The sequence below is a fragment of the Chiloscyllium punctatum genome, chromosome 19 (assembly GCF_047496795.1).
Source record: "Chiloscyllium punctatum isolate Juve2018m chromosome 19, sChiPun1.3, whole genome shotgun sequence".
Lineage (NCBI taxonomy): Eukaryota > Metazoa > Chordata > Chondrichthyes > Orectolobiformes > Hemiscylliidae > Chiloscyllium > Chiloscyllium punctatum.
In genome coordinates, this window is record NC_092757.1 from 66,937,796 (window position 1) to 67,081,974 (window position 144,179).

The 144,179-nt window shown below is 41.5% G+C and overlaps 2 protein-coding genes across 2 annotated transcripts; one reads left to right on the forward strand and one right to left on the reverse strand.

The window, feature by feature from the left end:
• The first annotated feature begins 20,693 nt into the window (after positions 1-20,693).
• On the forward strand, positions 20,694-73,933 carry vkorc1l1 (vitamin K epoxide reductase complex, subunit 1-like 1). The gene is made up of 3 exons (XM_072589584.1): positions 20,694-20,934; positions 65,763-65,872; positions 70,365-73,933. The coding sequence occupies exons 1-3, from the start codon at positions 20,744-20,746 to the stop codon at positions 70,589-70,591; spliced, it is 528 nt and encodes a 175-aa protein (XP_072445685.1). The 5' UTR covers positions 20,694-20,743; the 3' UTR covers positions 70,592-73,933.
• A 3,142-nt stretch (positions 73,934-77,075) lies between these two features.
• gusb (glucuronidase, beta) lies at positions 77,076-116,402 on the reverse strand. Its single transcript, XM_072589585.1, has 12 exons — positions 116,207-116,402; positions 114,019-114,207; positions 107,627-107,808; positions 104,445-104,587; positions 103,932-104,125; positions 102,311-102,463; positions 101,465-101,643; positions 93,455-93,601; positions 93,240-93,324; positions 90,734-90,910; positions 81,316-81,451; positions 77,076-78,539 (listed from the first exon to the last, which is right to left on the reverse strand). The coding sequence occupies exons 1-12, from the start codon at positions 116,384-116,386 to the stop codon at positions 78,424-78,426; spliced, it is 1,881 nt and encodes a 626-aa protein (XP_072445686.1). The 5' UTR covers positions 116,387-116,402; the 3' UTR covers positions 77,076-78,423.
• Between the last annotated feature and the right edge of the window lie 27,777 nt (positions 116,403-144,179).

Sequence of the window (144,179 nt, forward strand, 5' to 3'; positions counted from 1 at the left end):
CCTAATTCTCAGAGGATGCCCCCCAGATCAAGAATCCCCAACCAGTGAAAATGTAATTGTAATCAGGGATTATATGGTCAGGGGAATAGAGACTGTTCTCTATTCCCGGGATCGAGAGCCCTAAAGGCTGGACTGCCTGCCTGGTGCCCAGTTTCAGGATGTCCCATTTAGTTTGCAGAAGAACATGGAAGGTGAGGGGAAGGATCCAGTTGTCATGGTCCACAAAGATACCAAAGTCATAGAAAGAGGAGAAAGGTTCCATGGAAATATGTGGGCTTGTCTTTTCCTGTTACAATTAGCAACCACTGGGATTGAAGAGTTATTATGGAGTAACACAAAAACTGCACATTGTTACTTTTACTGAGGTGACAATTTTTTGGGACATTCCCAATTGCTTTTGAGCAGATTATGCATTAATTTAAAATCTTTGTAGTGCCAGACATGTCAATGGAGGTAATATGGAGCTTGTCTGTTTCTTGTCTCATAAGCTTTCCTTCAGCAATGAAAAACTGAGGGCAGTAGGAATTTTCATCTTTAAGGCTTTATGGGTCTAGTGCCATTTTATAGTGGGATAATGAATGGGCAAACATGCTACCTTCACAAAACAGGTGGCAGACTCCCTGAATATGCATACCAGGGCCCTACATACATGCCAAACTATTTTATGGCATCACACCTGACAGTTTCACGTTTTCAAAGATCTCAGTATGTCCAGGAAAAGAGGTCTGTGAGCAGTTAAGATACCCAAAGATATAGAGTAAAGCAGACTTCTTGTGAATTCAATGGCAGTTCAGCATTTGGATTTTCCAAATAAAAGGGATTAGGTAGCTACTGGCAGGAAAGCCTGTTGAAGAAGGCCACAGATAAGCATGGCCCAGTGTAACCAGGTGTGCAGGCAATGTTAGGTGGTGTTCGATCAGTTCCAACATGAAGGGAAGCCAGAGAAGAGGGCACAGTGAGGGAGGCTGTATGAGGCAGAATGACTAGAGTTATGTTGCAGAGGGTTTGCTTGAAGGGACAGGAGCATGCACTCCAACTCTTCCTAACCCACAAACAGTACTGCATAGACACTGCCTTGTTGGATGTGACAAGTCCCACTTCCCTTCCTCAGGCGTGTTTCTGACCTTTGGAAACTCTGCCTGCAGCTATTACATTTTTTTGGTTCCCAAAATCCCCTCTCCTTAACAAGTTATTGATTCACCTTGTAGTGATTGTAATGCGGTCAGCCAGGTGGACCTCATAGAATAGGAGTTCCCTGATTGGACCAGGTTAACATCCTCAATCAGGGTACCCTGGCTGACAGTTTAGAACAGAAATGTCAGACATCCTGTTCAGTCAGAGCTGGCTCTGAGAAAACTGGATCAGTGTCAAGAACTCTCCACATATAAATAAAGGATGACTTGGTGACAGGATATTGGCCACTGTAAAGTAAGGGATAACTACTAATGCTTGGTAATAGCTACTGAACATGTGCAGAAGGAGCTATGTCGCCATGATGTCAGATCACATCAGTCTGAGAACTGATAGAAAAGCCTACTCTACCATGTTATATATATATATAGTTATTGGAAATACATGTTAACAATTTGCACAATTCTTTTGTCCAGCCTTCAAATTATATTCCTGCAATACATCTAAAGTCATTTTGTTTCCGATTGGTACTGTCAAATATAACAAAGTATGGCAAAAGCATTCACTAGGCAAATGTGAGGACTGTAGATGCTGGAGATCAGAATCTAGATTAGAGTGGTGCTGGAAAAGCACAGCAGGTCAGGCAGCATCCGAGGAGCAAGAAAATCGATGTTTCGGGCAAAAGCCCTTCATCAGGAATGATGAAAAAATGCTATCCCACCATAGGCATCCAATCCCTCTACACCTCATCCGCCATGACCAGGGCTTCCAAGCCCTCTGTTTCTTCCTCTCCTGACATCCCCAACAGTACCCTTCCACTGACACTCTCATTCATTTGGCTGAACTGGTCCTCACCCTTAACAATATCTCCTCTGAATCCTCCCACTTCCTCCAGACCAAAGGGGTAGCCATGGGCACTCACATGGGCCCCAGCTATACCTGTCTCTTTGTTGGCTACATAGAACAGTCCATCTTAATGTAGTTACACTGGCACAACTCCTCATCTCTTCCTCTGCTACATTGATGACTACATCAGCGCCACTTAGTGCTCCCGCGAGGAGGTTAAGCAGTTCATCAACTTCACCAACACATTCCACCCCGACCTTAAATTCACCTGGACCATCTCTGACACCTCCTGCCCCTCCCTGGACCTCACCATCTCCATCAATGATGACCGACTTGACACTGACATATTTTTGCAAACCCACCGACTCCCACAGCTACCTGGATTACACCTCTTTCCACCCTACCTCCTGCAAAAATTCTGAACCTTCACTGTCTACTATGGTCATTTGCCCTCTGATTTATGTGCCCATGGATTTCCTAAGCCTCAAACTTACCAATTGGAGCACTCTACAAACCTCTTCCCAAAGCCTACAATTCCTGATGAAGGGCTCCTGCCCAAAATGTCGATTTTCCTGCTCCTCAGATGCTGCCTGACCCGCTGGGCTTTTCCAGCACCACTCTAATCATAACTCTGATCTCCAGCATCTGCTGTCCTCCCTTTCGCCTACAATTTCTATAACAGCTCCAGGAAACAATGGTCACGAATGCAGAAGGAAGGGAAATCCATGGAAGAACGAGAGGAGTACTGGCAGTTGCAGTAGTATCATGAAGGAGAGTCTAGTTTTTCTAAAGTCAGATGTATAAGTCTTCTGAAGGATTGAATGATTAACATCTGTGGGGCACTGTGTGAGGCTCGCTGTTTTATGTCTTTGCTATTACTTTCTTGGGAAATGATCTGGGAGCATGAGAAAAGTGCCTTGGTCAACTGAAACTTGAGAATAGCCTCCAGAAATTAAAAAATAATCTGTTATTTCCATTTTCAGGAGGAAGTGGTAGAGGTTGTACAGTTACAACTTTTAGGAAAGGTTTAGAGGGATTTGGGCCGAACTCAGGCAAATGCGACTAGTTTAGTTTGGGAAACCTGGTCGACATGGACGAGTTGTCCATTCTGCACAACTCTATGATGCCTGGTCACCCAATGCCACAAGTCCTATCCTTATGTTCAAGTCTTTTCATTCTATCTCCCATTATCTGTAACTTATACCAGCCAGTGTTCCTTAAAACAACAACCTGTTCCTCTGGTTCAGGTCCTTTTTTGCATGCTCCCCTTCACAAAGCCTCATTATGCAAGCTTGGTGTGAGTATGCAACATTAAGAGCATTAGCTCAGTGGGTTTCTATTTTGACAACTGAAGCAAATAATTGACATTGATTGGCATCACTCAGTGTTTTAGTAAGTTTTTCTTTCTGTGAACTCTTTTCTCAATGTCTCAATACTTATTTCGGCAATATGAAAAATTGTGGAAGGTTTAAAGGTTCTGTTATTGACACTTTTATGATCTGTCTGATTGACAGTTTTATGGGGTTATTAGAACGGCATTTTATTCAAATGAATTTTTGGGAATGGGTGTTTTATTTCTTCCAGTGGTTTGACACTTGCCATAAGAAATAGGAAAGGGAGTAGGCTGTTTGGCCCTTCATGCCTGCTCCCCCATTCAATATGCTCATGGCTGATCTGACATTCTCCATATTCACTTTCCTACTCTTTCCCCATAAACCCTGATTCCTCTACTGATCAAGAAAATATCCATCTCAGCCTTAAATCTCCACAAAGACTCTGCCCCCACTGCTCTCTGTGGCAAGGAGTTCCAAAGTCTTGCAACCATCTGAAAGAAGAAATTCCTCCTCATCTCAGCCTTTAGTTGTCGGCACTTTGTTCTGAGACTATGTCCTCTGGCTGTACAAGGGAAAATATCCTTTCAGCATTTACCCTGTCAAGCCCCTTAAGAATCCTATATGTCTTAATGAGATTACCTCTCAGTCTTCTAAATGCCAATGGGTAGAACCCTTTTTTCAGGCTTTGCCCATAAGCCAATACCCTCCATGCCCGTTGCAAATGAACTGATCCTGTGAACCTTCTTTGAACTGCCTCCAATGAAATGAAATCATTCCTTAAGTAAAGGGACCAAAACTGCTCTCAGTACTCTAGATGTAGCCTGACCAGCTCCTTACACATTTTCAGTAAGACTTGCCTACTCATACATTCCAAACTCTTTGAAATAATGTCCGATATTTCTTTAGATTTCCTGATTACTTGCTAACTTTATGTGCTAACTTTCTTGAAATACTTGCAAGTCCGTTTGTGTTGCAGCTTTCTGCAATTTTTCTCCATTTAAATAATACGCTGTTCTTTTGTTCTCCCTTCCAAAATAAACAACTTCACATTTCCCACATTGTACTCCATATGGTAATTTTTGCCCACGTTCTTAACCTGTCATAAAATCTCTGTAAACTTTGTATCCCTCTCAACAAACCTTCCTGCCTATTTTTATCTCATCTGCAAATTTTGGCTACAGTACATTCACTTCCTTCCTCCAAGTCATTAATATATATTGTAAATAGTTGTGGTCACTAAAGAACACCTCCACCACTCATTTTTCCTGCTTATTAGCCATTTCTCTATCTGTGTCATCATGCCATCTCTAACATTGTGGACTCTTTACTTATGAAGGTATCTTGTCAGATGCCTTCTGGAAGTCCAACTACAACACTCTACTGTCTACTCTGTTAGAGACTACCTCAAAAACCAAAAACATTAGTCAATCAGACAATTTCCCTTTCATGTAACCATGCTGACTCTGCTTGCTTAGAATATGACTTTCCAAATCTTCTGCTGTTACTTCCTTGATAACTGGTTCCAATACTTTTCCAATAATAGATGTTAGTATAATCAACCAGTATTGCCCAGCTTTTGCTTCCTTTCCTTTTTTATTAGGAGTGTCACATTGGCAGTTAATTGTTGCCATTTTCATTATATGTTTCTTTGGTTGTGTACATAGTGCAAATGGGCATGGCAGTGGCATGCATTCACACTGAGCTGGTATGGACCTCGTAGGGCACCATGCAAGTGACTGGGGGGGGTAAAGGTTTGCATGAGATGGCATGGAAGGGGTGGGTGCTGGAGGGCATAACCATGTTTGTTACAACACGGGCGAAGTCTGAGAGCAGTATGGTGAGTCTTTTACCTTTGATACTTTGATTCTGGCATCAACAAGCCAGACTCCTTCCCCTTATTCCACCCCACACCCTATGCAGAAATTGTGCGCACTTGCGTGAAGCACATTTTACTCATGTGACCTAACTCAATGGACAAAATCCAGGGCCCCGGATTGAGTTACTGAAAGAAAGAAACAAAACACCACTTTAAAAATTCATTCTCTCTCTTCCCACAGTTTTTTTTTCCTGTGGAATGCAAGATCTGTCGCCAAGAAGCTGAGTCGAGAACCTGTTCCCAAACTGACTGCATTGTCTGACCAACCTCCTCCATGGAGCACATGACAGTCACTCAGGATGAGTCAGCTACTGACTTTACTTTTTCTATCTCTTTGGTAAAAAACCTTCACATGATGTTTCCTGCTAAAAACAGTAACGAAAAAAATTGAAGCAACAGTAGAAGGTTCAGTTCAATCATTAGCCCGAACTGAGTTGAACGGTCTCAAGCAAAAGAACTAGGTTACAATAACTGTCCCTGACCTGCTGTAGCCTAACTCTTGCACATCAGTTTACTATTCTTCAAACTCAATTGGACATGTTCCAGAAATATTTGCTTTGGTGCAACTATAATATTTCATAAATAATCATCTATCCTCTGACATTCAGATCGGTCTCGACTGTTTATGTAGGTTATTTTTATGGGAATGAATCAACAAAGTTTTAATTGTCTTTGAGAAATGTCTCTTGCATATCTATTACTCTGTAAAAATAGTTCTTTGTCTTCTCAAATGACAGGAGTTGAGATTGGATAATTTTGTATTGTATTTCCCAATTCTTCTCCCACTGCATAACCTAAATAAGCTGCTTCAGTCAATGTTATTCATTCCTTTCAGTATTAATAATGGCTGTCTCATGACCTGTCTGACAGTTCTCTCCTTTAAAAACAAGTGAAAGTCCATGAACTTCACTGTCTAACTCACTATTTTAACTACTCCCAGCATTCGTCCCTGCACCTTTTCAATGTGAATACAACTTTTGAATATAAGGAGTCCACCTGTATGAGTGTAGAGTGTGTAGAGTCTTCCCACCATTCGTCTGAGTGTCAGGCAGGAGAAGGCTGATAGCTTGAGGACCAAGCTTCTGTTTGAATGGTAGTTACTATAACGAAAGGCCTGGCTAAGGCTTGGAATTGCCAGTAAAAAGAAACTGGTAGCAGGAGTTAGCCTGCTCAAGGTCACTTTGGAACCAAGATGAGGAATACCCATCTTAGCCTGCTGGACACACTTTCCTCATTCCTGAAGAAGGGCTTATGCCCGAAACGTCGATTCTCCTGCTCCTTGGATGCTGCCTGACCTGCTGCGCTTTTCCAGCAACACATTTTTCAGCACCATTACAGTACACACACACACTCTCAGAGACTTAGACCACTCTACACTCATGCACACACATATACACTCTTTTTCTCACGGACACTCACAACCCCCCACCCCAGACATGCACACACACACTCCCACACTCACACATGCACCCCCTCACAGCCTTATGACACTCTACACTCACTACACACACACATACACTCTCTCTCACACTCACAACACCCAACCCCGACAGATACACACACAGACAGACACAAAGAACCACATGTACACCTATATTTTGTAGGGTGAACTTATATTGCAGAGTTACATTGTACTTTGCTCAAAAACTGCATGAATTCATGTAAAACACAGCTCAAAAACTGCATGAATTCATGTGAAACTCTGTTATCTCACTTTTCAGATTAGAATCAATCTAAACATTATGGCACAGACAGAGAACACATGGGGCTAACACCTTCAACATATTGTCTAGCTAACATCAGTTATTACAGCTAACCTGAGAATGCAACCTTTAAAAAAGGTTTTGTGATTTACACATGGAAGAAGTGAAGCTACCATGGTATTCAAACAGATGAAAGACTCAACAGACAATCAAGGTATTTTTCAATGTATAATTTCAGTTACATCACACTGTAAATTTTTGCTATAATTTCTATGCCTTAGAATTGTGTTCTCCACAATCACCCGATGAAGGAGTGGCGCTCTGAAAGCTAGAGCTTCCAATTAAACCTGTTGGACTATAACCTGGTGTTGTGTGATTTTTAACTTTGTACATCCCAGTCCAACACCGGCATCTCCAAATCGGCATCACCATTATCCTATAGTGTAATGGTGGTCACCTGTAATGTGACATGAACCCAAGGTCCCGGTTGAGGCCCTCCCTATGGGTACCGAACGTAGCTATCAGCCTTTGCTCAGCCACTTTTCGCTGCTGCCTGTCCCGAAGTCTGCCTTGGAGGATGGTCATCCGAAGGTCCGAGGTCGAATGTCCTGGACCACTGAAGTGTTCCCCAACTGGGAGGGAACCCTCCTGTCTGTTGATTGTTGTGCGGTGCCCATTCATCTGTTGTCGTAGCCTTTGCTCGGTTTCCCCAATGTACCATGCCTCACGGCATCCTTGCCTGCAGCGTATAAGATAGACAACGTTGGCTGAGTTACATGAGTACCTGCCACGTACATGGTGGGAGGTGTCCCCACATATAATGGTGGTATCCATGTCCACACTCTGACACGTCTTGCAGTGACTACTGTGACAGTGTTGTATGGAGTTGTCCTGAGAGCCGGCCAGCTTGCTACGAACAATGATCTGTTTGAGGTTTGGCAGTTGTTTAAAGGTGAGCAGTGGAGGTGTGGGGAAGGTCTTGGTGAGGTGCTCATCCTCATTGGTAATGTGTTGCAGGTCACGAAGAACATGGCGTAGTTTTTCAGCTCCTGGGAAGTACTGAACAACGAAGGGTACCCTGTCAGTTGCAGCACGTGTCTGTCTCCTGAGGAGGTCATTACGGTTCCTTGGTGTGGCACGTCGGAACTTGCGGTCGATGAGTTGAGCATCGTACCCAGTTCTTATGAGTGCATCCCTGAGTACTTCCAGGTGTCTGTCACGTTCCTCCTCATTTGAGCAGATCCGGTGTATGAATAAGGCTTTTCCATAGGGGATGGCTATTTTAATATGTTTTGGGTGGAAGCTGGAGAAGTGTAGCATTATGAGGTTGTCTGTGGGTTTACGGTAGAGTGTGGTGCTGAGGTGTCCATCTTTGATGGAGATGCATGTGTCCAAGAATGAGACAGATAGTCGAAAGTGGTCCATGGTGAGTTTGATGGTGGGATGAAACTTGTTGATGTCACTGTGCAGTTTTATCAGTGACTCCTCGCCATGGGTCCAGAGGAAGAAAATGTCGTCAATGTACCTGGTGTATAATGTTGGTTGGAGATCCTGCGTAGAGAAGAAGTCACACCTCTGAGCACTATGGGCAATTTAGCATGGCCAATCCACCTAACCCACACATCTTTGGACTGTGTGAGGAAACCCACGCAGACACAGGGAGAATGTGCAAACTCCACTGAGACAGTTACCCAAGGCTGGAATTGAACCTGGTTCCCTAGTGCTGTGAGACAGGAGTGTTAACCACTGAGCCATCGTGCCACACTCTGCCAGATTTATCTCCTTCTCTGCATGTTACCAGTGCTTGGAAAAGGAGGAGGTTTTGGGGTGGGGGGGAAGGAGGAGGATGCAAGGGAAGAGTGATGACAGTGATTTATATTGGGTTCGAATGAAGGGTTATTGACCTGAAGCTGTAATTGCTTTTCCCTCCCACATATCTTCCTTTGTGTCATGTTGTCAGATTTTCCTTTACAAGGTTTGAGATGTCTTTGACTTTAAAAGAGCCAAATACAAGTTGTGGTAATAAACTGAAAGCTTTTTTATTTCTTTATTAAAGTTGATAACATTTTTTTAAGCCTTAGCAATATGCTGTTCTATGTTTCTTGCCAAACCATTGTGACTAAATTACAGCACCAAAATGCTAATTGGATATACTATGCTGTTCAATGCCACCAGCTGAATATCTGAATCAATTTTGTCAGTCTTTTCAGGAGTTTTCATACAAAATGGCCTTGATTTTCACAGTCTCATAAAGGCTCCAGGATCTTCCAAAATGGCAGGTGTGACACAATTCCCACCCCTGTTTCCATCAGAACCATTTTTATCATGGCAAATGGTGGGGAACAAGGGCAGGACATGATTCCCACAATGACAACTCCAAACTCAGGAAGGCCAGTTTGAGTTCAAACATGTTACAGGAAGGATATTAAGTTGGAGAAGGTTCAGAAGAGATTTAGCAGTATGTTGAAGCAAATTACTGCAGATGCTGGAATCTGTATTGAAATGCTGGAGATCACAGCAGGTCAGACAGCATCCATGGAGAGAAAAGAAGCTAACGTTGAGTCAAGATGACTCTTCACCGAGCTCAAGTGAAGTGAGGTGGGGGACAGCATTTATGCTATAGTTTGGGATGGGGTGGTTGGGGGGAGAAAAGCTGTCAATAGTTCAGATTAAGTGATCGGAGTGTGAGAATGGCAGAACAATGGTATGTCTATCTGCCAGACTTGAAAGGACAGTCCCATTGATTTTTTTTTGTTGGGGGGGATTGGGGGGTGCAGCAAAGAAGACTTTATAACAGAATGTAACAAGCTAAAAGAAAGGGAAGAAATGGAGTTGGTTTGCAACTTGAAGGTGTTGAACTCAATATTAGGTCGAGAAAGCTATAAAGTGCCTAGTCTGTAGATGAGATAGTGTTCCTCCAGTTTGCGCTGTGATTCACTGGAACTGCAGCATGCTGAAGACAGACACATGGGCACACAAGCAGTTCGCTATGTTAAAATGTTCAGCCATGGGAAGGTCAGGATCATACCCGTGGTTTCCCACCCACTGTGGTTGACAGGGCCCTCAACTGCATCTGACCTAGAACCCATTCTTCCACCCTTGCCCCTTTTCATCTGGAGAAAGATTTTAAACAGACACAAAAGTCATTTTTTTTAAACTCAGGTTTGTGTGGAATGAACTTCCAGAGTAAGTGGTGGATGTGGATACAGTTACAATATTTAAAAGACATTTAGATAAGTGCATGAATGTTTGGAGTGACTTGGCCGCGCATAGATAAGAGGGACTACTTTAGTTTGAGATTATGATTGGCATGGACTGGTTGGACCAAAGGATCTGTTTCTGTGCTGTATGAATCAATGGACTATTTTCATTAGTGTAAAGTCCTTATCCTACAATGGGTAGGTTATAAATCTTTAGAGAGATTGTAATTGCTATTGAAGAACAGCTAAGATCTATACAAATAGTAAGCGTTCAAGTTATTTCAATGGCTAGCTCTTTAAAAATTGAAAAAAAAGTTTGCATGTCACTGAGTGTTATGAAAACTCACCTCCCAAGTTATGCAAATAGATTTGCATTTTAGATTGCCTGTCTCTGAATGATAGAGTTGTTAAAAAAAAATCTATTCTGGCAGATCTAATTGCCATTCATTGACATAACACTAAGTGTTATAATTATAGTATAATTAACGGTTGCCATTACCAAGCATTGTTACACTTGGAGGTTGGAGGAGATTTAACTGTTAACAGTTTGATTAACACCTTAAAGGAATTATCAAATAAGTAGTTGCCTTTGATGTGGGTTTATGATTACAGATATTTATTTTTCTTAGAAATAAGTAATTGAGAACATTTGAATGTACTGAGTGGATTTTCATGAATTAAAATGTTGTTTTATATATGGCAAAGGCCCCTTGGGAATGAATGGGCATGGACCTACAAGAGGACTTTTGGTCTGGATGTGGGTATGGGTTGGCATACATTGACATGGATGACAAATGGTCAAGGGGTGAAGTGGTTTGATGGATGAGCACAAGAAGGCCTAATTTTAAGAAAACAACCGACAAATTCCCGGAGAATCAAAACAGACCATTTAAGAAGTTTTTGTGGACACATTGAACCTATACCCAGGGACAGTGGGCCTGACTTCATTCCACACCCACAATCTGGAACAAGTGTTTGTCAAAAGTACCATCAAATACATCAATATTATTCATAGCATCCATCCACCATGATAGCAAGTTCCTTACTTTTAACACTCTTGGAGTCAAGATGCTTCTTCTGAATCTCTGTTGAATCCCTTGGTGTCCATCTCATATCAATGACCTTTGGCTATATTTTTGCTCACAGAAGAAACAGGCTCTCTGCATCCACTATCAAAACCCTTCACAATGTTAAAACCTCTATTAGGTGAGCCCTCAGACCTTTTCTTTAATGAGAGAAGGGTAGTAGACTCCCAATCATCTCTTGCAAACAACAATAGGCATAGTTGTCTTTTCTAGCTTACAAATTTTCTCCCCCCCATTCTTACTTAAAGACACTGATTCCTTTAGGCTTCAGTTTAATTCTTCCAGTATCCACGTGTGTCCATTGTTCATAAGCAAATGCTGCAAGTGCATTTGACTCTGGGATAATGGCAATAGAATCCAACAGTGTTCTTAATTGATGCACTTGTATACACACTTTTTGCTACAGGGTAACAATCAGAAACAAGAACTGTGACCCATTTTCATTCCTAATGCACAACCTTCCCCATTTGGTTTCAGGTTGCTATTACAGACTCAGCAAAAACTGGAGCTTGTTGACTCAGTTAGTCGAGAGGTCATTGAACGCACTCACTGATCCATTTATATTAACCTAATTCACATACATGTGTTTTATTTTAGTGAAATCACACTGTGTAGTGAGAAAGCTTCTTCTAACAATACCGGTGTGGTGTCATTGATTCGAAATTAAGGTAGTCTCCAATCCGCATATCTCTTTTTAATAGCCAACTAGAACATTCACATGCTTTGAACAAGTTGAAGAAACATCCAGCTTGGTCTGGATGTTTTCTGTGTGTTTTGTAAAGTTTACAAGGAAAGGCCAAACAGTAAAGGGCTTACTCCTGCCTGGACTGCCCATTACACATTTGACATCAGTACATCATTACTCTGCTTCTAAAGAAAAAGTAGACAACCTGGCTGGTTTACAGAAGGGAAGAAAACATCAAACCGTACACAAAAAGTACATAAAGGACCAAAAACAACTACAAAAATAATCGAACGATCTGCAAATAATTAATTTATAATGAAAAAAGTCAAAAGGGAAATGGGCATTGATTTCCAACTGAACAACTGAAGGTCAGTGAAGCATTGAAACTTGTTTTCAAACTTTGGATGAATACATGCAATTGCTGGGATTTTGTGATACAAATGAAACAATGTAAATAGCAGTTGGACTATCTTTGTGAATTATATCAATTTTTATGTTATAAATCATACATTTTTAGGTTTGTTGAGACACTAATTCAGCACATTGAGCAATCTGAGCAACTTGCTTATATTCCTGTAGATTATGTTCTGTCAGTACTAATTCATTCACATTTCACAAATGACGCCCTTCTTGGCAATTTGGCAGATCAGTGGCTTGTTGGAATCTTATCATGATTTCTGGATTTGTGATGTTTGAACGTTTGGGGATTATTAACCCTTTGTAAGAGAGAATCTGTGGATGATTCAATTGGTAAAAAGGGTGAAATGAAACAAACCTATAACGGCATAAGAAATAGGAATATAGGCCAATCAGCCCCTCAAGCCCCTCAATGCTCTGCCATTCAAAAGGATCATGGCTGATCCAACATTCCTCTTGTCCACTGTCCTGCATCTTCCCCATAACTCGAGTCTCCTAGTGATCAAGAATCTCAGCCTTCAATATAACAAGGACTTTGCTCCCACAGCTCTCTGTGGCAAGGAGTTCCAAACATTCTCAACACTCAAATTCCTCATCTCAGTCTTAGATTAGTGCCTCTTTATTCTGAGACTATGCCCTCTGGAATTAAGCTCTTCCACAAGGGGCAATATCCTCTCAGCTTTGACCCTGTAAAGCCCCTTAAGAATCCAAATATTTCAATCAGATCATCTCTCATTCCTCTAAACTCTAACGAGAAGAGTCCCAGTCCCAACCTATTTGCCCTTTGCTCATAAGACAATCCCACCATACCTGTTGCAAATTAGCTAACCCTGGTTTAACTATGACTGAAATAACTCCACACTGCCCAGAATCCCGTCACCAAGTCACCATTTATTTGCACATTGAGAATCCTTGACACTGATTCAGCTCCATCAGAGCCAACTCTCAGGGTAAACAGGATATCTGATATTCCTGTTCTAAACTGCCAGCCGGGGCTCCCTGATTAGACTGATAAGAACACAATCAGGGAATTGAGGTCCACCTGGTTGACCTCATTACAATTATAATAGTCCAAATAAACCACATCCACTGACTCACCCTTATCAACTTGTGTGACCCATGACATCCCAGAGGGATGATGGAAGAAGCTTTGAGTAGATCTCTTCATGATGATCTTATCTCCATCGATAACTGCAGATGGGAGTTAGACCAGCTGATGTCAATCACTACCTGTGAGATTATAGAATTCCTGAAAGCATTCTTCAATTAATACATTTCAGCAGTCCAGACAGTTTCTTGAGGGTCTATGGACTTGAATTTATGACTGAAGAATTCAGCAGCTTTTTAAAGGATTGGGAAATTCATCACCACACATCATCTCCACACTATCCCCAGTTGAACAAAAAGGCTGAAGCAGCAGCAAACATCCACAAAGGGTCATAAACAAATGGAACAAATCCAGTACAGGCTTGTACAAGATATCCTTTGAATGGAGAGAAATACCTACTGAAAGTAGTCCAGTCCAGTGACAAATTTCATGCCATACCCAAACTACTTTTCCAAGAGCAAAAACATTTTGAAGCCAGAAATGGTAACATGCATGAGTAACAAAATCAAGATGTAGTGGGAGCCAAATTTCTCTTTGATAAAAAAGCCAATGTTTTTCCAAAGTTGAGCAGAGTATAGACATTCAACACTTTAAACAAACGTCAACCCACATAACTTGTGACTTGTATTGTGCAGTTACCATCTGAACAGTTCAGTGAATGTGAATTTCCAAATTTACTGCAACCACAGACATCTATGCACAACTAGAAGAGCTGCAGGCAGCTGATTAGGAAGATGTAATATCTCCAAAAGCATAAAGTACAGAATTAGTATTGGGTTCAGAGGTCTACCATTGCCTAACCATTGGAAATGGATCAGCAACAACAATTATTATGGCAACAGCACTCACCATGAGAATGGCACTCTCTACAGAAGAATCATGACCCCAAAAATAAGCCGACACCCATCACAGACTCCCAGCATCTCATTAAGCGTAAAACCAAAAATCACATGCCTTTGCCAGTTATCTTAACCTAGTCAGAAATCCCATTACTGATTCCCCACATTCTCAAACTGCCAGGTAAAACCATTAGGGTTTCAGAATTAGAGGCAGCTCAGGCTTATAATATTCCTTAACGAAATCCATCAATTCTTGAAATGTTTTAATATCCGGTGTTTCAGGAAAGTTAGGCTCCTAATAATCAAAAAAGCTGAAGGTCCAGAAGCTGTCAGAAGAATTACTCATTGCTTTTCATCTGCCAGGAAGAACTAACACATTCTTTCCACAAACTGGGCCCAGTCTTCAACAGCAGGATCACAGCGCCTGAGACCCGGGTTCAATTCCCGCCTCAGGCGACTGACTGTGTGGAGTTTGCACATTCTCCCTGTGTCTGCGTGGGTTTCCTCCGGGTGCTCCGGTTTCCTCCCACAGTCCAAAAGATGTGCAGGTCAGGTGAATTGGCCATGCTAAATTGCCCGTAGTGTTAGGTAAGGGGTAGATGTAGATATAGGGGTATGGGTGGGTTACGCTTCGGCGGGGCGGTGTGGACTTGTTGGGCTGAAGGGCCTGTTTCCACACTGTAAGTAATCTCATCTCATCTCATCAAACAAGTCAAGCTTCCCAAATAAGGGCATGATGCCAGAAATGCTTAGCCCAAAACAAAGATGACTATGAGCAAATTTCTTCAGGAGGATGTTTTTCTCTCATTGTCACTAAAATAAGTCAAGATTGGCCAGTATTCTGTCATCAAATCACCCTTTATTTATATAGAGAGAGTCTTTGACACTGATTCAGCTCTCTCAGAGTGAGCAGAACCGCTGACATTCCAACTTATTAATTTTTTTAGTAGACATTCCAGCTTATTGTTTCTTTTTTCTTTTTTTCACTGCAATAGTATTTATTTTTTCTCCAGCACCCATGTTGTGTGTGTGTAGGGGTGAGACACAGTGAAAGACACAAGGTGCATGAATCTTTATTCAAATTTCCACCACCAAAGAAGAAAGGAAACACTCGAATAGCCAGTGACAAGCAGTGCTCTTCACATCAAAGGTCAATGCTGTATGATCAAACAGTGAAGGGGAAGGTAGGGATTAATCAAAATAGAGTTGGAGAGGGAAATAATGCACTCCACTCCCTGCGGCGCCCACCTCTCCCTGAACAACTCCAGGGTGTTGGTGGACACTGTGTACTCCTTTTCCAGAGACACCCGGGCTCTAACGTAACCGCGGAAGAGGGGCAGGCAGTTGGCCCTAACAACCCCCTCCACAGCCCGCTGCCACATTGCAGCTTTTTTTTTCTTGTTTTTCTTCTTTTTTTATGAATCTTTAATCAGTTCCCACCACCAGGAAAAATGGAAACACCCGAGTGGCCAGTGAAAAGCAGTACTCTTCACATCAAAGGACCATTTAGAGTCATAGAGACAGTATTTTCAGCTATTTATTAGACTTCATCAAATTCATCATCATCATCAGAAACATTTTGAAAAGGTGTCGACACCACTTCTTGATAAACAGTCTCCTGATGACCCCATTGAGATGATTTTATTTCTGTTCAGAATATCTGATGTGCGTCTATGTTGGGCGTTCACGGGATCTTGTGACAATGTTCCACCACAGTGGAGGAAGATCACCCACCTTATGAGCAGGGGGAAGGAACCTCGCTCTTAGGATTATCAGTCACTTCCTGCTTCAGCTGCTTCACCTCTTTCTCATTTCTTGTTTTTTTTTTCTTATTTTTTTCCCCAGTACCCATGTTGTGTGTGTGCAGGTGTGAGACACAGTGAGAGACACAAGGTGCACGAATCTTTATTCAAATTCCACCACCAGGAAGAAAGGAAAACACCCGAGTGGCCAGTGATAAGCACTGCCCTTCACAAAAGGGCAATGTGTGTGATCAAACAGTGAAGTGGGGGGGTGCAGGGACTAAATCAAAATAGAGTTGGAGGGGGAAATAATGCACACCACTCCCTGTGGCGCCCACCTCTCCCTGAACGACTCCAGCGTGTTGGTGGTCACCGTGTGCTCCTTTTCCAGAGACACCCGGGCTCTAATGTAACCCCGGAAGAGGGGCAGGCAGTCGGCCCTAATGACCCCCTCCATGGCCCGCTGCCACATTGCAGCTTATTTTCTTCTCTTTTTTTTACCACCTAACTGCGGTAGTGCTTATTTTTCCCCAGCACCCATGGTGTGTGTGTGCAGGTGTGAACACAGTGAGAGACACAAGGTGCACAAATCTTTATTCAATTTCCACCATCAGGAAGATAGGAAAACACCCGAGTGGCCAGTGACAAGCACCGCCCTTCACATCAAAGGGCAATGCTGTGTGATCAAAACAGTGAAGGGGAGGGTAGGGACTAAATCAAAATAGAGTTGGAGGGAGAAATAATGCACTCCACTCCCTGCGGCGCCCACCTCTCCCTGAACAACTCCAGGGTGTTGGTGGACACCGTGTACTCCTTTTCCAGAGACACCCGGGCTCTAACGTAACCGCGGAAGAGGGGCAGGCAGTCGGCCCTAACGACCCCCTCCATGGCCCGCTGCCACATTGCAGCTTATTTTTTTCTTTTAATTCCCTGTTTATTTTTTTTCTTTTACCCCCACACTACATCCTAACTGCGGTAGTGCTTATTTTTCCCCAGCACCCATGGTGTGTGTGTGTGTGTAGATGTGAGACACAGTGAAAGACACAAAGTGCATGAATCTTTATTCAATTTCCACCACCAGGAAGATTGGAAAACACCCAGGTGGCCAGTGAGAAGCACTGCCCTTCAAACCAAAGGGCAATGCTGTGTGATCAAAAAGGTAAAGGGGAGGGTAGGGATTAAATCAAAAGAGTTGGAGGGGGAAATAATGCACTCCACTCCCTGCGGCGCCCACCTCTCCCTGAACGACTCCAGGGTGTTGGTGGACACCGCGTGCTCCTTCTCCAAGGACACCCGGGCCCTAACGTAACCCCGGAAGAGGGGCAGGCAGTCGGCCCTAACGACCCCCTCCACGGCCCGCTGCCACATTGCAGCTTATTTTTTTTTCTTTTTTTTTTCTTTAACCCCCACACTACCGCCTAACTGCGGTAGTGCTTATTTTTTCCCCAGCACCCATGGTGTGTGTGTGCAGGTGTGAGACACAGTGAAAGACACAAAGTGCACGAATCTTTATTCAATTTCCACCACCAGGAGATAGGAAAACACCCGAGTGGCCACACTCATTCTTCTTCTTTTTTAACTCCTGTTTATTTTTTTTTAAACCCCCACACTACCGCCTAACTGCGGAAGTGCTTATTTTTTCCCCAGCACCCATGGTGTGTGTGTGTGTGCAGGTGTGAAACATAGTGAAAGACACAAAGTGCACGAATCTTTATTCAATTGCCACCACCAGGAGATAGGAAAACACCCGAGTGGCTAGTGACAAGCACTGCCCTTCACATCAAAGGGCAATGCTGTGTGATCAAAACAGTGAAGGGGAGGGTCGGGACTAAATCAAAATAGAGTTGGAGGGAGAAATAATGCACTCCACTCCCTGTGGCACCCACCTCTCCCTGAAAAGGCCCAGGGTGTTGGTGGACACCGCGTGCTCCTTCTCCAAGGACACCCGGGCTCTAACGTAACCCCAGAAGAGGGGCAGGCAGTCGGCCCTAATGACGCCCTTCACGGCCCGCTGCCACATTGCAGCATATATTTTTTTTTTCTTTTTCATTTTTTTTTAAAAACCCCCCACACTACCGCTTAACCGCAGTAGTGCTTATTTTTTCCCCAGCACCCATGGTGTGTGTGTGCAGGTGTGAGACACAGTGAAAAGACACAAAGTGCACGAATCTTTATTCAATTTCCACCACCAGGAAGATAGGGAAAAACACCCGAGTGGCCAGTGACAAGCACTGCCCTTCACATCAAAGGGCAATGCTGTGTGATCAAAAACAGTGAAGGGGAGGGTAGGGACTAAATCAAAATAGAGTTGGAGGGAGAAATAATGCACTCCACTCCCTGTGGCGCCCACCTCTCCCTGAAAAGGCCCAGGGTGTTGGTGGACACGGCATGCTCCTTCTCCAAGGACACCCGGGCTCTAACGTAACCCCAGAAGAGGGGCAGGCAGTCGGCCCTAATGACCCCCTTCACGGCCCGCTGCCACATTGCAGCTTATATTTTTTTTTTTTTTTTTTTTTCTTTTTTTTTTTTTCTTTCTTTTTTTTTTTCTTTTTATTCTTTTTTTTTTTTTTTTCTTTTTTTTTTTTTTTTTTCTTTTTTTTTTTTCTTCTTTTTTTTTGTGTGAGACACAGTGAAAGACACAAAGTGTACGAATCTTTATTCAATTTCCACCACCAGGAAGATAGGAAAAACACCCGCGTGGCCAGTGACAAGCACTGCCCTTCAAACCACAGGGCAATGCTGTGTGATCAAAACAGTGAAGGGGAGGGTAGGGACTAAATCAAAATAGAGTTGGAGGGAGAAATAATGCACTCCACTCCCTGTGGCGCCCACCTCTCCCTGAAAAGGCCCAGGGTGTTGGTGGACACGGCATGCTCCTTCTCCAAGGACACCCGGGCTCTAACGTAACCCCAGAAGAGGGGCAGGCAGTCGGCCCTAATGACCCCCTTCACGGCCCGCTGCCACATTGCAGCTTATATATCTATCCATCAGGGCTTCCTGATTGGACCAAATTAACAGCCCCACTCAGGGAACACAAACTCAATTACTTAATTAAACTCAAATGATGTGAGCACACTAATATACAACTATCTTTATTTGCTATCTGCAAATATTTATATTATCAAATATGAAATTCTGCCTTAAAATTGTTATGGTTTAAAATTTTTTTTAAAATTGTACAACTTTAAAAATATATGAAAGTACATTGGGGTTTTGATAAACAGCTGAAAGAATTATGAATTAATGTGACAATGCAATTCTTGCACTGAGAAATGAATTGTATTTAATAATAAATTGAGAGTCATGGACATGGATATGTAAAACTGCAGAAATATAGGAAACAATTTTGGTTTGATAAGCAAATGACAGAACTGATGTTATTATGCAAACTTTCACTGAGAAGTGAATTACATTTAATAATGATGTGTGGTCAGAAATTTGGAGGATCAGGCTCATCAGAACCCACAGAACCCATGACCAGTGACATGGAATTTCCTAGGTGGACAATCAATCTTTAGTGAGTGATTGCCAACAATGACAATGATAATGAAATTGAGTCATGGACATGTTTTAACCTGTACAAAACTACAGAAATATATGAAACTAATATTGGATTTTGATAAGTAACCGACAAGTGATGTGACAGTGCAAATTTTTCATTCAGAAGCAAATTAAATTTAATAACATATTGAGGTAGGGGATGATACTCTGGGATTAGACTCATCAAACACACAAAGACTCACAGAATCCATAACCAGTGACATGGAAATTCCTAGGTGGACAATCAAACTTGTTAGTGAGTGATTGCTGGCAACAATGATAACACTGAAAGTCACTGTCAACACAGAAATTGGTGGAGAAACTCTTCAGGTCCAGCAGCATCTGTGGAGAGAAAGCAGAGTTAGCATTTTGAGTCCAGTGACATAAAGCAATTATTTTAACTTGTTTTCTAAGTTATTTTAACATAACTTATTTGACTGAAAGTCACAGTGTTGTGGACATGTACAACTGCAGAGATGTACGAAATTGCATTGGGGGTTTTACAGATTGGTGAAACTGATGTGACTGAGTCATAGAGATGTACAACATGGAAACAGACCCCTTGGTCCATTGTGTCCATGCAGACCAGATATTCCAAACTAATCTAGTCCCATTTGCCAGCATTTGGTCCATATCCCTCTAAACCTTTCGTATTCATATACCCATCCAGATGCCTTTTAAATGTTGTAATTGTACCAGCCTCCATCACTTCCTCTGGCAGCTCATTCTATAATATGCACCACCCTCTGCGTGAAAAAAGTGACCTTAGGTCCCTTTTAAATCTTTCCCCTTTCACCTTAAACCTATACCCGCAAGCTCTGGATTCCCAACTGCAGGGAAAAGACCTTGTCTATTTACCCTCATGATTTTGTAAACCGTGATTAAGGTTGCCCTTCAGCCCCTGATGCTTTTTCACCAAAAAATGAGTTTCAGAGTAAACTAACAGTGCACAAAGAAAAAGGAAAGGTTGCAAATTTAAAGTAAAGGGCATTACAAGGTGCAGGAGCCTGGCTGGGCTTTGCTGCACACACTGGTCTATGAATGAGGCTGGGGAAGGCAGAGCTCCTTCTTGAGGCCCCGCCCCCTATTGTTCCGCCCCTCATCGCCCCACCCCGGGCCGGGGGGGGCGGGGCTTGACGACACGGCGGAGGGGCGGGGTGTTGTGACGTGAACAATGTCCCGGGCTGGCCAATCAGAGCGCGCAACGTCTCGGCCTCAGCGGCAGGCAGAGGGGAAGATGTCGGCGCCCATCCTGAAAGTGGCGACCCCGAAATGGGAGAAGCTGGCCCGGGGGAGCGTGTGCCTGCTCGGGGTGCTGCTGTCCGTCTACGCGTACCATGTGGAGAGCGCCCGGGCCACTCAGCCCGGCTACGTGGCCATGTGCGACCTGAGCGAGCGGATGAGCTGCACCAAGGTGTTCGGCTCGAGGTGAGTTGGCGCTGACTTTGTGGAGGTTGTGGGCGAGGGGAAAGCGGGCGCTGCCCGGCCGAGGGGGTGGACAGGCCCCGGGCCCCGGACCCCGGCCCCCCCCGGTCCTCCCCTCCCACTACCCTGACAATCGGGGCTTGTGCCGGTTTCTGCCCTCCGTGTGTTTCGCTCCCTTCCATTCATCTACAATTGTGGATAGTTACTGTAGAGCTACAGGAAAAGGTCTCAGTCCCTCCCCCTCCAACCCAGAGATACAGACCGCTTTGGGGGATTGGGAGCTGGGTATTGGAATGGGAAGCGAGTGTGAGGGGGGGGGAAAAGGGAGGAGAAAGTGGCTTTTGCTGGAGGAGATGGTGGAGTCAATTGCACAGTTGTCACTGAGATTTCAGGCAAGCATGGTAGGCATGTGAGATGTTTGCACTGCACCTGTTTGAATGGTCCAACGTTTGCTGTTAGGCTTTTTGAACATTAGGCAATCTTTCTAACCTAGGGTTGTGGTTGGAGAGCATTTTTGAGCTTTGTCACACTGGAGTTAAAACATTGGTGGTCAATTATCTTACAAGTCGTGTAAGCAATTTGAGTTGTTGAATGAATTGAGATTTTTTTGTTAAAACCTGAATTGTTTTCATTGTTTTTTGCTATCAGTCTCCAAAATACATCCAGTGAGAACACTCTTGGTAACTGCTGAGGCACCCTGGTGATCAGAATATTTTAGGTGTTATCTTTGCAGTGTTGCTTTATTTGCAACACTTTCTCTTTGGGCCTGTTGAATTTTCAGGTTTTCTGCTATTGTCTGTTTTTGCAAATACACGATTCGTGCATCTGAACAGTGTTATGTAAATGTCTTCTAGTTTTACCTAATATATGTACACGCGATACAGTATCAGTTAACATATCCGATTGCATGTACTTTCATTATTTCAGATATCTTTTTATGCATAATTTTGCTGAGGATAGTGGTATAAGTCACTTCATAAACCTGCAAGTATGCTTAACTGTTTAGAATGAAAGGTGATCTGCCTAGAACCATGAGAAACAGATCAACAGTAACAGGTCTTCCAATTAAAACAGATGAAGATTTCCTTCTCAATGTCGTTCGTGTTTGGAATTTTGTTCTTTCTTCTCCCCACCTCAGGGCCATTGACACTTGGCATTTTAAATGCATTCAAGGCTAAATTAGACAGACTTTTGACTAGGGAGCTAAATATTTTGGAGGTGAGGCAGCCAGCACATGAATTAAGTGGCACAATCAGATCAGTATCTGATTTTATTTATCTATGGTGGAGCACATTCAATGGATCAAATGGTCACTCACTTATTTCTTTTGTTCTCCTGTATGGAATTGCTTTGGAGATGTATGGCAGAACTGTAGGGAATATTTGATTGAATTGACTGAGAGTTTTGAAGTCAGGCGTTTTCCATATCAGTTGAGCTCTGGCTCACTTGGCTTTTGCTGAGTGCAACAGATGATATTCCAGACAAGTATGATTTGCTAATCTACAGTTTATTGATATAATTTAAGGATTGTTTGAGATTCTGTTTAATTAATACAAGCTGGTAAGAATGCTTGGAGTTATGGAGTTTATTTAAAAAAATGTATTCTTATAATTTACAGCCAAGAGGAAGCAAGAGAGGAAGCCCTGGTTCAAACATTGGCATTACAAAGGTTTTCTTGACTGGATCATATGGCGCACAGTCTGCATACTAATGTGACATGGGTAAGGTGGCATGAAGTCGTGAAATTTACAAAAAAGCAAATGTAATTACAGCAATGAAGAAGAAAGAAACTTCTGTAATCAGTAATGATCCCATATAATAAAGTACATGCTTGTTGGGATAGGGAATATGGGCAGACCTTCAGTCTTCGTTCATAGTTTTCTGCCTCTCCCTTAATTTTGAATCATAATTTGTCCGTACTGGTTTTCTTTTAGGAGAGACTTCCATCATAAAGAACCCTTTTTCGAAAAATATGTTGGCTTATGGGATTTCAAACCTATTCCCACCTCTCAACATCACTATTGCTTCCCTCTATGCGGATGCCTCTTCAAACAAATAGTTACAAAGAGGTCTGTTTTTTTTTCAATTTCAGCTTTTAACCTAGAGCTCTGATGTCAGAAAATATGATGAGACTGGATGGAGGAGTTGGAGTCCTATAGGTAGCAAAGCTTCTTAAAAAAAAAAATGGAAATTTAATCAGTCTTTGGGTGAATAATGTTAATTGGTGATTCTACACTAATTATTATCCCCATTCGGCTCCCCGATTGCTGAGAATTTGATTATTTGAAGCATAATTACAAAAATGAGTGTTCAAGATATTGTTAATTCCAATGTATTCTTGAATAAAACTCTTAAGTTCATTTCTTGCTTCCTCATTGCTACGATTACACAAAAATCTCATGACTTTTGCCATCTTGTCCATCTTGTCATGTTAAAATGTCACAAAACCACACTCCTCCAGTCAGTAGACTGTGGTCACATGATCTTCAGTTTGTGTTTTTTTTGCACGTTATTCTGAATCCTGTTAGACATTCAAAGTTAGTTGTAGTTATCATTTTGAAATCTTGCCATTAATAGCATTTCTCTAACCAATGTTAATTTCATACATTTGCTATAATGGGAATGTTACTTTGACAGTAGTATTAATAGGTTTTACCACTATCATCTTGTCTGCCGTCATTCTGTAATTACTTTGTTTGTGTGTAGTGATGCTATCTTAATTTGAGAATTCTACATGCACTTTGATATTTTGTCTTTTAGTCCCTGCCTTTTGCCTTGGAAGGAAGATAATGCATGGTTTTAGTAAGATGATATCATGAGTTGTAAGGGCAAAGTACAAGCAAATAATGCACATCAAAATCTCACATTTGCTTCCTTTACAACATTGCTGCACTTGCAGAGACAATTGAGCTTTTTCAATGTATTTAGACTGTTTAGGAGTGGAAATGAATAATTGCTGCCTTAGACTTGCAAAGTCTCTTGTCTTAATGTTGCATTTTTAATTTTCTTCCTTGTACACCATAGGGTCCTGGTAAAGTAAGTGAGAGAGTCACAGTGGTGATACAGTTGTAGAAGAAATCTCAACTTCTAATGTGTATTGTCAGATATGGATAGGAGTTTGACCAGTACCGGAGCAATGCAATGTACAGAACAATGTAGTTAGTGCAGGTTTCAAAATTGCTGTGTTATTAAGATTTGTTTCTCTGGCATTTAGCAGAAAATGTACTCTTTATTTAGGCTTCAAAGTCTCAACTGCGATGGCAGTGTTGAGGATGGGGTAGGACCATTATCTCAAACTGGAATTGTAAATACTTGTATTGTCTTCTGTGTGTCGTCCGCCACCCCATATTTTAAAAATAATTTAGTATACTCCTCCATTCTAGTCATTCACCTGTTAACATAGAGACTTGTTAGAGAGAGTGCTTAACAACATGGTGTAAAAGTGACAATCTTGCCATCAAAGTCAGCAAAACAAAGGAACTGGTCATTGACTTCAAGAAGCAGAGTCTAGGGCACACCTCTGTCTGTATGATTGATGCTAAAATGGCGACGGTCGAGTGATGATCACCAACAATCTGTCCTGGTCCACCAACATTGACACTATGGTTAATAAATCATAACAAAGTCTCCTGAGGAGGTAGAGACAAATGAAATTTGTACATATGTGTAAAACTGTAACAATTTTTAATAATACACCAGAGAAAGCATTCTTTCTGAATGCATCAGTGTGGTATGGCAGCTGTTCTTCCCAAGATCAAAAGAAACTACAAGTTGTGAAAACAGCCTAGTCCTTCATGCAATCTTGCCGCCCAACCAGTGACTCTATCTATACTTCCTGCTGCATCGGAAAAACTATCAACATAATCAAAGACCACCCCCCACCTCAGTTATATACTCTCTTCCATCCCCTTCCGTCAGGCAGAAGATATGAAAGTTTGTGTACGCATACAAACAGGTTGAAGAACAGCTTCTTCCAGCTGTTACAAACTTTTGAAAGGATTTCTTTAATGTTAATATTGATCTCTCTCTGCACCTTCTTGGCATTGTATCCTGCACTCTGTTCTGTTACCTTGTTGCACTTAGACAGCACTATTCACTGTCCCTTGGTGCATTTGACCGTGACAAATCAAATTGTACTGTTTGTCCCTCCAACTCATACTTTCTTAAAAATTCCAATTATCTACAGGCTTTAACACAATTTTTCAGCATGTTTCTACTTGCCTTTTATTCATTTTTATATCTGAATACCCCCTTAACTTTTTTAAAAACAGAGGTACCTTTGGAGATGACTGTAATTTTGTATCTTTGATTATAACCTCCCATTTCAAATTTCTTCATCTTGTAAATATTTTGGAATAGCTTCACTAGTTTTTGTGGAAACTTGTAATTCAATCCAATAAAAATATTGAAGAGAAACCTCTTTACCCAAAAATGTTTAAAACTATCCGTTAAAGTACCTGTGGTGAACAATATTGTTGCTTTTAAGGGAAGCTGGGCACTTGCATGAGGGAAAAGGGAATAGAAAACTACAAAGTGTGGAGCATAAACAACAGTATGAATGACGAGACCTGGTTGTTACAAATTCTTTTTAAGACTCTGGATTAACCTGAAGTCGTCATGGTGACGGAGGAATGTTTTTGGATGCACCCACTAAATCCTGTAGAGCTGGTCAGGTGAATATGTAACTTCATTGGTAAGAAATCTAATCTTAAAAAAATAGACAATGTAATTAAATTTCTTATTTGCTTAGACTACCAAGTAGAAATAGTTCAACTTTGTTTTTCCCCCATGGAAAGAAGGATGAAAACACTTAAAAAGAACTATAACTGTTCCAAATCTGATTAAAGACTGAGTATAACATTTAAAATTGTTATAATCTTTCCTCTAAATTATGGAACACACTTTTTTTCCTTCAGTGTTCCAATGCTGGGAGCTTTAGAAGGCAAGGTATACAAATAAACCATATTAATTGTCATTGAATGCTGTTAAATGCTCAGCAGGTCTGACAATATCCATGGTGCATGAAACAGTGGCCGCTCCAGATTGATGTTTATTGATTTGGAGTGTTGACCCTTTCTGTATCTTCAGATGTTGATAAACCTAAGTATTTTGCTATGATCTTGTGGTGCATTTAGCCTGCAGGTTAGGGGACCTTTTGGGCTTTTCTGGGTTAACTTAACTCTGACTGAATGTTAATTAGGATTGCTACTGTTGGCCAAAGTAATATATTTTGAGGTGAAAAGCTGATGGTGTTTCATTGGCATCTCAAAGGTTTACAGCATTGAACTGATCGTTGGCTGGAAATGTGCACACAAGGCAAGAACATAATATAATAAAAAAGATTAAAATACTGCAGGTATTGGAAATCTGAAACAAAAAGGAGAAATTCGGGTTTGGCAGCATTTGTGAAGAGAGAAACAATTAATGTTTTGAGATTGATGTGACTTAAGAGCTGAACTATTAATTTATTCAAAAATATAGTACAATCTTTGTTTTGTAATAAATTATTTTGTGTTTATTAAAGAAACCTGTGATTAAACTTTTCCTTTTTAATTTAGATAAAGCAGTCAGTAAGTGGATGAACCATGAAGTCACTGGATCTGAGACACACAGTTCCCTCAGTTGTAACAGGGCTTGGTGACTTCTTGTCCTCATCATTTTTCACATCTAGTTATTTTAAAATCTTCTCTCCTCCTCCAGTTATACTGGCAGGAGCACTGTCACTAGCATAGTTCAGGTGTGAACATTGTTAATGGTACAAGCCCTCAAATTTCCCAGTTCAGTTTTCAAGTGCCCATTAAGTGGAACTCACTGGCCCCAAAACATTTTTGAACTAATCACTCCTTTTCTTAATCATATATCCTATGACAACTTGCACATAGTTTAATGTCTGGATTATTACCTTTTTGAGGATCGACTTAATTTGACGTTTAGTTTCTTGTACTGACTGTACAGAATGTCACTGTATCCTTCCCATTCCCTCTGTAAGCTTCTCCCCTATCCTGAGCAGATATTCTTAAGTCTGGCATCAAGCAAGTAAGACAGCCTCAGCTCTGTAAACTACGTCAGTCCCTTATGACTGCTACGTTGCTTTCCCCTCAGTTGAATGCCGTTTAGTACTGTGGTGCTAACAGCTTTGTTTAAAAAAAAACCTCTGGCTTGTTCAACAATCGCAAAGGCTGATGCTTCTGCACTGTCGTCCTTTAGGTCCCCTTACCTGTCTCAGCAGCAGCTTCACTCCCCTGTCCTTGACCATGGATCAAATTAGAATGCTCCTATCCTTATGGGTGTAAAATATTCAGGTAACATTCCGACTTGATGTGTCTTTAACTTGGCATCAGCTCAATGACTGCATTAAAGTTACTTGAACACTTATTGCAGCTGTGTTTACCCTGGATCTCTCATTCTCTCAGAAGCTCCCAAGTGCTGTAACTGTGACAAAGCACATCGTTCTGTCAACCTTAATGTATTTTGCTGAACCACTTAATTATTTTAATCATTTTCCTTTTTTATATGTACGTATAATTAATCTCCAGTTCCTTTACTATTTTAAATTTTAGCAATAGAATGGACTGTAACAACTTGGCCAGCTGTTTATCAGCTAAGTTGGAAAAAGCAAGAGACCACATCCTTCTCTGAAAATCTAAAATCTTTCTCCTGAAATACTCACCCAACTCTCAGAGCTCTAGTCAAAGTTGCACTTAGTGCTATGTCATATTGAGCTGTCTGTCCTGAGTATGAGTATGCTCAGCTCCAGGTAGAGAGAAATGGTTAAGTTGATTTATTTTTTATTAACAGCTGTTCTTAAGTGGGCAGCTTGCCTTTTCCTGCTTAAGCATAACTTGTAAAATTACATCTAAGTTACATGTTAAAAACCTAAACTTTTTTTTTTATTTACAAAGTGATTCAGGTTTTCCTCTCTCTCCCAACTCTCGGGACTCCCCTGAAAGTCACACTTGGTGCTTGTAGCTTACCCAATCTTATTCACCATACTTCATGCATTCATAGTAAAGCCATGTTTATCACCGTTCTTCTCTATCTTTTTTAGTATGGAAATATTTCAGTTCTTGTACTGTACAACACTTCACTTTATGTACTTTTTTATTCCTGTTTGTTTGTTTTAACCTCTGGGTTGGTGCTTTTAGATTAGATTACGTAGTGTAGAAACAGGCCCTTCGGCCCAAACAAGTCCACACCGACCTGCCAAAGCACAACCCACCCAGACCCATTCCCCTACATTTACCCCTTCACCTAACACTACGGACAATTTAGCATGGCCAATTTAGATTAGATTAGATTACTTACAGTGTGGAAACAGGCCCTTCGGCCCAACAAGTCCACACCGCCCCGCCGAAGCGCAACCCACCCATACCCCCACATCCACCCCTTACCTAACACTATGGGCAATTTAGCATGGCCAATTCACCTGACCTGCACATCTTTGGAGTGTGGGAGGAAACCGGAGCACCCGGAGGAAACCCACGCAGACACGGGGAGAATGTGCAAACTCCACAGTCACCTGAGGCGGGAATTGAACCTGGATCTCTGGCGCTGTGAGGCAACAGTGCTAGCCACTGTGCCGCCCAGCCAATTCATTAATGAAATCCATTATAACCCAACAAATGAACCTTCCCATGAGGATGTTGGTGGCAGTCCTGTTTCTGTGTAACCTGTCCGTTTTGAACAGATGCTACCTGCCTAAGAAATGATCCCATTGTTCCAAGAATCTGAAGTCCATGCTTCTGCATCATACTCCAAATTGCACACTGATGCCCCTTAGTTTTCTATTTTGCCTCTCACTCCTGTATTGTGCTGGGACTCGTACAGAGGGTAGTACCTTTGGGATCCAATCCCGTGTAGTTGAATAACAGCATCAGCTTGGCCTACAACCATACATTTAAATAATGATATTTTGCTTTTCCAGGTTTGCATTTTGTTTATTTGAGACAAAAGCAATTTATTTTTTATAGAGTACTTTAGTCATAGTAAAGCATTCCATTGCACTTTAAAGGAGCATAATCACATGCCATGTGGGACTTTAGGATAGATGACTGAATGCCTGTTCGCATTGTTGGGCTTTAAGAAATATCTTGAAGGATGAAATATAGACATTTAGAGGCTTAAGGAGGGAACTTAGGACCTTGGTCGCTAAAGACAATATTCGCCAGTGTGGAGCAATTGAAATCAGGGATGCTAAAGATGTCAGAATTAGGAGGCTAATGTGAAGCTGCAAATCATTTGAAAATGAAGGCAAGAATTTTAAAATTTTGTTGCTTAACTAGATGTCCTATAGTAAGCAGATTGATGAATGAATAACACTACCTGCAGGCTATGATGCAGGCACGTTTTGAGTTTACAGACATGTGTGATGGTACAAATGTGTGGTTGTACTTAGGGGCCAATTGTTATAACAAGGTTGCAAACTATTGCATAGTTGTCTTGCAATGGGAGGGAGTCCATTACTGGAGAATGAAGTTTAATGGGTGTCAAAGCTGGTGGCTTTGTGAGTTGGAGGAAATTTCTGATGTGCAGTACTGGATGTTGAGCAAAACAAATGACAATTTATGGATGGTTTAAAGTCAATACAATAAACATTATAATTAAACTGGCTGGATTAGATTAAGTTGATGCCATGTCAAGTTTGGCTGCATTTTAAGTGATAGTTATTAGTACATCACTTGAGAGAGACTTTTTTTAAAAAATGCATGACTTAGTGCATTTTTGTAAAAATAGAAAGATAATCTTTGTCTCAGCTTGACGCAGACATAGCTAGCTGAAAATGTAGATATCAAAGTAATTCAATGCCATTTAAATAATAGGTATTTAACTTGGAAATTGGTGGGTCAATTCTAATTATAAAATTTAAAGTTTGGTAAAAGTTGTCGACTGTCTCCTGACAGTATGAAAATGCAGGCACGTCAGTCCAAATGTGGCTGTGTGATTATTTGACAAATTGTAACTGTTGCTTGAGAAAGACCAGTCCCCAGCTTACATTGATTTTTTTTTCTTTGTTTGTGATTTAAAAGAAGACCAACTGTAACTACTGAAAATGCTTTCTCTCTTCCTGCGTCTTGGTTCTCTGTACGTAGTCACTAGTTGAGAGCATGGAAAGGCAGCTTGCTCTTCGCCCTGTCTCAGTGTCTTTCCCTGTGGAAGAGTAACTAGTCTCCACTGTCATCAAAAATGCAATGGTCATTTTAATAAATGTCTTTGTAGCATTGTCAAAATTGCAAACTTTGGAAAATTTAGTTTTGTGCTGGACGGAAGGATCAGTTTCTGTGCTGTATATCTCTGACTTTATCTTTGTTTAAATATGCTAATGTGGATGAACTTTGGAAAACAAACTTTGAGCTTTGCAAGCTGTAGAAGAAAATGTCTATGGGTTTACAGTTCAGAATCTAGTCATTACTTCAATTGCTATTGGTAAAACGTAAAATCATGAAAAAAAATCACTCAGACCCTTGAGCTGTCCCTCTAGTCAAAATGGTCATGGTTGATCAACTCTGTTTTTCTCCGTACAACTTAACCTTGGCTAGAAAATTCTTACTGATTTTTCGATTTAGTTATTGATTCAGCTTACACCTGTTTTCTGTGGGACAATCTTCTACATGTTTTTTTGTATGAAGTGTTTCTTAGTTGCTCTCCTGAATGGTGAATGTAATGTATGGTTGAGGTCCCAAGATGAATTATTGGAGGCCATAACTGGGCACTTCATTTCAATTCAAGTATATGGGTTATCCTCACTCTTACTGTCTTTTTGGTCTTCTAACCATGTCAGCCATTTATGTCCAATTCCATTAACTTTTTAATTTTAGCTAACAATCCCATCAGTAAGTCCTTGTCAAATGATTCAGAGGATTCCGATAAAATGACAGAATGAACATTATCTACCAGATACCCTGCAAAGACTGTAGAAAATGCTAATAGGACAAACAGGAAGAAAACTGACCACACGAGTGCATGAACATCAACTCGTCACTGCCAAACATGACCAGCAAGCACTCATTTCCAAACACACAGACAACGAAGGGCACAAATTCAACTGGGACGATGTAACCATCTTAGCACAGGTAAAACAAGAGACCCACCAGAGAATTCATTGAAGTCTGCAGTCCAACCAGAATTTAATCAATAGACACGTTGAACTGGACCCTGTATACAAACCACTCAGATGCAGAACTAAAAGTACCAACAAACAGAGACATATAAATACCAGGCAGGACCGACCACCAACACCTTATCAAAGATGTACTGATGATGTCACCTAGTGAGGCGACAAAACATTTGCAGAAAAACACACCAGCTTGACGAACGAATCCACGACTTAAAACAACACCTTTAAATTTCTTACTGTGTCTTCTATTCGAGTTAGTTACTTCAAAAAAATTAAGTACTTGAAATGTTTCCTACACTTCATAAGTCTATAATAAAAACAGAAATTGCTCAGAACTGTTCTGAGGAAGGGTCTCTATGGAGGCTGTCACACTGGCTGAGCTTTTCCAGCAATTTCTGTTTTTATTTCTAATTTCTAACATCCACAGTTTATTTTCTTTGTAAATCTATGTTGATGCCCTCTAATCAGCTCAAATTTCTTTTAAATGCTCAAACAGGCCATCCTGAATTATAGATTCCAATAACTTCCCTATTCCAAATTTTGACTGTCAGATCTGCAGATTCCTGGGGTTTTTTCTGTCTGCTTTCTTAATGAGTACGCTTACAATTAACCCGTCTTTAGGGGCGGTTTCAACATCAGGAGAGTATTGAGAGATTACAATGAATGCAATTTCCTTTGGATTTGGGTTGAAACGATCAGAGCTTGGTGATTTTTGTCAAGGCTTTGGTACCATTATTCTTTTCTAATTTATATATTAATGCTATTAACTTTAATGAATTCTAATACATCCTGTGTTGGAATGTCAGGTGTATTATCCCTTTTCTCTATTGCAAAGATTGATGCAACACTTATTTACAATTACCAGTACATTGTTTTAAAGGGCCCATGTTATTCTTGATTTATCCTTTTCACTTGTGCTACAATTGGCAAACATTTTTATATTAATTTTATGCCCTCATTTATTTATATATTCCATTCTTTAAGTCTTTATTATTTTTGTCACTTTTTTTTAAAATTGTGCATCAAGTCTTCCAGTCTGCATTGACTGTTCTGTGCAGTTTTGTGTGTTCCTTTCTTTCTTTTTGTGTTACCTCTTGTTGCTTCTGGATGGTTTGTTTGGGAAACAGAACTCTTTTGTTTTTAGTAAAAATAGTGGTTGTATAGGAATGAGTGTAATGGAGTCTAACAATTTGACGAATAATCCATTTGAGATAATTCTACTAATTCAGGGCCAGCAGGAGGTGTTCAATATGAAAGTGTTGCATCTGACCATTTAGCAGGCTGCTAAATTACTGGCAAAGCAATTATGTACTGAAGCAATATGTTATTTAGATTAGCAAATGTGGGGGGGTGGATTAATAGTTACTTGTATTGAAGTGAAGAAATGAGTATCAAACTGGAGGAACAAGAAGCAAATATTTTACAGGAAAATTTGTAGAATAGAAACCTGATTGCCAAGGAGACAAGAATGGGAAATAAATCTATTTGAGTAGAAAGGAGACAGTGGGAAAGTATTGCAGTAAAAAATATTGACCAAGCAGTCCATATTTGATATTAAAATAGCTGTTGTCACCAAAGAAGGGTTGCAATTAGTCAATATATAATTAGCACAAAGATTAAAGAGGGTTGTTATATTAGTAAAGGTAGATTATAGACTTTCAAATTGTGGAAAGGAAATGAAGCGGAAGTGCAGAGTCAAAGGGATGAGTAGAAAAAGATAAATCTTGTTTAGATTTGGGTCATCTAGGCTTTACAAAAAAAAAGGGAGTGGAGTCATTAAAATATGTCCATGACTACTTTCTCATGTGCTGTTAGTCAGTTTAAGAGGTGGAGGTGTTGCTTGTTCTGATTTGACCATTTGCTCAATATAATTACTCATTCTTTAACTCATGGCAGATACTGTTCACCTGTCCACACTGTTCTGGCTGAACTGTATTGTCCAGCATTGCCTCAGTTTTAAAATTTGCTTTCTGATTTTCAAATTCTTCCATGGCCTCATCCCTCTGTATCTCTGTAGCTGTCTCTAGTCTTGCATCTCTTGTTCTCTGCATCCATCCAATTCTGGTGTCTTGTGTATTGATAAGTTTGATTTCTGATATTGGAAGCTGTGAATTTAGCAGCCTCGGTTTTGGACTCCCTTCACTAAAACCCCACTGCTTGTTTTTTTTTCTCCATTATTTAAGGTTTTCCTTAAGACTTACCCTAACATTTCTTTGTATCTGATTTTTAAAAAATGTTTATATCAAATTACCTAGGGATGTTTTACTTGGTTAAGGCACAATATAAATGCTGGTTGTTCATGGTAGTTGTTGTTAGGACTGTTGACCATAATATCATGAGCTTGAATGTCTAACTGGAAAGTCGGTACAAAAATTAGACACCAGGTTGGATTAGGGAAGTGGTCGTATTGTGCCACTCTTGTTTGCATTGCAGAAATGGCATTTTGCTGCTTGGCTGACTGTTGAAATCTATTGACAGGCACAAACTTGCTGCATTCGTGCAAAGGATTCAAACTAGCCTACACAGTATTGAGTCTTTTTCATGATATGTATTTTTAAATTTATGTAATAATCATCAACCTTCCCTGCAGTTTTAAAATTAACTGCAGGTAGTCCAGGGTTGTGAACGGGTGTCATTCTTGAGTCCATTCGCAAGTCAATTTGTATGTAGTCAGAATACAATGCGAAATAGCATTCATTTAAGTAAAGTACATGGTTGTATTTTCAGTTTTAAAAGTACACCCATGCATGGGATTACATTCCTAAGTATGAGACTCATTGCCTTAGCTTCTAATTCTTGGGAATTTGAAGAAAATATAGGACTTAAAATTTAACATTTTTGGTTTCTGCTTGTTTGTCTCTTCTCCCTCTCAATGCAGAAGGTAGCTAGTGTGGTTGCAGAGGGTTGGCAGAGAGAAATCGGATTACAGATCAGTGAGTGAAAATTCTATCCAGAATATATCTCCATTTCGAGAGGCAAGATTTGATCAAGGATGGTCAACATGGTTTTATTAGAGGGAAGTCATGCCTAACTAATCTGATGGTCACCTCTTTTTAAAAACAAGTATGTAGTTGACGGTGGTGCACTTGATGTAGTTTACTTGGATTTCATTAAGGCCTTTGACATGGTCCCACATTGGAGACTGATAAAGAAGGTAAAAACGTATGGGATCAAGGATAACTTGGTAAATTGGATCCACAATTGGATTAGAGGCAGGAATAATGTGTGGCAGTAGAAAATGGTTTGTTTGACTCGAGGCCTGTGTCCAAATCCATACCAAAGGAATCAGCGTTGGGTTCCTTATTGTTCAAGATCTATATAAATGATGTAGGTGAAACTGTGAGGGCAGGTGGGTTATGATAAACGTTTGCAAACAAAGTGAAGTTTGGGCAGGTGGTTGACGGTGAGGAAGAATAATTCTGATTATAGGAGAATATGGATGGATTAGTCAAATAGGCACATCAAAGACAGATGGAATTTAACCATGATAATGTGAGGTAATGCACTTTGGAAAGAAGTACCCAGACAAGGGAGTACCCTATGAATGGTGTGATAGTAGAAGATTCAGAGGAACAGAGAGATCTTGGTTCACAAATCCCTGAAGGGCAGGTTAACAGGGTGGTTAAGGCATAAGGGGCACTTGTCTTTTTCAGTTGAAGTATGTGTTATTAAGAGCTGGACGGTTATGTTGGAGCTGTATAGGACTTTGATTAGGCCACAGCTGGAGTACTGTGTGCAGTTCTGGTCACTGCACTCTAGGAAGGATGTGATTACATTGGAGAGGCTGCAGAGGAAGTTGGCTAGGATGGAGTGAGGCTCGATTGGCTTGGTTTCTTTAGAGGAAAGATGGTTGAGGGGAGATCTGATAGAGGTGTCATCTTGAAGTTCTACATTATCTTCAGTGTTTACAATGCTTCTGGAGTCTTAAAAATTGAGCTTATTTTGTGAGCTGATGAAAAATATGAAGTTAAAAATCATACAACACCAGGTTATAGTCCAACAAGTTTATTTGGAAGCACTAGCTTTTGGAGTGCTGCTGCTTCAGTTGTGGAGTATAAGCTCATAAGACACAGAATTTATAGCAAACTTTTACAGTGCAATGTAACTTAAATTAGATAATGAAAAAGACCTGGATTGTTTAAGACTCTCATCTTTTAGAATGACCATGTTGGTTTCTGTTCTTTCATCTGCAAATCGCAAAACTTTTTTTAAAAAGTTACATTCTCAAATGAACTTTAACAATTGGTGTCATATCACTCCAGGTAAATGCAGTTAAGGTGTCTGTGCCACAATGGTCAGACTGATTCTTAAAAAACGTATGTACAGAACCTTGCATGGATTCATGCAGTTTTTGAGCAAAGTAAAATGTAATTCTGCAAATACAAATTCACCCCACAAACTTGTATGTGTGTGCACATGGGAGGGATGAGGTTATGAGTGACTGTGAGAGGGGGTGTGTGTGAGCGTATGAGAGAGAGTCTGCAGGAGAGTGTGTGTCTATGTGTGTGTCCAGTGCAATGGGGTCACCTGTAGTGTGATGTGAACCCAAGGTCCTGGTTGAGGCCATCCCGATGAGTACCAAACTTGGCTATCAGCCTCTGCTCAGCCACTTTGCGTTGTTGCCTGTCCCAAAGTCTGCCTTGGAGGACGGTCACCCGAAGGTCCGAGGTCAAATGTCCCGGACCATTGAAGCGTTTTCCGACTGGGAGGAAACACTCCTGTCTGTTGATTGTTGTGAGGTATCCATTCAGTTGCCATAGCTCGGTCTGGCCAATGCACCATGCCTTGGGGCATCCTTACCTGCAGCATATGAGAGAGACAATGTTGGCTGAGTAGCAGGAGTACCTGCCATGTACATGGTGGGAGGTGTCCCCACATGTAATGGTGGTATCTGCGTCGACATTCTGACATGTCTTGCAGCATCTACTGTGATAAGATTGTATAGTCTACAACAATCAACAGACAGGAGTGTTCCCTGCCAATCGGAGAACACTTCAGCAGTCTGGGACATTCGACCTCGAACATTTGAGTGACTGTCCTCCAAAGTGGACTTCAGGACAGGCAATCTTGAAAAGTGGCCGAGCAAAGGCTGATAGTCAAGTTCACTACCCTTGGGGATGCCCTCAACTGGGACTTTGGGTTCATCTAGTACTGTACTGTGCACGCACGGACGGGTGCACACACACACTCATGCAGACCCTCTCTCTCACTCTCTCACACACTCTGTCACAGACTTATACCCCTTTCCACACTCATTCGTACACATACATATACTCTCACGGACAATCAGAACCCCTGCTGCCGCACCACACCCCCATGGTAACATACATTTGTGGAGTGAACTTGTATTTGCAGAATTACATTTTACTATGCTCAAAAACTGCATGAATCCATGTAATTTTCTGTAAATCTGTTTTTAGGTTAGAATCAGTCTGACCATTGAGGCACAGACATTCTCACACAAGGCAGCTCACACCTTCAGTGCATTATCTGGGCTGACATGGCTACTTGTTAAAATTTACATTCTCGAGTGAACTTTAAAAAGATTTTGCACTTTGCATATGAAAGAACTAAAACCAATATGGTCATTCTATAAGATGAGACTTCACAAACAATCCAGGTCTTTTTCGTTCTATAACTTTAGTTACATCACATTTAATGTAAATTCTGTGTCTTACGATTTTACACTCCACAACCACTAACTGAAGAAGCAGCGCTCCGAAAGCTAGTGCTTCCAAATAAACCTGTTGGACTATAACGTAGTGTTGTGATTTTTAACCTTGTGCAACCCAGTCCAACACTGGCATCTCCAAATAATGAAAAATATGAAGTTTCTGTCACTACCTCAAATCATCATAAGAATGTAATAGGAGCAGGAGTAGGCCATCTGGCCCATCAAGCCTGCTCCACCATTCAATAAGATCATGGCTGATTATTTTTTGTGTGAGGATGCTGCTTCACTTACCCATCCGCTCATCATAATCCTGGATTCCTTTGCTGTTCAAAAATCTATCTGTCTTTGCCTTTAAAACCTTCCATGAGAGAGCCTCCACTGTTTCACTGGGCAGGGAATTCCACAGATTCACAACCCTTTGGGTGAAGAAGTTCCTCCTCGACTCGGTCTTAAAGCTTATTTTATGGCAGTGCCCCTGGGTTCTCGTTTCACCTGCCAATGGAAATGACCACCTGCTTCTATCTTATCTATTCCCTTCATAGATAAGATAAAAGCATAATTATATATTTCTTTAAGACCCTTCCTCATTCTTCTAAATTCCAATGAGTGTAGTCGCACTGTACTGAAACTCTCCCCATAAGGCAACCCTCTCAACTCTGGAATCAACCTAGTGAACGTCATCTGTACCCCCTCCAGCGCCATGTGAAAATCCAGTTCATTGCCTGAATAAATACAAATCCTACTTTCAGAACATTTTAATAGATAAAAGATTTTGCTTTTGGATGTAGGTTGTTCATGAACAATGAGATAATTTATTTTAAACTTGTTTTCTTTAAAGTTCAAAAAGAAAGCCCTGAAAAGGGGGATGGTGATCATACAGAACTATGCCTAAAGACCAGGAGAAAGTGAGGAGCGCAGATGCTGGAGATCAGAGTCGAAAAGTGTGGCACTGGAAAAGCACAGCTGATCAGGCAGCAACCGAGCAGCAGGAGAATTGACATTTCGGGCATAAGGCCTTCATCATGTTCCTGCGCCACACTTTTCGACTATGCTGGAAGACAGGCTGACATGATCTGTAAGTAACGTCTATAGAAGCTCAAATAACAGATTGCACACCTTGACACACAAGAGGAACAATTGGCTTTTTTGACAACAGTGGAGACAATGATAAACAGTTGTTGAGAAAAGTGGGAGAAAAGATTGTTAGCAACCAAGTGGAGTGCTGTTGAAAACTGGTTTGTTGCCTGAAGAGATGGAACTTGGGAATGATTTAGGAACTTTGAGTCATGAAAGTGGCCCGTTGCTGCTGGAACTGAGATGCAGTGGAATGATGTTCAAAAGACTCTGGAAGACTTGCCAAGCTTGGTGGGTAGAAAACATCCTGCTGAAAAGCTAGCAGGCACTTCCATGTTAATCTGAGGCTACCTATATGGTGGGAATGTGTTAAAAATCAAACTCTTGTAAAATATTTGAGAAGTATCTTTTTTTTTCTCTGGTGCATTAGGCTATACACCACTTAACATATAACTGTTGATTTTAATTTATTTGCTGCAGCAGAAGTCTTGCCATGTAAAATTTTGTGCTGCAGTTCTTTCTCTCAGCTGCAGAGATATTAATCCTTTTTTAAAATGTTAAGGATCTTTATGGAGTTTGTAACATGGGTGTAAAAGAGATTAGGCTGGGCTCTGTAGTTAGTCCAAAAGTAGAGGGCATACGTTCAAGGTGAGAAGGGAGAGATTTAAAGGGGATCTAAGGGGCAGCGTTTTCACGCAAAGGGTGGTGCGAGTATGGAATGAGCTGCCAGAAGTGGTTGAGGCTGGTACAATTACAACATTTGAAAGGTAAAAATCACACAACACTCCAAATCATAATGTGAGAAACAGAACTCCCTCACAAATCAGCCTGAGACAAAGCCTTGGAAACAACAATTTATTACGGCCTTGCAAGTACTGGACGCCTCTGCAATCAAGCAGAAATACATGCGAAAACAAAGCATGTAAGCATTCTTATTCAGTTTGCAAGTTGCGGAATCACGCCTCCCTTTTCCCATCCTATCATAAGCCGATTACCTCACTTGTTTTTTTTCTCTAGTTATTTTCTTTTCTGACCATCCTGCTGTCCTTGTATGTCTGCATTCTTTGTTCCTTATTTGTTACAGCTTGGTTCTCTTATCATACTATAAGCTTTATTGTGAAATGCCCCTACTGATTCTTTTGTGGTCAACTACAACACTTTAAAGTTATTTCTTAGTTTAAAACTCTTTCTTAAACAAAAACCTCTATATTCGTTAAAATCTTAGCCTTAAGTATGCTGCAAGAATCCCGCGATCATTTGTGCCAATATTATCGTGACAACATAAAGCTGACCATTCATTTCAGCTCACAACTCTGTCTATTCCCTAACCTTTTAAATACCAGGGAGGAGTGAGTCCACACAACACTTACAATTGTTTAGGGATACAGTTTTTTTTTAACCAATACTTAATAGTCTCTTATCTCTGTCCATTCTTTTTGCTCAGCTTGACTTTCAGAGGGTTGTCTGTAGGATGAGCTTGCCACTCTGCCGAAGGGGAAGGAGCATCCTCAGGGCCCTTAACATGAGTGTGATGACTCCACCCTTTTTCAGCAGTTCGGATGGCTGTTTCAGTAGTCAGGAGGGATGGGAACGGTCCCTCCCAGCTTGGGTGCAGTTTGGTATCTTTCCAGGTCTTTATCAGGACCCAAACACCTGGTTGTATTTGATGTACTGCGAACTCAAGTGGAGGTGTCTGGGTCAACAGACCCTTCTTCCTAAGGACAGATAAAGAAGAGCTGAGTGCCACAATATAGTTCTTTAAAAACTTATTATTGAACTCTACAGTTGGTAATTCCCCTTTTCCACCCAAGAAAGTTAATCCAAACATCATCTCATAAGGAGAGAGGTCAATATCATGTCTAGGCGCAGTCCTAATGCGTAGCAACACGTTAGGTAAACATTTTGTCCATGGCAATCAAGTCTGTAGGACTAGCCTAGACAATTTCTGCTTTAAGGCTTGATTCATTTGTTTCACCCGTCCAGAGGAAGGCGGGTGCCAAGGAGTGTGGAATTCCCAAGAGATTTCTAAACCCGCCATTACGTCTTGTAGGATCTTAGAGGTAAAATGGTTACCTTGGTCTGAATCTAAACTTTCCACCACTCCATATCGAGGAATTATACGTTCTAAAAGAGTTTTCACTACTCTCTTCGAAGTAGCTGAGGACATTGGAAATGCCTCCACCCACCCAGTTAGGTGATCCATTAGGACTAATAAGTACTTTTGTTTCCCTACTGGGGGTAATTCTGTGTAATCTACCTGTATTCTTTGAAAAGGTCTTACCCCAGGGTTTCTTCCACTTCTTGGCCCCCCTCGTTAATTTCTTATTAATCTTTTGGCAAGTTGGGCATCCTGCGCATACCTGCTTGGCTAATGTGTGTATCCCTTTACATCCGTACTTCCTTAACACTATGTCACACATAGCTTGGGAGCCCCAATGACTGCCTTGGTGCAAGGTGGTTAGAATGTTTCTCATGACTGGTTTACTTAATAACTCCCTTCCATCCGGGAGGATCCATCTTCCTTGGGTTGTCTTAGTGGCCCCCATTTCCTGGAATTCCTTTTCCTCTTCTTCCGTGTACATGGGGTGCACGGAAGGGGACTCCACTATGGGCGTGAGAACCCCTATTTTTGTTACTGTATGGCTCATAGCTGCCTCTTTGGCTGCCTCGTCTGCTAGTCTATTCCCTCTTGCTTCTAGAGTGTTCCCCTTCTGATGCCCAGATACATGGTCTATAGCTATTTCCAGGGGTAATTTCACATTTTTCAACACTTTTATCCTATCAACTCTTCGTGTATCAATTCCTTTCCCTGGCTATTGATTAGTCCACATTCTTGCCGTATTTTTCCGAAGGTATGTACCACCCCATAGGCATTCTTGGAGTCAATGTAGATTGTCCCATCTCGGTTTTCTAATTGTTTTAAATTGGTTTAATGCATACAACTCTCAAGTCTGGGCCGACCATGTGTTAGGCAGCCAGTCAGCCTCAACCTTTCGATTCTCATTACCGTCCACTACTGCATATCCATTGTCTTTTTCCTTGTACTACTCTTGATGACCCGTCTATAAACGGTCTGTCCCCGTCATGTAAGGGGATATCCTTTAGGTCCTGTCTAACTTTGGTTTGATACTCTAGGATATCCAGGCAGTCATGTTCTAATTCTTGTTTGTCCAGAGGTTCTCCTTTCCATAGGAAGGTTGCTGGATTTAGACAAGTGTCTGTTGCTAACACAAGGTCATTTCTCTCCATCAGGATGACTTCGTATTTTAAGATTAGTGAATCTGTCAGCCATCTCCCTGCCTTTTGGTTTAACACAGTTCTAACTTGACGAGGGGTACTAATGACTGACTGTCGCCCCTCCAAAAGTAAGTTTACAGCTTTCCTCAACCAGTATGGCAGTGGCTGCTGTGTACATTCAAGCCATCCTCTCAAGACAGGGTCCAAGATCTTGGACAGGAAGGCTATGGGCTGTCTCTTTTCCCCTCCTTTCTGGGTTAACACTTCTAAGGCTGCTCCATCATTTACTGTCACAAAAAGGTGGAATGGTTTATCTAGGGAGGGAAGGGCCAATACTGGAGCTCGTATTAGACTACGCTTCAACTCATGTAACCCTTCCTTTTCCTCTTCTGTCCAGTGCAGTCTTTCATGTTCAGATTCTGTCAATTTGTAATATAACCCCTTCGTTTTCTGGGCGTATGCTTCTATCCATAATCTACAATAGCCCACCATCCCCAAGAACTTCAGTAATTCCTGTTTGGTGGTCGGAAGGGGCAGTTCTACTATCCCTTTAATTCTCTCAGGGTTAATGCGCCTAGTGCCCTCACTAATAAGGTGTCCTAAGTATTTCACCTCTTTCTCTACATATTGCAATTTATTCCTAGATACTCTTAAACCCTGTTGCCCTAGGAAATTTTAAGTCTATTGGTGGCTAAACTCACATCATCTCTCTTTTGTCCTGATACAAGTAAATCGTCCACATATTGTAACAGCAATGTTCCTTGAGGCATTTTATGTTGTTCCAAGACCTGTTCCAGTACTTGCCCGAATAGATTAGGTGATTCTGTGAATCCCTGGGGAGGTACCATCCATTGGAACTGTTGTTTGCTACCAGTGTATGGGTTTTCCCATTCAAAAGCAAACATTCGTGGCTTTCTGGGGACAGAGGACAAGCCCAGAATGCATCTTTTAAATCTATTACACTAAACCAGCGGTGGTTACATGGTATTTTACCTAGCAAAGTATATGGATTAGGTACCACCAGGTGTCGTGTTCGAACACATCGGTTCAATGCCCTAAGACCCTGCACCAATCAATAGGTTCCATCTGGGTTTGCGGATGGGCAGTATTGGGGTATTAAAGGGCAACATGCATGATTCTAACAGTCCAGTTTTTACCAAAGAATCTATAACTGGTTGCAGACCTCTACGGCGTTCCAACGATATAAGGTATTGTCTAACCTGAACAGTCATCTTCTCGAGTCAACGTAATCACCAACAGAGTAATATTTAGATGCCCTGTGCTATCCGCTTTCGCCCATACGTCAGGGCTAATTTGTTTTTCTTCACTAGGTGTTAACATAGCCATCGTTACAGTTACTGCACTATCCTCCACCCCAATTTTTAAGCTCAGCAATATAATCAAATCCCTACCTAAAAGATTACTTCCAATGTCAGGAATATATCGTAATTGTCCTATCACATCCTCATCATTTCTTCTAATTAGGGTTGATTCAAAAATAGGCACCAAGAATTCTTCGCCTTTTACTCTGGAAATCTTAAGATACTCCTTAGTCAATTTAACACCGATAGGTCTAAAACTTAGCGATGACCATGCTGCTCCCATGTCGACCAAAAATACTGCCTCGTCCCCTTCAGGTCCCACCTTTAAATTTATCAAGGGTTCCTGGTGAGTTTCAGGAGGAAGGAACCCCTGACTCCCCTAATCTTCATCTAAGGTCATTAGGGAAACGGCTTCCCTTTCTCATGCTAATTCCGTGCATTCCCGTTTAAAATGCCCCACTTTCCCACAATGGTAACACCCTGCCTGTTGTCTCCTTTCCCGGGTATCTGACCCTTGTCTTTCATGTCCTCCCCTACCCTTCCTGTTATCCCTTGATCCCATTCTCCTTTTTCTTATTTCTTCTACTGCCGCCACCATCATTTTGGCTTTCTGTTTCTGCTTCTCGTCTTCCCTTTTCACGTAACAGTTCTTCCATCTGTCTTTCACTCCATCCATCTAATTTCTGGAATTACTTTTGTATGTCCGGCCATGATTTAGTTACAAACTGGACCTTTTAGAGTCCCTGAGCTATTGGATCATCGGAATCCATTCCCGAATACTTCCTTGTGGCCTCCTTGAGCCTTTTAAGAAATGCAGAAGGGGTTTCATCCTTCGCTTGTCGTACTTCAAAGGCCTTAACAAAGTTTTGTGATCTAGGTGCAGCCTCTTTAATTCCTAATATTACCATTTCTCGCAGATCCCGCATTGACTCTTTATCTTTGTCATTGTTTTCCCAACAAGGGTCAACGTTTGGGAATTTCTGTTCTGCTGGGGCCCCTTCTTCCCCAGCTGGGTGCTGCTTTTCCCATTCCTATAAAGCCGCTCTCCTAATCAAACCTCGTTCTTCCCCTGAAAATAACGTTCTTAAAATTGCCGTCAGTTCTCCCCAGGTATATAAATTAGGCCCTAGGAATTGATCTAATTGTTCAGCTAGTCTAACTGGATCTTCTATTAAACTTTTCATTTCCTTTTTAAGGACCCTAACTTCACTGCTAGTTAAGGGAGCGTTTACATATCTGATTGTACCTTCCCCAATCAGAACCTCTCTTAAGGGACATAATGGAAAATATGAAATTATCTCTGCCCCTCCTTTACGTGTGGTGGCTCGAATGACTCTGGGCCCCCTAGGTTCTGCATCTTTTAGATACGAGTCCGTTCCCCTTTCTGTGTCTGTACTCTGTTCTACTTCGGGAGCTGTAGGCTCGTTCTAGGGAGTAGTATATGGGGGCGACAAACACGTTAAGGGATCCCATTGTGGCTTCCCTTATTCATTCTTTTTCTGTTCTTTCCCTGATTCCTCCGTATTCATGGGACATAATTTTTACTCCCGCACTCCCTATCCAACAAGCCGCATAATCGGACTCTTTTTGACTGTACGGTTCTTTTCGATTGACATGTATTTGGGCACTACAGAGGTAGTGCCTCCCACCCGCCCTCCTCCTCTAACCTAATAATAAGACCTGTTGTGGTAAGTAGGTAAGTGCTGCTTTTTGCTTGTTCTAATATTTAGACCTAGTTTTTTTTTAAAGTTACTTTTAGTGGGATGGCAGTGAAGGCAGTGCAATGTTCGTCTTGCAACGTGTTTGAGGTGAGGGATGCCATGGTCGTCCCTGCTGATTACACTTGCAGGAAGTGCACCCATCTCCAGCTCCTCCAAGACCGTGTTAGGGAACTGGAGCTGGAGTTGGATGAACTTGGGATCATTCGGGAGGCAGAGGGGGTTATAGATCGGAGCTTTAGGGAAGTAGTAACTCCAAAGATTGCAGACAGATGGATGACAGTGAGGGGGACTGGGAGGAAGCAGCCAGTGCAGGGACCCCCTGCGGCCGTTCCCCTCAAGAACAAGTATACAGTTTTGGATACTTGTGGGGGGGGGGACTTACCAGGGGTAAGCAATGGGGTTCAGGCCTCTGGCACGGAGCCTGTCCCTGTTGCTCAGAAGGGAAGGATGGAGAAGAGCAGAGCAATAGTTATTGGGGACTTGATAGTTCGGGGCCCAGATAGGCAGTTTTGTGGGGGCGAGAGAGACTCATGTTTGGTATGTTGCCTCCCAGGTGCAAGAGTATATGGCGTCGCTGATCGTGTTTTCCGGGTCCTTTAAAGGGGTGTGGGGGGGAAGCAGCCCGAAGTTGTGGTCCACATTGGCACCAACAACATAGGTAGGAAGAGGGCTGAGGATGTTAGGCAGGCTTTCAGGGAGCTAGGTTGGAAGCTCAGAGTTAGAACAGACAGAGTTGTTGTCTCTGGTTTGTTACCCGTGCCACATGATAGAGAGTCGAGGAATAGGGAGAGAGAGCAGTTAAATGCGTGGCTACAGGGATGGTGCAGGAGGGAGGGATTCCGGTATCTGGATAACTGGGGTTCTTTCTGGGGAATGTGGGACCTCTATAAACAGGATGGTCTACACCTGAACCTGTGGGGCATCAGTATCCTTGGGGGAGGTTTGCTAGTGCTCTTGTGGGGGGGGGGGGGAGTTTAAACTAACTCTGCAGGGGCATGGGAACCTAGACTGTAGCTTTAGGGTGCAGGACCTGGAGTATAGGGAGGTTAGGAACATGGCATCAATCTCAAAGGAAGGTGCCTGTAAACAGGAAAGTGGCTTGAAGTGTGTATACTTCAATGCAAGAAGTAGACGAAATAAGGTAGGTGAACTTGCAGCGTGGGTTGGTACCTGGGATTTCGATGTTGTGGCTATTACGGAGACATGGATAGAACAGGGACAGGATTGGCTGTTGCACGTTCCAGGGTTTAAATGTTTTAGTAGGGTCAGAGGTGGGGGTAAAAGAGGGGGAGGTGTGGTATTGCTTGTCAAAGATAGTATTACAGCGGTGGAAAGGACGATGGATGAAGACTCGCCATCTGAGGTAGTTTGGGCTGAGGTTAGGAATAGCAAAGGTAAGGTCACCCTGTTAAGAGTTTTCTACAGGCCTCCTAATAGTCCTAGAGACGTAGAAGAAAGGATCGTGAGGATGATTCAGGAGAAGAGTGAAAGTAATAGGGTGGCTGTTATGGGGGACATTAACTATCCAGCTATTGGCTGGGAAAGCTATAGCTCGAGTTCGTTAGATGGGTCGGTGTTTGTCCAATTTGTGCAGGAGGGTTTCCTGACACAATATGTAGACAGGCCAACAAGAGGTGAGGCTATACTGGATTTGGTTCTGGGTAACGAACCAGGCCAGGTGTTAGAATTGGAGGTAGGTGAGCACTTTGGGGACAGTGACCACAATTCGGTGACTTTTACTCTACTGATGGAGAGGGATAAGTGTGCACTGCAGGGCAAGAGTTATAGCTGGGGGCAGGGAAACTATGATGCGGTGAGGCATGACTTAGGATGCGTGGCTTGGAAAAGTAGGCTTCAAAGGAAGGGCGCAATTGATATGTGGAGCTTGTTCAAGGAGCAACTATTGAGTGTCCTTGATAAGTATGTACTTGTCAGGCAGGGAGGAAAGGGTCGTGTGAGGGAGCCATGGTTTAATAAGGAGTTGGAATCACTTGTTAAAGGGAAGAGGGCGGCCTATGAGGCGTAAAGATGAGGCGTGAAGATTCAATTGGGGCGATTGAGAGATATAAGGTAGCCAGGAAGGATCTAAAGAGAGAGCTAAGAGCAGCAAGGAGGGGACACGAAAAGTCCTTGGTTGGTAGGATTAGGGAAATCCCAAAGGGTTTCTATAGGTATATCAGGAATAAAAGAATGACTAGGGTAGGAATAGGTCCAGTCAAGGATAGTAGTGGGAAGTTGCGTGTGGAGGCTGAAGAGATTGGGGAGACACTGAATGAATACTTTTCATCAGTATTCACTCAGGAACAGGACATTGTTGCCAATGTGAATATTGAGTCACAATTAATTAGAATGGATGGCTTTGAGGTATGTAGGGAAGAGGTGTTGGAAATTCTGGAAAGGGTGAAAATAGATAAGTCCCCTGGGCCTGATGGCATTTATCCTAGGATTCTCTGGGAAGCAAGGGAGGAGATTGCAGAGCCATTGGCCTTGATTTTTATGTCCTCGTTGTCTACAGGAATAGTGCCAGAAGACTGGAGGATAGCAAATGTGGTTCCCTTGTTCAAGAAGGGGAGTAGGGATAACCCTAGTAACTATAGGCCAGTGAGTCTCACTTCTGTTGTGGGCAAAGTCTTAGAGAGAATTGTAAGGGATAGGATTTATGAACATCTGGATAGGAATAATGTGATCAAGGATAGTCAGCATGGTTTTGTGAAGGGCAGGTCGTGCCTCACAAACCTTATTGAATTCTTTGAGAAGGTGACTAAGGAGGTGGACGAGGGTAAAGCGGTAGATGTGGTGTATATGGATTTTAGTAAGGCGTTTGATAAGGTTCCCCATGGTAGGCTACTGCAAAAAATACGGAGGTATGGCATTGAGGGTGAGTTGGAGGTTTGGATTAGGAATTGGTTGGCTGGAAGAAGACAGAGGGTAGTAGTTGATGGTAAAGGTTCATCTTGGAGTGCAGTTACTAGCGGTGTTCCGCAAGGATCTGCTTTGGGACCATTGCTGTTTTGTCATTTTTATAAACGATCTGGGGGAGGGGCTAGAAGGTTGGGTGAGCAAGTTTGCGGATGATACGAAAGTCGGTGGAGTTGTTGACAGTGAAGGATGTGGCAGGTTACAGTGGGATATAGATAAGTTGCAGAGCTGGACAGAAAGGTGGCAAATGGAGTTCAATGTAGGTAAGTGTGAAGTGATTCACTTTGGTAAGAGTAACAAGAAGATGGGGTACTGGGCTAATGGTTGGATACTTGGTAGTGTGGATGAGCAGAGGGATTCTTGGTGTCCATGTACACAGATCTCTGAAAGTTGCCACCTAGGTAAATAGTGCTGTGAAGAAGGCATATGGCGTACTGGCTTTATTGGTAGAGGAATTGAGTTCCAGAGTCCTGAGGTCATGTTGCAGTTGTATAAGACTGTAGTGTGGCCGTATCTGGAGTATTGTGTGCAGTTTTGGTCGCCATACTATAGGAAGGATGTGGAGGCACTGGAACGGGTGCAGAGGAGGTTTACCAGGATGTTGCCTGGTATGGTAGGAAGATCGTATGAGGAAAGGCTGAGGCACTTGGGGCTGTTTTCATTGGAGAAAAGAAGGTTTGGGGGTGACTTGATAGAGGTATACAAGATGATTAGGGGTTTAGATAGGGTTGACCATGAGAACCTTTTTCCACGTATGGAGTCAGCTATTACGAGGGGGCATAGCTTTAAATTAAGGGGTGTTGGTATAGGACAGATGTTACGGGTAGATTCTTTACTCGGCGAGCCGTGAGTTCATGGAATGCCCTGCCAGTAGCAGTGGTGGACTCTCCCTCTTTATGGGCATTTACGGGCATTGGGTAGGCAAATGGAGGATAGTGGGCTAGTGTAGGTTAGGTGGGCTTGGATCGGCGCAACATAGAATCCCTCGATGTTCTATATTAAGATCTTGACACAGCCAATCCTCATCGGACCCGTATTTGGGCCAAATAAAAATACCAGGTGCCTTAATACTTTCTCTAGTCCAAACGAAACAACAATAGTTTATCATTGTAGCCTTATCTTTCTCCTGCGTCCGGGAGTTGTGTTCCCAATTACTCAACATTCTCCCCAAAGAACTGTCGGGCGGGATATATCCCCCTTTAACATTATTTGCAGATCAATCATTACACAGGCAACTCCCCTTGCCTCCCATTATTGCAAATTTAATTAATTTGGCCAATTATATGCTTTTTGAGACTTCAACTGTTAACATTCAATCAGCAACAAACAAATGTGCATTCAAACCGAATCACAAAGGGTTAAACTTTCTACTAGCTGTACAGCACTCACTCACTCACTCACTCTTGCATTGTGTCTCACAGACACTTTGAGCTTCCTGCACCAACTCCTCTAGCTTTTAAATATTTTTCTGGACGTCTGGCCATAAGTTAGTTACAAAGTGCACCCTCAGTAGCCCTTCAGCTACTAGCCATTCTGACACGGGCTGTTTTCCATTGACATATGCTTTATTTTATATATCGCCAATTCCCCGTACTTTCCGTACATCCCGACCACCAAGGCAATACTTAAAGATCTCTTTTCTTACCTTGGTCTGTGCACAGAGTTACCTGGTCATTTCGGTGCGCCCTGTCCCGCGGCAATTCCTCAGCAAATACCACTGCCCCAGTCGCCCGGATATATCCTTTAAGACCTTTCCCTACCCGGGTCTTGTGCACAAACGTTGCCCGACCGAACCAGCCGTGTCTGCCTGCCTTGTTTCCAGGGTCTCCCAGTCTGGATCGTATTCACCCAAACCGCGAACGACAAGCAAGGGAGTCGGAGATCACCGAAATCGGCGAGGTGCACCTCCCCTGTTGTCCCAAGAGTGTTGAGCAATCGGAGTTTTGAATCCCGGATGAGCCCCCAATTGTGCGAAACAGAACTCACTCAAATCAGCCTGAGACAAAGCCTTGGAAACAAGAACAATTTATTATAGCCTTGCAAGTACCGGACGCCTCTGCAATCAAGCAGAAATGCATGCGAAAACAAAGCATGCAAGCATTCTTATTCAGTTTGCAAGTTGCGGAATCACGCCTCCCTTTTCCCATCCTATCATAAGCCGATTACCTCACTTGTTTTTTTTCTCTAGTTATTTTCTTTTCTGACCATCCTGCTGTCCTTGTATGTCTGCATTCTTTGTTCCTTGTTTGTTACAGCTTGTTCTCATCATACTATAAACTTTATCGTGAAATGCCCCTACTGATTCTTTTGTGGTCAACTACAACACTTTAAAGTTATTTTTTAGTTTAAAACTTTTTCTTAAAACAAAAACCTTTATTTTCGTTAAAATCTTAGCCTTAAGTATGCTGCAAGAATCCTGCAACTGTTTGTGTAATGTTCCCCACCTCCTCCTCCACCTGCAGAAACTACATTTCTAACCTCCCACAATAACATTTAAAAGGGATATGGATATGAAGGGTTCAGAGGGAGATGGGCGAAATGCTGGAAAATGGGACAAGATTAATTTAGAATTTCTGGTCGGCATGGGCAGGTGGGCCTGAAGGGTCTGTTTCCATGCTGTGTAACTGTGTGACTCTAGTCTGTTAATCCTAATCTATGACTATAACTTTTGAGGCCCAGCAAACTGGACCTGCATAATTAAAAGCATTCAGAATCTCCTGAAATGGAATACAATCATGTGCACTTGCAAATTGGGGAGCAAGAATGCAGATGTTTCCATTGTAGGGAAAATGTCCTGAGGATAGTTTTAAAGATGATCTCAAAACAGAATTAGCACACGTAATGCTAGGAAAGGGCTAACTTTTTGTTCAGTCTCGATGGCTTGTATGAATAGAACACAAATGTAAATTAGGGTTCAAGATAACATGCTGATAGACTCTGGTGACAAGCTGCCCTGCCTTATCTGGATTTGTGTGTGATCCCTTCGTAAAGAGCTCAGACACCAGGGCCAAGGTTTGAGCAATGCTTACGAAATATGTCATCATTTACTTGAGTTATTGTGACAGTCTTTGCAGCATCCCCTGCCCCGTTACTTATTTTGTCAATTATTGTTCTGCTAACTGTGACGGAGATCAATAAGTAATTGTTAATTTCCAATTTTGATTTATTCTTTCAGAAATGACTTATTACTTTTCAGTTAGGGGAAATTGGAGCTTGTGCATCTCCTGATGGGAGGATGCTGGTGCAAATGTTAACCGAATCCAACCTGAATGGCACTAAGACAATTTGATGAATCAGATTTATGCATTAATTCCTGTTAGGCTTTGAGATGAATTTTTTTTATTGTATCAATTCAATCTATGTAGGAGCCAGCAATCTGTGAATTGTAACATTCTGAGAACAGACGGTTCCAAGAGGTTGTTACATTTTGCTACTGGATTGTCATATTTAATCCTGCCTAGCAATAGGGATGGATCTGTTGTGAAGTTTTCATTCAATTACTCAAAACTTCCAGTGTTATTGAACAGACAACTTGAGGTATTTGGATAGTCAGTCAGGGGAGAAGGTTACTTTTTAAAGTTGGTAGCCAGTAAAGTACAAGGAGCATGAGGATGAGAATCAGTCCCAGAAAGGTCCTGCTCTAGCTGCTCAAGGAGCTGGGACTCTGGAGATTTCAAGGAGCTCAGGAGTTATTTGGGTTAAGGCTCAGGAAATTTCATGGAAGCAGATTCTTCTGAGAACTCAATCCGTAATGGCTCAGTGTAGCTCAGTGTGAGAGTGAAGGAAATTGCAAAATTAATTGTATTTGGTCTTTGAGGGTGGCACGGTGGCTCAGTGGTTAGCGCTACTGCCTCACAGCTCCAGGGATGCAAGTTCATTTCCACCTTAGGTGACTGTGTGGAGTTTGCATGTTCTCCAGGTGCCTCTGTTTCCTCCCCTAATCCCAACATTAGTCAGTAGTGCCTAGGGTGTGCAGGCTAGGCAGATTAGCCAAGGTAAATGAAGGATTACGGGGATAGGGTGGGACTTTGGGTCTTGTCGGACTCTGGCTCAATCTACCAGCTTACTTTCTTCTATGTGTAAGCCAAGTCCTGCGTGTTCTTTAAAATGAAGCAATAGGAGAAGATATTCAGTCTCACACTTATTGAGTTTATTTTACAGTAAGCGGATAAAGCATACAGAGCTCTGGGTCTTGACCTTTCCGTCCCTGACAAACTATACAGTGTGTCAGTTCAGAAAAATACCACACCCTTGTCTCAGACCCAGTCTTTTATATAGTACAAAACATTATGCAGTCACTGAGGTGGGATTATCTTCTGATTGGTTGTTAGCCTGACTCCATTCTCTGCCTCCTTCCATTCCCGGATGTTCGACCCCACGTGACCTTGTTTTGCCCGCGAAACAGAGTACCACGTGACCTCCCTGCACACCTCCGGCACGTGAAACAGTGCATCACGTGACCTTGTTTTGGAACGGTGCAATGCACCACATGACCTTATCCTGCGCGCGCGCGTAACGGAGCGTCCCCAAAGGCCTCCGAATGCCGAGTACATCCACAGTGGCAGCCAGCCACATACTTATAAGTAAGCCATATATTTACAGTCTGGATGGGGATGGTCTTCAGTGGGTTGGTGCAGAGTTGATAGCCTTAGTGGCCCCTTTCTGTACTGAAGGGATTCTGTTTGCTGTGGGGAGTTTTGTTGTAAAGTAATGTTTATTGTTTGTTCATAACTTCTAAATCTTCTGGTTTTATTCTCTTAGGTATCTGAGATCTCCTTTTTTTTTCAAAACAAAAGGATGACTTATCCTTGGCCAGATCATAATATAAATTTGGCGATCTGGTGCACGATCATAACATATAATCTATCTGCTAAAACCTTTGACAGTTTTAAGGTGTAGTTTCAGATTTGCCCGGTGTCCGTGATGATTCGTTGTATCAGGGTATTAATCTTCTTACAGCATTGTAGGTTGCTTCATAATTTATGTGCAATAGATTTTTCTGTTAGGAAAATCAGCCTTCAGAGAACTTTCGCTAGTGTCCATTGCAATGTGCACATACCATTGTGGGTGGAGAAGCAAGCTAATTCCTGTTCAAGCCGATGCAAATGCCAATTGAACAAAGCAAAAATATATAATTTTCATCAGGGACCTTGAGACTATGTACCATTGGAGGACGTACACAGAAACTAACTCGTTCTCCCTGTAATAAACGGCCATATTAGAAGGGGCTAAAGTGAAGTCCAGTGCTTTTAATGGGGAAAATTTAAAATGGAAACTATCTTTTAAATTTAGAATATTAGACTGCAAGAGTTAGAAACAAGTTCAGATAGGAGACAGAAAGGTCTGTAGATGCTGGAAATCAGAGTTGAGAGTGTGGTGCTGGAAAAGCACAGCAGGTCAGGCAGCATCCGAGGAGCAGGAAAATCGATAGCCCTGTACCATTTTAGAGCCCTTGACTGTAAAACAAGAATAACCTCTACTATTTATATTCTGGGGTTTTGAATATACCTTTTTGAAATCTGCAACTTTTGTGGAGACATAAAAATGGAAAGGAACTGGGTATTTAAAGTCAAATGTTTGCGTAATTCCACAGCCTTGCTCAAAGGTAAAAATAGTCTAAACCTTTCTTTTCTGCCATGACCTACATTAGAGATGGCAATTATTTTGCTACAATTACCTGGCCTCAAAGTTTAATCACTGAACCTCATTAATCAAGAAAAAAATCTTGGGAGTCTCCCCATTGCAGCATCTAATTATTTCTTACATGATTTTTGTTTAGCTCGACTAGTTTATCCAGATGTTTCTTGAGGTTTTGTTTTGAAGAGGTGACAAAGACAATTGAAGACAGAGTGACAGGTGTTGTCTACATGGACTTCAGCAAAGGGTTTGACAAGATTCTGCATGGTAGACTGGGTTTAGTAAGGTTATATCACGTGGGATTCAGGGGGAGGTAGACAACTGGATGCAAAATTGTCTTGAAGATCAGAGAGGTGGTGGTGGTGGAGGGTTGCTTTTCAGACTGGAGCCCTTGACCATCATGTATATAAGTGATTTGGATGTGAACACAGGAGGTATGGTTAGTAAGTTTTCAGATGGTGATGTAGTGGACAGTCAAGATTATCCTAGAGAACAACAGGACCTTGATCAGATGGGCCAATGGGCCGAGGACTGGTAGATAGAATTTAGTTTAGATAAAATAGGAGGTGCTGCATTTTGGTAGGGTAAACCAGGGCAGGAGGTATACAGTTAATGGTGGGGTCCTGGGGAGTGTTGCCAAACAAAGAAACCGAGGGCCACAGGTAAATAGTCCCTGGAAAGTGAAATCTCAAGTAGACAGGATGGTGAAGGCAGTGTTAAGCACACTTGCCCTTCTTGGTCAGAACACTGAATATCAGAGTTGGGATGTCATGTGGTTATACAGGGCATTGGTGAGGCCACTTTTAGAATACTATGTACAATTCCTGTTGCTCTTGTATAGGAAAGACGATATTAAAGTTGAGAAGGTACAGGAAGGATTTACAGTTGCCAGGACTGAAATATTTAAATTAGAGGTTGATAAATCATGTGGGGTATGGATAGACTGAATAGCCATGATCTTTTGGGGGAGTCCAAAGCTACAATAAATGACGTGTGGAAGTGCAGGTGAAACTTTGGATGTGGAAAGCTCCTTTGGGGCCTTGGACGGTGGTGTGGGAGCAGGGGAAGGTGCCAGGAGGGGATGGTGGCTTGTTAGGGGAGGGCATGGACCTTACTAGGTAGTCGTGGAGGAAACTATCTTTGTGGAAAATGGATATGGGTGGGGAGGGAAATATATCCGTGGTGGTGGGGTCCATTTGTAGGTGGCGGAAATGTCAGAGGATGATGTGATTTATGCAGAGGTTGGTGGGGTGAAAGGTGAGGACCGGGGTGGGGGGGGTTCATTCCTTGTTGCAGTTTGAGGGGTGGGCTTCAAGGGCGGAAGTGCTGGTCGTGGATGTGATGTTGGAGGGCATCTTCAACCAGGTGGGAGGGGAAATTTCGGTCTTTAAAGAAGGAGGCCATCTGGTGTGTTCTGTGGTGGAACTGGTCCTCCTGGGAGCAGATACGAAGGAATTTGCAATATGGGTAACATTTTTGCAGGAGGTAGGGTGGGAGGAGATGTAGTCCAGGTAGCTATAGGAGTTGGTGGCTTTGTAAAAAATGTCAGTGTTAAGTCGGTCTCGTGGATGGAGATGGAGAGGTCTAGGTAGGGGAGGGAGGTGCCAGAGATGGTCCAGGTGAATTTTAAAGTCGGGGTGGAATATGTTGGTGAAGTTAATGAACTGTTCGACCTCTTTGTGGGAGCACGAGGTGGCCTCGATGCGGTCATTAATGTAGTGGAGGAAGAAGTGGGGGGTGGTGCCGGTGTAACTCCCATCCCTGCCGTGTCTTCACCATTCACCCAGACCACCCCCTCACTGAAGATGAATGTTTAGCCCTCTGCCTTTTATCACTGTACGGTCCCAGATTAATGAGTTTGGCACACGCTGCAATCTTAAATGTTTCTTCCTCTGCCTCTGTGCCAACCTTTCCAACCAAGACACCTGACCTCCCACAGAGGACCCCTTCTCCCACCTCCAACATCACCCGCCCCCCACCAAAATCTCCCCTCCCACGTGGTTGAAGATGCCTTCCAACGCATCTCATCCATGACCCACACCTCCATTGTTGAAGCCCACACCTCAACTGCAACAAGGACAGACACCCCCCCCCCCCCCCCCCCCCCCCCCCCTCCCGGTTGTCACCTTCCATCCCACCAACCTCCGCATAAATCGCATCATCCTCTGACATTTCTGCCACCTACAAATGGACCACACCACCACAGATATATTACCCTCCCTATCCCTATCTACTTTCCGCAAAGACTGTTCTCTCCGCGACTACTTGGTCAGGTCCATGCCCCCCTAACAACCCAACCTCCCCTCCCGGCACCTTCCCCTGCCACTGCAGAATTTGCAAAGCCTGCGCCGACACCTCCCCCCTCACCTCCGTCCAAGGCCCCAAAGGAGCCTTCCACATCCATCAAAGTTTCAGCTGCACTTCCACACGTCGTTTATTGTATCCATTGCTCCCGATGCGTTCTCCTCTACAATGGGGAGACTGGACGCCTTCTCGCAGAGTGCTTCAGTAAACATCTCCGGGACACCCGCACCAATCAACCCCACCATCCCATGGCCAAATGTTTCAACTCCCCCTCGCACTCTGCCACATGCAGGTCCTGGGCCTTCTCCACTGCTGCTTCCTCACCACCCGAGACCTGGAGGAAGAAAGTCTTATCTTCCGCCTCAGGACCCTTCAACCCCAGGGCATCAATGTAGACTTCACCAGTTTCCTCATTTCCCCTCCCCCCACCTTACCCCAGTTCCAATCTTCCAGCTCAACACTGCCCTCATGACCTGTCCCACTCGTCAATCTTGCTTCCCACCTATCCGCTGCACCCTCTCCTCCAACCTATCATCTTTATCTTTATCCCCACCTCCATCCACCTATTGCACTCCCAGCTACCTTCTCCCCAGCCCACACTCCCCTCCCATTTATCTCTACACCCCATCCCTGATGAAGGGCTCCGGCCCGAAACGTCGATTCTCCAGCTCCTCAGATGCTGCCTGACCTGCTGTCCTTTTCCAACAACGCACACTCAATTTAAAAACTGGTTCAACTAACACATGAAGACTGACATTAGTAAATATCTTGTTACCAAGAGTGACCAGCATTTGGAATAATATAGTCATAGAGCCATTCAGCATAGAAACAGACCATTTGGTCCAACTGGCTCATGCCAATCAAGCATCCCATATGCACTCTAGCTTTGGACTCCCCCAAAAGATCATGGCTATTCACTCAATCCATGCCCCGCATGATTTAATCACCTCTCTATAGTGCCACCCCTCAGCCTCTGACACCACAGGGCCAAAAATGCCACAGCCTTTTCAATCTCTATAAATATTTCAGTCCTGGCAACTGTAAATTCTTTCTGCACCTTCTCAAGTTTAATATAGTCTTTCCTATAGAAGAGTGACCAGAATTGTATGTAGTATTCTAAAAGTGGACTCACCCATGTGCCATACAACAACATGACATCCCAACTCTGATATTCAGTGTTCTGACCAAGAAGGGCAAGTGTGCTTAATATCGCCTTCACCACCCTGTCTACTTGAGATTTCACTTTCAAGGGACTATGCACCTGCGCCCCTCGGGTACTCTTTGTTTGCATACGGCCTGCCCTGGTTTGCCCGACCAAAATGCAGCACCTCCCATTTATCTAAACTAAATTTCATCTGTCAGTCTTCGGCCCATTGGCCCATCTGATCAAGGTCCCATTGTTCTCTAGGATAATCTTGACTGTCCACTACATCACCATCTGAAAACTTACTAACCGTACCTCCTGTGTTCACATCCAAATCACTTATATACGTGATGGTCAAGGGCTCCAGTCTGAAAGGCAACCCTCTACCATCAGCCTCTCTCTGATCTTCAATCCAATTTTGCATCCAGTCGTCTACATCCCCCTAAATCCCACGTGATATAACCTTACTAACTCCAGTCTACCATGCAAAATCTTGTCAAACCCTTTGCTGATGTCCATATAGAGAACACCTGTCACTCTGCCTCATCTTTGTCACCTCTTCAAAGTAAATCTCAATGAAACATCTAGATAAACTGGTAGAGGTAAAAAATCATGTAAGAAATAATTGATGCTGCAATGGGGAGACTCCCAAGACTTTTTTTCTGATTAATCGAGGTTCAGTGATTAAACTTTGAGGCCAGATAATTGTAACAAAATAATTGCCATCTCTAATGTAGGTCATGGCAGAAAAGAAAGGTTTGGACTATTTTTACCTTTGAGCAAGGCTGTGGAATTATTCAAATATTTGACTTTAAATACCCAGTTCCTTTCCATTTTTATGTTTCCACAAAAGTTATAGATTTCAAAAAGCTATATCCAAAACCCCAGAATATAAATAGAAAAGTGGTTATTCTTGTTTTTGGAGACAAAAATGACTGCGGAAGCTGTAATCCAAAGTTGAAAAACAGGGGGCTGGAAGAACGCGGCAAGCTGGGCAGCATCAGGAGGTGGCGAAATCAATGTTGACTTGTCCATCCCCTGATGCTAGGCAAAAGGGAGGACTGCAGATGCTGGAAACCAGAGTCTAGATTAGAGTGGTGCTGGAAAAGCACAGCAGGTCAGGCAGCATCTGAGGAGCAGGAAAATCGACGTTTCGGGCCAAAGCCCTTCATCAGGAAAGGGCTCCCATCTCATGATGCTGTGTTCTTCCAGCCTCCTGCTTGTCAACTATTCTTGTTTTAATTCCGTTTCAGCTCATATGTTGAATTTTCAGGGCTGTAACAGTTTGACTTTTTGAAGTTGGCAATAATTTGTGGCATTTTCAAATGTTTACCAGCATTATTGTTTTTCTAACCTGACCATTGTCAATTGTCTATGTGAATTTAATGTTTACGTGCTGGAGTTATGGTGGGGTTGGATATGGGTTGTTTGGTGTGATTGTGCAGCTAAGGATAAGCTGTTTCAGGTTCGTGCTGAGTTCAAACTTAGTCTCACTTGTTGCTAAATACAATCTACTGATTTCCACTACATGCATTTGAAAATGCCTGATTAGACTTGGCTGTGGAAAATTATTTGCTAGACGTTATTTCATTTGGTTAGCACACTGCATGGCTATCTGTGGTATTGGAGGGGACTTGTGTCAATGACCCAATGCGAAGCTGATGACTTGAGAGGAGGGAACGTGTGAACATTTAGGTTGTAGGTTTGCTCGCTGAGCTGTAGGTTTGGACATTTTTTTGATGCAAATTTTAGATACTGATATAATGTCATTATCACCATTTCAATCTCATTTTTGAAGATCCTAACTGCCTGAGGTTTCAGTGTGTATCTAGAGTTCTGTTTTGCAGTTTAGTGAGAAATATAATCCTGATACAATCAGTTTTTTCCTGACTGTGTGAAGGAGCATAGATCCTTTTTCAAACAAGTTGATAATTTACCAATTGCATTTTGATCATTAGTCTGGCCCTTTATTTGAGGCAGTGACGTTTGTTGCCATTGCTCAAAGGTCATTCTAATCCTGAAAAAAATATTAATTGTTTGATTGCTTCAATATATTCAGATCACTTCTTGGAACTGGACTTCTACTAAAAAGTAACAATGAACTTATGCTTTTGTTGTTACGTGTATCTGTGACTTTACATATTAAAGCTCAACAAAGGCAGGAGTCAGTTGAAATGACGTTAATCACATCCTGAACCTATCTGGTCTTGCCTTGTATAATAAATAATAATTAGTTATTTAGAATCTAAGTGACTGTCTAACTTTAGATAGACTCCATGCCCTGAAATTTACTGTGCAAAGATTTCTACTTGAAGTAACTTCACCAAAACTTTATTCTTGAGCAATGGTTTGCATTATTTAGTTGTTTTTTGCAGCAGCGACACAGAATCACTACAATGAAGTGACTGACAAACTTGTTTGAAAATTATCTGAACTGTTTGAGGCTTTTGCTGTGATTGTAGGGAATATCTGTCCTCGCACGTAAGAGTGTGATGTATGCATTATTGATAATATTAGCTACTTACAGCATGTGTGGAAATGTGTTGATATCGCTTGCAAAAGTATCAACATTTAAAAGATATTTTGGATAAGTACGTATATAGAAAAGATTTTGGAGGGATATGGGCCACATGCAAGCAAGTGGGACTAGTTTAAGTTTGTGGACATAGTCGACGTGGACTAGTTGGGTTGAATGGTACGATTCCATGCTGTTTGACTCTGACTCTATATGGTTTGCCATATGAATGTCAATCTCTAAGTTAAGCTTGTCGTAATCGGTGAAGTTTGGAGGTCAGGCGCTGAGGCTGAAAGTGCCCATATCATGATGTAGGATATGTTTGAAGCTAATGACAATTCTGACTAAAAGCAAGCTTTGATTTTTATTGTAGGTTAAACAAGTAGTGGTAGAATTAATAGAAATGTCTGCGATTATATAATGCTGGCAGTTATCCAAGCTATTACTGTAAACTCCACTGTTAATGATTAATGCAGGTCTTAAAGCAAAAGCTAACACTATTTTTTTAGCATTAAATCACATCCAGGTCAACTTTATGTCATGAACAGTGCTGCTTCTGACTTGCTTCTCAATTGGTTTTCTGCATTGCAGTTTCTAACTCTGTCATCAGTTGAAGAGGCCTGAGATGCAGGAGTTTTCAGAATTGGAAAGTTGATGCTGTCCTGGATTCATCAAACGTATAATCTTCCAGTCAGTTTTTAAAAAATCATCGTTTGGTGCCAAAACACAATAGTTCCTTGAAAGTGGAGGCACAGGTAGACAAGTTGGTGAAGATGGCGTTTGGCTCGCTTGCCTCATTGGCTGGAACTTTTGAGTATAGGAGTTGGGATGTCATGTTGCAGTTGTACACATCATTGGTGAGGCCAATTTTAGAGTATTGGTTGCAATTCTGGTCTACTTTCCTTGGCAAATATGTTGTTAAATTTGAGAGGGCTTACAAAAGATATTGCTGGGACTGGAGGGTTTGAATTCTAGGGAGTGGTTGGGGCTTTTTTGCCTGGAGCATCGGAGGCTGAGGGATGACCTTAGAGGCTTATAAATCATGAAGGGCATGGGTAGGGTGAATGGCTTACGTCTTTTTCTAATTAGAGTGGAGGCATAGGTTTAAGGTGAGGGAAAAACTTTGAAAGGACCTGAGGAGTAACTTTCATGCAGAGGGTGTTTATGGAATGAGCTGCCAGAGGTGGTGATGGAGGATGGTACAATTGCAGTATTTAAAGGGCATCTGGATAGGTACTTGAAGAGGAAGGGTAGGGAGGAATATGAGCCAAATGCTGGTAAATGGGATGAGGTCAGATTGGGATGTCTGGTTGGCACAGCCAAGTTGGACTGAAGGGTCTGTTTTCATACTGTATGACTATAACTGATTTGTAGATTTGTCTGAGTTGCATCTGTTTTATTTGTTATAGCTTTCCTTTTTATTATTCTGGTGTATTTTTTCTTTTCCCTCTTGTATCGTCCTCAACTAGTTAAGTAGTTTTCATTATTTAAGGTACATTTCTTTTTGTTTGCTAATCATGCTAATCTGTTTTATTCCATTTCATTAAGTATCCTCTTTGACTTATTCCTCAATTATCTTTTTTAAAAAAGTCCACTCAAATTCATCGAATGCTGACTAAGGCCTACCATGCTATTCCACCCAATTCTTTTGTTACTCCTGCAAAGTTAATTGGTGTCACGTATCAGGACTTCTGACTGTCATGGAATGTAAAGTGGCACAAGTTGTAATTTGTGAGAAGTAACACTCTGAAAGGGAAAAGGTCTCAAAATAGCAGAATTGGGAAATGTAGTTTAAGTGTGAAGCAGGGAATAAGAATGGAAGTTAGTTTAAAAGGTCCATGGATATTTCACACTCATGATGTTTCAGTTCATTAGTCTAGTTTGAGGTGTTTCATGAGAATATCCCTATGGAAAATATCACATTCCATTTGTTTGATCATCTGACAGAATCCCTGAATATGGAATAAGTCAGACAGACAGCACACTCGCTTGTTCGGAACACAAAGGATAAAGGAGAATGAAACATGGCTGGGGAGGAACCCTGAACTAGTAAGGGTAAATATTGAGTGACCCAGTCATGAGAAGCATATTCTTCTTCTGTTTCAGTTGAGTGAGATCTGATTACATTTTTGCTCTCTGCTCTAGCCATTTGTCTGTAAATGAAAACCACTTACGAGTATGCAAGTATATGCATAAGCAGATTAACAATTTGTAATTGGCTTTGTCTCTAAAGAGTTTCTGTCTGGATGTAGTGGAGATGTACATGTATGAAAGATAGTCTATCCAGTTTAATTCTGAGTTTCAATTGTTGCATCCTTGAGTTATACTATCGTGTAATTTTTTAAAAAGTTCATCCATGGAGTGTGACCCCCTGGCTGGGCAAGCAATTATTTCCTGTCCCTAGTTGCACTTGAAGGTGATAGTAAAGCTGTCGTCTTGAACTGCTGCAATTAGTTTAGTGTAGTTCCACCCACAATGCTGTTAGGGAGTGAGTTCCAGGATTTTGATTCTGCGATACCGAAAGAATGTCAATATATTTCCACGTCAGAATATTCAGTGGCTTGGAGAGGTACTCAGAAATAATGTTTCCAGGTAGCTGCTGCATTACCATTCGAAGGGGTCTCGCTGAGTTTCTACAGTGTATCTTGTAGATGGTACACACTCCTGTGACTGAATGTTTATGGTTGAACTGCCAATTAAGCAGGATGCTTTGACCTGGGTGGTGCCAAACTTCTTGAGCATTGTTGAGCTGCATTCGTTCACATAAGTGGGGGGTGTTGTTTCACTTTCCCGACTTTACCTTGTAGATGGTGTCAGGTATTGGAAAATCAGAAGGTGTTATTCATTGCAGCACTCCTAGCCTTTGACCTGCTGTTGTAGCCACAGTATTTATATGCCTTGTTCATTTTATTGATCAATAGTAATCCATCAAGGTGTTGATAGTGGGTGATTCGACAATGATAATGCCATTGAATGTCAAGGGGTGAAGGTTAGTTTCTGTTTTGTTGGAATGGTCACTAACTGGCACTTATATGGCACAAATGTTACTTGCCATTTGTAAGTCTATCGAGGCATTGTCAACCTATCCTCAGTAAAGGTCTCACCTCCGTCCCACTATGCTCTCAGGTCAACGAATTCCACGTGCGCTGCAACATTGAATTTTTCTTTCTCCACCTCCGCACTACTTCCATCAGAACTCTCCCCCACCCTCCGAGGATCCCCTTTTCCTGCCTCCAACATACTCCGTCCACTTGGACACCCCATGTTGGTCTGTTACCCACCATCAATCTCTTCATCTCCAGCTGCCACCATGACATGGACCGCCTCAACCTGTCCACCCCTATTACCCACCCCAACCTCTCACCCTCGCAATATGCAGCTCTCCGCTCCCTCCACTCTAACCCCAACCTCCTCATTAAACCAGCAGACAAGGTTGGTGGTGGTGGGGGGCACAGTGGTCGATTGGCACATCGACCTCTGCACCGCTGAAGCCAGGTGTTACATGGCTACTCCTTCCTACTGCCCCCTCAATTACAATCTCCCCCTCCCATCACAAAACTGTCATCTCCCAGTCCATCCACAACCTCATCACCTCAGGGGATCTCCTATCCACAAGCTCCAACCACACATTGGAACTCCGCACTGCCTGGTTCTATCTCTTAGCCAAAATTCTCAAACCTGACTGCCCTGGTTAACCCATCATCTCTCCCTGCTCCTGCCCCACCGAACGTATCTCCTCATATCTTCACACCATCATGTCCCCCTTAGTCTAGGGACTCCCCACCTATGTACGGAACACCACCTCTGCCCTTTCCCTCCTCCAAAGGCCTTATCATCACCATGGGCACCCACTCCCTGAACACATCTACCTGCATTGACGAAGGCCTCCAAACCCTCAGTTTCTTCCTCTCATGCCCACCCAACCAGTGCACTTCCATCGACACACTCATTCGACTTGCTGAACTGTACTCACCCTCAACAATTTCTCCTTCCAATCCTCCCACTTCCTCCAGACCACAGAATTAGCCATGGACACCTGCATGGGCCCCAGCTATGTCTGCCTCTTCAGGCACATGGAACAGTCCATCCATCTTCAGCAACTACACCAATACCTTCCCTATCTTTTCCTCTGCTAAATCGATGACTGTATCGGCACTACCTCTTGTTCCCACAAGGAGGTTGAGCAGTTCGTCAATTTCACAAACACCTTCCACTCTACCTCAAGTTTACCTGGACCATCTCAGACACTTCCCTCCCTTTCCTGGACCTTTCCATCTCCATTTCTGGCAACCGACTCAACATGGACATCAACTACAAACCCACCAACTCCCACAGCTATGTGGACGACACCACCTCCCACCCTGCCTCCTGTAAAAATGCTATCCCTTATTCCTAATTCCTCCACCGCATCTGCTCCCAGGAGGACCAATTCCATCACAGAACATCCCAGATGGCCTCCCTCTTCAAAGACTGTGATGTCCCCTCCTATGTGGACGACTATGCCCTCAAGTGCATTTCCTCCACTTCCTGCAATTCTGCCCTCGAACCTCACCAAGGACAGAACCCCCCGCTCCTCATCTTCCACCCCATCAACCTTGAGGTGCAACGCATCATTCTCTGCTATTTCTGCCATCTACAAACAGACCCCACCACCAGAGATATTTCCCTCCCTGCCCCATCTGTGTTTCGGAGAGACCATTCCCTCCACGACCCCTTGTTAGGTCCAAGCCCCCACTCAACCCTCCCGGTACTTTCCCCTGCCACCACAGGAAGTGCAAAACCTGCGCCCACACCTCACCCCTCACCTCTGTCCAAGGGCCCAAAAGATCCTTCCACATCCAACAGAAATTCACCTGTATTTCTACACAAGTCATCTCCTGTGTCTGTTACACCTGATGCGGTCGTCTCTACACTGTGGAGACAGGACGTCAACTTGCGCATTATTTCAGAGACCTCTCTAGGACACCTGTGTTAACCAACCCCACCGCCCTGAGGCTGAACATTTTAACTCCCACTCTGCCAAGGACATGCAAGTCCTGGCCCGCCTTCATCGTCAAACCCTAACCACCCTCCTCACCACCTGGAAGATGTGGATTTCACCAGTTTCCCCATTTCCCCACCCTCCACCTCCCAGTCCCAGATTTCCAACTTGGCACCACCCTCTTGAACTGTCCCACCTGTCCATCTTCCTTCCCACCTATTCTGCTCCACCCTCTCTCCAACCTATCACTTTCATCCTCTCCTTCATCTACCTATCACATTCCCAGCTACCTCACCTCCTGATCTCCAGACTCCTTGGCCTACAAGCCTCATTCCTGAGGAAGGGCTTCTGCCCAAAATGTTGACTCTCCTCCTCGGATGCTGCCTGACCGCTGGTGCTTTTCCAGCACCACGCTCTTCAACTCTGATCTCCATATCTACTGTCCTCACTTTCTTCTATCTAGGTATTGCCCCAGGTCTTGCTATTTTTGGCCATAGACTGCTTCAGCATCTGAATGTTGTATAGTCATCAGTGAAATTCCCCTTTCTGACTTATGACAGGGCTTGTTGTTATTAATGAAGCAGTTGAAGATGGCTGGGCTGCTGCTTCAATGAGCAATGGACACACACCTGATTAAAAGGTACTCTGACTGCTAAGGCAAATCTGACGCTGGTAACACCTGGTTTACATTCAAGTTACATCAGAGCAAGCAAACATAGAACATAGAAAAAGTACAGCACAGAACAGGCCCTTTTGGCCCACGATGTTGTGTCAAGGATTAATTCTAATGTAAATAAAATAACTTAACCCTATGCACCCGTCAACTCACTGCTATCCATGTGCATACCCAGCAGTCACTTAAATATCCCTAACTGACTCTGCTTCCACCACCACCGCTGGCAATTCATTCCATGCATTCACAACTCTCTGCATAAAGAACCTACCTCTGGCGTCTCCTCTATACCTTCCTCCTAATATCTTAAAACTATGACCCCTTGTGCCAGTCAATCCTGCCCTGGGGAACAAAGGAATCAGAGAGCAGATGAGAATTATTTTACACAGCAAATTATGCGCTGCCTGAAGGGGTCCTGAAAACCGATTTTGATGTCATTGTAACTTTGAAAGGGGAATTTGACTTTACTTAAGTTGAATATTTGTAGAGTTTTGAGAAAAGGCAAGGACTGAGAGATTAACTGACTAGCTTTTTCACAGAGCTAGACAGGTGTGATTGCATGAATGGCCTCCTTAGTGTGTGACTGTTCTAAATCCGATTGAACTGCTGCTTATCTGAGATTTCTATCTCTATTTAGTTACCATTACAACAAGTGGATGATCTCCAGAAATTTACCTCTCCCCTCTGATGTAAACATATTTTGCCTGCTCTGGTATGAGTATTTAAGCTCCTATTAAATAAATAGGAGATACGCAGCAGATCTGTTAATGTTTTAAGTTCAGTGTACCTTCTGAATCAAAGAAGAGTCTTATCAGACTTGAAGCATTTACTCTCTTCCTCTTTCTAGAGATGCTACCAGATCTGCTGAATTAGTACAACATGTTTTATTCCAGGTCTCCAACATCCACAGTACTTTGTTTCCTTTTCATCTGCATCAAGTTCAGCCTACTGGCAACTTTTACTCTGGCCCACTGTCTCATCACATTCTTGCACCAGTGTGATTTTTAAAATCTTTGTCTTTTGCTTCCCAGTCCAAACATTCCTGTTGCGGAAATTGATGGACCAATTTGGTTTTTGCCCGTTGCACCTGTAAACTTAACAGAATTCTTCTCTCTGGTTCATATGGAGAGCATGTTCTGTAGGCAATAATTGTGATGTGCATAAATTATATCCTGCGCCATTAGGAACAGATGTTAAATGAACTAATGTTTCTAGAGATGGAAACAAACAGCTATCCCTGGAGTAGAGGCTACGCAATAAGCACTTTTTAGCAGTTTTAGCTGTCTTAGAAGCAGCTGAAATTTCATAACTGCCAAAGTGTTTTTGTTATATCTAGATCCAATGCAGTATGATTTATAAATTTAATAAGCCTGATCTGCTGCACTTGGGGGGAAAAAAATAGCTGTTATTTTTCCATGTTGTTAGATGTGCAAGCAGATGGTGTTTTCTGTCTTTGGTTCCTCATTCTATGAACATTACTGTCATGTCATTTAATTATAATGATCATTTATTGCAGATGGGGACGAGGATTTGGCCTTGTTGGAATCATTTTTGGAAAAGATAGTGCTTTGAATCAACCAAACAGTATATATGGACTTATTTTCTATATACTACAAATGTTGTTGGGTGAGTACCATGTGCATCTCGATTAATATGCTTCACACCAGCATTTCTAATTCATAATAATTAGACTGACATTCATTCAGAATTATATTGTATTTGCAGCAGTAGTAATTTTCCCATATATTTAATTGGCAGCCATACCAAAGTGTTACACTTCATTCATCCAAAGGACACTCCATGTGCAAAATTTCTGATAGATCCTTAAGGATGCAGAAAGTTGATTTTTATATTTTGATTGGAGTAATGCAGTGTGACTGAGGGTTAAACAATGCCTGATCATGCAACTTTAAGAGTAAATGTTGTCAAAAGTCAGAAGCTAAATTCTGACTCATTGGAAGAGGCAATTAATAAATTGTGTTGCATGTATTTTATTTTTGTTAAACCTTCTAGATAAATGTAGACATGTTCTGGGACACGGGACAAACAAGGTTTAAAATTTAAATGGTGAGAAACCATTACAGGGTATTTAAAAGACTGAGTTGCAAAAAGATAAAGCTGTTATGTTGTACTAAACTCTACATAGGTCTGTATGAAAACTTGCTGAGGGGTAAAACTGTTTGGCTTTGATCTTTCTCAATCCTTATTTTCTCTGGAAATGTTATGATAGTGGATGAGTGTTTTATTAGCTACAAGCATTCCCGTTGCTTGTTTCTTTGGAGTTAATAGTCTATTATTAATCCTTCTCACTTCAAATGCTAGTTTGTTTTATCTAAATTAATATTTAGCTTGCATTATTAGAACTATGGTGAAATAAAAACAATTTCATCAATTAAAGCAAATTAGCCATTTGGCTATCTGATCTATGAATGACAGCATTTGCTGATTCCAGATCTTGCAACTCAACTGTCTCTATTTTCATGTTAAACACCATCAATAAAACTTAGTCTGCCTCCTAGACGCATCATTCTTCTGAACAGTGACAGCGGTTTCCACCATGAAGATTGGGTAGGAAGATCATTATCTGTGCTGCTTATCTGCTTTATCTGTTAATTCAGTATATCTGAATGCTGAATCTCCAAATGCTGTGAAACATTCAAAGTTCATGCTGCACGTATAACCAGTGCTTGGTCTACATTTAAATTTCTTCTGTTAGTATCTTAGAGAATCCTAAATTTAGTATTTGTTTCTGTCAACTGGAAATGTCTCAAAGCGAATTGTTTCCTTAGCATGGTATTCCCTTTCTCAGTCAGGTGATCTGGATGCAAGTTTTCTTTGGTTTAGGCAGCCCTATTTAATTATAATTAATACTACATACAATCCAAATTAAACACTGGCATTGATTGGACACTTGTCTTTAAAGAGCTATAGCTGTAGCCAAAAAGTACAAATACTTAAACAGGTCTGGGAATCAAGGAAGCAGGTTCTGTATTCTAAATTTATGCTCCCATATGGAAATATCCTATTTTAAGTCTTCAGATTTACTACGAGCTCTGATCTCCAATTGCAGTAGAAAATGGTTAAATCTTTTTCAGCATCTGTTTCAGTCCTGCAAACGCTTCATTTGCAAAGGATGTAGTAATGGACTTATAATATTTATCAAAAAAAACCTGAAATCTTGGATCAAGTACTAATGTTACATTGAGTTGATAGAACCAAGTTTAATTGTGTCAATCCAAACGTGATGCCAGAGAAATTAGTGACCCTTGATTACAGCAGCTCTCTTGACCAGCTTCTGTAAAGATTCATGAATCCTTGTTTATCAATACCACCTCCAAGTAGAAGGCAGTATTGTGCTAATCCATATGAAAGTCTGAGAGCATACTGAATATTTCAATCACCACTTTGTTCCAAAACAAATCATTTGATTTATAGTGCACATCTTTCCTGGTTTCAAAAATGCAATGCCTTTCTATAATGAGGGTAGCAGCAAGCCTCAATGTTATGAGTATTTTGTGTTACCGTATGCCATATCCAGCATTATATGTAACTTCCAAGTTCTGAATGATTTGTATTTCAACAGCTATAAAGACACAGAATGACTGCCTCACTCTTGCCTTAATGCTAATGTGGTGTTTGTAGTCATATGTTAATAGATTAGTCTTTGGGAAATTAAGTTGTTGTGTAAAGAAATTGACAAGAAATTGCTTAAAGGCAAGCAACACAATTGCTTTATATTCTGCTTTTGGCAGTTCACAGTAACATTGGGCATCCAGCAGCAGATGGAAATTTCACAGCCTCCTTCTGCGGTATGCTTTTTCATAAAGCATTCCAATAAATGTAATTCCTTGCACCAAAGATTTTTCCTTTTATGTAAAAACAGAAAGATTCCCTTTTTGATAAGTTATCACTGAATCCACTTCAGCGTGAGTAGCATGATGGCTCAATGGTTAGCACTGTTTCTATTTCTTCTTTTTGTGGGATGTGGGTGTCGCTGGCTGGCCAGCATTTATTTCCTATCTCGAGTTGCCCTCGAAGGTGATGCTGAGCTGCTTTCTTGAACCGCTGCAGTTACTTGAAGGTTGACCCACAATGCAAAACGTGAGAGAATTCCATACAGCGCCAGGAACCTGGATTCAATTCCATCCTCTAGCAACTGTATGGAGTTCTGTCAACAATCCTAAGGGCTTGGGCTGAATGGGACTTAGTGTGAGCTAGGTTACAGTATGCAGTTTAAAGGACCCAACATCTTCAACCAAAAGATAAAGGAGCAGGATTATGCAATTTGGCCCATCAAGTCTGCTCCGCTATTCAATCATGGCTGATATTTTTCTCAACTGTTCTCGTGTCTTCTCCCTGTAATCTTTGCCTTTACTAATCGAGAATCTATCTTTCTCTGCTTTTAAATACATTCAGTGACCTGGCCTCCACAGCCTTCTGTAGCAATGAATTCCACAGATTCACCACCCTTTAGCTGAAGAAAATCCTCCTCATCTCACTTCTAAAGGGTCACCCCTTCACTCTGAGGTTATGCCCCCAGCCCTGGTTTTTTCCCACTATTGGAAACATCATCTCCACACCCATTCTATCCAGGCCTCCATTTTCTGTACATTTCTGTGAGATTCCCCACCCTTCATCATTTAACTGTGAGTACAGAGCTAGAGTCCTCAGTCACTCTTAACAGTAAACCTGTGTTTTAAGAAAATTCAATTGTAGATGTTAATTTTATTGCCTCAAAGGGCATTCAAAGATCTAGAAATTATAGTTTGTGTATTCCAGCGAGGAAGTAATTCTCAAAACATCAGTTCAGTTGTGGGTCCTTTGCAACTAAAATTTCAGATTCTCTGTTCAGAACTTGTTGTCTTTTCTGTGAACTATGTTTGGGTATAGTTTTTTGTGAAATTAGTTTGAGAGATTGAATAATTGTTTGCAAAATAAAAAAAAAATGCTTTATTTATACTCAAATTTCCTCTTGCTTCGAGAATCTGCATTATAGTGTGCTTTTGCTATTGTTTTAGCACATATTTTTAGGAGACTTAGTACAGACCACATACAATGTGATGGAACACTTCCCATGTACAGGTGCAGCTCCAACAACCCTGAAGAAGCTAAGTACCATCCAGGACAAAGCAATCCAAGTGATTTGGCACTACACCCACAGCATCCACTCTCTCCAACACCAATGCTCAGTAGCAGCAGTGTGTACTATCTACAAGATGCACTGCCAAAATTCATCAAAAATCCTCAGACAGCACCTTCCAAACCCACAACCACTTCCATCTAGAAGGACAAGGGCAGCAGTTGCATTGGAACGCCACCATCTTCAATTTTTCCAACTAGCCACTCACCATCCTGACTTGGAAATATATTGCCATTCCTTTACTGTCGCTGAGTCAAAATATTGGCATTCCTGCCCTAATGGCATTGTGGGTCAACCCACAGCAGGTGGAATTCAGTGGTTCAAAAAGGCAGCTTGTCACCATCTTTGTGAAAGGCAGCTAGGGATAGGGAATGCTGGCCAGTTAGTGACGCCCACATCCCACAACATCACTTCATCTGTCTGTGAATCACTTCCTTCATTTGCAAACGTTTAAGTGTACCCAATCTTTGGATGCTGAAGCAGACATTATTGGAACTCCCGCTCAGCCATCCAGCAGTTCCTCAGACTTTGTCTTTGACCATCCAGATCAGTTTTGTTAGCCTTTCTTCAAGTCTGCTTTGCTTGCTTAATTGTTTGTATGTCTCACACAAAGGAAAACCTGATCTTGGAGTGGGGTTATAAATCTCTGAATGCAATATCAGCCAAGAATGATTTAGGCAAAGTTGAAATCAGTGTTCTTGGTATTAGGATCACACTTATTTTATAAAAACAGATTAATTTTATGCTTTGGTATTTATATCTTGTTGAGCATCATAATCTGTGTATTCAGCTTCTTGAACAATGGTACCAAGGCCTTGGTCAGGAGAATGTGTGTAGATTGTAGTCATTATCAATGCGTTTATTACTCTGCGTTAACTTTTCAACTTTGTGTTTACTGATGTTTACATATGTTGAAGCCTTCTATAGAGAGGCTACATCCGTTTTCATGAAATAACAACATTCCTCCCTTTCTTGCAGGTATGACAGTGAGTGCAATGGCTGCTTTAATACTAATGACGACATCCATAGTGTCTGTGGTGGGTGCACTGTATCTAAGTTACATCCTGTACTTTGTACTGAAGGATTTTTGCATAATTTGCATTACTACATATCTCCTGAACGTCACGCTCTTCATCATCAACTATAAACGACTGGTTTACTTGAATGAGGCCTGGAAACAGCAACTCCAATCCAAACAGGAATAATCTCAATGATCTGCAAACTTAACACCTGGAGAGCCTGCATCCATTAAGTCTATTTGGCAGTAATTTTTTTTGAGAGAGATGTATATGATAAAAAGAAAAATCAAAATCATTGAGAAACAATTTCTTTTAAATTGAATACTTGTGTGGGACCCTGGACTGACTTTGGTTTATCCTCCCTCACATGAAGATAACTAGACAAGCCAACAGAAAGCAAGCTTTAACTGTATTACACATTCCTTCGCAGATCTTTGGTTCTGAGAAACTTGCATACACTAAGTGATATTTGTTTAAGCATCCCTCCCACCCCCCATAAAAGTAAACTGTGTGTTAAATTGTGAATGAAAGTGCCTTTGTTCGAGGAATTTTTAAAAAATCATATACAAGTGTTTTATATTGCACAGGAAGTGGCTAATGGCATTCTTCAGTCTTGGTGGTCTAATGAATGGGTCTGGAAATTCTCTCTTGGCTAAATGACCTGATGAGAATGTTCTAAGTCCAAATTCTTCCAGTACAGTTAGAATTTGTCTTGAGAGATGGTATTGTTACACTTAAAAACGCTCAGGTCCTCTAGGACTAGCTTTTTTCTGAGTGCATGGATGATTTTAAAAGGCCAGCAACTATGCAGTCACAGCATGCCACAAAGGTATTTAAACTAGCCCAGTTTGGAGTGCGAGAAAGTTCTCGTCACACCTTACTAGGATTATAAACGTGCTTCAGTGAATCTAATAGAGCCAATATTTCATGTAAAGATATATCTCTCTAAAATTGACCCTTTTTAATAAAAGTGCAGTCAATTGGTTAGTGATTTTTAACAAAGTTTTAAAAAAAAATGTTCATGTTGCACTTTAGGAGGTTTTCATTTTGAATTCTAGTTTTACTGTTTGTTTCAGTAGTTTAATACTGCCACTACTAATGCAGCAGCATCATGTTAAAACAATATAAATGTGGTCAACCAGGCCGACAATGGTTTTTAATTTTAAAAAAAGGACCTTGTTTAAGGGACTCCTATTCAATCTGATCGTGCTGCATATTATTATTTTGTTTAAATTGTGATCTTAATTCGGCTGAAGATATTTTTCTGTAATTATCACCATTGTGCCATGTTAATTAATAGTTGATAATTTCTAAAGAGTTTCTACATTAAAATATAGTCTACTAATAAATTGATTGTGTTGGCTAGGATGGAGGCTTTATTCTGTATTTAAGCTCAATTTGATGTGTGCAAACTATTCGTTGCTTGAACAAAAATAAATCCTTACATTCTATATAAATGGCTGCTGTCCAGAAGTTGAAAAATACAACTTCACAATGTTGATTTTAGGATGGTTTGTGAGGATTTGTTTTATCCTACCACCCCATTTTATTCAGATGGACATTTTAGCAGAATAGGTTTTTGCTTGGCTTTGAAATATCCTTGCTAATGTGGTTCAGTGCCTCCAAGTGTTGCTGAAGGGTTATAGTTGTGCGTATTCAGTATTTGATGGTATACTGACCACCTATCATGTTTTAATTGAGATCTTTTGTATCTTTACAGAAATGGAGCTCTCAGTTAAGTGTTGGTGCCCCCAAAATAGTTTGGCAGCAAATTAAAGTTTTTTTCAAACTTAATGTGATTATTTACACCAAGAAGCATCCTGAGTCATTGAGCAGGCCTGATACCCTAACAACCTTCTAAATCTGCCAAGTAGCTTATGATTTCATTAGAAGGAGGTTACTTTAATTTTGTAGAACCCAACCTGTTGAACTGTATTGTCTAAGTGATTAATAGATTAGTGTAGTACTTGGAACTGGTAACTATTGGTTCATAGCAGCAGTGTTCAAAGAACAATTCTTCTGACTAAAACTTCTTTTAAAAAAAACTAATGCATATGAACCAAACAAGCTTCAATAAAATATATCAATGTTAGTATACCTCAGAGACTGTGTTCATAAACACAGGATCCAGCTGTTGTGACTGATAAATGTATTGTGACCCAGTGGTTAATCATCATTTTCTTTATCCTGCCTACTTGCCAACATAGAGTTGTGTTTATAAGATGGGGCAACGTTTTCCATCAGGTATCTACTATTGGTAGAGAATCCATATCCATCAGACTTTATATTTGCAAATGGGCAATTGTCTAACAGTTTTTTTTTGTTGATCTTAAATCTTGTTAATGTGTAGGATGCTTTACATGTAAACTTAGTAATTTATGCACTCAGTATTTTCTGAACACTAAATTTGCTGTTTTTGTGTCTTTACCAAATTGGGTCTTTTTTAGCCCTTGTGCTGTAAGTGTTTTAATGGCAAACCTTAATACAGTTACTACATTCATCCATTAATGCAAATAACTGAGGATGTTGGGTACAGTTAAAGCTTGTCTCATAGGATATGAATCCTAGACATGGGGGAATTGCATTTCTTGTATCTGTGCTCCTTGAAGCTGCTGGTACAGTAAGTTACCTGAAGTCTGTCTGAGCTCCAGAAGACCACTGAATGCTATTGTACTATTATTGTGACATTCCTGTGACCCAATAAGCTGTAAAAATTCCAAAGGAGTTTACTGATCCTGTCGCACCAATTCTTTATATCTTGGCTGTAGATGACACTTATGCTCATCTTTGATCCTGTTTTTTATGTTGAACTATATTAGGTAATGGCAATTCTACATATATTTGATTTGAAACCAGTCTAATATTGATTTTTAGCCAATGCGTTGGACTTGGCTAAAATGTTTTACTTTGTGCACCTCTTGGTGTAATGCCTTTATTAACAGCAGAGGGATGGACAAATTTAAAATCTTTTAAGTCCTGTTATATTTACCCTTTACTTTCCCCACCATGATTTGTTTATATTGCACTGTCTAGCATGAAGCCCATGTTTATTGCTCAAGATGTACTGTAACTATAGATTCATTCCTATCGATACTGGCCTATCAGTACTTATTCCTGGTCTCGGCATTAACACAGGCACGAGCAGACCCTAATTCTGAAGCGGTAAACCAAGTTTCCGTTACAGTAAATCATTGTCTATTCAACATGAACGTGACAGGGTGACAAATGCTCTTTATTTTTGTAAAATTATTTAGCATGGCAGAAGTAGTATGTTCTTGATCTGTATAATATGTTCCATCAGAGTTATTTATTAATGCTGCTTCAAGCTCATGAGCACGTGTTAAAACTTTTAAGCTGGACTCTGGGCATTGATCCCCTTCACAGCCACAGATGAGAACTGTTTTATAATAGGTTCAGGAATATGATTTTGCTAAATAGCAAAAATTGTAAATATGTATGAATGTGTATTCATTGCACAGAATTTTTTGGTATGAAATAAATGTAGAATCTACATGAGCTCTGCTGCAATTTGTGCTAATTTTGTTTATAATGAAGTGTTCCTGCTTCAGGTGGTCCCTGATTTTTGATCTTGTGAAAAGATCCCATATTAATTTGACATGCAAATGGTTGCTCATACTTAAATGCACTCAGTAACAAGCCCATTTGTAACCAGGGGACTGCCTTTATTCAAATTAAAGTAAACTTTTAAGGGAAGTTCAAATAGGGCCCAAGAATCAAGGAAACCTACCACAGCTACTTAATAGATCTTACAAGCTGGATGTTTCTTGTTATTATCATTAAGTTAGCCATTACTGTTGATGTGTTTAGAGTATTGTTTAATTACTTATTTAATTGCTCATGCATAAGAGGTTTAATATTGGTCTTAAATTTTTTTTAAGAACATTGTGATTAAGATTAATGTTTTCATTGTCCAGTCAACTATTTTCCAAAATGAGAACCTTAATGTATGGGTAAATTTCACCTATTCTATCTGCATTTTTAAAAATTCATTCACATGCTGTGGCCATTGTTGGCTAGAACAGTATTTATTGCCTATCCTTAATTACCCTTGGTGGTAAGTTGCCTCCTCAAACCACTGCATTGGTTACATAATCCAAACTGCTATTAATGGGAGGGAGATTTCAGGATACTAACCCAGCAACAGTGAAGGAACAACCATGTAGTTCCAAATCAAGTTGGTGTGAAGGGGAACCTGTATATGGTGATATTCCAATGCATCTGGTTAACCTCCATCTTATAATGTGGTAAAATCACTGGTTTAGAAGGCACTGTTGAATGACTCTTGGTGAGCCACTGCAAGGTGGTGGACAAGGTGTCATTTGTCCTGGATGGTGTTGAGCCTCTTGTTACTGGGGCTGCACCTATCAAGACATTGTTGGGGATGTTTGATCAGTAATTTATCTTGCAGATGGTTGGGTAGGTTTGGAGAGACAGGAGAGGAGGTTGTTTGCTGTGGATTTCCTAGCTGCTGACCTGCTGTTGTAGCCAGTCTACATAGTCAGCCTAATTCAGTTTGTGGTCCATAGGGTACTAATGCCGTCAAAGAAAATGGTTCCTCCCTCATCTGGCTCAATTGTAACTCCAGATTCATTGTGATGGAAAAGCACAGCAGGTCAGGCAGCATCCAAGGAACAGTAAAATCAACATTTCAGGCAAAGGCCCTTCATCAGGAATGAGGCTGGGAGCCTTGGGGGTGAAGAGCTAAATGGTCAGGCCATATAGCATCATCCAAGCTATTGAAAGAAAAATTGAGTCCTACCAATCCTTTTTACTAACTATTACAGGATTGTGCCCATTTTGAGACAGCTATCCTACATAATAGGTAAGCAACAGCCTGACATTACCATACTCATGGAATCATACACAGATGATGTATTGTCTGATATGTCCTGTTTCACTGCTGCCACAAGTCAAGAAAGTTGAACTGGAGTTCTCACCGTTGTAACTGGAATCCAAATACCACCCCTAGCAAACAATTCTGGAGAATCTCTCTGATCCATATCAGTGTTTTTTTTAAAATACTTATGAACACTTTCAATAAAAGATGCCTGAACTACTCAAATGTGCTTTTTCTTGGAATAAAGCATTTAAAGTGTAAAATTTTATCCAAGTTGTTTTTTACCATTCAAAAAAAAATCACTGACATAACTACGCAACTTCCTAAGGTGTTAAGAATGATTTGAAATCATCCAAAAACTTGCTCAAGGCATTTTGTCAGAGCAACAGACTGTGTGTACTCAGTTCCTGAGTATCTTTATCAACTGAACATTTGAAGAATTGTGCCTCAGCTTTGACCGTATAAGGCTTTTCAAAAGGTATTTGAAGTAAAGCTATAGGAAAAATTCCAATATCATTTAGAAGATTTTCCTTTAACCTATTTTATAATCAGAATTCTTCAATGTTCTCCTGTATCTTTATTGAAGGAAGTTAAATATTCTAATTAGTGATAAATGAGGGGAAATTGGACTGTCTTTACATCTATGACTCTATAAAAGCACAGCATGGAAACAAACCCTTTGTCCCACCTGCCAGCACCCAGCCCATATCCCTCCAAACCCTTCCTATTCATATACCCATCCAAATGCATCTTAAATGTTGCAATTGTACCAGCCTCCACCACATCTTCTGGCAGCTCATTCCATACATGTACCACCCTCTGTGTGAAAAAGTTGCCCTGTAGGTGTCTTTTATATCTTTCCCCTCTCACCTTAAACCTATGCCCTCTAGTTCTGCACTCCCTGACCCCAGGGAAAAGACTGTCTATTTACCCTATCCATGCCCCTCAATTTTGTAAACCTCTAAGGTCAGCCCTCAGCCTCTGACACTCCAGGGAAAACAGACCCTGCCTGTTCAGTTTCTCCCTATAGCTCAAATCTCCAACTCTGGCACCAACCTTGGAAATCTTTTCTGAACCCTTTCAAGTTTTACAACATCCTTCCAATAGGAAGGACAGCAGAATTGCATGCAATATTCCAACAGTGGCCTGGTTGAGCAATTCATCAACTTCACCAATACATTCCACCCTGGACCTTAAATTTACCTGGACCATCTCTGACAACTCGCTCCCCTTCCTGGACCTCTCCATCTCCATTAGTGACGACTGACTTAACACTGACATTTTTTACAAACCCACCGACTCCCATAGCTACCTGGATTACACCTCTTCCCACCCTATCTCTTGCAAAGATGCCATCCCGTATTCCCAATTTCTCCACCTCTGCCATATCTGCTCCCAGGAGGACCAGTTCCACCATAGAACACACCAGATGGCCTCCTTCTTTAGAGACCGCAATTTCCCTTCCCACCTCCGCCCTCAGACCCCACCCCTCCAACCGTAACAAGGACAGAACGCCCCTGGTGCTCACCTTCCACCCTACAAACCTTCGCATAAACCAAATCATCCGCCGACATTTCCGCCACCTCCAAAAAGACCATTCCCTCCGTGACTACCTGGTCAGGTCCACACCCCCCTACGACCCACCCTCCCATTCTGGCACTTTCCCCTGCCACCACAGGAACTGTAAAACCTGTGCCTCTATCCAAGGCCCTAAAAGAGCCTTCCACATCCAAAGTTTTACCTGCACATCCACTAATATCATTTATTGTATCCGTTTTCACCTGTAATCATGAGACAGTTGTGCAATTCCAATTTCAAAGCACCAGTTTAATAAAATGTTACACTTTTATATAACATTGATATCAACAACTGTGATCAATACCCCCAAGTCACCAAGCCCAATGTATTTTTAGGGTTAAGTGGCAAAGTCTATTGTATTCAATTTTCAACTTTTGTAGTTCACCTTGTTTGCTTACAGGGGCAAGATGAGTCCAGTTAAAAACATCTGAAGCTAGTTGCAGATATGACATGTTTATATAACACTTTTCTCATCAACACCAGATACTCAAAGTGCTTTATAGCAAGTGAAGTACTTTTGAAGTGTAGAATACATGAGCCAATTTGTGCATAGAAAACACTCAAGCAGCAATGATTACAACCAATGGGATTTACGTTCACCTGCCTTACTTTATCACATCACCTAAAAGACTGCACTTTGAGCAGTTCATTTTTGTGCTTAGGCCCTGAAGTTGGACTTGAACTTGAACCTTGGGGTGAAATATCCCTGCTGCGTTGTCATGAATTCAGCTTGAATGAGTGCCACTGTGGCAAAATGGCAGTGTCTGTGGCAAAAAGGCCTGTTACGATGGTCAATGTCCAAGGACACCACTTACCAAATAAAAATATTGGAGTAATAACTATGAAGTGTTTGTGAAAGCTCCCAATTGTGATGCCAGACACAATAGGATTGGAATTTCAATTTGATATTACTACATTTAAATTGCCTTTCAAACCATTTAACCATGTAACACAGTGTTTAGTTCTACTCCATCTTGATACTGAATTCAGAGTCAAAATAAAATGCATAATTGGGAACGAACACTTCATACCTAAACTTGCATTGACAAACAAGCACCAGTACTAATCTAATTGTTGTCTTTTCCAATTTTGAAAGTGTAACGCATCGTGACAGAATTTTAAGGTGAAATATTCACACCTCAGTAACATCAATACTTTGTGGTAATTTTTAAAAATTCAGTTGGGACTGTTGGCTTTACAAGCTGGAACAGCATGTTCCCATGTATCTGATGTGGCAATGGGTCTGGAAGATGCTATGTAGGGAACCTTTTAAATTTATGCACCACTACTGCCTGCAGGTTTCTCTTGTAGCCACTCACCAGCCTGGCTTGGAAACATCAGTTTCTTCAATGTTGCTAGACCAAAGGCCAGATCTCCCTCCACAAGAGTCTCCTATGCCAAACAGACTGTAGCTGTTCAAGTGGCAGCTCACTATCCTCTTCAAGAACAACTCTGAACAGATGAGAAATTCTGACCAGCCAGTAAAGCCCATCTCCCCTGAAAACAATACATATTTCAATTAAATCTTCTGTAAGCAGTTTCTTCTGTATTCGGTGGCCAAAGATGTGATCCAATAAAATAATTATTTAGTGCCATTGGCAAGTTTCCAGTAGCGATCCCGAAGAATGAAAGCTGATGATTTAGGCTGTCTCTGGCGAGTGAAGATCCCCTTTTTGTTCCCATCTACGCGATTTGTACCTGCAAATACATGAAGGTTTTGATGTAAGAGTGCATAGTTGTAATTTATCAAAGAAAAGAAAACACACTTGTACACCTAGCAGTGCTTTTAATCCCACACCAACAATGTATACAATAACGTGAAAATCCATAGACTTATCCAGTACTGAATCGACCTGGATGGCATTCTGAAATAAAACAAAACTGTGGATGCTAGAGATCCGAAACAAAAACAAAGTGCTGAAGAAACTCGGCAAGTCTGGTAGCATCTGTGGAGAGAAGAGCAATTATCATTTAGAGTCCAGTGACCCTTCTTCAGAACTGGTGGATGCTGCCAGATCTGCTAAGTTTCTTCAGCACTTCCTGTTAAACAATGCAATACATTCAGTCTTCTAGAGTATCAAATCAATTCAACGCATCTCACGTGAGGCCACTAAATTCTCAGTAAAGGTTGTGGTTATCAATGATGTGACTTCATGAACACATACAAATGATAGGTTTTCAATGGTTCTTGCTGCTGCTTTGTCCATTGGGTTTATTACATTGTGACAGGCAGACCAGTTAATTCTGTGTTCCTTTCTTTAATGGCTAAGTATTTGAGTCAGTTATTTTTCTCCCCAGTGGCTTATTTTCTATATGCTAAATCTCTTTCCAATCAAATTTACCCACTTATTTTTAAAATACCAAATGTAACTTTTGTTTAGTACAGTACAGAAAGGTAAAACTCCAAAGTAAACAATGCTAGAGAAACTCGGCAGGCCTGACAGGATCTGTGGAGAGAAAGCACAGTTAAGGTTGAGTCTGGTATTACTCTTCAGAACAAAAGTCGTACTGGATTCAAAAACATTAACTCTCTTCTGTGTTGTGTTTGTTTCAGATTTCTGACATTTGTAATATTTTATCTTTATTCAAGTAAAATTCCATTTTGGGAATTCACCACCCAATACCTCTGGTAAAGATTAGACTAGCATGACAATTCAATTCAGAGCAATGAAAAATCTTAATATCTCCATCCAATCCACCTTTCCCTGAACGTATGAGGCTCACAAGGCAAACTCCTCGATTATCCCTGCTTTTGTGTGGATTTTCCCAACACTTCTCACACACATAGCTCACTCAAATAAGTTTGACATTTTAAAGCAAACTCCCACAAGCCTGTCGTGGCTTAGGCTCCAGCATAACACATCAGCATGTGCAACAAGAGTCTAAAGCAGTGACTGTAGGAGCAGACAACTATTTATTTTCCAGATACTCCCACTCCCTCCCCTCCAAACTTTAAAGATAAATACATGAGAACCGCCTACTGAACAATTCTGATGTATTACTCCAGGCTGATACACAAGGAGACGAGGTGGTGATGGTTCAGTGATATTATCACAAGGTACAAATACTGGCAATAGCACGTAGACAATGGTGTGAAATTCTATATGTTAGGAATTTGACCAGATATAATAGTGGCTGAGACGAGGGTGGACCAGGTTTTTTTGTATAATTCTTATGGTTTTTATATTTTGAATCATTTTGGACTTCTTGCTGTACAAATCATTACACGTATAATATTTTAAAGATATTTGGATAAGTTTATGAATAGAAAGTGTTGGGAGTGATATGGAGACCGTTGCGACTAGTTTAGTTTGGGAACACGGTCAGCATGGACTGGTTGGACTGAAGGGTCTGCTTCTATGCTGCCTGCCTCGAGATTATTAATCCAGGCATACCAGGTAATGTCTGGGAACTGGAGTTTGAATCCTGCCAGGGTGGATGCTGGAATTTGAATTCAATTAAAATCTGCAATTATAGAGCCAGAGATGTACAGCATGGAAACAGACCCTTCGATCCAACTCGCCCATGCCGATGGGTTTGGTTAAGAATACGAAGAAAGCATATGTCAGGTGTTGACAAGACAAGATGAAACGAATCCTTAGAAGAATACAAAGGCAGGAGGAGTACACTTAAGATGGAAATCAGGAGGGCAAAAATGAAGCATGAGGTAGCTTTGGCAAGTTGAGGTAAGGAGAATCCAAAGGGTTTTTCAAATGCATTAAGGACAAAAGAGTAACGAGGGAAAGAATAGGGCCCCTCAAAGATCAGCAACTTATTGAGATTTATAAAATTGTGAGGGACATGGATAGGATAAATAGACAAAGTCTCTTCCCTGGGGTCAGGGAATCCAGAACTAGAGGGCACAGGTTTAGGGTGAGAGGGGAAAGATATAAAAGGGACCTAAGGGGCACCTTTTTCATGCAAAGGGTGGTAAGTGTATGGAATGAGCTGCCAGAGGAAGTGGTGGAGGCTAATACAATTGCAACATTTCAAAGTCATCTGGATAGGTATATGAATAGGAAGGGTTTAGAGGGATATGGATTGGGTGCTGACAGGAGGGACTAGATTGGGTTAAGAGTTTAATGACGACAATATAACTTGATTGATGGGAAAATCTCATCTGGTTCACTAATATCCTTTGGGGAAGGAAACCGCTATCTTGCATGTGACTGGTACACAATATGGTTGACTCTTAACTGTCCTCTGGGCAATTATGAATGGACAAGTGCTGGCCAAGCAGGCAATGGCCACATCCCATAAAGGAATAAGTTGCACCAGGGAAAAGTACAAGACATGCATGTGAATATTTCCACATCTGTGTGTCTGATCATTTGAAATGAAAATTAAAATTAAAATCCTAAGGAAAAACAAATTACTGCAAATAATGGAAATTATTAAAAACCACAAGTTCTTTCCCCCATACATGTTTCCTGACCCATTTCCAGCATTTTCTGTTTTTAAGTACATGACTTACTTTGAGCAGTCAAGAAGTCGGCAAAATTCCAGATTAGTTCTCCAATCAGATAATCTTTTCTTCTTTCATCAAATACCATGAAATATTCCTGCATGACAGCCTTTTGGTATTCTTCTGAAAACATTACCGGGGGATCCTAAAAGCACAAATATACATAATCCACTAAATAACATTCAATCTGACCTATAACATGCATTTCCTGTAAGTTATTTCCAACTCAAGTGCCTGTCACATTTAAAACGATCATGAGTCATTTCAGCTCAGTCTGAGACGGGTGATAGTGTTTTCACACCTTCCACCTCTTCACTTCTGCTTTATTGAGGTTTGCAGCTGCTCATCTCTCTATTCAGAGATAGCCTTGTTAATCTGTCATTGCTGGTATTCATCAGCAGGGCCATGATTATTAGCCACTAGACTGTTCTTTATTACCTAACTGTGAAAGCGAATATTCAGGTTATTGCGCACATGTGCATGGGCTCTCTAATAATAGCCCTGGATGAGATGCTTATTCTCCTGTTTTCTGCCATAATCTCTATAAACCTTACCTTAATTCCCTTTTAAATGCCTCAATTGAACCTGCCTCAACCACACACTCAGGCAGTGATTTCCAGGCATGAACTACTCTTTGTATCAAAACGTTTTTGCTAATTCCTCCAAATCTGTGCCATGTCATTTTTTGATCCTTTCATGAGTTAGAACATTTCCTCCCTATCCACACACTGTCTAGACACACCAATGATTTTGAATGTCTAATCATGTCTCTTCTCCAAATGCTAACTTCTCCAATCCATCGTCTTAACTGAAGTTCCACCTCCCGAGAACCACTCACAAATCTGCATTGTCTCAAGTGATATCACATTCCTCAAGGTCCTGAATTGTCAAGAGCTAAATGTAATACGCCAGTTGAAGCCGAACTAGTTTTTTTTCACTCAACTTCAACATAACCTCATTTTCCTTGTACTCTATGCTGTTCCTCCACCATATTGTCAGAAGTGAGAATGTTCACTGATGAATTGCACAATGTTCAGCAGCACATACAATTTCTCAGGTACTGAAGCAATCCATGTCCAAATGCAGTAAGATCCAGATAAGTGGCAGATGACATTCACGCAATACTGGTGCCAGGCAATAACCATCTCCAGCAAGAGGATTTAACTATCATCCCTTGACATTTCTATGGCATTACTATCACAGGACTCCAACACATTCAAAACCCTGGGGTTTTGACCATTGTCCAGAAATTGAACTAGACCAGCCTTACAGCATTCCTGAAGAAGGGCTGATGCCGGAAACGTCGATTCTCCTGTTCCTTTGATGCTTCCTGACCTGCTGCGCTTTTCCAGCAACACATGTTTAAGCTCTGATCTCCAGCATCTGCAGTCCTCACTTTCTCCCAGCCTTACAGATAGTACCTGACCTGCTCTTGTTGCACTAGGAAATCCTGTAGCAAGTACTTCCTGCTCCCAAAGGTCTTCTGCCACTATTATCGCCCTTCCAGTATTCCCTGTAGCCCATGTAGATTTGAGCCACTCATGTTGCCATGGACTGAGTTCACCTAGAGAGGGGCAGAGACACCAGTATTCAGGAAGCTGAATAGGGGTTACAGGATGGATTATTCAGGGGGCTCTTACACTATTTTCCTAGTGGTCACCCAATCTCCCTCCTTGCCTATTCATACGCTGTGTGGTGATCAGGTCTAGAGAACAAGTGTCTTCTCAAAGCTCTCAACCTCTCAGATACATTACAGCGACTTGCAAATGTTCCTCCGAACACAGATTTCAATCTGCTGCTACTGACCACACTGCCTGCACATGTGGTTATCCAGGACACAAGCAAGGTCCTGGAGTTCAAACACCAGGAACATGAACACTTGAGACTGGAACAGCCATGTCATTACTCTATTTGTTAATTAATAACATTGTTACTGTTAAGTAAACTTCCCACTTAATAAAACTTACCAATACTCATAACCATTACAAATACTTAATAAGCCTCAAGGCATTAAGATATAGGAGTAGAATTGCACCATTCAGTTCCTAGAGTCTGTTCTGCCTTTTGATCATGGCTGATGTTTCTCAACCCCATGCTCCTACCTTCTCCTTGTAACTCTTGATCCCCATCTACCTACCTGTGTCTAAAATACACTATGACTTGGCCTCCTTGGCCCTCTGCAACAAGGGGTTCCACGGATTCACCACTCTCTGGCTGAAGAAGATCGCCCCCCCCCACCCCATCCTCATTTCAATTATAAAAAGTGTCATTGCCTGTCCTACAATCTTCTCCACGACCACTCGATCCAGACCTCATTATTCTGTAAGTTTCAATCATGTGCCCCCTCATCCTTCTAAACTCCACCCAGTATAGACCCAGAGTCCTCAACCGCTCCTCACATAACAAGCCCTTCATCCCCAGGATCATTCTTGTAACCCTCCTTTGGACCCCATCCACAGCCAGCACATCCTTCCTCAGATACGGAGCCCAAAACTGCTCTCAATATTCCAAATGTAGTCTGATCAGAGCCTTATACAGCCTCAGCAGTACATCTTTGTTCTTGTATTCAGGTCAACTCAAAATGAATACTAACATTGCATTTGCCTTCCTAACTATCAACTGGACCTGCATGTTAACCTTAAGAGAATCCTGAACTATGACTCCCATGTCTCTTTGTTCTTCAGATTCTCAAAGTCTTTCCCCATTTATATAATATTTTACACCCCTATTCTTCTTAAAGTGCATAACCTTACACTTTCCCATATTGCATTCCATCTGCCACTTCTTTCTCCACTCTCCTAGCCTGTCCTCTTCCTTTTATAACCTCCCTGCTTCCTCAACACTACCTATCCTTGCACCTATCTTTGTGTCATCTGCAAACGTTATAACAATGCCCTCGACTCCTTTGTCCAGATTGTTAATAGACTCAGTCAGAGACGTACAGCATGGAAACAGACCCTGCAATTCAACCCGTCCATGCTGACCAGATATCCCAACACAATCTAATCCCACCAGACCATATCCCTCCAAACGCTTCCTATTCATATACCCATCCAAATGCCTCTTAAATGTTGCAATTGTACCAGCCTCTACCACATCCTCTGGCAGCTCATTCCATACACGTACCACCCTCTGCGTGAAAACGTTGCCCCTTAGGTCTCTTTTATATCTTTCCCCTCTCACCCTAAACCTATGCCCTCTAGTTCTGGATTCCCCGACCCCAGGGAAAAGACTCTGTCTGTTTATCCTATCCATGCCCCTCATGATTTTGTAAACCTCTCTAAGGTCATCCCACAGCCTCCGACGCTCCAAGGAAAACAGCCCCAGCCTGTTCAGCCTCTCCCTATAGCTCAAATTCTCCAACTCTGGCAACATCCTTGTAAAACTTTTCTGAACCCTTTCAGGTTTCACAAGATCCTTCTGATAGGAAGGAGACCAGAATTGCACGCAATATTCCAACAATGGCCTAACCAATGTCCTGTACTCAATACTCAGACGAATAAAAGAAAGCATACCAAACGCCTTCTTCACTATCCTATCCACCTGCAACTCCACTTTCAAATGAGCTATGAACCTGCACTCCAAGGTCTCTTTGTTCAGTAACACTCCCTAGGACCTTACCATTAAGTGTATAAGTCCTGCTAAGATTTGCTTTCCCAAAATGCAGCTCCTCACATTTATCTAAATTAAACTCCATCTGCTACGTCCCAGCCCATTCATCCATCTGGTCCAGATCCTGTTGTAATCTGAGGTAACCCTCTTCGCTGTCCACTACACCTCCAATTTTGGTATCATCTGCAAACTTACTAACTACACCTCTTATGCTCACATCCAAATCATTTATATAAATGACGAAAAATAGCGGTCCCAGCACCGATGCTTGTGGCACTCCACTGGTCACAGGCCTCCAGTCTGAAAAACAACCCTCCACCACCGCCCTCTGTCTTCTACCTTTGAGCCAGTTCTGTATCCAAATGGCTAGTTCTCCCTGTATTCCATGAGATCTAACCTTGTTAACTAGTCTCCCATGGAGAACCTTGTCGAATGCCTTACTGATGTCCATTGTGATCACGTCCACCACTCTGCCCTCATCAATCCTCTTTGTTACTCCTTCAAAAAACTCAAGTCAAGTTTGTGAGACATGATTTCCCATGCACAAAGCCATGTTGACTATCCCTAATCAGTCCTTGTCTTTCCAAATACATGTACATCCTGTCCCTCAGGATTCCCTCTAATAACTTGTCCACCACCGACATCAGGCTCACTGGTCTATAGTTCCCTGGCTTGTCCTTACAACACTTCTTAAACAGTGGCACCATTTTAGCCAACCTCCAGAATTCTGGCACCTCACCTATGACTATCGATGATACAAATATCTCAGCAAGAGGCCCAGCAATCACTTCTCTAGCTTCCCACTGAGTTCTAGGCTAGACCTCATCAGTCCTGGGGATTTATCCACTTTTATGTGTTTCAAGACATCTAGCACTTCCTCCTATGTAATATGGACATTTTACAAGATGTCACCATATATTTCCCTACACACTATATGTTCCATGTCCTTTTCCACAGTAAACACTGATGCAAAGTACTCGTTTAGTATCTCCCCCAGGTCCTGTGGCTCCACACAAAGGCTGCCTTGCTGATCTTTGAGGGGGCCCTATTCTCCCCCTAGTTACCCTTTTGTTCTTAAGGTATTTGTAAAAACCCTTTGGATTCTCCTTACCTCCATTTGCCAAAACTATCTCATGCCCCCTTTTTGCCCTCCTGATTTCCCTCTTAAATATACTCCTACTGCCTTTCTACTCTAAGGATTCACTCTATCTATCCTGTCTATACCTGACATATACTTCCTTCTTTTTCTTAACCAAACCCTCAATTTCTTTATTCATCCAGCATTCCCTATACTTACCAGCCTTTCTTTTCAACCTAACAAGAATACACTTTCTCTGGACTCTCATCATCCTATTTCTGAAGGCTTCCCATTTTCCAGCCATCCCTTTCCCTGCAAACATCTGCCCCCTCTCAGTTTTTGAAAGTCCTTGCCTAATACCGTCAAAATTAGCCTTCCTCCAATATAGAAATTCAACTTTTAGATCTGGTCTATCCTTTTCCATCCCTATTTTAAAACTAATAAAATTATGGTCACTGGCCCCAAAGTGCTCCCCCACTGACACCTCAGTCACTTGCCCTGCCTTATTTCCCAAGAGGAGGTCAGGTGTTGCACCTTCTCTAGTAGGTACATACACATACTGAATCAGAAAATTTTCCTGAACACACTTAATTTCATCTCCATCTAAACCCTTAACACTATGGCGGTCCCAGTCAATGTTTGGAAATCCCCTACCATAACCAACCTATTAATCGTACAGGTAACTGAGATCTCCTTACAAGTTTGTTTCTCAATTCCCCTCTTAGGGAGTCTATAACACAATCCCAATAAAGGTGATCATCCCTTTATTTCTCAGTTCCACCCAAATAACTTCCCTTCCTGCATTTCCGGGAATATCCTCCCTTAGCACAGCTGTAATGCTATCCCTTATCAAAAATGCCACTCCCCCTCCTCTCTTGGCTCCCTTTCCGTCTTTCCTATAGCATTTGTATCCTGGAACATTAAGCTGCCATTCCTGAGCCATGTTTCTGTAATTGCTATGATATCCCAGTCCCGTGTTCCTAACCATGCCCTGAGTTCATCTGCCTTCCCTGTTAGGCACCTTGCATTGAAACAAATGCAGTTTAATTTATCAGTCCTACCTGCCCTGACTGTTTGACTCGCTTCTGTTCTCAATTGTACCAGACTCAGATTGATCTCTTTATTCAGTATCTCCCTGGGTCTCACCCCCCGCACCTTACTAGTTTAAATCCTCCAGAGCAGCTCCAGCAAACTCCCTACCAGTATATTAGTCCCCTTCCAATTTAGGTGCAATCCTTCTTGTACAAATCACTTCCACCCCAGAAGAGATTCCAATGATCCAAAAATGTGAATCCTTCTCCCATACACCAGCTCCTCAGTCACACATTCATCTGCTCTATCCTCGTATTCCTGCCCTCACTAGCTCGCAGCACCAGGAGTAATCCAGATATTACTACTCTCGAGGATCTTCTTTTCAAATTCCTGCCTAACTCTCTATATCCTCCTTTCAGAATCTCATCCTTTTCTCTTCCTATGTCATTGGTTCCAAAGTGTACAATGATCTCCTACTGATCCCTCCCCCCTTTGAGAACATTCTGCACCGTGAGACATCCTTGATCCTGGCATCAGGGAGGCAACACACCATTCTGATTTTTCGTTGCTGACCACAGAAACGCCTGTCTGTGCCTCGGACTAGAGAGTCCCCTGACACAATTGGTCTCTTGGGACCCGATGTACCCCTCATTGCATTAGAGCCAGTCTCAATACCAGAAATTTGGCTGTTCGTGCTACATTCCCCTGAGAATCCATCACCCCCTACATTTTCCAAAACAGCATACTTGTCTGAAATAGGGATAGCCACAGAAGACTCCTGCACTACCTGCCTACCTCTCTTACCTTTCCTGGAGTTAACACATCTACCTGACTGCATCTGCAGCTTTTCTCCCTTCCTATAGCTGCCATCCATGACACCCCCTTGCTCTTGTAAATTCCTCAATGCCTCGAACAGTCACTCCAACCAATCCATTTGATATAATAGGATTCACAACCAACTGCATTTATTCCAGATAAATTACTCAGTAATACATAAAGTCTCCCTAAACTTCCACATCCAATAAGAAGAGCATATCACTCTACTAAAGGCCATTTTTGCTCCTTCACAACCTACACAGCCAGAAAATAGCACTGTCTTATTCCCCTACAAAACACTGCTCCAGTCTAACTTAATAGTTATGGCTTATATTTTTAAGTTTAATCGAGAGACATATCTTAATAAAACATTTAATCAAGAAAGAACCCACCCTACTCACTACAGCAGACTTACTGTAAGGCCACACTTAAACATATTCACTTATCTGTTTCTGTGTTGTGACCTCTCCCAAACAGGTTCCTTCAAGATCAGTTGTGAATTTCACTGTTTGTTAATTTTCCAAGAAGCACTCCAATGTCCAGTGATAAATGAATTCAACAGCAAAGCAGTAACCGTGCAGGTTCACTGCTGTGTCAGTTAGCAATGTGGGTTTTTCCCCCCCTCTCTCTCGAACACTGACCTCATGTGCTGCCTTTGTCTGTTCCTCTCCCTTTTAAAAGTGCCGTAATTTTGACTTTTTTTCTCTCCAAAGTTCCAAAACAATGCAACAGCATATAAAACAGCAATAGCTGTTCCTGGAATTGGAGGAAATCACCTCTAACATCTAAAATACCTCAAAGGAGTAGCCTGTCACAGCCAGAAATTTTTCCCGTCCCCCATCTTGGATTACCTGTGTATCATGAATAAAACACAGACTCCTGCGGAACTCCTGTAAATCTATGGCTGCCAACCTGAAAGAGACTCCTTTATCCTCTCTTTGCTTCTGCCAGTCAACCAACCCTCTACCAATCCCCCAGTACCTTTCACCGAACAGCACAAGAATGGGCTTTTATCTTATTTTGCAGCCTCTTGTGCTGTACCCTGTCAAAGGCCTTCTGGAAATCCAAAATAGATCATGTCCGCTGGCTCTCTTTTGTCTATCTTTAATCATAGATGAGATTCACTAGTATATTCCTTGGTTTAGATAAAATGAATATTCACCAGCCAATTGACCTGCATTTTCATGGTGCCATAATTCCATTTTATTCCCATAAAGGTGAGCCTTGGTTGACTTCTGTTAAAAAATTTACTTTATGTTCCCACTGCTCCAACTGAACTCTCACTGTCCCCACATTGCGGTACATTCCCACGGCTCTGACCAAGCTCTCTCTTTCATTGTACTGCTTTACCTCCACTCCTGGTGTCATTGTTTCCAGCTCCTCTGACTGAGGGATGGGAATGCTTCTGTAAAATTAGAATTGAAATACAGGTGTTAAGTTTATTAAGTTTAAATATATGCAGAATGGGGGGGTATTATTTGAGGTTTCACTTGACTACAAAGGAAGAGATACTCGAGGCTCTTGCAGCACAGTTGTAATGGCCCTACCTCTGGACCATAAGGTCTGAGTTCAAGTCTCACCTCAGGAGCTGTTTGCTGCGAAAACACTCAATAGAGGCACTGCTTTGGTCAGAGCAGTGGGAGTGTAAAGCAAATGTGGAGAAAGAGAGAGTTCAGTTGGAGCTGTGGGAAAGACAGAAATCAGGAGTGGGAACGCAAAGTAAATTTTGGCCATGGATGTGTTATAACGCCAGCAACTAGGTTAACTTAAAAACAGATGCAACAAACCTTTTATTAACCGGCACCGATGGGATTAGGAGTATGCCGGTTGATCAAATATTCTGGATAATCAAAAGGCAAAACGCAGTAAACCCTGATCAACTGAAGCTATGACATATCAACATCCCTCATAACATTTACTTAAATACATAAACACACCTTCTAAAATCAATATAAGATCACATATTAACTAAGAGAAACTTAATGCAAGAGGAACACACATCACTGGTGTACTTACATGATAAATACTCAGACCCTGCAGTAGATCACGGCATTTGATATATACCTTGCTGGTTTATCGAGTGCGCTGGTTTGATTAAAGTGCCGGTTAAAACAAAGCTTGCTGTACTTTCTGAAACTGTAGTTGATTTGCAAAGTTTATGCTTTTAATGTTTCACTTCTAACTCTGACACTGAGTAAAGCTTTGCTCCGATATCATCCTTTACTAACGGGCTTTCCAGGTTAGCAGTAAAGCAGGATTTGTTATTCTAAAGTTCTTCTGAGGTGTCAAGAAATGATACATTTGGACTTGAACGAACCACTCTCATCTACCTATTTCAGCTACTTTAATTTAATATGAATAAGCCTTTAACATCACAGAACTCTGGTTCCATTATCATATCCAATTCACCTCGCCCTTGTCCTTGTCCTTGTTGACTTGCTTTGGTTCCCAAGTCCCTCAATACTTCCAATTTTAAAATGCTCATCCTGATGACTGAATCCCTTCATGGTAGTTTGGCCATGTCTCTTACCTTCCTTCTGCCAAACTGTTGGTGATTGTATCATCATTTATCTATTGTACACATTCTAAAGTTTCCATAACCCTCTTCATCTTTAAAGCCAAAATCTATTTCTTTGACTAAGATGCTCGTCAGACTAAAATATTTCATCTTTGTCTTTTTAGGAATTATTGTCAGATTAAACACCTACAGTGTTAGAATCTATTCCAGATGAAACAAAGAAAAGCAACTCCAACTGTTTGTTTTGTATCAAACATGTTACTACTCCGACATTTCTTATCTTTTCAGTTCTATTTTCCTTTTGTTTGATTAGTTAAATTAGCATTAGGTTGATGGACAACCATGCAATTGTTGATGCTTCCCATACTTACACTGTGTAGTCCTGCAATAGTATCAGCTCCATATTCACTCTGAATAATTGGTTTTTGGAATTTATTGTACCAGTTTTCAAACTGATTGTTAAGCTGTAACTGAATGACCTCCAAATGGCCTGAATCATGGTACCAGGAAAAATAGCTGTTCACGCAGATAACATCTGTGTACTGCACCTGTCGAAACATAATCAGCCTTTTACTTTTCCAGAAATGTGGCTTTCCAATAAACAACTTGAAATCTGAAAAGTTAGCGTATATTTCAAAAATCAAATTCTTAGCAATGGATTTTCAAGACTTCACTTGACGATTTCTGAAGAAAGGAGAAGTTGCAATTCAAACACAATGCAACCAACAATCCGTGCATACTTAATTCTGTCTGGTTAGCAATGAAGCAATTTCAGAAAGCAAATATAAAAAGCACAATTAAAACTTTTAGAGAGCTTGAAACATGGATAATACTCTGTGTCAGACTGAACCTGCTGTTACATACTGAGAGGAGAAAAAAGGTGAAGTTGCTTGTTCCTTGTTCCTGCACACAGAATTGGCTGGCCCATAGTAGACAGAGGGTGGTGGTAGATGGAAAGTATTCAGCCTGGAAGCTCAGTGACCAGTGGTGTTCCACAGCGACCTGTTCTAGGACCTCTGCTCTCTGTGGTTTTCATAAACGACTGAGAGGAGGAAGTGAAAAGGTGGTTTAGTAAGTTAGTCGATGACACGCAGGTTGGTGGAAAGGCAGATAGTGTGAAAGGCTGTTGTAGCTTGCAACAGGACATTAACAGAACTGGGCCGATAAGTGGCAGATGGAATTTCAACCTGGAAAAGTGGAAGTGATTCATTTTGGAATGTTTAATTTGAATATAGAATACAGGGTTAAAAGGCAGGATTCTTGGCAGGGATGAATAGAGGGATCTTGGGGTCCACATCCATAGATCCCTCAAAGTTGCCACTCAAGTTGATAGGGTTGTTAAGGTGGTGTATGGTGTGCTGGCTTTCATTAGCGGGGGATTGAGTTTAAGAGCCGCAAGGTTATGCTGCAGCTTTATAGACTCCTGGTTAGACCACACTTGGAATATTGTGCTCAGTTCTGGTCGCCTCATTATAGGAAGGATGTGGAAGCTTTCGAGAGGGAACAGAGGAGATTTACCAGGATGCTGCCTGGACTGGAGAGAATGTATTATGAAGAAAGATTGAGGGAGCTGGGGCTTTTCTCACTGGAGCAAAGAAGGATGAGACACAACTTTATTGAGGTGTACAAGATGATGAGAGGCATAGATAGAATGGATTAGCAGAGACTTTTCCGGGGGGGGGGGGGGGGGGGGGGGCGGGGGGGGAGGAGACATGATTATCGCGTAGGGGCATAATTTTAAAGGTGATTGGAGGTAGATTGTTTACAGAGAAAATGGTGGGTGTGTGGAATGCACTGCCAGCGGTGGTGGTATACTCAGATACATTAGAGACATTCAAGTGATTCTTGGATTGGCTCATGGAAGATAGTACAACAAATGGTATGTAGGTTAGTTTGATCTTAGAGTAGGGTATACGGTTGGCACAATATCGAGGGCTGAAGGGCCTGTACTATGCTGTACTGTTCTACATTCTATGTTTCCTCAGAAACATATTGCCAACAGAACCCCAAAGCCAGTCTTCATAGAATCGTATCAGATCTTTAACCTCATGGGAAAGCATAAGTACAAAGGTAACCATTTCTCCCTCAAACTGACATTAGCTCAACATCACAATCATTCATCATTTGTTGAGCAAACTTCACTTCTTGTAATTATTTTCTAAATAAAATCTTGTGTTGTAGTCACTTTGTGCAGTTACTCCCAGCTTTTGATATCCTCACCCATTTTTTAAAAACTGAACATATGCACTGAATGCATTGCTTTAAAATACAATATTAAAATTATACACATTTAAATTAGGTGGCACAGTGGCTCAGTGGTTTAGCACCGCTGCCTCACAGCGCCAGGGACCCGGGTTCCATATCACCTTCAGGCAACTGTCTTTGTGCAGTTTGCACCTTCTCCCCATGTCTGTGTGGGTTTCCTTCCACAGTCCAAAGTTGTGCTAATGCTAAGTTGCCCTGCAGTGTCCAGGGAAGTGCAGTTTAGGTTTGTTAGCCATGAGAAATGCAGGGTCACAGGCATAGAATAGCACTGGGATGCTCTTTGGAGAATTGATGTGGATTTGATGGGCCAAATGGCCTGTTTCCACACTGTTGGGATTCTATGATTCTAAAATTCTTTTTAAAAAGCCATACCGTGTTAGATATATTGTCCACATTATATGTGTCAATTGTTAGACAGGATCTCAGGAGGAATCTCCTTCTAGTATGGCTGAAGTACAGCAAAGAATAAGCTAGCCACTTCAAAAACAGTCAGTTTTCATTCCTATCTTAGATCTTCAGAAATTCAATGTATTGCAAGCAAGTTGAACAAGTTCAAAATTTGAATAGATTTCATTTCATTCTGTGAAGATAAATAAGTATTTAATTACTCACAGCTTTGTCACTATCATAGCTGGTGTCGGTAACAAAGGTAACAGGCCTGGTTGGATCCATTCCTTTAGTCGAAGATATTAACGTCCTTTTTTAATAAATTAAAAACAGCATTGTAAACAATAAATTGATTCCATTTGACACTTTAAAATATACATCCAAAACATATACAATTTTGAAACTTAAATCATGAAATCATTATAATTCACTGTTCTTACTTGAAGTAATGATTTGCTTGTGGTAGTCCAGATGCTGGTTCATTTGCAACAGACCACATCACCACAGAGGGTCTGTTTTTATCTCTGCGCACTAGCTCTTCCATGACAGTCAAATGGTGAGCAAGGGATTTATTTCCAAAGCTCAAACTTTAAAAAAAATGTAAGAGGTTTGCATTAACATTTGTAGATACAAAAGGCAACCTGTGGAAAAGGATATGTTTTATGCTTTGTAATAGTTGTCAACAGGTTACTCATCAATAGTGATTAAATTAGTTGAACTGTGCTTTCACTATTGGGGCATTCATGATCTTGTGATATTCAGTGCACATATGCGTGAAACGTAGACCCCGAAGGGTCACTGGACTAATACCTAGGTTTTGTCTTCTGAGGGAGAAGAGAGGCTTGTATCAGTTAGAGTTTAGAACAACAAGAGGTAAATTGATTGAAACATAGAAGATTCTGAGGGACTTGACAGGGTGGACAGAGAAGACTTTCTGGTCAGAGAATCCTGAACTAGGGGTTCACGGTTTCAAAATTTGGGGTTGCCCATTTAAGAGAGACAAGGAGATTTTAATTTTTCCAAAGTCTGAGTGTCTTTGGAATTGTCATCCTCAAAAGAAAGAATCTTCAAATATTCGTTCAAGGCGGGGACAGGGATTCTCAATAAGAAATGGATGAAATATACTAGGGGTAGGCAGTATTGTGGAGTTGAGGTTAAAGTCAGACCTGCTATGATCTGAATGAATGACAGAGTTGGCACAAACTGGCAAGTGGCCTACTCCTGCGCAGAATTGGTGTGTTTTTAATGTATGAAGCTTTCACTTTTGGTTCAAACTTTTTTGAAAGCTCAGGTTGCACTGAATATTTTTAAGGCCATACCTACCATTGCATGTGTTTTTAAAGTTCCATCCAAAACATTATCAGTAGGCTCAATTATATTACAGTTAGCTGATTCTGAGAACTGGGCTAGGATTGGGAAAGTACACTAAACAGTCTATTGTTCAATAGAAATTCCTACCTTCCCAAGTATAACATGGGCGTGGAAAACTCACACCCTGTCACTTTTGCAGTTTCATCAGCAAAGTCCAAAGTGAAGCATTTACATAATAGCAACTTTACTTTGCGGTATTCAAGGGACATATATCTCATTTCCAGTGACATAATGTTCATGATCTTATGCACACCGCTTCAAGACTTACTGCAAACAGCAGCAACAAAGATTTGTCACCAAGAATGCAGTTCTTGTCTATTACACTTGAAAGGAGCAATTTGAGACACATTTGCATTGCTGTAATTTTTGTGTAACTTTGTCCATCCTAGAAAGATAAAGTTAGAATTTGACCCTGCAGTCTAAACAGCAATTACACTCTAATCTCTTAGATTTTACTTAACAGCAACAACGAGACTACGTGTCCTTAAATGGACAAGCAAGCAGCAGAATGCTATATTTTACAATAACCATTGCCATGGGAGATCATTAATTCCCTTCTAAATGGTCATCCTTATTGTACAAGACCCTGTAGTTATACTTCCTGTAAACAGCAAAATAAATGACTGACAATTCCCTCAGATTTCCCAGTGAAGGTGGAAACAAGGGGCGAAACCACATTAGATTTGGTACTGGGTAATGAGCCCAGCCAAGTGTTAGACTTGGAAGTAGGTGAGCACTTTGGTGATAGCGATCACAATTCTGTTATGTTTACTTTAGTGATAGAAAGGGATAGGTGTATACCACTGGGCAAGAGTTACAGCTGAGGGAAAGGCAATTACGATGCGATTAGGCAAGACTTAGGAAGCATAGGATGGGAAAGGAAACTGCAGGGGATGGGCACGTTAGAAATGTGGAGCTTATTCAAGGAAAAGCTCCTGTGTGTCCTAGATAAGTATGTACCTGTCAGACAGGGAGGAAGTTGTAGAGCGCGGGAGCCGTGATTTACAAAGGAAGTGGAATCTCTGGTCAAGAGGAAGAAGACGACTTATGTTAGGATGAGATGTGAAGGCTCAGTTAGGGCGCTTGAGGGTTACAAGGTCACCAGGAAAAACCTAAAGAGAGCTCAGACGAGCCAGGAGGAGACATGAGAAGTTGTTGGCGGATAGGATCAGGGTAAACCCTAAGGCATTCTATAGGTATTTAAGGAATAAAAGAATGACAAGAGTAAGATTAGGGCCAATCATGGATAGTAGTGGGAAGGCGTGTGTGGAGTCAGAGGAGCTAGGGGAAGCACTACATAAATATTTTGACAGTATTCACTCTAGAAAATGACAAAGTTGTCGAGGAGAATACTGAGATACAGGCTACTAGATTAGGTGGGATTGAGGTTCACTAGGAAGAGGTATTAGAAATCCTGCAGAGTGTGAAAATAGATAAATCCCCTGGGCCGGATGGGATTTATCCTAGGATCCTCTGGGTAGCCAGGGAGGAGATTGCTAAGCCTTTGGCATTGATCTTTAAAGCGTCATTATCTACAGGAATAGTGCCAGAAGACTGGGGGATAGCAAATATGGTTCCCCTGTTCAAGAAGGGGAGTAGAGACAACCCAGGTAATTATAGACCAATGAGTCTTACTTCAGTTGTTAGTAAAGTGTTGGAAAAGGTTATAAGAGATAGGATTTATAATAATCTAGAAAATAATAATTTGATTAGGAATAGTCAGCAGAGTTTTGTGAAGAGTAGGTCGTGCCTCACAAACCTTATTGAGTTCTTTGAGAAGGTGACCAAACAGGTAGATGAGGGTAAACCAGTTGATGTGGTGCATATGGATTTCAGCAAGGCATTCAATAAGGTTGCCCAAAGTAGGCTATTATACAAAATGCAGAGGAATGGGATTGTGGGAGATATAGCAGTTTGGATCAGTAATTGGCTTGCTGAAAGAAGACAGAGGGTGGTGGTTGAAGGGAAATGTTTAGCCTGGAATCCAGTTACCAGTGGTGTACCGCGAGGGTCGGTGTTGGGTCCACTGCTGTTCGTCATTTTTATAAACAACCTGGATGAGGGCGTAGAAGGGTGGGTGAGTAAATTTGCAGACGACACTAAGGTTGGTGGAGTTGTGGGTAGTGACGAAGGTTGTAGTAGGTTACAGAGAGACATAGGTAAGCTGCAGAGCTGGGCTGAGAGGTGGCAAATGGAGTTTAATGTGGACAAGTGTGACGTGATTCACTTTGGTTGGAGTAACCAGAATGCAAAGTACTGGGCTAATGGTAAGATTCTTGGTAGTGTAGATGAGCAGAGAGATCTCAGTGTCCATGTACACAGATCCTTGAAAGTTGCCACCCAGGTTGACAGGGTTGTTAAGAAGGCATACAGTGTTTTGGCTTTTATTAAATCGAGGGATCGAGTTCCGGAACCATGAGGTTATGCTGCAGCTGTACAAAACTCTGGTGCAGCCTTGGAGTATTATGTACAGTTCTGGTCACCGCATTATAAGGAGGATGTGGAAGCTTTGGAAAGGGTGCAGAGGAGATTTACTGGGATGTTGCCTGGTATGGAGGGAAGGTCTTAAGGCTGAGGGACTTGAGGCTGTTTTCGTTGGAGAGAAGAAAGTTGAGAGGTGACTTAATAGAGACATATAAGATAATCAGAGGGTTAGATAGGGTGGACAGGGAGAGCCTTTTTCCAAGTACGCTGACGGCGAGCACGAGGGGGCATAGCTTTAAATTGAGGGGTGATAGATATAGGACAGATGTCAGAGGTAGTTTCTTTACTCAGAGAGTAGTAAGGGTATGGAATGCATTGCCTGCTACGGTAGTAGATTCGCCAAGTTTAAGTACATTTAAGTCGTTATTGGACAAGCATATGGACGTACATGGAATAGTGTAGGTTAGATGGGCTTCAGATTGGTATGACAGGTCGGCGCAACATTGAGGGCCGAAGGGCCTGTACTGCGCTGTAATGTTCTATGAAATGCACTTTTAACCTAGTTCAATGTCAGAAAAGGCTTCTTTTGAAAGCAAATGGTATGATTTCCTTCATGGGGTACAGACACTAATCCTGCAGGGGGAACACTGGCATTAATTATGTGACAACATGTAAAGCCAAACTCAATTAAGCAAATAGTTATTCTCTTGGTGATAATCTAATCACATTAAAATTAAGTATTTAGCTTTGGTGGCAGTGTCCCTACCTCCGGGCGAGGAACCTGGATTCAAGTCTCATCTACTCCAGAGGTGTGTAATAAAATATCTGAACAGATATATTAAAAGTATCTCAAACAACTATGTGGTTTTGGAAAAGGCAGGCAAGGGATTGGGGGTGGGGGTAGGCTCTTGGGAATGTAGCACTGGCAGAGAGGTTACTGGTACCGAAACTGGCTCTACTATAATGAGGGGTATGTCAGGTTCCAAGCTATCGATGATGATATACGGCACTCTTTAGTCAGGGACACAGACAGGTGTTTCTGTGGCTGACAGTGAGACATCAGAATGGGGTGTTGCCTCTCTGGTGCCAGGGTCAGGGATGTCTTAGAGGGGGTGCAGAGTATTCTCAGAGCACAGAATGACCAGCAGGACGATATTGTACATGTTGGTAACAACATAGAGAAAAGAATGGAGGTTCTGAAAAGGGAGTGTAGGAAATTAGACAGGAAGTTAAAAGGGAGGTCCTCAAGGGTAGTAATAACTGGATTACTCCCAGTGCCACATGTTAGTGAGAGTAGGAACAGGAGGATAGAACAGATGAATGTGCGACTGAGGAGTTGGTGCAAGAGGCAAGGATTCACATTTTTGGACTACTGGGATCTCTTCAGCCATAGAAATGACCTATGTAAAAGGGCCGGATTCCAAGTGAGTTGGAAGGAGATCAATATCACTGTGGGTAGATTTGCTAGTGCTACTTGGGACGCTTAAAATCACAACAGAGGTGGGGGTAGGGAATAGATGGTGGTGAAACCCAAAGAGATAGTGAGCAAGGTGAGTCTGAAGCTGGTACAGTTAAGAAGAGGAGCAAGTCTATTGATCAAGGCAGACAAGAGCAAGGCAGAGAACAAGGCAAGACAGATGAATTAAACTTCATTTATTTCAATGCAAGAATCTTGACAGGTAAGGCAGATGAACTTAGGGCATGATTGGGGAACATGGGCCTGGAATATCATAGCAATTACAGAAATGTGGCTCAGAGCAGGACTGGCAGATTAATATTCCAGGATATAGATGCTATAGGAAAGGTAGTAAGATGGGCAACAGAGGAGACAGAGTGGTGTTTTTGGTTAGGGATAACATTATGGCTGTACTTGGGGAGGATATTTCTGGGAGTACGTCCAGTGAAGTTATTTGGGTGGAACTGAGAAATATGAAAGGGATGACCGCCTTATAAAGGATTGTACTGTAGGTGCCCAATAGTCAGCTGGAAATTGAGAAGCAAATTTGTAAGGATATCTCAGTTATGTAAGAATAATAAAGGTGGTTATGGTAAGTGATTTTAACTTTCCAAACATAGACTGGGATGCCAGAGTTAAGGGCTTAGATGGAGAGAAATTTGTTAAGTGTCTACAAGAAAAATTTCTTATTCAATATGTGGATGTACCCACAAGGAGAAAAACTTGACCTGTGTTGGGAATTAAGGCAGGGCAAGTGACTGAGGTGTCAGTGGGGGAGCAATCTGGGGCCAGTGACCATAATTTTATCAGTTTTAAACTAGTGATAGAAAAGGATAGACCTGACCTAAAAGTTAAAGTTCCAAATTGGAGGAAGGCCAATCTTGACAGTATTAGGCAAGAACTTGCAGAAATTGATTAGGGGGTGGATTTTTGCAGGTAAAGGCACATTTGGAAAGTGGAAAGCCTTCAAAAATGAGATGATGAGCATCCAAAGGCAGTATGTCCCTGTTAGTGAGAAGGGCAAGGCTGGTGGATGTGGGGAACGCAGGATGACTCGAAAAATTGAGGTTTTGGAAGAAAAAGGTGGCATAAGGCAGTTATAGTCAACTGAGATCGAGTGAACAGAGGAGTATAATGACAGTGTACTCAAGAGGGAAAGCAGAAGGGCAAAAAGGGGACATGAGATAGCTTTAACAAATATGGTTAAGGAGAATCCAAAAAGATCCTACAAATACATTAAGGGCAAAAGAGTAACTAGACAGAGAACAGTCTGTGCAGCACTTAAAGATCAACAACACCATCTATGTTTGGAACCACAGGAAATGGATGAGATACTAAATGAGTATATCGCATCAGTTATTTACTGTGAACCAGGACATGGTAGCTAGAGAATTTGGAGAAATACTGATATCTTGAAGTGTGTCCACGTTACAGAGGGTGCGGTGCTAGATGTCTTAAAATGCATAAATGTGGATAAATCCCCAGCACATTATCAGGTGTACCCTGGAACTTTGTGGGAAGTTAGGGAAGCGATTGCTGGGCCCCATTTTGAGATATTTATAGCATCAGTAGCTATGGGTGGGATGCCAGAAGATTGGAGGGTGGCTAATGTAGTGCCATTATTTAAGAAAGGTGGTAAGGAAAAGCCAGTGAACTATAGACCAGTGAGCCTGACATTAGTGGGGGGGGGGGGGATAATATGTTGGAGGGGATTCTGAAGGACATTTGTACATGGATTTGGAAAGGCAAGGACTGATTAGGGATAGGCAGCATGGCTTTGTGCGTGGGAAATCATGTCTCAGTAACTTGAGTTTTTTGAAGAAGTGACAAAGAATATTGATTTAGGCAGAGCAATGGATATCATCTATATAGACATCAGCAAGGTGTTCGACAGGGTTCCGCACAGTAGACAGGTTAACAAGGTTAGATCACATGGAATCCAGGAAGAGCTATCCATTTGGACATAGAAGATAGGAGACAGAGGGTGGTGGTGGTGGTTTACATATCAGACTGGAGGCCTATGACCAACTAGATCCACTGCTTTTCGACATTAATATCAATGATTTGAATGTTAACATAGGAGGTATGATTAGTAAGTTTCTGGCTGACATCAAAACTGGAGGTATAGTGGACAGTCACATTAGTTACCTCAGAGTACAACAGGATCTTGATCGGATGGGCCAAGGAGTGACAGATGGAGTTTAATTTAGATAAGTATGGAGGTGTCACATTTTGCAAAGGCAAACCAGGGCAGAACTTATACACTTAATGGTAGGGTCCTTGGGAGTGTTGCCAAACAAAGAGATCTTGGAGAGTGGGTTCATAGTTACTTGAAGGTGCAGTCGCAGGCAGACAGTACAGTGAAGGAGGCATTTGGTACACTTGCCTTTTTGGTCAATACATTGAATATCAGAGTTGGGGTATTATATTGCAGCTGCATACTACATTCAAATCTCCTCTCCCTGCTACAGGAAGGATGTTGTGAAACTTGAAAACGCTCAGAAAAGGTTTACAAGGATGTTGCCAGGGTCGGAGGGTTTGAGGTGTAGAGAAAGACTGAATAGGCTGAGACTATCTTCCCTGGAACATCAGAGGCTGAGCGGTGACCTTATCAAGATCTGTAACATCACGAGGGGCATGGATAAGGTGAATAGCTAAGGTCTCGTTCCCAGGATAGGGAAGTCAAAATAAGATAGTATAGCTTTAAGGTGAGAGGGGAAAGATTTAAAAGGGACCTAAGGGCCAACATTTTCATGCAGAAAGGAGGGTTTATAGGGAATGAGCAGCCAGACAAAGCAGTGGAGGCTGGTACAATTACAGCAATTAAAAGGCAGTTGGATGGGTACATTAATAGGAAGAGTTGAGAGGGATATGGGCCAAGTGCTGGCAAATGGGACTAGATTAGGTTAGGATGTCTAGTCCACTTGGAAAAGTTGGACTGAAGGGTCTGTTTCTGTGCTGTACATCTCTGTAATTCTAGTTAGCTCAATTAGGTCCTTTCTGGTTTAAATTTAACAAAAATAATAACCACTCGCCATCAAGCAAGAGAAAAATCCAAAAATGAATGACTTGGAACAAAAGAAACAATGTACAGCAATTGTGAAAACCCCTTTATATACAAAAAAAAAATTGAGACTGAACTAGTGAGCATCTCGTGTGAACTCTACCAAAGTTGGGAAATTTAAGTAGTATCTCTTACGGATCCTTGATGCCCACGCCTGGGCACTCATCAATGACCACAATCCCATATTTGTCACACAAATCCATGATTTCTTCTGCGTACGGATAATGGCTTGTACGGAAAGAATTTGCTCCCAGCCATCGGAGAAGGTTAAAGTCCTTGATAATCACTGACCAGTCAAGGCCTTTCCCTCGTATCTGGTGGGTTAGGGGTAGTGGGAATTAATGAATATTTTATATAAAAGGCACATTTCCAAAACAATCACTTATTTTCTCCTCCAAACGCATGGCTAACCAAGGGATTTAGCAGAGGTACACAATTGCAGAAACTCAAAAAAATCTCCCTTTCAATTGACAATAGTACCTTGGCAATTTCTCAATTTTGTTAGAAATATCCTACCTCTGTTAAAATTTAGCAACAAAGATAATTAGAGAGAAGCCCAAGGAAGAAGATTATCACTTAATGATTTAGGAGCAGAGCTGAAAGTAGAAAATGGATAATAATTAATGTTTCTAAGGTAGAAATATTAAATATTAGTAAATAGTGATTTCTGACAAAGATTGCACCAGACAGAATCGACTCAGTGAAAAAGGTGTTAATACTCCACACAAGCCTATTCTTTGGTGATGAACTTACTGTACTTTCAGAAGCAAATGTAGCCTGCCTCACCAGATGAACTTTATAATAGAATAACAAGCATTATCCAATTTATTAACAGTGATTCATGTTTAATGGCAACAGTGTCACCTTGTGCAAATTGAAAATAATAATTATTTCATTTAATGGCACAAGAAATGGTGTTACATCCAAAGCAGAACAGATTTGAACAGAGAACACTGGCCAACTACAGCGATTTATACTCACATCTGAATCTTCGTGTTTATTCACTCCATGGAAATAGAATGGCTTCCCATTGATAAGGAACTGGGTCTTGGTAACTTGAACCTTACGAATTCCAACTGGTAATGTGTAAATATCTTCATAACCGATGCTACCATTTTTGCTTTTCATATAAACCTGGGTATAAATGGTTTTGGAAAGTATATTATTTGAATAATAGAATTGAGAGATTTGCATGTAATCCCCAAGTTCCAAGGATAGTGTAGTCAGCAAGTTTTATTGTAAATTTTAATTGATTGACAGGATTTACATCCAAATCAGTGCAAACTGTGCTCCTATATAAACAGGTAGGGCAGAGGTCAAAGAGAAGACCTTTGGACCAGTCTGAAAAGATTTTTGTAGAACCTGCCCTTGCCTATTAATTTTCAAGGTCATTGCCATGTTGATACAATATCAGGACAGCAATCTGGTCCACTTTTATTTTGTAGTTCTTCATTATAACTAATAGAAAGTTCCTTTCTTAATAAATTGAGACAGGAAAGGTTGTTTTTATTTATAATGATATGGGTTCATATGATAATACAGAGCCAAGAGAAGCTGTTATAATGAAAATCTCATTGTTTCACGACAGCTAACTTAGAAAATATCCTTTCGTGTTACAATAGACAATAGACAATAGACAATAGATGCAGGAGTAGGCCATTCTGCCCTTCGAGCCTGCACCGCCATTCAATATGATCATGGCTGATCATTCCTAATCAGTATCCTGTTCCAGCCTTATCTCCATACCCCTTGACTCCACTATCTTTAAGAGCTCTATCCAATTCTTTCTTAAATGAATCCAGAGACTGGGCCTCCACTGCCCTCTGGGGCAGAGCATTCCACACAGCCACCACTCTCTGGGTGAAGTAGTTTCTCTTCATCTCTGTCCTAAATTGTCTACCCCGTATTTTTAAGTTGTGTCCTCTGGTTCGGCACTCCCCCATCAACGGAAATATGTTCCCTCCTGCCAGAGTGTCCAGTCCTTTCATAATCCTATACGTTTCAATCAGATCCCCTCTCAGTCTTCTAAACTCAAGGGTATACAAGCCCAGTCGCTTCAGTCTTTCCGTGTAAGGCAATCCTGCCATTCCAGGAATTGACCTCGTGAACCTACGCTGCACTCCCTCAATAGCCAGTAATTTTCACAAGAAAAGAACTTCCTGAAGCAAATTACAATTAACAAAGTAATTATGATGTAAAACTTGGTGTCGCAATTCCTACAACAGCAATTTGCATTCAGCTAAAACCCAAAAGCTGCATTGTGATGATCACCACATAATCTGTATTTTGTGATACTATCAGGGGATAAAAATTGGGAGTCATTCCCAATGTCCAAGCCAAATGCCACAGGACCTTTCTGAGGCACCTAAATGGGCAGATCATCCAAAAGAAACAACCTTTGACACTGCCGAACTCCAATGAACTGCAATAATGAGCACAACAGTCAAGGCCGTGACACAAGCCCTGGAGTGGGGACTTGAACACAAAGTTTCTGATTCTGATGACAGTGTGCTACCAATCGAGTCATGGCTGACATTATCTTATTTCCTACTGCTAAACTTTTATTTTAGAATTGCGACATGGCAAGTTATGGAAGTCTTACCTCAAGGTTATAAAGGTACGCAGGTTGCTCATGCATTAGGTATGGCCACCAGAGAGTTGGTTTACTTAATTTCAACTGTCCAACTGGAGGCCCATCTGTGACTGAAGCAACAACCTGTCCACTTTGGTCATACAACTTTAGTGATAATGAGTAGTGTGCGCTTTCCTGTACGGATATTTTATAATTTACAATCCCTAGAGAAAAACAGAATCAGATATTACAGTTGGTTTGTGTTCTCCTTTTCAACCAACAACATATGTTAAATTTCAAGAAAATGACCCACCACAACACCCCAAAACTTAGACCAAAGAAAATGGAATATAAAATTATAATGAATTCACGTACAAATCGTGGTATTTGTACAGAAGTGGTACTGAACAATGTGTTTTCTTAGACTGACCTTTTCAATCATCTACATCAAGCCTTGGAAGTTAATGATGATACTTAATAGGAATACACTTCTTGTTTTTCTGACAGGATGACATCAAATCCTTCACTGTCAGAATAACTTACCGACACCATCTTGAAAATCTGTTACAATGGTCAGGTCATCTATGTAGACATTGGGAGTAGTGTATAGTAAAACTGGTCGATGAATCCCAGCATAGTTGAAGAAATCGAATTGTGTAAGCTGCACAAAGTAACCTGGAGGATATCTGAAAATTTGCAAAGAAGTGACTTTAATTCAAATACAAACTTCTGTCTAAACAGTATTTCCTAACTCAGCTTTCTATTTCCTAAATATCAACATTTCAGCATCACTTTATGGGGGAACATGATAATTCTGTTAAAATCCTCTGCAACTTAGTGCAGCTTTGTAAATCCAGAACACAGATTTGCAAGATAAAAAGCTGCACCATATGATGTAACATTTAGCTACATTTTCCAATAGGATCATAAGAAATAAATAAATTAAATCCAAAATAATCAAAACAATAATTGAGGGAGGGTTTATGTTCTAAGCATCCTTGTCCAGGGAATGTATGATCCAGTAAAAGATGATGATGAATTAACATTGCCCTGAATTTGCCTTTCTTCCAACTTTTCACTTTCTTAATATCTTTCTAATTTTTTTTAATTCACCTGAAGCATAAAACTTTGTACTTTGTAGAATGATAAAACAGAGGGTGACCATTCACCCATTCTGCCTATTCCAGCTCTTTAAAAGCTATCCAATTACTCTATAAAGCTAATTGGTCCAAATGTTCTCTGCCAGATTACGTAGCTCAACATCAGCCTCCTTCCATTGTCCTTCATTTCATCCCTCAACATACTCCTCTATTCTTTCCTTCTGTTCCTGATGAAGGGCTTTTGCTCAAAACATCGACTCTCCTGCTCCTCAGATGCTGCCTGATCTGCTGTGCTTTTCCAGCGCCACACTTTCAACTCCAATCTCCAGTCCTCGCTTTCACCCATTCCTTCCTTCTGCTGGTCCGGATTCCCATTAAACTCATCCATGATGTTTGCCTCAACGAGACATTATTCTCACATCGGAGTAAAAGTATTTCTCCTGAACTTCCTATTATATTTACTCATGAAGGCCTTATGTTTAACATTGCTAGCATCGCCTACAATAGGATCCCAATCCAACCTCCACTGACAGGAAGGAATGTGACCACTCGAGCAAATACTCACTATGGACATTCATGATGGTCTACCCCAGATATCGATCTCATTAAGGAGTGCAGATGTTCAAGAACGCAGCTCACCAGCTCCGGTGCAGTTAGTGATAGGCAATAAATGCCAGTCTCGTCAGCAATGCCCACATCCCATGACAGAATAATTAAAAAAATAAACTTTTCTAAATGGCAGGCAATATTGACAAATTGTCTTCATATAAGATGTCCCAAGCCATTTCACAAGTGTATTACCAAACAAAATTTGACTTTGAGAGATGAGGAAACAAAAAGGTGAGTGATCAAAGGCTTGGTCAGACAGAGGTTTTAAGGAGGACTTTACAAGGTAAGGGACAGACTTAGGTCTTGGCAGGTGAAGGCATGGCCACCAATGGGGAGAGTGCTTAAAATCAAGGATCCTCATGGGGCCAGAAATGGAGGAATGTAGATACCTTAGCATTGTAAAACTGGAGGAGATTACAGAGATAGGAGTGCTGTGTCCATAAATAGGTTTAAAAACAGAGGAAAATTTTAAAAATCCAAACTTGGCTGAACAAGGAGTCAATGTAGGTGAGTGAGCACAGGGGTGACGGGTGAAAATGACTGTGGCACGTTAAGGTACAGACAACAGAGTTTTGCATGGCCAGAGGGTTACAGGACATTGAAGATAGCAGATTGACCAGGAAATGCATTGGAATATTCTCGTCTAGAAATATAAAAGGCAAAGGGAACAAATGCTTCAGTAGTAATGTGTCAAGGTAGAGTCCAAACCAATGGAAGCTCAAAATGAAGATGGGAAACCTTAGTTGACTTTTGGACAGGTTCGGGTTATGGAAAGACGGAGCAGAGAATAAGGAGCAAGCAATCAAAGGCGGCAGTGTTTGAGAGTCAGAGGGCAGCCTCTCAAAGCTGGGGGAAAAGACAGAGGATAATTTGATCCAGGTTCATTCGGATAAACTGGCTTTCTAGTGTAATATCTGACCAACTGGCTGGAATCCCCCCACTCAAAAATCTTGAGGTCACCACCGACTAGAAATTACAAAGACAGGTCAGATGCTCAGAATTCTGCAGCAAGTCTCTCATCTTTCTACTCCCCAAAGCCTGTCCACATCCAGAAAACACTAGTCAGCAGTGTAATGGAATACTCCCCACCTCCCTGGATGAGTGCAGCTCCAACCACACAAGAAGCTTGACACCATCCAGAACAGAACAGCTTGCTTGACTGGTACCACATCCAAACATGTTCACTTCCTCCACCACCAAGCATTGTGGCAGCAGCGTATACCATCTACATAATGCACTACAGAAATTTATCATGACTCCTTAGACCACACCTTCCAAACCCATGAATTTCTACCATCTAGAAGGACAAAGGCAGCAAATATACAGGAACACCATAACCTGCAAGTTCCCCTCCAAGCTTTTCATCATTTGACTTGAAATTATATCACTGCTCCTGGATTTGGGTTATAATTCTGGAATCCCCTTCCTAACAGCACCGTGAATGCAGTTGTTCAAGAAGGCAGGAGAAAATGATACTGGAGATCAGAGTCGAAGAGTGTGGTGCTGGAAAAGCACAGCCGGTCAAGGCAACATCCGAGGAACAGGAGAATCGACATTTCAGGCATAAGCTCTTCATCATTATAAAGAGTGTATGCTCAAAAATGTCGATTATCCTGCTCCTTGGATGTGGCCTGACCGGCTGTGCTTCTCCAGCACCACACACTTCGAATTCAAGAAGGCAGCTCACCACCAGCTTCTCAAGGGCAATAAATGCTGATGTAACTAGCAATAACAACATTCAGTGAAAACAAGTTTTAAGAAAAGATGTGGAACAACCTTTAGTCTCAATATCCCAGGTAAGTCAGGGCTCCTGTTTCCCATCAGTATGCATTGATCATTTCCAAATAATTCATTCCATTGTACAAAACTGCTCAGAAAAGTCAAATAAACTTCAGTGGTTCGAGAAGGTGGCTCACCACCATCTTCCCAAGCTGTAACTGGGACACATAATAAATGCCAACCTTCCAGTGATATGCACATGAGAAAGCAATTAAAGTCAATTTTATTCAGTCTCACCTTTTTGTGTCAGTCATGTACTGAATCCTTCCAGGAGGTAAAGTAAATGGGGTAAGTGTGTTGTTTACTGCAATGGTGATTCTGTATTGATGAGATGGACTGTTCTGAATAACTTTAGTGATATCTGCTTCAAAAGGAAGGTGGCCACCTTCATGAAAGGCAACCTCAGCACCATTTACCCACTGCAAGACAAAGCAGTCACATCAACTCACATAGCAACATTTAAAAAACCTTAAGGTAATGGCATTTCTGTTTGGTGTATCCCCCCAAATATTGGTTATATGGGATCACATTGGGATTTTTTATCCACAATGGAATGAATGGAGTGGTGAGAGTTTTACAGTAAAACACAGACATGCAAAACTCCTTAATCGTTGCCTTAAATTCAAGGTACACCTGCTGAAGATTTATATATATAGCTTGGCTTCCCATACAAATACAGAGGTAAGCCCAATAAATTTACTGCAGCATATTCCAAAATTAGCTGGTAATTCAGCATAACTGCAGTGTGTGGAGTTTTCACAATTTTACACACTCAGACTTGTGCCACACTTAACCAAGGTGGTTAAAATCACAGTAGTCTCACAATTGTGGAACACTTTGAAAGGGTTCAGAAAAGATTTACAGGGATGTTGCCAGGGTTCGAGCTATAGGGAAAGGCTAACCGAGATTAGATTACTTAGAGCATGGAAACAGGCCCTTCAGTCCAACAAGTCCACACCGACCTACCAAAGCACAACCCACCCAGACCTATTCCCCTACATTTACCCCTTCACCTAACACTACGGGCAATTTAGCATGGCCAATTCACCTAATCTGCACATTTTTGGACTGTGGGAGGAAACCGGAGCACCCGGAGGAAACCCACGCAAACACGGGTAGAATGTGCAAACTCCACACAGTCAGTCGCCTGAGGCGGGAAATGAACCTGGGTCTCTGGTGCTGTGAGGCAGCAGTGCTAACCACTGTGCCACCTTGCCGCCCACAAAACAGGCTGGGGCTATTTTTCCTGGAGCGTCGGATGCTGAGGGGTGACTTTATAAAATCACGAGGGGCATGGATAGTGTGAATAGCCAAGGTCTTTTCCCTGGGGTCGGGGAGTCCACAACAAGAGGACATAGGTTTAGGGTGAGAGGGGAAAGATGTAAAAGGGATCTATGGGACAACTTTTTCACGCAGAGGGTGGGGCATGTATGGAACGAGCTGCCAGAGGCAGTGGTGGAGGCTGGTACAATTACCACATTTAAAAGGCATCTGGATGGTACATGAATAGGAAGGGTTTAAGAGGGATGTGGGCCAAGTACTGGCAAATGGGACTAGGTTAGTTTGGGATATCTGGTCGGCATGGACGAGTTGGATCAAAGGGTCTGACACTATGACTCATCCCACCTGTTCAGGAACGCCCTTTCTAATGAATACAGTAAAGTCCTACCATTCACTTCTTCACCATCTGCAAATTTGCTTGCTCCCACAAGCAGCAAGCTCACCATTTAACCCATGGACCCAAAGGTTCACTTATCCAGTTTTCAGAGAAAGAAGAAAATTTGGAGATGACAACACAAGATAAAAGAGCACCTGAGTGTGGGATGTGAGATTTCAAAGATAGGGAAGGTGTCTATGGCATACGTATTGTATTCCCTACGTGAGAACACCCACACTACGAGTGCAGACTAACCCTAACATCTGCCATTTGCCGACTGGAGTGTTTGCACGTGATGCTCCTTATTGTTAAAATCACCAAATTCTGACGGGTTAAAATCAGGGGAAATGTGACAAACTTTTTCTAAATTAAAGATTTTTTAAAACAATAGATTTGCTTTTGTTTTTAATTGTAGCTTATCTTCTACTGTATATTTTAGTTTTTTGGATGGTTGGCACTCCGCTAATTGATTGCAACTGGAAAATACATTTGCCATTAATAAAAGTTTCTATGAACCTAATAAATTCCTGTGAATGGCAGGACTTCACTGTATATCTCTCTTTATCCATTTTTGAAGAGGAAAATCAGCAGAGATAAACGTTTGAGAATAAGGCATTATATCTGGTCGGCATGGACGGATTGGACCGAAGGGTCTGTTTACATACTGTACATCTCTGACTCTATAGTAACCAACTCCCTATTATAATTTTGGTGGCACTGCATGAGTCTTCATTGTTTTGACCTTAGCAAATTAAGCTCCATAAGAAATTTAGGTGTAAGCTTTAGCACAGCCAGCGAAGATCTGACCACTTATTCTATACAAACCAGAGAGGAAGTAAAGACACTTTTCTGTTACAATAGGAGTGAGGCTGAAAAAAGGAAGTTGCACAATTTTACTCATGGAAAAGCATGTTCCTTGATAAGAAATTTCAGTCGAACAACATCCCACATTATTCACAATGAATCCTGCACTGTACTCCATTAAGAAAATAGGTTGAATGAAATTTCCTTTAATAAAAACACTCATTTAAAAAAAAAATCAAAGCAAGGGGAATAGACAAAATACATTAAAATGTGTTTCAGAAGAGATTGGTAATTGGCTTTCCTAAGATGGTCCTTGTTACTCAATTTTCAAAATGTGCACTAGTTTGGCAGTTCTGCAGAAAATGTGAGTTTTAGAATATGCTGAAGCATACACTTCCTAAAGTCCCGCCCTCATTAGGTAATTCACCTCTGCTGCTTTTGGCATCAGATATTTATCACCATTTATCATTGTAAAGTGAATGGAAATATCCAAATTCACAAGAAAATTGAGACACATGCAACACTATTTAACAGAATAAGACTGTTTACTGCCAACACACCCCAGGAACATTTTACAGTACATGCAAGCCCAGCCAGTGAAAAGCAATTTTTTTTTCAATCGAAAAATATGCTTCTTGATCGGAGTTCAATTGAACTCCGAAGAAGTTAATAAATTACAATCAGAAGTGCATGAGTTCACTACGACAGGACCAGCAGAGTTGCAAGGGGAATGGAGAGTGGACCAATGAAGGGAGTGGCAAATGGGGTGGTGAGTGGACTGGCAAAGTCAGAACGGAGGGCAAGGGGAGTGGGTTGGCAAAGGGTGTACAGAATGGGGCAGCAAAGGAGATGCAGCAGCAATAAGGGAACCATTTCCAGTTCCAGTGCAGTGTGAATGCAAAACGATGAAATCAATGACATTAACTTGCTGTTTAAGTGCATTGGTAGCAGATACACTAGTAAAACAATAAATACTTGAATACAATTGCAAACACCCAGCCTAGGTTTGAAATGAATAACTGAGCAAAGTTGATGTGAGAAGTAAAGCTTACTTCATACATTGGGCTCAGCTGAATTCAAAGCGCTGATGTTGGCCTCATCAAGTCAACCTATATTTTGACATTAAACCGCTATCTGGCAACCCTGTTACATCTAGAGCACTGGGGAAATACAGGATTGGGCCAATATCAAGGCCAACATGAAGAATGGTCACTTGATTGAAATGCTAGAGGTTCCTATATCTATTATGAAATATACTATGGTGCGTTAACACCTGAAGAAAAGAGAAATGGGAGAATATTGGCAGGCAGAAATGAATAAACCATCATCCTCAAGTGAATGAGTTTGACAAAACCATTTTAATGTGACTTTACAACCTAACTGTCAAGGTTTGTCCACCTGCAACAGTGCTCTGAAGAAAGACATGAAAAAAGTTTCTGAATCAGAATATTTGTTCATTTTATTTGCCCTCACAGTGTATGAAAGCAACATGATCTTTTTCCTGGTGTTGCAGTAATGTCAGCTAGAAATGGGCAGACAGGCATTCAAGGCTTCCTGTTTGTGCCTTTGCTTGATGACCAACAGTTTTCTCATGATAAATTCAGAAAGTAGTAGAAAAAGCTGATTTAACCCTGCCTTATTCATCCACTCAAAAGAAAAACATGTTGCATTTAGTTATTTTAGATTATTCCAGGATTTTCACCTCTATTGTCTATCCAGAAGTGCTACATTTACATTTGACCTGTATGAATTTCTAACCCTTTGCTCTATGGTCATAATTCGTAAACAAGAAACCAAGATATTTATCAGAATTTACACAGTAAAGATATGAGAGGAAAACACTGTTTGATCATGATTTCCTTTTGACTAATGTAGCTTTTTAGTTGTGTAATACAACCTTACACTTCAATGTTAGACTTGTGAATACTGGACCTGGGAACAGGGTAGGCCCTTCAAGCCTGCTCTGCAATCTATTACAATAATTGTTGATCAAGTTGGTGTCTTACCACCACTTTCCTGTCAGCCTCTATCTCATAATCATTGACTCCTTGTGAACATATTCAATGGCCTAGTTTCCACTGCTTTCATAGGGAAGAAAGTCCACAGAGCAACCCACATAGAAAACATTTCCCATCTTCAACACCTTCCATTAGCAATGCAGACTGCATTCAATAATCATGCTGAATGTCAAATGTATGAAAAACCAACTCGTTAAACTTTATTGTTAATTATTTCAACAATAATCTTCTTCATGGAATGCACGTGCCACCTATTTTTCCTTCCTATCTGACTACAGTTAGCTGGTTTCAATTTAGTTTGCCATTGCTTATTGCGCACACACATTTGTCTGGATCTCAATCGTTTTTAAGCTGATATCTCCAAGTCCATGACACGCACATTCCCCTGCACTCTTCACCATTTCCCTCATATTATCATCTGCACATAATAAAAGAGCTGATGGTATTAGTGGGTTAGATTTCAGAGTGAAACCAGAGTTATATTTTTGCAGTTTATTTACGTGATCAGTCACTGAACATATTCACATGAGGCTGCCAATGTCCCTTTCACATAAAAATTAAAAGTTTGAAACATAATCTAATTGTATACATCAGGCAATTTAGATCTTGAACAGCTTATTTTTCCAGCTATATCCTTTACAGTCCATCAATCTCAGTGAAACATCACTTCTATCTTAATTCTAGTTTCTTAACTAACAAGGTTCCCTTCTGTAATTTTCTTCACATTCACCAAATGTGATTCTCTCCATTTACTGTCTCTCCCAGGACACAACAACACAGACTAACTCGCTAAGTCTACATAGTGACTCTTAGGAGAAACACACTGTCTTACTCCAGCCTTTTTCCTTGGAACACAAAAAACTAAGGACTTCACAAACTAACGGCCCTTCTGCTGACAGGAAACTGCTCTTCTGAACTGAAAGCTGAAGTTTTACAACGCCAGATGATTAATGTTCCACTTGGTAATGATTCAGCAACTTACTTCCCAGGTACCTGATCCAGTCACTTAAATCACACGCTTTATTAATAATTATGCTTGAACTCGCTGTTCAAAAGTGGCTGTTCGACCTCTTAAAGAGCAATCACTTCCAAAGAATTGACAACTAACATCTATTTTCCTGAGGAGGTGGTGACGTAGTTGTAACATCACTGGACTAGTAATCCAGAATTCTAAGCAAATGATCTTGGCACATGGGCTTAAATCCCAGGGGACAGCTGATGAAATTTGAATTCAATGGTAGTTAGGAACAAAAGCTGGCCCAATGATAACTAATTTTCATGAAATGCCATTCTGTTAATTAATGTGAATTAACAAATGAAAATCTGTCACCTGGTTTGGCCGACATGACAAGGTTTTGACTCTTAACTACCCTCTCAACAATTAGGGACAGGCAATAAATCATCTCCATTATACCTTCAAATCCAAGTCACTGAATTAGAAGGTGCTACTTAATTTTTAAACAGAAATTTAGCCTAGAAACTTATCAAAAAAAGAACAGGACCACTTTGAGCAACATTATTGCTTCTAGTCCCAGGGACCACATAGAAACATTGAAAATAGGAGGAGTAGGCCATTTGGCCCTTTGAGCCTGCTCTGCCACTCATTATGATAAAGGCTGATCATCCCACTCAAAAGCCTGTTCTCGCTTTCCCGCCACATTCTTTGATCCCTTTAAGTCCAAGTGCTATATCCAACATGTCCTTGAATGTTTTAGCCTAAACTGCTTTCTGGGCCAAAAATTCCACAGGATCACCACTCGGAGTGAAGATGTTTCTCCTTATCTCAGTCACAGTTGGTTTATCCCATATCCTTTGACTGTGACCCCAGGTTCTGGACTCAACCATCATTGAGAATGTCTTTCCTGCATCTACCCTGTCGAGTTAGGTTCTGTGCATATGCTTACATTTTGCAAGTTATAGTTACATTTCTAAGCATCTGTAACTACATGATTAGATTAGGCATATCATGAAATTAAAAGCCTATAATTTTGTTGCATCACTCACCCGCATCTGATCAAATTGCAATCCTATTTTGCATTTTGAAGAACTTGACATAGTCAAACATTTTGCAGATAGAAAAAGGAAACTTCACTGGCATTTGTTGTACTAAATGTGAACATATACAATTTAACATGATTCAAAACACTTACAACAACAGAGTAGTAATTGGCACTACCAACATGGAGCACAATTCTCATTCCTGCATTAGGCGATGTCCAGTGCTTGGGCATCCAAACTTCCTTTTCATACCACACCCAGCCAATAAAATCTCTCAGCTTGTGGTCCTGGGTGATGTCATTGTAACTTGCTGGAACAGGCATTTCGATCACTGGCCCTGTCTGACAGTAAGCAGAGAAAATACCTTGTGGCACATTATAATGCAAGTACACAATTAAGATACAAACACAGTGAAGATGCAAACAGCTGTTGGAATTCAAAACGTTCTTCTGATGAGGCAAAACTGGGTACCACAGACGTTGGAGATTAGAGATAAGATTAGTGCTGGAAAGGCACAGCAGTCAGACAGCATCCGAGAAACAGGAAAAATCGATGTTTCAGGCAAAAGTTCTTCCTGATGAAGGGCTTTTGCCCAAAACGTCGATTTTCCTGCTCCTCGGATCCTGCCTGACCTGCTGTGCTTTTCCAACACCACTCTAATCTTCAATGAGGTACAGGGCCTGACTAGAATTTAAATCAGGCTCTTGGTAACATTATTTTTCAAATTTATATATAAATTGCCCTTCAAAATGAAGGGCAGTATATTTTGATCAGATAATCTACATGTTGTTATCGCCCAGGGTGTCCCTGCATCTGTCTCAGACACTTTTGTTTCAAGTTCCTGTCCAGCATTTAATGCACAAGGTAAAACTATAACGCAAATAAGCACACTGAATATCAACTTATAAATCCTTCCAACACATGCCAATGGCAGACAGTCAGACAGGAATAGATTCCTGGTCAGCCATGTGACAGAAGCAAATTAGTGCCTCTACCATCACTATCCATAGCAACATGCATATAAAAGTATATGTTGCCACAGCAACCTGGACTCTTTTAGGGGGCAGGTTGACTTATTTGGCTGAATGACTGGCAAGGGTCAGATTGGTGCCAAACACATGGAGTTCAATCCCCATTCAAGGTGGCGTGGATTTGGTCAGAGAACTCAAGGACAAGAATATACATGTTACCTCAAAGGGAAGAGAGGGGAAGCTGGTTTGCTTCTCAAATGATAATATCCCAGGGTTGCATCCAGATAGTAAGCGAGCTTATAGTGACAATAATACACAATGATGCCTCCCAGCCACATTTAATTTGCTTATGGAAATTAATTGCCACTCTTTGGGCTGTTTGGAAACTACTGGATGCTAGCTGTCTCAAGGGCTTCCTCAAGATGTCACTTTACTCGGACACTATCTGCTTTGGAAGCTGTTTGAGCAATGCGCATGGGTCCTGCTTGAATACAGGATGTGGGCTCAAGTCCCGCACCAGAAACTTGAGCACAAAATGTGGGTGGCATTCCAGAGGTGTGGAACACTGTGGGAGGTAGTCTTTTAGGCAAGACATTACACAGAGATACAGTCTACCATCCCAGGAATCCCAGGCAGTCTTTTGAATCAGAGTTGGAGAGTTCTCACCTTTCTCTTGGCGAATATTTATCCTTCAAGCAGCATCACTTAAAAGAGGTCTCATTATCTCATTTCTGTTTGCAAACTCTTGATTACAAACTGACTGCTTTATTTCCTGTCAACAGCAGCTCTACATTATATCCCTGGTTGTAAAACACTGAGGTGGTCCAAGGTCAGAGATGTCACTACTCTTTTTTGCATTCAGAGACTACTCTGAATTCCCTCTCCAAGTACTAACACTGGAGAAACTAAGCAGATCTGACAGCATCCGTGGAGACAGAAACAGTTAATGCTTCGAGTCGATCTGACTGCTTCAAAACTCTAGATCAAAGTTTGTTGGAATGTGTGTCATCGAAACAGTGTTCTTGTAAGTGATAGCAAGGGGGATTACCCTTTTCGGAAGACCTGAAAGGGGTTGTAACGACCACCACCCCTCTCAGGAGCGTAAAAACAATGACTGCAGATGCTGGAAACCAGATTCTGGATTAGTGGTGCTGGAAGAGCACAGCAGTTCAGGCAGCATCCAAGTAGCTTCGAAATCGACGTTTCGGGCAAAAGCCCTTCATCAAGAATAAAAAGGGCTTTTGCCCGAAACGTCGATTTCGAAGCTACTTGGATGCTGCCTGAACTGCTGTGCTCTTCCAGCACCACTAATCCCCTCTCAGGAGCGTCTAACCAAAGGGAGGCATCAAGCAGAAAGCGAATACTGTACCTCTCTCAGAGGTCGATTATACCAGCGCTCCTCGAATCCTTGGTTCCTGTTTGCGGACTGATCCGCCCGGAAGCTCCACAATCCATTCAGCTCCTTCAGTTCCCGGGAAGGGCTCTCCCTGGGAGTCAGTGCGAAGCTGCAGCCCAGCAGTCCTAACCAGAACGGCCACCCTATCGCCATGCTGCTCGCTTCTGGCCGTCAGCTGACTTCCGCGCATTAGCATCACATGACCAGGAAAGTAACAATTTGGCAGCGTTCCACGTCACAATCTCCAGGGGATTCCCTGTTCAGCCAAACAAACTTGTGACAATCCCCATTGACTTGACGTGCCCCACGCGCGGATTGAAGAAACAGTTCCGCTGCAGCGTGTTCATGTATTAGTGTTACCACATTTACCAACTCTCCAAGATTTTGAAGATTACTTCCAGGAGCCCAGGTTATTATGCAACTGTCAGTAACTTTACTGACAGAGAACTTGTCAACTTGATTCTGCCGTTGGGTGGCAACTGAAATGACTGAAACTTGCCCCTTCTTAATGTTTTTTTTCTCTCGATTCTTTCCTGGGAAATGGCAAAACAACATTCGATACCACAGAATTCTTCCTGTGCGGGTAGAAGCCATTCGTACCCTCTTGTTGGTGCTGGCCCTCCGAACGTACTGATTTAGCGCCAATCACCTTCACCACTAACATCAGCATGTCGCCTATACTTAAACAACTCCTTCTGCACATCTCAGTTGAACCTGCCTCCACCTCACTTTCAGGCATTGCATTCCACATCATATGCCTTATCTGGAGGGGTCAGTGATCTGGATTTAAAGAGGTTTGAAGTGAATGGCTGTTGGGTATCTGGAACTCAATGTCCCCAAAGGGTGGTAAAGGTGGGAGCGTTTACAACGTTTAGAATTATTCAGGTGAACACATGAAACACCACCTGATACAAGGTTCTGAGCCAAGTGCTGGGGAAATGGGATTAGATAGATGAATGGGCTGAAAGGCCTCTTTCTGTGCTGTAACATTGTATGACTCGTGCGTAAAAACTTTTCTGTCATTTCTCACTTTAAAACCGTGTCCTTTGGATTTCCTTCCTTTCACAAGGATCCGTCCAGGATGCACCTTGAGAAGGTGGTTGGGAAGTTGCCTTCCTGAACCTCGCAGTCCATGTTGTACACCGATGGAGCTGAGAGGGATTTCTAGGATTTTCATTCAGTCGCGGTGAAGCTATTCCCAAGTCAGGATGGTGTGCGGTTTGGAAGGGAATTTGCAGGTAGCGGTGTTCCCATTCCTCTACTAGAAAGTTTAATGTGGTGGGGTGGGGTGCTGATAAAGCCAGCTGATTCTTCTACATGTTGCTGTTGAAGCCAGACTCATCCAAGCAAGTGGACATCTACCGCACTCCTGACTTGGCCAGATGGATGGTAGACAGGTTCTGGGAAGTCAGCAATAATTTTCCCTGTAAATTGACAGCTATGCTATGGACAGCTATGGAGGCTTCGTGAATGGACAGTTAACTTATGGCTGCCATGCATGGAACTCAGAGGTCAGCGTGACAGCAGGAAAAAGTAGAGGGAATATAGATCAGGAATTACTTGACACAAATCTCCCAGCTTTTGACTTGCACTTGCTGCCATAATATTTGTACGGTTGGGCCAGTTCAGCTTCTGGTCAATGGTAACCACCAAGATCTTCATAGTGATAGCTGGGGGATTAGGAAGACCTGAAAGTGGTTGGAATGGGCACCAACCCTCTTAGCAGCATCTGATCAAAGGAAGGCATCAAATGTATAGAGAGAACTGTACCTCTCTCAGGGGTCGCTGGTACCAGCTCTCCTCATATCCTTGCTTCCTGTTTGCAGATTGATCCGCCCAGAAGTTCCACAATCTGTTCAGTTCCTTCAGTTTGGTACGGTAGTGCCATTGAAGGTTAAGGATGGATTCTGTCTTGTTAGAGGGGCTTATTGCCTGGCACTCGTATGGTAAGAATGTTTCTTGTCACTTATCAACCCGAGCCCTAATGTTTTCCAGGTCCTACTGCATTTGAATACGGGCTGCTTCAGCACCTGAGGAGTTGTGAGTGGTGCTAAATATTCTGCAACCATCAGCAAAAAAACCCCTAAAATAATCCTATGATGGAGAAAAAGTCATTGATGAAGAAGCTGGAGGTGTTTGGGCCTAGGACACTGCTCTGAGGAATGCTAGCAACAATATCTTGGGACTGAGATATGTAGTCTCCAAAATCACAACATTAAAATCTGTTTATGATATTTAGTTGATTTATTTATTGTCACGTGTATTTTGTTCCAAACACAGTGAAGAATGGTGTACAGTGTCACCAGACTCCAGTGCCATCTTAAAACACAGAAAAATAATCCAAAACATAGAATATAAAGACAGAAAATGAAGAAATAAACAAGTGTCCAAATTTCCAGCTGTTCTTTGTTAAGTGCTTCATTGTGGGCCATGGGCCTAGTGGGTAGGCACAAGTCCCCTTTGTCACTCTTCGGCACCATCTTACCCTCTACCAACATAACTGGCACCATCCTGGGTACACACTTGGTTACAAAACCAGTTTGGCAAAAGCAGCAGAAATAAAGGAAGGGCAGCACGGCGGCACTGTGGTTAGCACTGCTGCCTCACAGCGCCAGAGACCCGGGTTCAATACCCGCCTCAGGCAACTGTCTGTGTGGAGTTTGCACGTTCTCCCCGTGTCTGCGTGGGTTTCCTCCCACAGTCCAAAAATGTGCAGGTTATGTGAATTGGCCATGCTAAATTGCTGGTAGTGTTAGGTGAAGGGGTAATGTAGGGGAATGGATCTGAGTGCGTTGCTGTTCGGAGGGTTGGTGTGGACCCGTTGGGCCGAAGGGCCTGTTTCCACACTGTAAGTAATCTAACAAAAAGCCAAAAGGAATGAGAAATATCCAGATATTCAAGTCTTATCACAGTGCAGGCACTGAGCCAAGCTGTAGCCGGGTGTCTCAGGAGGAGCCGAGTGCATGCTGCTGCTGAGTCTACCACCTCCCATCTCCTCCTCCTCCTCCTGCTGCTACCAATCCAATTCTATAACTACAGGTGCTGCAACTACCTGGGGTGGCTCAGTGGTTAACACTGTTGCCTCACAGCACCAGGGATCCGAGTTCAATTCCCACCTCGAGCAACTGTCTGTGTGGAGTTTGCACATTCTCCCCTTGTCTGCGTGGGTTTCCTCCAGGTGCTCCGGTTTCCTCCCACAGTCCAAAGATGAGCAAGTCAGGTGAATTGGTCATGCTAAATTGCCCGTGGTGTTAGGTGCATTAATTAGAGGTCAGTATAGGGTAGGAGACTGGATCTGTGTGGGCTACTCTTCAGAGAGTTGGTGTGGACTTGTTGGGCTGAAGGACCTGTTTCCATACTGTAGGGAATCTAATCTAACCAGATCCTGGAACATGCTCAGGCAGGGCTCACTCACAACCTCCGACCACCGGATCCCGGAATGTGCTTAGCTAGGGCTCATTCACAGCCTCTGATCGCTGGTTCCTGTCATATACTTGGGCAGGACCCAGCATCAACGCCTCAACAAAGCAAAAGACTTTAAACAAAAGAGGAAAAGAAAGAAAAAGCAAAAACAAAGAAAAGCAGTTGGTAGCAAACACACTCGGGAGCTCAAATGCAGCACTGCTACTCCAACGGCATCTTATTTCAGCTTCTACCTAATCTCATGTGTATGTCCTAATCATTCATTTCAATCTCTGCAAAATTTTAAATCAACAGTGAAAAAAATTATTTCATTTTACATCCAGTTTGCTGCCTGTAAGAATACCTCAGTGTAATACGCTGTTTACTCTGCTTAACAATTTCTTTGGTGCTGGATACCTGGAGATTCCCTTAACTTAGCACAATATTCAAATTAACATCCACAAAGGGAAAATCAACATCACGGACATTGCCAGATCCTTATGGCAGCTTTCTGCATGGTTAGGATGAGCACCATCAATTTGATTAGATTAGATTCCATATAGTACAGGAACAGGCCCTTCAGCCCAACCAGTCCACACCGACCCTCCGAAGAGTAACCCACCCAAACCCATTTCCCTCTGACTAATGCACTTAACTCTATGGGCAATTTAGCATGGCCAATTCACCTGGCCTGCACATCTTTGGATTGTGGGTGGAAACCAGAGCAACCGAAGGAAACCCATGCAGGCACTGGGGAGAATGTGCAAACTCCACACAGACAGTTGCCTGAGGCTGGAATTGAACCGGGAACTCTGGTGTTGTGAGGCAACAGTGCTAACGACTGAGCCACCATGCCACCCTTTTTGGCTGACAGACCTGAACCAATACACTTAATGGTAAGGACCTGGGGCTTTTGCTGAACGAAGAGTGCAGGTTTATAGTTCCTTGAAAGTGGAGTCACAGATGGATAGGATAGTAAAGAAGGCATTAGATCTGCTTGCCTTTTTTGGTCAGTGCATTGAGTGTAAGAGTTGGGATGTCATGCTGGGGTTGTACAGGACATTGGTTAGACCACCTTTGGAATACTGTGAGCAATTTTGGTCTCCCTGCTATAGGAAGGAGGTTGTGAAGCTTGAAAGAGTTCAGAAAAGATTTACAAGGATGTTGCAAGGGATGGAGAGTTGGAAGGAGAGGTTGAATATATTGGGGCTATTTTCCCTGGAGCATTGGAGGCTGAGGAGTGACCTTATAGAGGTCTATAAAATCATGAGAAGCATGGATAAGGTAAATAAACAAGGTCTTTTCCCTGGGGTGGGAGAGTCCAGAACTAGAGGCATAGGTTTAGGGTGAGAGGGGAAAGATTCAAAAGGAACTTAAGGGGCAACTTTTTCATGCAGACGGTGGTACGTGTATGGAATGAGCTGCCAGAAGAAGTGGTGGAGTCCGGTACAATTACAACATTTAAAAGGCATCTGGATGGGTAAATGAATAGGAAGGGTTGAGAGAGATATGGGCCAAGTGCTGGAAAATGGGACTAGTTAATTTAGGATATCTGGTTCAGCATGGATGAGTTAGACCAAAGGGTCTGTCACTGTGCTGTACAGCTCTATGACCCTATAAATAAGTCAGTATCTACAGCTAGTTTTCTAGCAATGTTCTAGCTAGAACAATAACAGACAAAGAAACTGAATTTAAAGCTGTTCTAATGGTAGAAAAATTGAATGGATTAAGTACACCAGTTCCTGCTAAAACCTGCCTCTGCTGTCAACCACCAGAGTCTAATCTTTCTTCAGCCTTGTTGTCAGTGACTCATAAGTGTTATAAACCGTTCAGACTGACTAAATTCTCCCGTTGTTTCAGAAACTGTAATGCATCAGTACAGTGACAGTGGTATGACATTTCTGGGCACTTTGGTTCAGATTTTTCAGCCAAATTGATGGTGCTCACTCCTGACCATGCAGGAGTACAAGTGCAAACTCATATTAATATAAAGTAATGATCATTGTTTAACCCCTAACTATGTTTTGCTTCTCTGCTTTATTTCATTTTTTTCCTCTTTGCATCCTCCTCTGAATATGTAGACTTTTTTTTGGCAAGCAAGAGATGGCAAAGGACCCAGACCTTTCTCGCTCTGTTAATATATAAATATTAATAGAAACCTAATACTTTCTTTCACTGGACGGTGAAGAAACTGGCAGAAAAAAATGCTGTGAAAACTTTGTAGTACAATGTTACAGTTTCTGCCTTCATTTATAGAAGCCTCCTTCACTATTCTAAAACATAATCCACCATTGGGAACTAGTTTAGCTCAGTTGGCTGGATTGTTGGTTTACAGAGTCGTGTGATGCCAATGCTCACCACTGGTTTGAGGTTACCATGAAGAACTCTCCTTCTCAACCTCTTCCCTTACCTGTGGTCTGATGGCCCTCAGGTTTAATCACCATCAGTCACTTCGCTCAAACAAGAGAAGCCCCTATGGTCTGGCCAGACTAAGGCAATACAACAATCCATCATTTTAATCTTATTGTGCAACAACTTGTACAACTTTGTCTTACTTTCCATTTACTGTACTGATGTTGCACTCATTACAGCTGGAGGAATATTTCATATTGACTGAATATGCGAGAACATTTCTAAATAACTGGTTTTGTATGGTGTTCTATTATCCAGAGCCGTTATAAGTTTCCCTTATGACCACCAATCTCGGCTCCTCCATCGTGGTTAAATTATTCAATTTCTCAACCAACATCCAGCACTGGGTAAGTGTATCAAAGCTATTACCTTTAGTACATGATTCCAACTTCCTTCCATTACTACTTCATCTCCTTAAGCTGAAGCAATCTGTTCACAACCTTGGTGTTATACTCACTTCCAATTTTCAACCACAGATCTACGCCACAAATAACTTGAGTAGGCTCAATCACCTGCTGCTGAAAGAATCTTCATTGATTTGTAACCTCTAGATCTGAATATTCAATGATACCCTAACTGGTCTCACATTTTTATTTTTGTCCCACTGACATAATACAATTGCCCATGTCTTAACTTGAAGTAAGTTCCATTCCTCCACCTTTCTGTATTCCCTGATTATTGGGTCCAGTCAAGGACATTGATTTTAAAATTCTCTTCCTTATTTTCAAATCTCTTCACAACCTCATGCCTCCCTAATTATAGATTCTCCCACAAGAGGAAATATCCATTGTATATCCATTTTGTCAAGACACTTTCGGGTCTTATATGTTTCGATCAAGTTTGTTCTTATCCTTCAGAACTCCAATGGATACAAGCTTACCCCTCCTTATAAGACACCACACCTATTCCAGTTATTAGTGTAGCAAATGAATGCCCTAAAAAACTGAAGTTTAGCATCACCACTTCCAAATTCAATTCCTTTTGTAATAAACAATAACATTCTATTAGCTTTACTAATTATGTGATGTTCCTACAAGTTAACATTTTGAGATTCATGCACTAGGACATCCAGAACCCTTTGCATCTCAGAGCATTGCAATCTCTCACAATATAGAAATATGCTTATTTATTATTCTTCCTGGCGAATGGACAATTTCATATTTCCCATGTTATTCCCAATTGGCCAGATATTTTTCCCCTCACTTTATCTACCTCCCTTTGTAACTTTATATCCTCTTCACGACCTACCTTCTACTAAGCTTTGTGACATCAGTAAACTCAGCAACAATGCCTTTTAGATCAGATTAGATTCCTTACAGTGTGAAAATAGGCCCTTCGGCCCAACAAGTCCACACTGACCCTCCGAACAGCAACCCACCTAGGCCCATTCCCCTACATTTACCCCGACTAATGCACCAAACACTACAGCCAGTTTAGCATAGCCATTTCACCTGACTTGCACATCTTTGGACTGTGGGAGGAAACCAGAGCACCTGGAGGAAACCCACGCAGACACAGGGAGAATGTGTAAACTCCACACAGACAGTTGTCCGAGGTGGGAATTGAACCCAGGTCCCTAACGCTGTGAGGCAGTAGTGCTAACCATTGAGCCACCGTGCCGCCTTTGATCTCTTAGTTCAAGGCATTTGTATAAATTATAAAAGGTTGAGGCCCCAGTTGATCCCTGTGACACATGGAAGAACAGAGAACAACAGGGCACAGGAAAAGGTCTTTCAGCCCACCTAGTCTGCGCTGACCCATGATGCCTTTCTAAAGTAAAATCTTTTGCCTCTATGCAGTCTGTTTCTATCTATTCCCTGCCTATTCACATCTCTTAAATGTTGCTATTGTGTCTGCTCTACCACCTCCTCTAACAACGCAATCCAGGCACTTTATAATCTCTGTGTAAACAAAAAGGTGTGTGCCTCTCACATGTCCTTTAAAGTCTTGCTCTTTTAGCTTAACCCTATGACCCCTAGTGATTGATATTTCAATGCTGGGGAAAAGGACTTGGACAGTCCATTCTATCCATGCCTCTCATAACTTTGTCCTCTCACCCAAAGATGAAAACAAACCAAATTCATCCAATCTCTTTTCTTACCTAATATGTTCAAGCCCGGCAACATCCTTCTAAAATGTTTCTGTACCCTCTCCAAAGCCTCCACATTCTTCTGGTCATGTGACAAGCAGAACTGGATACAAAACACCAAATGTGGCCTTACTAAAGTTCTGTACAGATACTACATGACTTGCCAGTTTTGTACTTTTATGCCCTGACCATTTGTTATATGTTGCCAACCAGAAAATGACCCATTTGTGCCTATTTTCCATTCCCTGTCCGTGCCAATATATCAGCCCCTAAACTAGAAGCTTTTATTTTCTGCAGTAACCTTTGATATAGCAGTTTATTAAATGCCTTTGGAAATCTAGGCTCAGTGTTTCACTGGTTCCCCTTTATCCACAGGTGTAACCTAGAACTCTGTGGGGAGCTAGGGAAGTGATTATGGGGCCTCTTACTGAGATATTTGTATCATCAATAGTCACAGGCGAGGTGCCGGTTGGCTAACGTGGTGCCACTGTTTAAGAAGGGTGGTAAGGACAAGCCAGGTATCTATAGACCAGTGAGCCTGACGTCAGTGGTGGGCAAGTTGTTGGAGGGAATCCTGAGGGACAGGATGTACATGTATTTGGAAAGACAAGGACTGATTAGGAATCATCAACATGGCTTTATGCGTGTGAAATCATGTCTCACAAACTTGATTGAGTTTTTTGAGGAAGTAGCAAAGAAGATTGATGAGGGCAGAGCAGTAGATGTGATCTATATGGACTTCAGTAAGGCATTCAACAAGGTTCTCCATGGGAGACTGGTGAGCCAGGTTAAATCTCATGGAATACAGGGAGAACTCACCATTTGGATACCGAACTGGCTCAAAGGTAGAAGACAGGGGGTGGTGGTGGAGGGTTATTTTTCAGACTGGAGGCCTGTGACCTATGGAGTGCCATAAGGATCGATGCTGGGTTCACTACTTTTCATCACTTATGTTAATGATTTGGATGGGAGAATAAGAGGTATAGTTAGTAAGTTTGGAGGTGTAGTGGACAGCGAAGAAGGTTACCTCATATTACAATGGGATCTTGATCAGATGGGCCAATGGGCTGAGAAGTGGCAGATGGAGTTTAATTCAGATAAATGCAAGGTGCTGCATTTTGGGAAAGCAAATCTTAGCAGGACTTATACACTTAATGGTAAGGTCCTAGGGAGTGTTGCTGAACAAAGAGACCCTGGAGTGCAGGTTCATATTTCCTTGAAAGTGGAGTCACAGGTAGATAGGATAGTGAAGAGGGCGTTTGGTATGCTTTCCTTTATTAGTCAGAGTATTGAGTACAGGAGATGGGAGGTCATATTGCAGCCATACAGGACATTGGTTAGGCCACTGTTGGAATATTGCATGCAATTCTGGTCACCTTACTATCGGAAAGATGTTGTGAATCTTGAAAGGGTTCAGAAAAGATTTACAAGGACGTTGCCAGGATTGGAGGATTTGAACTATAGGGAGAGGTTGAATAGGCTAGGGCTGTTTTCCCTGGAGCATCGGAGACTGAGAGGTGACCTTATCCAGGTTTATAAAATCATGAGGGGCATGGATAGGGTAAATAGACAAAGTCTTTTCCCTGGGGTCGGGGAGTCCAGAACCAGAGGGCATAGGTTTAGGGTGAGAGGGGAAAGATATAAAAGAGACCTAAGAGGCAACATCTTCACACAGAGTATGGTACAAGTATGGAATGTGTTGCCAGAAGAAGTGGTGGAGGCTGGTACAATTATAACATTTAAGAGGCATTTGGATAGGAAGGGTTTGGAGGGATATAGGTGGGGTGCTGGCAGATGGGACTAGATTGGGTTGGGATATCTGGTCAGCATGGACGGGTTGGACCGAAGGGTCTGTTTCTGTGCTGTACATCTCTATGCCTCCATGACTCTATAACTTGAATAAAATTGTTAAACGTGATTTCACTATCATAACTCTGTGACTCTGAATAGCAATAAAAACTCTGTTTCTAGCAGTTTTTTTCATATACTAACTTTCCCCTTATTAATCCTGAAGTCAATCTTTCTTTCTTTATTTTCTGTCCAACCTCTGACCTGCACAATTATATGTTTATAAACATTGGATGTAAGTTTGATCGCTGAGCTGGAAGGTTTGTTTTCAGATGTTTTGTCATCATGCTAGGTAACATTATCAGTGAGCCTCCAGTGAAGCACTGATGTTAGTGACCCGCTTTCTCTTTATGTGTTTAGGGTTCCTTGGGTGGACAATGTCATTTCCCATGGTGATGTCATTTCCTGTGGTGATATCATTTCCCATTCTTTTCCCTCCAAGGAAAAGAACAGGAAATGACATCACCAACCCAAGGAAACCTAAACACAAATAGAAAGTGGGCCACTTACCCAGTGCTTCACCGAGGGTCACTGATCATATTATCTAGTCTTGAGACGAAACCTCTGAAAATGAACCTTCCAGCTCAGCGAGCAAACTTAAATCCAGAACCTCAACAAATCTTCTCAAAACTCGTTTATAATCTCTATTTGTTAATCCGAGATGTTTTATTGTCATCATTGGAATGTATCTATTTTGTATTATCTAAAGTATCCCCCTGAATGTCTGCTACTGCACCTCTATTGAACCATCCCTTAACCTAATTTGCTAATTCACTTTAGATAGCTCGGCTTTCTGCCCTCATAGAGATCTCCAACCCAGAGAAAGACCCTTTGGAGCATTGCGTCCATGCCAGTCAATAATTATCCTTTCAAAGTTTTCCCCTTTTACCTTAAACCTGTGTCCCCTAGTAATTGACATTTCTATACTGGGGAGAAACTCTTTGACAATCCATTCTATCCATGCCTCTCATAACCTTGGAAACCTCTGTCGGGTGGCCTCTCACCCCAAGATGTTCAAGTGAAAACAAACAAAATTCTCCAGCTTATTCTTTTCTCCCTCAAACGGAATGAGAAACAATGATGTTCAGGAGCAAAACAGCTTTTCTCAGCCATCAATTCTTCAACTTCATTCCTGTCGGCAATAATTGATCCTGAATTTCCTTTTCTAAATCCTTAAACCCTTTTGGAATGTGTACTGGGGATAATAAGCATTTCAGATTCCAATGATACCAAGCGAGAGCATGGATTCACTGGAGATGTTCACAAGGGGACTGGGATGTGTTCCTGACATCACTCTGAAGGAGATTTAGGGTCCCAAAATCACTAAAAATATTATCTTCCCACTAGCTGTCATACTTCAGTTGGAACCAGATGGAATATAGTTTTTTTTATTCACTCATGGGCTGTGGGCATCACTGGCTTAGTTCAGTTGGCTGGACAGTTTGTACTGCAGAGTGATAGCAAGAGCAGAGGTACATATCCCTTCCTGTACACCTTTACCTGAAAGCTGGTTTTAACACAGTTCTGTTATATTAACCTATAACAAGGTAGCTGTTTTCTGATTAATTTGTTACTGAGTTTTTTATTATCCAATTTGATTTAAGGCCTCCGTTCATTGCCCTGCCTTTTCTGCTGAAGGACATTATGAAGTGAACACTCATTGGACAAGTGTCGTCATAAAGTAACAGCGTGACGTTCGCAGCAGTTTTGCTGAGGCGGTTCTGGTCAAACCAATCTGGATAATGAACACGGATTTCCCAGCAGCTTGTAGCGGTGCTCTATGCCTCTGTACAATCCTTTTATCCCATTTCATTATTTTAGCAAACGGGGAATCGCAAATAGGTAAGTGTGCTGGTTCAGCATCGTTCCCGGCATAATGAAACATAAGAAGAACGGTGGAGCTGGTAACCGTGGACCTTGGTGCCCCTTGTTAGGTATTCTAAATCAGATTGAAAATGAATTAATTCAACTATCAAACATAACCTTCAGTCTTTATGACTTAAGGGCAGATAGGAAAGAACACCTTTCATATAATGACTACTTTCTTGTCTTGTCTTGTATTACAAAGGTCAGTACAATCTAATAGATGCTCATGAAATATCAAAAGGCTATGAAAAAGCTGGAATTCCAAAGTTAGAAAAAAATTGCAGCATTCTCAAGATAATGAGAAAATATATCTGTGACCAAACTTTGGCTACATCCGATATTCTTCCCCTGTTCAAAGTTTGGGAGAAGATTTGTAGATCGGGTGCTCGTTGTTGTGGTTCTGTTCGCCGAGCTGGGAATTTGTCTTGCAAACGTTTCGTCCCCTGTCTAGGTGACATTCCCAAGCAAGACAAATTCCCAGCTGGGCGAACAGAACCACAACAGCATTCTTCCCCTGTTTGATACTCAGAATTTTACAAGCCACAACAGTATCAAGTTGGTATATCTACAAATATTTCCCTCAAATATTAGAGATCAGAAATATTTATTATTTTAAAAATACACTTCCAAATTATTGTGAGGAGATTCAATCCAAGGTCCTGGTAGAAACAGGAAATGGGAGCTGGAAGATTCCAATGTTATCTAACTGTCTAAATCATAAATTCAGAAACTCCTCCATCTTTCACAGCTTTCTCTGGCCAGCAGCTATCCAGTTCTTTCTTGAATTGGTTGATGCTATCAAAGGAAAGAATGTCCTTACCAATGATATCAGTCAAAATGTTAGTTTCTTTAAGTCAAATGTTGAAATTTCAGCAGTTCTGGGAGTTAAGTTCACCTGCCAGCCATTGGTGACAGTGTAATTGAGCAATTTAAACACTCCTATATCAGCTTATTGCTACTGTTAAGTTGCCTGGAATGTTCCACAGATTCCCTATTTATAAAGGGAACAAGAAGATTGGGTGCCTTCTACATTTTTTAGATCAGAGTGGTGCTGGAAAAGCCCAGCAGGTCAGTTAGCATCTGAGGAGCAGGAACATCTTTGTGGAGAGAGGAGGAGAACTTCTTCAAGGTAGGCATCCTTGCAAGAGGATCCGCAATCAGGTTATGGTCTGTCCCCAATTAACCTGGCAGCAGGTGCCTTGGGAACAAGCCAATGTGGAAGACACCCAATATATATTTATAAATAGGGAATTTGTGGAACATATTAAAGTAATCATCACTGCATACTAGAAACACACAGCAACCTATGTTTGTTGCCCTTCTGGTCGGAAAATGCCTCCTCTTGGAAGCTAAGCAAAGTAAGGCCTGGTTACTACTTTGATGGGAAACTGTCTGGGAATATCAGGTGCAGCAGGCTCTAAAGATCTTCTTTTGGCACAGTGGTAGTACCACCATCGCTGAAATGAGAGACTTAGGTTGAATTCCCACCGACAGGTTTATAATAACATCCCTGAACAGGCTAATTTAATTTTTAAAAAGCGGCCACATCTTATCTTAATGTTTTCCTGATTAACTTTTCTTTCATTACTGGTTAAACCAATTGAAGGATTTTATAATGATGTGATTGAAATGGTACAAACCATTTGCTTTTGGATAGATGTGTAAAATTCACTTCTTCCCAGCATGCAGGTGATGTAATTCTGCATTTATGGCCATTCTAATTGTAGATAACCATTTGCACAACTGAATAGGTTTTTCCACCACTTCTGAGGGCATTAACAGGCAATGCCATAGTTTAACTGACAGGTCTACTTAACATTGTTGGAAAGTTATAGCAAAAGTTGTAGAGGCTTTCCTTCATTCCTTAAGACGTCAGGGTTCACATGGATATATATTGGTGCCATTTGTTACTGAGTCTAATTTTAATAGTGTCACAGAGTCATATTTCTCCATTCATTCTTGTAATGTAAACTGAAATCACATGAAATCTAGAACAAGGAGAGCTGGCAGGTTTCCTTCCCTGAAGGATATTAGTGAATTGCTTGAGTCTTTAACGAGTATTTAGCACCTTGCATGATTTCTTTTTGGTGATAACTCGCCATTTGCCAGACTTATTGAATTTTGGTTTCACATCTTGTACTCCTGGCCTCTGAATTACTGACCCAACAGGAAAGAAAAACTCGCATTTTATAGCACTTTTTCACAACTATGCGCAATGCGCTTTCCAGCCAATGAAGAACTTTTGAAGGTATTGTCATTGTTGTATAGGAATATTGTTATCTAATATTATATGTGTTACACTGCATGGACATGGATTACTCCAACACATTAATTATGTTTCATATGGACAGTTAGCATCTAAGATACAATATCCACTTTTCTGAATTTGTGGATCATAATGAACTATGATTAAAACTTCTCATGGTTGCATCAAATGAAAATAATTTACATAAATTTATAGAATAGTTTGTATTGATATTGAGTCTGGGATGAAAAGGGAAGGCAGGAATTTACCATTGGTTTCTGGGATTTGAATTTCTGCCTGCAGCCTGTTAGTTTTGGATCCAGTTGTACAGCAGGACTGTGAGGTCTAACCTGACACAGTGGCAAGATTACGACTGCCAATGACAATGGTGGAAATATGAGGAGAATAGTATTAGTATGCTTGGAGTAGAGGTCAAAAAAAAGTATTGAAATAACTATGTGGTTACTTGGGGGAACATTCCTGCAATAACAATTGCTAAAAGTGAACGTCACAATGGTGAATACCAATATATACCCCCACAATAACCACAACTTCTCCTCCAGAAACAAAATGGTGCATCTGCAATGTTGGCCAAACTCCTCAGCTAGATAACTGATGAACTGCTAGGTGTATTTGTGGCACAAATTATAAAAGAGAATGCTGTTTACAGTGTAATTATGAATATTAGTCTGAAATGTAGAGATGTTTTTCCGATCACCTTATGCTAATTTTCTAGTGCGCTGTTGGCAAACTGCAGATCAAAGGGAAACCATTTCTACCAACTGCACAAACTCTTTTACAAAAATAGTAGCTAACTTATATATATAAATATGTATATGTGTGTGTGTGTATGTATATAACAACATAGAGAGCTGATTTTTAGTTGTCATCACAACGCCAAAATCTTAAAGCCCAAAAAGGTCTGTGCTGATCTTGTCAGTGTGTTATCGGCTACAGTAAGCACTGAACGTCACCTCTAATAGTTTGAACTATTGAGAGATACATTGGCTTCAGACCACCAATGATGCCTCTATGAAGAAATCTTGTGTTTCATTGGTAAAAGGGTAAGAAATTAAGCTTAGTAAATTAAAACATCTTTCTTTTCAGCATGTGGGAAAAGAGCTGTCACAATAAGAACAAGTCAGTCCCGAATAGTAGGAGGTCGGGATGCAGTGGAAGGTGCCTGGCCTTGGCAAGTTAGCCTTCAAGTGACAAACAAACGTGCTCATGTGTGTGGAGCCACAGTTATCAGCCAATGGTGGCTCTTGTCAGCAGCACACTGCTTTCCTTCTACCAATGGATTCAAGTATGTTTACTTTTTCCTTCTTGATTCAAAGTTCCCTTTACACCACATGATACTCCACAGTAAACTACTGAGTGGAGTGCAATTCAATTCATAATATCACAACAATAGATTACAAGTGGAAATACAGAAGCTTCTTGCACTTGATGTGAGAGGTGAGGATGGAATGGTTGGGGGAAGAGTAAGATGTTTTACATTAAAAGAAGTTGTGGTTTATCCTGATTCTCCAGAAAGATTGTAGAGTGATATCAAGAATTCTCACTAGAGAGGAAGGCACAGAGACAAGGAACAGAAAGAGAAATTGCTGGGAAAACTGACCAGGTCTGGCAACATCAGTAGAGACAGAGCAGAGTTAACGTTTTGGTTCTTATGACCCTCCTTCTGAACAGGAGCACTCTGTGACTTTCAGATGTTTGGAAGCAAATGTAGATCAACAGTTTTCTTCCTGTCCAAGGTGATTGAACACAATAGGCAAAGTCTTTGCCCTGGGGTCAGGGAGTCCAGAACTGAAGGGCATAGGTTTAGGGTGAGAAGGGTAAGATAGAAAAGAGACCTACGGGGCAACTTTTTCACACAGAGGGTGGTACGTGTATGGAATGAGCTGCCAGAGGAAGTGGTGGAGGCTGGTACAATTGCAACATTTAAGAGGCATTTGGATGAGTATATGAGTAGGAAGGGTTTGGAGGGTTATGGGTCAGGTGGGACCAGATTGGGTTGGAATATCTGGTCAGCATGGATGGGTTGGACCGAAGGGTCTGTTTCCATGCTGTACATCTCCATGACTATGACTCTATAACACATTGTCACTTCCCTGCACATCTCTCCCACAACTCCCTTTTTGAATCCCTTGTGTTCACTTCTGCCCTTCTCATAACACCAAGTCTAACCTTGTCTAAGAGATGAGTAGGACTCTGTGTCACTTCAATCATAACATTTTGAAATGTTAAGCTGTCCATAGTATTCATTATGACCTTGCACCCCTATTGCTCTCCTTGTAGCCCAGGTGCAAAGGACTGCCCTTGGGTGGACAGGCACTGAAATTCCCATTCCCCCACCTCTCTCTCTGCCTTACAGACCCAAAACATCCACCAATTGTCATTAATTAAAATGAAAATCTCATCCTCAAGCTGTGCAACATATGACTGAATGAAAAGTGAAAACATTCATAGAAGTAATAAGTATTTAAGATTTAATTTTATCTTCCAAACTTCTAACTTAGTCCAGCTATAAACATTTTTAAGTTTGTTCCTTAAACCAAAGGCTCTCATAACTTTTTCAGGGTGGCACGGTGGCACAATGGCACAGTGGTTAGCACTGCTGCCTCACAGCACCAGAGACCCGGGTTCAATTCCAGCCTCAGGTGACTGTCTGTGTGGAGTTTGCACATTCTCCCCGTGTCTGCGTGGGTTTCCTCCGGGTGCTCCGGTTTCTTCCCACAGTCCAAAGATGTGCAGGTCATGCTAAATTCCCCGTAGTGTTAGGTTAGGGGTATGGGTGGGTTGTGCTTCAGCGGGTTAGTGTGGACTTGTTGGGCCGAAGGGCCTGTTTCCACACTGTAAGTAATCTAATCTAATAATTCAGTAGTAGTTTTCTATCTTTGAGCCAAGAAGCCTGAGTTCAAGTCCCATGTGCACCAGAAGTGTGTTGTAATATTTCTGAATGTGTTGATTAGAAATATCAGTTCCTTAAACCAACTGTCGTTGCTAAATCAACTTCACTATTTCCTGTTTGATAGAAGTTACAATTCTGTACTAGACTGCCTCACAGTCCAGCTAACTTTGTCACTATAGGAATAAAGTTAAAAATCACACAACACCAGGTTATAGTCCAACAGGTTTATTTGGAAGGACAAGCTTTCGGAGTGCTGCTCCTTCATCAGGTAACTAGTCCAAAAGCTTGTATTTCCAAATAAACCTATTGGACTTTAACTTGGCGTTGTATGATTTTTAACTTTGTCCACCCCAGTCCAACACAGGCACCTCCACATCATGACTATAGGAATAGGCATTATTTGCTATTCATATCATAAAATACAATCATTACCATTTAATTAGGGTTGGACATATTTCTGCAGGTGTCTCATATGAGTCCTTCTTTGACACCACTCGGTGTCTGCCATTGATCACCTTGTGCAAAACCTTCCCAGGGAAGATCAAGTAATTCTCCATTGTCCATTGAATGACCCTTGACTTTTAGTCAACCATCCTTTCTGCCTTGTAGTCTATGTATTTAGAACCACCAAATAAAAGCACTCAAAGGAAAAAGACATTTTTATTGCCCCAGTGAATCTCCCCTCTTGTTATTGACGGCAATGTCATGAAGATTGGTCTTTAAATCCTGTACATTCCAGGATCATATTGAAATTGGCAACATTAACTCTGACCTTGGCATTTGACAATTGAACTGAGTAATTTTGGGATAGATATCTTGTAAAGGCACCAACAATTTGGATGTATTATTTTCAGGATCTTGTACCTTTCAGTGTACAATAACCCTTTTACTTTCTTTTTGCACTCACTGTCACCATGAATGTATAAATAAGGAGTAAGAATAGTCAATTCATCCCCTTGAGCCTTATAGCATAGCTAATCTGATGGTACCCTCTATCTTCTTGTCTATCTGCACCCTTTAACCCCTATGCCCTTTGACTCCCTTGTCAGTTTGGAATCTATTTAACTCAGCCTGCTAAATATTTATTCACTGACCCAGTCTCCACTGCCCTCTGGTGAAGAATGTTTCATGGACTGATGATACTCATTAAGAAAAATGATTTTGGCTCCACTTCATCTTAAATGGGAGAAGTCTCTTTGTTCAAAAGACTGCAGTCCCAGTCTCTCCACAAGTGAAAGCATCCCTTCATCATCTGCCCCATCAATTCCCTCAGGATCATACAGGTTTCGATAAGATTGCCTCTCATTCTTCTAAATTCCAGTGGATACAGGTCCAAATCAGACCAAGCTTTCCTCTTCAGACAACCTTTTCATTCTGGCAATGAGTCGAGTCAGACATCTCTGCACTGTTTCTAATATTTCTTAGATAGGGAGACCAAAACTGTACGCAGTCATCTCACCAACAGCTCAAAGCTTTCCAGACCACAAATAGTGGGGTTAGGGCAAACTGCTGACCGTTCTTTGGAAAGAGAGACCTGTCTTGCATCATTGCAACTTCAGTCTGAGGTCTTTTCCCCTAAAATTGGCTGGTTGAGTGTAAATTAGATGATAACATAGTCAACCAAATAGCTTACCCTTCCTGTTAAGTAACATCTAATACCAAATACAAATCATGAAAGACTAATTTTATATATGGTGAATTTTTTATTATAAAAATATTGATTAGGAATGTTTCTCTGATGGGAATTGCAGACACTGTCACGGCTTGCTATTGTTTAGGCTTTCTTGCTGTAATGTAAAGGGAACCAATTCAGGAGTGTACATGATTTTGGTTTCAACATGTCTGTTTTCTTTTGTATTGTGATAGTAATAAAAATCAGTGGAGAGCTGTGATGGGACTGAGAGACCTGTCAATCCACGCTAAATGGACAATTACTCGGAAAATCGCTGTCTTAATATTGCATGAACAATACAACGATATCCAAAATGACATAGCAGTGCTTAAAGTGGACCAAGCGATTGGATTTGCGGACTACATCAGACCAGCATGTTTACCAAAACCAGGCAAATTTCATATTGAAAAATGGAACCATTGTCATGTTACTGGATGGGGACTTATGGAACAAAATGGTAGTATCCTTACCAGCAGTATTTATATTGAGAAATCATAAAGTTACTTCTTTTAAGGGCAGTATTGTCATACTAAATAGGTTTTGGGATAGACTTAAATTTCCAGATTATCTCACTTTGGAAATCCCACAGTAGACCAATCTGATTGGGTGTTGGGAGAAATTGATAACGGAGACACTCGCTTCTGCTGAGCAAACCTTTACTGTGGTTTTGAGATGATCTCATTCTTTATTGAAACAGAAAATGATTAATACTTGTAGTTACAAATCAAACTAGAAACACTTTACCTGTGCTATTCTTTTTAGATTCAGTCAATGCCATTGTTGGTGTAGTTATAGTGAATATGGTGTTTCATCCTAATGTTTCAATATTCAAAGTGATTCTGAGTGTAGTATTTATCTAAAACAAGAGGAAATATGTTTAATCTGAATAAGAACTTGTTACCGTCATTCAGGTTAACTTGGTAAAAGAAAAGACACAATATGAGAGAATGTACAGTATGCAGTAGGGCTCAACTTCAACCCTACATTCTGTTAGTATCAAAGAAACATACATCGCCAAAACACATTAAACCTTGTGCTTGAATTGAATTACTTGCCGTCTCCCTTCAGTTTGATGCTTGGCTTCAGATAACCAGATGCATGCTTTCAGTGCCCAAAACAAATAGTGTACATCAGAAACTCAGATCAGTGTTCCTCACAGTGTTTCCACCGTTTAACTGCCGATGAATGGGCAGTTCAAGACAATTCTTTCTCTTTTTATTCTGCTCTGCTGGAGGGTGAAAATCTATTAATAGAGTCATACAACATGTAAACAGACCTTCGGCTCAACCAGGCTGTGCTGATCATAATCCCAACTACACTGACCAACTAAACTGGATATAAAATTAGTCTTTCGTGATTTGTATAATTAGCACTGTATATATTTAGTATTAGATGTTACTTCATCTAATAGGAAAGGTAAGCTTTTTGGGTGACTACGTTATCATCTAATTTGCACTCAACTGCCTGTGCTTGGCCCATATCCTTCCAAATATTTCTTATTCATGTACTTATCTAATTGTCTTTTAAGTGGCGAATGTGAGTACAATTACAAAACTTAAAAGTCATTTGGATAAGTACCTGAATAAGAAAGGTTTGGAGGGATTATGGCTGGGAGCTGACAGATGGGACTAGTTTATTTTGGGATTATGGTCAGCATGGACTGGTTGGACTGAACGGCCTGTTTCCATGCTATGTGACTGTATGTTATTGTAACTGTAACATGCATCCACCACTTCCTCTGGAAGTTCATTCCACACATGAATTTCATGTCTTTTTAAAATCATTCTCCTCTAGCCTTAAAAATACACCCCCTAGTCCTGAAATCCACACCCTAGGGAAAAGACACTTGCCATTCACATTACCAATGCCCCTCATGATTTGAATAACCTCTACAAGGTCACCTCTCAACCTCCTATGCTCCAGTGAAAAAACTCCCAACCTATCCAGCCTTTCCTTCTAATTAATCTTTTATTTACAGAGTGGAATGAATTCAGAAAATAGCTCCCCTGGTCTTCATTCACTGATTACCAAAACAAACTTTCTGTGATTGATCTTTTTTCAAATGTGAGGTTAATGGGGTCATTATGTTATAGGACTATGTCTTTAGGTTGTAAGATTAGCTATAGTTTGGGACGATGCCTAAATTTCAGGGAAATAAAAGGAGTCAGTGACTTCTGTTGGGAGTCTGCCTGGTGATAAGGCTGGGGTTTTTATTTGTTAAAATCAAAGAGGGTTTGACTACACTATTGAGATGGAAGTGCTAGATTTTATCACCTCACAGGTGTTTTATTAATACACAATGAAGAGGCTCAAGGTCTCCTAAGATCCAGAAAGGTGTTTTTGATATCAAGTAGGAAAATGTGGTGCTAGAACCTGTCCTTGTGTTTCTAAAATAAAAGACTACTGTGATCAGAGATAGCTAATCAGCTTTCTATGCAAGTAGAAATGTTAATAAAGTTCTTATTGAAATGGGAAGTGGATAGAGAATGCTATTTTGAGATCAGGTTATTTGTTTCACTATAACCCAAAATATCACAGACTGAAGGGAATTGCAATTTTTCCCTTAAATGATTTTCATGCAGAATTTGGGAAGGGGGGTGGTGGAGTTTTTGGTCAAGTTGAAAACCAAGTTCATGTGGATTTCAAACCAGGTTAGAGGGCTCACCTAGCTGAAACTAGAGGAGAATTCCCTGGGAAATAGTCACTGGAAAATGGACTTGAGGAAGGACAAAGAACAGAAGTCAAACTCTTAGAAGCTGTAAAACACTTTGGATTAGTTCCAGGAGAAGTGAAAATTTCCATTAACAACAAGACTAAGGTTTTTGCTTGCCAGTAAAGTAGACAAGAACAAATTCACTTTGGCAACTTCCATTTTAAACATCCAATGTCAAGAATGTAGTATTTAATTAATAGTGTTTGATACTGAGTCACTCATAATAATGTTCTTTTGAAACATAAAATCTTGATGTGTCATCCTTTCAATTTATAACAAAGTTAAAATTTCTGTTTAAACTGTTGCCAATCTCCATAGAGATCATAATAAAATCTGACTTTTAATGATGTATGTACTATAGCAGAAAGAAAAAAAAGCCAGGTTCACTGTAAGAAAAACCTGTAATTTTTACCAGTAACTGGGAGAGTTATTGAGATTATTTTTTGCTACTTGGGTATTTACATTTGAGGAATAAAGGAATTGTCCAGAACACCAGCCAACAACAGCTGCCTGCAACCCCACACCCACATCAGTCTTCATTAAGTTGATCGAATCCAGGAGGCAACTGTACCATTGACTCTGCAGATTAAAGAAAAGAGAGAATTGAAGTGGACCAAGTGTTACCAAATTGCTGTATAGAAGTTATGAAGTTTAAAGTGTAGATGAAAATAACCGCAATTGTGAAAACTTCAATGCACTCCTATCAACATCTGGAACAAAGTGGAGGAAAAAATTAGTTACATTGTAGGCACGAGCAAAATCTGACTTCAAGGGACTGTGCAAGTAATCACATTGACAAACCTGTTTATATGCAACAATCTTTATTCTATTTTTGTTACTTTTGGCAAAAAAGAAAGGAATTCATTGTCCGTCACCAATTTTATTTGACATATTCCTTGAATTATGAAAATTGTGGTGGGTGATGATAACAACCAAACACTTAGAGTCATAGAGATGTACAGCATGGAAACAGACCCTTCGGTCCAACCCATGCATGCCGACCAGATATCTCAACTCAATCTAGTTCCACCTGCCAGCACCCTGCCCATATCCCTCCAAACCCTTCCTATTCATATACCCATCCAAATGCCTCTTAAATGTTGCAATTGTACCAGCCTCTACCACATCCTCTGGCAGCTCATTCCATACACGTACCACCCTCTGTGTGAAAAAGTTGCCCCTTAGGTTTTCCCCTCTCACCCTAAACCTAGTTCTGGACTCCCCAACCCCAGGGAAAAGACTATTTATCCCATCCATGCCCCTCATAGTTTTGTAAACCTCTATAAGGTCACCCCTCAGCCTCCGACACTAGAGGGAAAACAGCCCCAGCCTGTTCAGCCTCTCCCTGTAGCTCAGATCCTCCAACCCTGGCAACATCCTTGTAAATCTTTTCTGAACCCTTTCAAGTTTCACAACATCTTTCCGATAGGAAGGAGACCAGAATTGCATTCAATATTCCAACAGTGGCCTAACCAATGACCTCCCAACTCCTGTACTCAATACTCTGACCAATAAGGGAAAGCATACCAAACGCCTTCTTCACTATCCTATCTACCTGCGATTCCACTTTCAAGGAGCTATGAACCTGCACTCCAAGGTCTCTTTGTTCAACAATACTCCCTAGGACCTTACCATTAAGTATATAAGTCCGGCTAAGATTTGCTTTCCCAAAATGCAGCACCTCGCATTTATCTGAATTAAACTCCATCTGCCACTTCTCAGCCCATTGGTCCATCTGGTCAAGATCCTGTTGTAATCTGAGGTAACCCTCTTCGCTGTCCACTACACCTCCAATTTTGGTGTCATCTGCAAACTTACTAACTGCACCTCTTATGCTCGCATCCAAATCATTTATGTTGTTCAACCTCTAAATAATTAGCATGTTTGATTCAGGAGAAAACTTATCAGAGGAGAAGAATTTGCATCGTGAAGATGGCCTTTAATGCCAAAGAATAACATTATGACAATAGAATGTCATGACAATGAAGAAGGTAGGCAGTTACATGGATTTTTTTCTGTATTCTATATTCCTATGAAATTATCCTGTGAAGCAACAGCTCTAATCTAATTACATGGACCTACAACATTAGATCTGGTTGGATCAGTTGTTTCTTATTAGGGCTGATGTGGGAAGCGTGCTTCAATATGTTGACGCTTTGCCAAGATTGTTGACAAATTCTATGAATGGCCATGCCACGTACCCATGTACTATGCACGTGGAACTGCTACAGGGTTGTCATGTTGACTTAGAGTAGCAAAACAGACAATGACATTGATTGATCTGTAGATATTGTGTCAGTTAACTCCAGTACATAAAGTTTGTTATTCTGGCATCACTTTTCTCTATGGAAGAAGAGTTATGCTATCTTTGAATGAACTTTGATGTGAATTATTACTTTGTAAAGATCTCAAATACCTCTGACAGACAGCCTCCAACACCTGAAGCAATTTAACAACCATTCAACTGGCTTTATGCCACTTGACATTATTTGGATATGTTTTTGAGGTTAACGGAGACAGCTTGGTAGAGCTTTCTGGGATTGAAGTGCATGCCAAATATTTTCGCTGCTGTGTTGTAATGGAACTTCATGCAGTGTCTGTGCCAGGTCAGCTATGCCACTAGATGGAGCAACTGCTGCAGAGAAAGAAGAGTCTGCCCATGCTATTGTTGCTGCCTTTGCCTGTGAAAGTGGAACTGAACTGAACAGCTAGAGAGCATTTCCTGAATTGCAGCTGTTCTGGCATCACAGTCAGTTATATCATGGAAATGACTTTCACTTACTTTTGAAATGGAAATACGGCAAAATCTGACAAACGGCATCTTCACTTACATCTGGCGACAAGCTGACACCAGTCAGAAACCAGTTGGAGTTATTAGAATCCGAAGACAACAAATATACCTGACCTAATAGCAGTGAATGGTGGCAAATGGGAAAATGGAGATCAGTGAAACATTGACTGTTGTCGACAGAGATAAAATTGCTCACTGTACAGAAATGATTCCTGGAAGGTAAGAATATATTTCATTGAATGAAGTTAATACTGCAGACCAAAGAATGGCAAAAACATAACCTGACTTATACATCACAAATTGGAACAAAGATTTCAAAGCATGACAGAAAATCCACACTGTGCGTAAAGGAAGATGAACCTGAACAATGACAAAGAAAAATATAATACAATAAGTAAAGATTGACAGCTGGTTTGCTTAATTGACATGAACATGAAAGAGCTCCAGCTGTTCCTACAGGGAGATATAGTTCCTCAACACTTCAGTAGGCTTGTACGGCTATAGTTCAATTCCTTTATGAAATAATCACTTTTTACCACAAAGTTAATTTACCTAAATACATTTCTGCACGAGTTATCAATATTTCATCTGGAAATTATATCACTTTAAAGAACTTTGTGTTTGAGTCCTGTAAGTAAATATTTTGAGTAATTTCCTCATTACACACACAGGTGAATGTTCTCTATCTGGTCTATAGCTGCCCCATGGGAAGACAGTAAAGAGGATTTGATAAGGTGATGGGATGGGATATTTAATTATTTGATGAGTGGTGAACAGTGGACATACAGATAATAGAACATCCGAATCATGATGTTGAACCAGGAGGGGACACTGATTAGTACCTTTGGTTCATCATTGATCAGAAGTTTAAGTGGAGTGGCCTTTCAAATGTCAGAGAATGGAGGAAGCTGGAGATTTTTTTTCACCATTTACATGTTTTAAGGTGGAATCCTCACTATTTCCTTGTATGGGCATAGCTGCAACAACACTCAAGAAACTCAATATCACTCAAAGAAAGAAGTTAATTTGTTTAGTACTGCTCCCACAGGAGACTCAATATCCATCATATACCATCCAGGGTGAGTGTCATCAACAATTAGCAGAATCACATCTCTGCAGAAAACCATCAAGGCCAAAGCCAGATGTTCAGACAAATGAGACTTACATGGAAAGGGTTCTATGAATGTAGTGAACAGAGCAACGAAAAACCTCAATTGCTATATATAATATGTCATCTTGAATTATGGAATTTTTGATGCTTTTGTTTTCTTTGATAGTCCGTTTTGGACAGTGAAAATTTCACTTCTGTGGAAAGTGGAGGTTTTTTTTATCATATTGTAGGTAGATCATTCATTTATACTGCACCAATGCTAATTTTTGTTGGCATATGCAAAACATGGGTGGCACGGTGGCACAGTGGTTAGCACTGCTGCCTCACAGCGCCAGAGACCTGGGTTCAATTCCCTATTCAGGCGACTGACTGTGTGGAGTTTGCACATTCTCCCCGTGTCTGCGTGGGTTTCCTCCGGGTGCTCCGGTTTCCTCCCACAGTCCAAAGATGTGCACGTCAGGTGAATTGGCCATACTAAATTGCCTGTAGTGTTAGGTAAAGGGGTAAATGTACGGGAATGGGTGGGTTACGCTTCAGCAGGTCGGTGTGGACTCGTTGGGCCAAAGGGCCTGTTTCCACACTGTAAGTAATCTAATCTAATCTAATCTAATCTATCTTTCCACAAAAATGAACGTATCCTTATTTTTGATTAGGTGCACCAGCACGTATACTTCAAGAGGCTGCAGTTAAATTGATTCCTTTGGAAACTTGTCAACAGGTCAATTGGTACGGCAGCCGCATAAACGATCAAATGATCTGTGCAGGGTTTGCAGGTGGAGGCATTGATGCCTGTCAGGTAAAGTCCAGTTTCCTTGGTTGATAATTTGAGAATACCACTTCATTGTATCACTGGAGCTCGATGTACACATACAGGTGACAAAATTCATGATATGTGATTAATCTGGCCCCATTTTGTTTTTCAAATGTAGGCAGAATGCAAACGTTGCGTTGCCTTTTATTCACATGACCGTAGCACACAGCCAGTGGTCAAGCTGCACACCTTTGCAGTTTGTATGAAATTCTAAGCAGCCTGCACAAATTAAGCTGACCTGTACTGTGTAAAGCCAGCCAATTGCTCTTAAATGAGAGATGCATTATACTTGGAACAGTGATGCTAGAATGACATTTTGCCTGGGATTGGCACAAGAATGATACCGCCCAGTACTGAGTGGCTTTTAAGCTTTTCTGAAACAGCAACACAGGGTTTATTACAGCAGGCAGACAGGAGGAGAGTGTGCTGCACAGCTGGCCCTTCAGACAAACACTGTCAAGGCAGGGGGGTGGGAGTGGATAGCCATCACAGTCAGTCCCAGCAAGGAGTGCTGCAAGAAGCTCACTGACATCACACAAGCAGTCAAGGTCAGTGAATGCAGTTTCAAATGTCATAATAATTGCACCAGTAGCCTCGGCAGTCAGCTCCGTGCAGCACATCTCCATCACTCACCTCACAACAATCTCCATTTCGGATTTCCACCCAAAATTCATAGCTGTGAAGGAGAAGCTGTGGAACTGGAGAATTGATATTGCATCCACATTGGTTACCACCCACTTCCGTAGGTGCTCACCAAATGGTTGTGCCTTCATCAAGGGGAAGTTGTTTGGATAAAGAAGATCTTGGCAAACTGTAACCATCATACTAGAGATGGCAGAATTCCTTTCAAAAGGTCTAGGCAGCAGGAGTATTTCTTTAAGCACTCCGGTCATCTGCTCAATTGATATTTTGCGTGACATTATAAATCTGGTTTATGCTGTCTATATTGCAAATAAAAGCACCTGAATCTTAAAGTGCTGTAAGCTGCAGGGCGATGGGCCATGTGCAGGAAGATGGGATTAAAAAGGGCATCTGGGTGTCTTTTGGTTGGCATAGACAAGACAGGCCAAATAGCCCCCTTCTGTGCTGTGTCATTTCCATTGTTCTAAGGTAAATTAACGTTCAAATACTCAATTTTATTGCATTGTGCCTTCCTCCATATTACGTATAAAATAAAACAAAATGCAAATATATAATGCCTTCTTTGTGCTTGCAAACAGGCAACACATAGTGATACTGGTCTGCCTTTATTTTTCCTTAGGGTGACAGTGGTGGACCCCTGTCATGTCAGCTTAAAGGTACAGATCGGTTTTACGTGGTTGGAGTTGTGAGCTGGGGACAAGGCTGTGCACAGCGCTTTAAGCCTGGTGTTTACACAAGTACAAGCACATACGGTGATTGGATTGAACAGAAAACTGGAATATTGATTTCCCAAAGTGAAGACTCTGGTGTGGAATTTGAAATTGACAATGGTGGTGCAGGAACAGAGAGATTAACAGAAAAACAGTCAGTGCCCCCCACTGTACCTAATGGTCTGGTGAAGCCGATCTCACTGGTGCGCAGAAACACACCAGGACGAGCTACTCCCCTTTTAAACCTGATTATTATTTTGTATCACTTTTATATTAGTTGTTGTTCCTGAATCAAAACCTTTCTTTTTATAAATTAAAACATTTTCCTTAAAGAGACAGACAATCCTTGGTTCAATTCATGAATGTATAAGGTTGCCAGATGAGTGGGTTGCAATATACTGAATGATGTAGAGAGTTTTGATACTTGTTGGAGCTGCACTCATACTTAGCTGACATGTACGTAGTACATGATTGACAGGCTTTGGAAAATTAGGAGATGAGTTATTTCTCTCAACTCCCAACATTTGACCTGCTTATGTTGCCACAGTGTTTTTGATACTGTTTAATTAAAAATTCTAATGATATAATGAGTAGCAGTGCCATTGAAATTCAAGGAGATGTGATTAAAGACTGTCTTGTTGGAGATGGTTATTGTCTGACATTGTGTGGTTCATTTGCTGTCTAGCAATCCTGAAGAATATTTTTGCTCCTCTGATGCAT

Bases quoted from the DNA above. Each gene is read 5' to 3' on its own strand.
- vkorc1l1 (XM_072589584.1), top strand. From the start codon at position 20,744: ATGTCGGCGCCCATCCTGAAAGTGGCGACCCCGAAATGGGAGAAGCTG. The intron at 20,935-65,762 runs GTGAGTTGGCGC...CATTTATTGCAG, and splicing joins ACCAAGGTGTTCGGCTCGAG to ATGGGGACGAGGATTTGGCC. The intron at 65,873-70,364 runs GTGAGTACCATG...CCTTTCTTGCAG, and splicing joins TATACTACAAATGTTGTTGG to GTATGACAGTGAGTGCAATG.
- gusb (XM_072589585.1), bottom strand. From the start codon at position 116,386: ATGGCGATAGGGTGGCCGTTCTGGTTAGGACTGCTGGGCTGCAGCTTC. The intron at 104,588-107,626 runs GTGAGACTGAAT...GCAAATTTTCAG, and splicing joins TACATGACTGACACAAAAAG to ATATCCTCCAGGTTACTTTG. The intron at 93,325-93,454 runs GTAAGAACAGTG...TTATTAAAAAAG, and splicing joins CAAGCAAATCATTACTTCAA to GACGTTAATATCTTCGACTA.